The 101,764-nt window shown below is 32.8% G+C and overlaps 12 protein-coding genes across 21 annotated transcripts; 10 read left to right on the top strand and 2 right to left on the bottom strand.

The window, feature by feature from the left end:
* The first annotated feature begins 1,001 nt into the window (after positions 1 to 1,001).
* On the top strand, positions 1,002 to 3,794 carry LOC107405345 (uncharacterized). Its single transcript, XM_048463688.2, has 2 exons — positions 1,002 to 1,563; positions 2,209 to 3,794. The coding sequence occupies exons 1-2, from the start codon at positions 1,160 to 1,162 to the stop codon at positions 3,509 to 3,511; spliced, it is 1,707 nt and encodes a 568-aa protein (XP_048319645.2). The 5' UTR covers positions 1,002 to 1,159; the 3' UTR covers positions 3,512 to 3,794.
* Positions 3,795 to 4,328: 534 nt separating this feature from the next.
* Positions 4,329 to 6,984, top strand: LOC107408231 (uncharacterized). The gene is made up of 4 exons (XM_016012386.4): positions 4,329 to 4,774; positions 4,969 to 5,072; positions 5,164 to 5,248; positions 6,630 to 6,984. Exons 1-4 carry the CDS (start codon positions 4,544 to 4,546, stop codon positions 6,717 to 6,719), a joined length of 510 nt encoding a protein of 169 aa, XP_015867872.3. The 5' UTR covers positions 4,329 to 4,543; the 3' UTR covers positions 6,720 to 6,984.
* Positions 6,985 to 7,855: 871 nt separating this feature from the next.
* Positions 7,856 to 15,207, top strand: LOC107405344 (uncharacterized). 5 transcript variants are annotated; one of them, XM_060818266.1, is made up of 16 exons: positions 7,856 to 8,142; positions 8,367 to 8,444; positions 8,681 to 8,788; positions 8,895 to 9,004; positions 9,271 to 10,049; positions 10,258 to 10,389; positions 10,734 to 10,823; positions 10,930 to 11,053; positions 11,388 to 11,711; positions 11,909 to 11,973; positions 12,437 to 12,611; positions 13,257 to 13,361; positions 13,451 to 13,552; positions 13,634 to 13,807; positions 14,559 to 14,690; positions 14,779 to 15,207. In XM_060818266.1, the coding sequence occupies exons 3-16, from the start codon at positions 8,713 to 8,715 to the stop codon at positions 14,950 to 14,952; spliced, it is 2,562 nt and encodes an 853-aa protein (XP_060674249.1). In that variant the 5' UTR covers positions 7,856 to 8,142; positions 8,367 to 8,444; positions 8,681 to 8,712; the 3' UTR covers positions 14,953 to 15,207. The 5 variants fall into 5 exon arrangements, with proteins under 5 accessions (XP_060674249.1, XP_060674247.1, XP_060674248.1 ...); XM_060818264.1 differs by having other exon boundaries at positions 8,895 to 9,009; XM_060818265.1 differs by having other exon boundaries at positions 8,327 to 8,444.
* A 131-nt stretch (positions 15,208 to 15,338) lies between these two features.
* LOC107408729 (G-type lectin S-receptor-like serine/threonine-protein kinase CES101) lies at positions 15,339 to 18,997 on the top strand. Its single transcript, XM_060818267.1, is given in 9 exon segments — positions 15,339 to 15,792; positions 15,877 to 16,914; positions 17,230 to 17,331; positions 17,440 to 17,621; positions 17,702 to 17,912; positions 18,016 to 18,087; positions 18,090 to 18,222; positions 18,308 to 18,458; positions 18,551 to 18,997. Coding segments are annotated over 9 exon segments (2,337 nt in total). The 5' UTR covers positions 15,339 to 15,647; the 3' UTR covers positions 18,854 to 18,997.
* Positions 18,998 to 46,226: 27,229 nt separating this feature from the next.
* LOC107434561 (RING-H2 finger protein ATL79) lies at positions 46,227 to 47,294 on the top strand. The gene has a single exon (XM_016046036.4). It carries the CDS (start codon positions 46,439 to 46,441, stop codon positions 47,156 to 47,158), a length of 720 nt encoding a protein of 239 aa, XP_015901522.1. The 5' UTR covers positions 46,227 to 46,438; the 3' UTR covers positions 47,159 to 47,294.
* Positions 47,295 to 52,973: 5,679 nt separating this feature from the next.
* On the top strand, positions 52,974 to 57,948 carry LOC107409164 (uncharacterized). Of its 3 annotated transcripts, none has more exons than XM_048464233.2 (10): positions 52,974 to 53,108; positions 53,642 to 53,872; positions 53,955 to 54,021; positions 54,637 to 54,665; positions 54,741 to 54,949; positions 55,474 to 55,592; positions 56,069 to 56,164; positions 56,250 to 56,325; positions 56,737 to 56,890; positions 57,490 to 57,948. In XM_048464233.2, exons 2-10 carry the CDS (start codon positions 53,645 to 53,647, stop codon positions 57,643 to 57,645), a joined length of 1,134 nt encoding a protein of 377 aa, XP_048320190.2. In that variant the 5' UTR covers positions 52,974 to 53,108; positions 53,642 to 53,644; the 3' UTR covers positions 57,646 to 57,948. The 3 variants fall into 3 exon arrangements, with proteins under 3 accessions (XP_048320190.2, XP_048320189.2, XP_048320188.2); XM_048464231.2 differs by lacking the exon at positions 52,974 to 53,108 and adding an exon at positions 57,016 to 57,106 and having other exon boundaries at positions 57,490 to 57,628; XM_048464232.2 differs by lacking the exon at positions 52,974 to 53,108 and having other exon boundaries at positions 53,215 to 53,872.
* A 2,871-nt stretch (positions 57,949 to 60,819) lies between these two features.
* Positions 60,820 to 67,083, top strand: LOC107434550 (CSC1-like protein At1g32090). The gene is made up of 11 exons (XM_048464128.2): positions 60,820 to 61,381; positions 62,251 to 62,403; positions 62,703 to 62,838; positions 63,147 to 63,248; positions 63,705 to 63,824; positions 63,909 to 63,989; positions 64,070 to 64,410; positions 64,794 to 65,039; positions 65,456 to 65,780; positions 66,074 to 66,307; positions 66,554 to 67,083. The coding sequence occupies exons 1-11, from the start codon at positions 61,068 to 61,070 to the stop codon at positions 66,902 to 66,904; spliced, it is 2,403 nt and encodes an 800-aa protein (XP_048320085.2). The 5' UTR covers positions 60,820 to 61,067; the 3' UTR covers positions 66,905 to 67,083.
* Positions 67,084 to 67,877: 794 nt separating this feature from the next.
* On the top strand, positions 67,878 to 72,032 carry LOC107434556 (4-coumarate--CoA ligase-like 6). 2 transcript variants are annotated; one of them, XM_016046030.4, is made up of 8 exons: positions 67,878 to 68,034; positions 68,222 to 68,366; positions 68,496 to 69,580; positions 69,924 to 70,113; positions 70,942 to 71,087; positions 71,330 to 71,397; positions 71,559 to 71,661; positions 71,772 to 72,032. In XM_016046030.4, the coding sequence occupies exons 2-8, from the start codon at positions 68,315 to 68,317 to the stop codon at positions 71,883 to 71,885; spliced, it is 1,758 nt and encodes a 585-aa protein (XP_015901516.2). In that variant the 5' UTR covers positions 67,878 to 68,034; positions 68,222 to 68,314; the 3' UTR covers positions 71,886 to 72,032. The 2 variants fall into 2 exon arrangements, with proteins under 2 accessions (XP_015901516.2, XP_015901517.2); XM_016046031.4 differs by having other exon boundaries at positions 67,906 to 68,108.
* An 810-nt stretch (positions 72,033 to 72,842) lies between these two features.
* On the top strand, positions 72,843 to 77,452 carry LOC107434552 (plastidal glycolate/glycerate translocator 1, chloroplastic). Its single transcript, XM_016046026.4, has 8 exons — positions 72,843 to 73,245; positions 73,365 to 73,680; positions 74,727 to 74,988; positions 75,103 to 75,218; positions 75,306 to 75,415; positions 76,058 to 76,235; positions 76,602 to 76,731; positions 77,051 to 77,452. Exons 1-8 carry the CDS (start codon positions 72,922 to 72,924, stop codon positions 77,199 to 77,201), a joined length of 1,587 nt encoding a protein of 528 aa, XP_015901512.2. The 5' UTR covers positions 72,843 to 72,921; the 3' UTR covers positions 77,202 to 77,452.
* Positions 77,453 to 82,502: 5,050 nt separating this feature from the next.
* LOC107434558 (protein BASIC PENTACYSTEINE7) lies at positions 82,503 to 85,011 on the top strand. Of its 3 annotated transcripts, none has more exons than XM_060818256.1 (2): positions 82,503 to 82,662; positions 84,025 to 85,011. In XM_060818256.1, exon 2 carries the CDS (start codon positions 84,066 to 84,068, stop codon positions 84,759 to 84,761), a length of 696 nt encoding a protein of 231 aa, XP_060674239.1. In that variant the 5' UTR covers positions 82,503 to 82,662; positions 84,025 to 84,065; the 3' UTR covers positions 84,762 to 85,011. The 3 variants fall into 3 exon arrangements, with proteins under 3 accessions (XP_060674239.1, XP_015901520.3, XP_015901518.3); XM_016046034.4 differs by lacking the exon at positions 82,503 to 82,662 and adding an exon at positions 82,740 to 82,858; XM_016046032.4 differs by lacking the exon at positions 82,503 to 82,662 and adding an exon at positions 82,890 to 83,035.
* Positions 85,012 to 85,747: 736 nt separating this feature from the next.
* Positions 85,748 to 89,080, bottom strand: LOC107434568 (phosphoribulokinase, chloroplastic). The gene is made up of 5 exons (XM_016046044.4): positions 88,093 to 89,080; positions 86,959 to 87,043; positions 86,778 to 86,862; positions 86,409 to 86,653; positions 85,748 to 86,265 (listed from the first exon to the last, which is right to left on the bottom strand). The coding sequence occupies exons 1-5, from the start codon at positions 88,647 to 88,649 to the stop codon at positions 86,014 to 86,016; spliced, it is 1,224 nt and encodes a 407-aa protein (XP_015901530.1). The 5' UTR covers positions 88,650 to 89,080; the 3' UTR covers positions 85,748 to 86,013.
* Positions 89,081 to 91,259: 2,179 nt separating this feature from the next.
* LOC107434570 (secretory carrier-associated membrane protein 4) lies at positions 91,260 to 97,205 on the bottom strand. The gene is made up of 12 exons (XM_016046047.4): positions 96,977 to 97,205; positions 95,406 to 95,504; positions 95,235 to 95,297; positions 95,022 to 95,055; positions 94,795 to 94,917; positions 94,304 to 94,366; positions 94,126 to 94,219; positions 93,442 to 93,487; positions 93,274 to 93,341; positions 92,850 to 92,898; positions 92,071 to 92,136; positions 91,260 to 91,426 (listed from the first exon to the last, which is right to left on the bottom strand). Exons 1-12 carry the CDS (start codon positions 97,037 to 97,039, stop codon positions 91,394 to 91,396), a joined length of 801 nt encoding a protein of 266 aa, XP_015901533.3. The 5' UTR covers positions 97,040 to 97,205; the 3' UTR covers positions 91,260 to 91,393.
* Positions 97,206 to 101,764: the final 4,559 nt, after the last annotated feature.

Below are 101,764 nucleotides of genomic sequence, written 5' to 3'. Positions count from 1 at the left end.
ATCTCTAGCTAAATTCGTTTTTATCTTCACTTGTAAATAAATAATACATGAATTCCTTTACTTGCATCTCATACACAGCAAACCATAAATAAGTCCTTGATCATATAATACTTTTTGGATTTAGGATAAAGTTTCCCCCTTCAACCAATCAAGAGACAGCAATGTTTAAATATTGATGATTAAGGCGAACAAAAAAGAGTTTAAAAAACCTTATTAAATAGTCATAAAGAGAAACTGTAAAAATATGATAAATTAACTATTAATAGAAAGAGGTTCACGTAAAATCAATTAATCTATTAAATTATTTAAACTACTTTTATTTGATTTTGGACCACTTCAAATGTTGATGGGATATGTAATGATAATGTAATAAAAGTCCATTTGATATTACTGAAATAAAAAAGGATATTAGTCGTAAATCTTCTTTTACTATAATTAAAAAGAATTTTGATTGAAAAATTAAATTTTGTTTGATTGTCAATTTAAAAAGTACTTATATTTTTTTAAGCTTTCAAGCAGAAATTTTAAAAAAGTTTAAAATTTGTTTTATTCATAAGTTTTTATTATTTTATAATCAAAGACCTATTTTTTTTTTAATAAAAGAGCTTATAATAATTCATAAGTGTTTTTTTTTTTTTAATAAACGCTAACTAAAGAAAAAATATTTTTATTTTTTTATTTATTATTATTTTTTTTTTGTAAATACCTATAACTAAGAAGGCAGTTAAAGATACAAGCGGGGCAACTTTTAAATCTTATCACATCAACATAAGGTTGGGAATCATATTAAAAAAATATTATATAAATAAAAAAAAAATTAAAAGGATACTTCTTTATCATAAGAGGGGTTGAGAATGATGCCAATATTATACCCATCCATCTATTTTCCTTTTACGAACAAATGAAAGGGTACATTAATTCCGAGGCAATTCAAACATAAAAAACTCATTGGGAAATTCGCAGAACCAGCTGGTCCCATGTCTTTCTCCTCGTAATAACACATTAATTTCTTATACTCTCTATCCCCATCTCTTTCACCAGTACTTTCCCGTCTTCCAATACATCTTTCTCTCTTTCTCTCTCTTTTTCTCTCTCACACACACTACTCTCTTTACTCTTTCAAATTTTCCCCAAAAGCTAAAGCTTAAGCTCTCTTCTAATGGCTGAAGAAGAAGTAGTAGTAGTAGAACACACCATTACTACTCCGGAAGCTAATTCTTCTGCCGCAACTGCTCAAGTTTCGTCCCCTGCAGCACACAACCTGAAAAGCTACATGTTCTCCATAGATCATGGTCAGGGTCATGGAGGTGCCACTGGAACCCAGAAGGCCAAAGAGCCGGGTGGTTACAAAGCCTATGGTGGGTTTGAAGAGAAACCCAGAAAGATGGAAGTTTTTAGTTGGTGTTCTTATGAACTGTGCTCTTACTTCGTTCTTCACGTTCTCATCCCCATCGTCTTCCCGCTTATCATCAGCCAGATTGTGAAATTTCCCAAGGATGAGCCTGTTCACGGTTTTGTACAGAACACCAGGGGCTTAAACTGTTCTGCAAAAGAAATGAAAATGTAAGTTACTCTTCCTAATTTTTTCCTTCTGGTTTCAAATCATGAAAGAAAAAATTAAAACTGTTTTAAATTAATTCAAATTAGACTATTTTTCTGAAGCCATTTATGTAAGAAGTTAGGATAAACACCATCATTTGTTATGTTTTGCTTGAAATTTTGCAAGTTAGTTTTAGTAAATGTTGTTGTTGTTGTTTTTTATTTTTATTTTTGGCTGAAAGAACATACTATTTTGCACACTAAATCCCAAAAACAAGAGGGAAGTAAGGTAGGATATGTCTCACCAAAAAATCTAGTATTCCTAGCCCAAGCAGCTAAAAAATGAGCTACTTCATTAGTTTGTCTAGGAGACCAACTAAATAAACAAGATTCAAAAAAAGTATTGATATTAGTAAATATTGTATTTATTTTGCTGCCAAATATTTCCTTATATTAACGAATTAATCCATCTTATATCATGTATAGTGATGTACTATTAAAAAAAAAAATGTTACATGTCATCCATATGATTAATATGGTGATGAATACAAACATGTCTTTATAGAAAATAAAATTTTAAAAATGACAAATTTGTTTTGTTTGATAGTTATAATAACAACAAAGCGAAAGCCTAAAGCACCAATTTTTTTGACCTGAAAAACTTTGCAGCTACCATGGACTCACATCACCATACATAAACGTGAACCATGCAAAGTACTCCGCTCTAGAATGGACTTCAATTTCCTGGGCCATCGGAATCCTCATCGCCGCTCCGATCCTCGGCTTCCTCTCCACCCACCTCGACCGAGGCCATCAACCGATCATCGCCATCGGAGCCACCGCCATCGGCGCCATCTTCTGTCTCCCATCGGGATTCTTCAAAACCGTCTGGATTTTCCCACCCTACATTGCCTTCATAATCGCAGCCATCACCGTTGCCTCTGCCACTCATACGCGCCACCTTGGCTTCATGGTCCGCGGCTTCACCGGACCGACAATTCAAAAATCCCAGTTCCAAATCCGCCGTGCAGTCTCCGGCTGGCTGTCCCTCTACGCTGCCGCCGCCGGTACGCTAGGCTGCGCCGTCATTGCGTCGTTCACATACCATATGCTCAAGGAAAAAGAGGAATTCATAAGTCTTTGGGTGGTTTCCATTTACAGTGGACTAATTTGGCTTTTAGGAATTTTTCATTTCTTGACCTCAAACAGGCCAACCAACAGAACCTCCATATCAAGAGCTCATGCACTTTCTATCTTCAAATACCCTCATGCACTCGGAAGCCTCGCCGGAGTTTTCCTCTCTTCTCTTACCACCATGTGTATCTTCACCGGAACGTTGCTATACCTCGTCGGACAACTCTGTTTCTCTCCCGCTTCTTTACTTTATTTCTGGTTAATTTACTTCATTTTCCCACTCGTTTTACTTCCATTGATGCACCCACTACAACATGTGTTGAAGAGCGACTCCGTGAAGATGCAAATACTCGGTTTCGCCCTCTCGGCGATCACCGCTGGGATGGGATTCTACTACAAAGGAAAGATTTGGAGAAGAAAACATGTATTGGCTCTGGCTCTTTTTCAGAGCACTTCGACTGGGATTTTGCATGCGTTTGGTAGAGTTTTGTTGGTGGATTGTTCGCCTTATGGGAAAGAAGGAGCTTTCTCTACTTGGTTTGTGTTGGTGAAAGTGCTTGGAACTGGTTTGGGTTTTACGATAGCATCTGTTGCTCCCGGAAATATTGGGGTTTCATTCGGTGTTGCTTTCTTTACGAGTGTTGTTGCCATGGCGGTTTTGATATTTGGGAATGTGAGTGATCTTGATGGAGCTGTTGCTGCTGGGAATGTGGAAGAAGATCATGTTGTTGGTTATGGTGAAGGTGGTGTTTCATCATCACCTCTTGTTCATGGTGTTGATATTGCTGGAAGCAGTACTGAAATCAAGGAGTGTTTGGAAAAAAGCGAGACACCATAAGAAAGGGATGTTAATTTTCTCTTGGAAAAAACAAAGAAGGGAAAAATTATTGAAATCTAATTATGTTTCCCTATTTTAATTTTATGTTAATGTGAATTATTTTCTTGTGTTTTGTATTCTTAATTATATTCTTTTAGAAGAAGATAGTGGCTTTTTATTTTTATTTTTTTTATTAGTATGGGTTAATGGATGTATTGAGAAATTATTTAATTATTCTTGTCATCATTGTTTTTGTTGTTTTTGTTACAATCTAGTTTGTATACATGGTTTGTTTTTGTTTTTTTGTTTTTTTGTTTTTTTGTTTTTTTTTTCCCTTCTTTCTTTGATAGCGAATAAATAACTTTGAATTGGTTAGTTCATGATGCACTTATCATTTCCCAAAATAAGATATATTCTCCTACAAGGTTTTATTTTATTTATTGCTTAAAAAATAATTTGTTGTTTGATTAATATGTTCTGATTCGATCAATGATTTCATTCGTTTATATCTAACTTTTGGTCACATTTACACCCAATGGGCTTTCTTAAATTTGCTTTTTGTTTGTATGGAAAAGGTAATAGATGTCATGTCATGTATATTCATGGCCAACTCATTAAATAGATTAATTTTTAAATAAATGGTTTACTCAATAATATGCACATCTAACTTTCAAAGATAAATTATTTACAATTAACAAAAAGTAGAGAAAATTTGGAATACACTAACACATAGAAAATAGGAGGGTTTTTTCTCTCTCTCTCTCTCTCTAAAACAAAATTTGTATAAATGATGGCTACAGCATATTTAATATTTAAGTTGGGGATAAAACAAATTAATTTAAAAACGAGATAAATTGAGTTTTATGGGACATCTAAACTGAAGCAGAGAAAACCTTAATCCAAGACAGAATTGTGCGACCAGCTTACCAAACACCTACACATTCTCTCCGCAAAACCGAGTCCAGTAGAACCCAAAGAGGCAAAGCTCAAAGCTAAAGCTGACGTTAGGTTTTTTGTATAACCCGTTTTGGACCTTGGAAGCCATTGAAGCCGATGATGATGCAGAGACTGTACTCTAGACTTCGATCTATAGCAGTACATTCAGCGCATACTCTTCCTTGTCGCTCTTCATCTAGTCGTCTGCTCCACTCTTCCGTACTGCTTCACCAACCTCTCCATTCTCATTCCACAACATGGAGCGTTAAGTCCCTTTTCAGTGCCTCTTCGTCATTGCAACCTTCTCTAGGGTTTAACACCGTTCGTTACTCTCCTCTACCACTTTCTGTAAGTTGGTACTTATTTTCTCTTTTTATGCGGCAATTTTTCTTTTGCCTGCTTGGTTACTGAGAAAATGCGCCAGAAAGATTGTAATCCTAAATTTCGAATCTTTAATACTTTTTGATAGATATAGAATTGGATAAGTTGTATTGGTTTTTGAAGAGAATCTTGTTATCGTTGTTGTTCATGTATGTTTAAAGATTGTACAAGTGCGACATGTGTCATCGAGGGAGCGGCGAAAGAGGAGAAAACCGATGACCCCTGTCACTTCCAAGCTCAAGAAAATCAAAATGAAATCTTACTCGTGGGTTCATGATTTTCATTTTGTTTCGTTTTGTTAATGGATGAAAGTGTTAAAGATGAATTGAAATCTGATTTGAAACTTCTTTGATCAGGTCGTATAAGTCCAGGTTCAGGACAATGAATGATGGGAATATCCGGCGCTGGAAGGAGGGAAAACGGCACAATGCGCATTTGAAGGTTTGCTTTTCATATTTTCTTCTCAAACTCTCTTACGTGTGTGATTCAGAATTGATTAACACAGAAATTAGATAATTTGATTTCCAGAAGCGTCTTGCTTTGTTACAATCAATCCAAAAGTTTTAAGTTGCTTACCAAGATTTGAACATGGGAATAAATAGACGGCAAAGGCTCTGATTCCATGCTATGACATAATAAATCTTAAAAGGTTTAAACTGTTAGGGAATAGATTGAACCATGCATGCATGTAATACTCACTCTAGGTTACCTATATTAGCCTTTTTGTTAAGCTTCAAGGCCCTTAGTTTTGGTTTTTGTCCAACAATCCCAGATTTGATATGATTTTGGTTGGAAAATATAAAAGACAGTAAAAGATATACATTTGATACCTATTCCACCAATAAAACTTACATATACTACTAATATACTATAACTTTTCACTTTTAAGCTTGCCTTTATCAAGAGATTAGAAACCCCTTAGTTTTGGCCTGTTTTCACTGAGGTTTCATTTTGTTGTCCTTAGCCATAAGAACATCAGAACTTTACATGATGCTTTGAGTAAAGATAAAAAGACAGTTACTCTTTAAGTAAAGAAAGAGAAAGACAGTTTTGACTATCCTCCATGCTCTAGCGGTTTTACAACATCTGTTTACTAGTTCTTCTTAACGTTTCTTCTCCTTACTTTTGTTTTTATTGTGAATGTTTGCATCTTCTTAAACACCTATTTTCTCCCTAATCCTTCATCCCTACATCTAAGGAAAAAGAAAAACAAACAAAGATCACTATGAAAAATCCTGGATGATGGGGCTTATTGTTCAAGAGGTAGGGAACATAATATTGTATGCAGCTTTATTGTGAAATTTAATTTTGGTTAGAAGGAATGGTATTGTACCTGATGCTGGGTGTGTTATTAAAAGCTGTTTGCATGTAGTATCTATATGAGAGCATGTTTCAGGCTTGTTTAAAGGTGTCTGATAGATGGTGTAACATATATTCTATTCTCATTACGTTGATTCTAAATTTTCAAACAAGCTGTAGATTGTTTGTCTTTTAATGGACATAACTAACCCCCAAAAGCCAAAAGTGATCAATAGTTAGAATTTAACATAACATCTCTTATAACAAAAGTAAGATTCTGATGTTGCTGCTTCTTGAAGTTAAGTTTATATATGAGGATCTTTTGTAGTCTGTTAGCATGAACACATGTGTGAACCATTGACATCAAGTGAGATAGATATGTGAATTGGGCATTGAATTATGTTAACTAACATTCTTCTTTTGTTATTTTATTTGAATCCCGAGTTTAAAGTTTTACAACATTTGAGTAATGTGCACATTGCAAAAGCAGCCATTATAATAAAAGAAATTGTGTTTCATGCAGTCAAAGAAATCAAAGCGTAGGCTTAGACAACCTGCTATTGTCCCATTAGCTTATGCCAAAGTGATGAAGAAGCTCAACTTTTGTGGTTAAAAAGATAAACAAACCGGTAGCGTCTGCAGGTGCTTGCTGATCCCTGGAATGATAAAGAGGGATTCTTTCAACAGTGGTTCTTTGGTTTTATACATTTTTTTGGATGTACTTTGGCTTAATACTTGCATTTAATTGTTCACATATTTGTAATTCTTAGAACAAGCAGGTTATAAAGCAGCTTTATGTAGCTGGGCGAAACTAGTAAAAGTGATAAGCTCTGATTTTGATTTTATCTTTAATCAAAGTTTCAAAGTTATCGATTAAATGCATAAATTTCTGAGATTGCTTGGATTGGTAATAGATTTCAGTGAATTGGTTCTTGGAATTTCTTCGATTGGTTCGCACCACTTTTATGATTGAAAAGCAAGGTGTAGCCAAAAATAAAAGAAAGTGCATAGGTATTGCTACATTAGTTGTCTAATCATAAGTTTTTTCTTCTCAAATCAATATTTATTTATGTGAAAAACAGTACAAGCCCACGACAGCATTTGAAAGAAATTGTTTTTTATTTTTTTGGGTAAACTTTTAAAAGAAATTTTTAGTAAAATTTTTTTTAAAGCATTTTAATAATGGTCAAACTTTAATTACTTTAGTTGTGTATTACAAATTTATATTAAAAAATGAATTACTTGCTATAATTTATATGCAATCTAGTTTTTTTCTTATAGCACTTTGTACTTTTTTTTCATAGACATTCTATTTCTATTTTTTTTGAAAATTACAATTTATTCTTTAGTGTTTCTATTCTATTTCAATTTATTATTTAACCTCAACAATGTAACAAGAATTAAATGTGTAAATTTTTTTAACAAATTTACCGATATTTAACCAAACCTTTTGTCTAATAAAATTTTAAATAATTGTAGAATTAATAACAATTTACCCTTATTCCATGAAACTTTAAACGTTTTAAATAATCATTGAATAATTCAGGATTAAAATGAAATCACTTAAAAACCAGCTTTTTTTTGTTTCTTTTTAGTTGAATACTTTGATGCCAGCCTGATAAAGTAAAAGAGTTGATCACAAAAATTTAGCCGTTATTTATTTTCCAATTATTAAATATCAAATATTGATTTGATAAAATCTTAAAAAGTGGAACATACGACATGCGTTTTGAAGCAGAAATAAAAAAAATGGTGTCGCCGACTTATTGCAATACACCCCCTCTCCCCTCTCTCTCTCTCTCTCTCTCTCTCTCTCTCACCATTGTCCGCCGTCCGTCTGCAACATTCCAATCCTCCTCTCTTTCTCTCTCTGACGCGTCAAATACAACTCACCGGTGGCCAACTCAGCCTGTTATTCTCCAAACTATTACCTTTTCATCCACACATATATATATATATATATATATATTCTCTTTCTCTTACCAGTTGCTATATACATTCTCTCTCTCTTACCAGTGCAACTGTGTTTAGTGCAGGTAGTAATCTTCAAATTTTTTTTTATTTGATTCTGGATTTTGAATTGTAGGAGAGAGTTCTCTTTTTAACGTTTTAGAATTAATGGGTATTGTTTTGGATGCTGGGTTTGGTTACATGTTATGGTTCTTCAAAGTCCAACCATGTTGTGAATTTGATTGGTTCAAGTTTTTGGTTGATTTTTAGGTGCTTCTGTAATTGGAAAGCTTGTTTAATTTGGCTGCAGTTGGTTGAAAGTTAGAGTTTTTGAATATTTCCGGCTCAATTTGGGAGTGCTTCTGTGGAGCTCTGAGGAACCAAAAATGTGGGTATATGTTTATATTGTTTACCTCGATATAACTAACTTTTTTTTCTTTTTTTTTTTCTCATTACTAGAAATTATGTTCTCATTCTATTCGTTAGGTTTGGAATTTTAAAGCTAGAGTTTTGGCTTTGTTTCTAAAAGAAATTTCATTTTGAATTAATGTTATTTTAGAAGGAAAAAAGAATCATAGACTTCTTCTGACTGTTTTTGTAATTTGTGTGGTTTGTTTGAGATAGGTCAAGGATATGTGTGAAGAATTTACCCAAGCATGCAACAGAGGACCGCCTTCGAAATTTCTTCTCCCAGAAAGGAGAAGTTACAGATGCCAAGCTTATGCGCACCAAGTATAATCTTCTGCTTCTCTGTTCTTCATATACTTTATTATTTATTTATTATTACTAAGCGATGCCTTTATTAAGGTGAGGTTCTTAAACATACTTTCTTTTTCAGGGATGGAAAAAGTAGGCAATTTGCCTTTGTTGGGTTTCGTACAGCGCATGAAGCCGAAGAGGCTATCAAGTACTTTAACAAATCGTACCTTGACTCTAATAGGATTACTTGTGAGGTCTACTGTTGTTCTTTTTCTACTTTTCTCATATTACTTTATAGTTTTTGATTCGGATGTTCAATTTGACACCCATTCTATTTTCATTTCTGCATGAGTATTCTCTAAATGTATCATGTTCATGCATTAACGAAAGATAATACATTTACAATATTTGTTTTTAGTTTAGATTTTGTGTCTTAAAGCATATACCATGGTTACCATCTCTTCCAAGTTAATGCATTTACATGATATTTGCTTTTAAATCTGATTCACTTTCAGGTTGCCCTTAAAGTTGGGGATCCAGGTATTCCACGTCCTTGGAGTCAGTATTCCTTGAAGAAAGAAAACAAAACAATTGAAGATGGGAAGACTGGTACTAAAAGTTCAAGCCTTTTGAAGTCAGATAAAAGGGGAAAAAATCTTGGAAAGGATAGTGGTAATGATGATCCTCAACTGCAAGAATTTCTTGAGGTTATGCAGCCGCGGGTCAAGTCAAAATTGTGGGCAAATGACACATCTATAACTCCAGCTGCGAACCAACTTGTTAAAGCTAATAAGAAGCAAACTCAAATAGAAAAGAAAAGATCAGGGAAATCAGATCTTTTGCATATGGAGTCTGATGAAAATAAGATGGAAGATAGATTATCAGATCAGCAAGTGGCTAAAACTTCACAAAATCTTGTCCATGATGATGTTGTTTCAGATGTGGATTACTTCAAGAGCAGAGTTAAGAAGAGTTGGTCCGATTCAGATAGCAGTGACAGCAATGATACTGAAAAGGATGAAGATAGTAGTGACAGTGATGATGCTGAAAAGGATGATGATGAATCATTAAACGGAAACCTCAAAGGTGAGGTTGTTCAAAAAAGAGCTCCACGTGGAAGGCACAATACCCTTGAAGATGATGCCTCTGAAGAAGAGGCCAGAGATGAAGGTCCTCCAGAAGATTTTGATGCTGAAGTACTTGACCAAGGAAAGACATCACGTTTGGAATATGAGAAAGGAAAAGTACTTGAGAGTGGTCGTCTTTTTGTCCGTAATCTACCATATACAACAACGTAATAATCCTTCGCCTTTTAATATATGCATTATTTTGGCAAAATATACCGTGCCAACGCATGAATTTTGATTACTTGTGTTGCCAACTATAGTGCTTACGTTTTTTCTTCCAATAATTCTTTTTCCTTTTTGGTCAACTCTTTACAATAATTCTGATTTTCCTTTCTTGTTACAATGGTTAAATTGTAATGAATATTTCTTGATCAGTGAAGAGGAATTGGAAGAGCTCTTTGGCAAATTCGGCACCGTTTCAGAGGTCCATATTGTTGTTGATAAGGATACAAAACGATCAAAAGGAATTGCTTACATCCTTTACACTCTTCCAGAGTTTGCTGCAAGGTATGTTTCTGTGACTGAAAGCTTAAGTTAAGTAAGTAGAATGTTTTACACTGTATTGATTTATTGGTATATATATAGGAGGTTTTCTGTTCTGACTTTTCCTTCTTTCTCTTATTAGTCTTAGGTTTTTTTGGCCATATTATCTCATGTACGGTGAAAATAGAAATAGCTTTGGTTGATAATCAGTCACTGTATATAAGCCTAGTAATGATTATGGTGTTCATGGTTGTCAAGGGTTAATTTATTTGCTAATATTTGCCTGCAGAATAAAATTCCCCTGTGTTTCCCCTATGATATTGCCATTCTATGTTTTAATATGTATATGTATATTTTTTTGGGTGAAGGGCGATAGAGGAAGTAGACAATTCAATTTTCCAAGGCAGGCTGTTGCATGTTATGCCAGCAAAGCTAAAAAACCCATCTGATAAGCTACAGTAAGTAGCACTGCTGTATCACCTACTCTTGTTACTTTTATAGTGACATTGTTTGTGTCTTTCTGCTTTGCACTTTAAGGGTGGATTTGACATTGCTCTTCTGTAGGACTGATGCTTCAGCAAGCCAAGGTTCAAAAACTTTCAAGCAACAGAGAGTGGAAGAGAGAAAGGCATCTGAAGCTAGTGGAAACACAAGAGCATGGAATACTTTGTTCATGCGCCCTGATACTGTATGCTAATCACTTCCCTGTCGCTTCAACAACTTTGTCCTCTGCACAATTTCCTAAAATTATTGTATTTGAAGTGATTGTTCCAATCTTACATTTTATCTTCAAATTGATAATTTGATAAGACTTGTCATCTTTTTTTATTATTATTATTATTATTTTTTTTAAAGACCTTTTTTCCTTTTTTATGTGGCATACATTGTTAATTGCTTCTTTTGGTCTTTGTTCCTTGATTCGGATAGCAATGACAATCCTTGTTTTGTGCCTTGATTTGTTGAGTTTATACTGAGTGTTAGTATGAAAAGTTTTCTGACTTTGGGCTCTTGTATAATAATAGGTTGTTGAGAACATTGCTAGGAAATATGGTGTGAATAAGAGTGATTTACTTGATGGGGAAGCTGATGATCTCGCTGTGAGGCTTGCTTTGGGAGAAACTCAAGTGATAGAAGACACAAAAAACTCACTTATCAATGCTGGAGTAAATGTAAACTCTTTGGAGGACTTTGCGGCTGGAAAAACTGATGGTATGAAAAGAAGCAACCATGTTTTGTTAGTGAAGAACTTGCCTTTTGGTTCTTCTGATGGTGAACTGGCTAAGATGTTTGGGAAATTTGGGAGTTTGGACAAAATCATTTTTCCTCCAACGAAGACATTGGCCTTGGTATGTATTCATGGATTAAAAAACAGAATGATATGTAACTTACTTTTGAGTTACTTCTCTTAATTTATTTATTTGGAACTATTTGATGTAAGTGGATGAATTTAATTATGCTGTAAGTAGATGAATTTAATTATGCTGTATTCTTTGTTGCTGTGTTGCTTTTTATTTATTTTTGCTTTTCCTGGGATATGTAATAGGTTGTTTTTCTTGAACCTGCTGAAGCTCGTACTGCTTTTAAAGGATTGGCATATAAGCGTTACAAGTAAGGTTTTTTTTTTGTTTCATTTGGTGTTATAAATTAAAAGTCTGAACAGGATTTCCATTTCATTATTATATCATATGTAATGGTTTGGTGAGTTTTCTTTTTTGATATCATCACACATCAAATCGATTAGGTTTACCAATGTTTTGAAATTGGAAGTTTGACTTATCCAGCATTGACCAGTATGCAATATCATTCTATCTTCACTGTTATTCTTCCTATGCGTTTTCAATTTTAGTTTACTGCATTGACCATCTATTTCAAGTTTATAGCTCGTATATGCATTTTATTTTAGTTTCAAGAGATATTCTTCTCTAATTTTTTAGATGTTTCTATCAATTCCTGCAACAAGTATTTTGTAATTTTTTGTATGTGTGTGTGTTTGGTGTTTTCTTTTTTTTTTTTTCCACACCTCCCCCCCCCCTCCCCTCCTTAATATTGTGTCCCCTCTATGATAATACAGGGATGCCCCATTGTATTTGGAATGGGCACCAGCCAATATTCTCAGTGAAAGTTCAACATCTGGTGACAATAAAATGAATGTTCCTATTGTTGGTGAACATGATGCCAAAAAGGCTATATTGGAGCAACATGTGGAAGGAATATCAGATGTGGATGTTGACCCTGATAGAGTCGAGGTTTGACATTTACATGCATTTTACTCTTATTTTCTCTTTGTTCTTCGGTAGGTTATAATGTATACCTGGTAGATTGCTACTTTAGGTAGGACTGTTGTAAGCTTGCATGGACCTTCTTGGCATTTCCAGATTATAGCTATGGAATATATGGTCTTTTTAATTTTGTGTTGGAATATGTGGAACATTTTGACATTTCATTATCTGCACCTTATTCAGATTGTTAGAACTATGGCTGAAGATCAGGTTTTAGGTAGTCATGAGACTGAATTGAAAATTTGTACTGTAAATTGAGAAAATCAGAAAAATTGTTGGTAATTGCATAAATAAACAATATTTGGTAATTGCATAAATAAACAATATGATTTGAAGCTCAATAAGTGCAACAAAGTAAAGAAGGCCTTGTGGGACATTAGAATATTATAAAAGAAAAAATCATGTAGTGAAGTTTCATAGGCAAGTGCGATTGTCATAATTATTTTTTCATTTAAAAGTGCTATTAAAATTTAAAAGTTTAACATATAAGTAAGTGTAAAGTGGTAACGGAGCTTTGAGTACATCGGTTCCGGTAGTATTTGTAATTTTGCATCAATGCATTTGTTTATATAGTTTATTAATATTCTTTGCTTTGATATCTTCAATTTCCAGTCACGTTCCCTATTTGTCAAGAACCTGAATTTTAAGACATCCGATGATAGTTTGAAGAAGCATTTTAGTGAGCACATTAAGGAGGGAACACTTTTAAGTGTCAAGGTAATTATCTGGTGCCTACCATCTTGACCATGGTTAAAGTGATTTTTTTTCCTTCCTTTTCCATTGTATATTGTTTATTTGTCCTGCAGATAAAGAAGCACCTGAAAAATGGGAAGTATGTCTCAATGGGTTTTGGTTTTCTTGAGTTTGATTCTATGGAGACTGCCACAAACGTGTTGAAGGACTTACAGGTAAAACCCATTCTTTACTAGCACATACAATATCAATTTGGGAAACTTATTCTGACTCTTACTATTTTAATTATTTTCAAGGGAACTGTTTTGGAAGGTCATGCGCTTATCTTGCAACTTTGTCATGCCAAGAATGATGAACAAGTGCTGAAAAAAGTTGAGAAGGATAAAAGTTCAACTAAATTACTTGTGAGAAATGTAGCTTTTGAGGCAACAAAGAAAGATCTGAGACAGCTATTTAGTCCATTCGGCCAGGTGAGTACTAACTTTTGTTTAGTGATCGTTTCAAACCTATAAATGATGAAGTGCAGAGCTTAGCCTTAAAAGAAGTTGGCAAACTTTATTGGTTGAATTGTTTAGTATAATATTAGTTGTTTAGAAGTGTCATCTTACTTGAGTTTTCACATAAGCTTTTAAAAACAGTTTGTAGTTTGTAGAATGACAAAAGAATAAATCCTGACAGTGCAATTTGATAGTGATCATATAGCGCATGATGCACATAAGTTAGGCAGCTTTATCTCTTGTTTATGTTTAAGAAGTCAGATAGATTGTATTTGTGCTACTTGTCTTGTGTAATATAGCCATTTTAATGTATGACTTCTAAATGTCAACCCAATCTAAAGGGTAACATGTCTCTTTCATTTATTTTAATAAAGTCATAAATCAGGGCAAGCTGGTAAGGACCTTAAATGATATCTTTTTAATGCTTTGTGCATAATATATGAAGAATTTTCTAAACACTCCCAAAAAATTAAGAGTGAGTTCAAGTTCGAAGTTGAAAGTAGAAGTAATGATTATTTGTTCCAGTGATGGAGCCATGAGCATTGGAAGCTTTTCTTTGTTCCATGAATATATGTGAAATTATATATTTAAAACTAGCAGTTCCATCCTCCCCACTCCATCTTGTGATTATTAGTATAGCTTTTCAATTTAGCCAATTTGTTTTGGAGGGATTGTTACCTGTTGCATACCTTTATATTTGTTTTTGTTCTTGCTATTGTGGTAGATTAAAAGATTACGACTGCCAATGAAGTTCGGAAATCATAGAGGATTTGCTTTTGTGGAGTTTGTTACGAAGCAAGAGGCTCAAAATGCCCTTAAAGCACTTTCGAACACCCATCTTTACGGTCGACATTTGGTAAAGTTATTAGCATTAATAATTCTATTACAGGCAAATCATGTCCAGACAATATGTAACTGTTACAATTCCTTTCTGTAATCTTCAGGTTCTAGAGAGAGCGAAAGAGGGTGAGAGCTTGGAGGAATTACGGGCTCGAACCACTGCTCAGTTTGCTGATGAAGAGAATGAGTTACAAAACCCAACCAAATTGTCTAAGAAGAGGAAACAAATGGCCATCTTGGATGAGAGTGAAATGAAATTTCAAAGGATTGCAGATTAGTGCTTGAGTGACTTTTTTTGTATAAATTAATTTGGTACTTTGTATTTGTTATAGTTTTAGGTTACAAATTATACCAGCCCCATTTTTCTTATTAGGAGCTGGTTTTTTAACACAAGTATTTTAGGTAAAAGTTGAGTTCAAGGAAATAGAAGCTATTATATGTTTTTTTTTTTTTTTTTTTTCTCCTCCCCTTGCAAATTAACTGATACTGAATTCAAGAGAGTTCTATGGTTTTAAAGAGGATTTACAGCGGCATGTTGTGTTTTCATTTCGCTATAGAATTCTCAAGTTGTTTCTTTTACATTACTAGTTCATAGCAAGATCGATAAGTAGTAGACAAAAATTATATAGTATATAAAATAAAACTAGACTGATTTTGACGATGTGAAATAATTGGTAAGAATTAGAATCTTATGTAAGAAAAAGTCAAAAACAGAAGGGATTTGAGTATTTTACGACAATTAGCTGTAAGTTGAAAACGATTTTCTTTTTCCTTAAACAGCAAAATACAACAAAACTATATTTAAACAGGATTCTTTGTATGCGAGTCATGATAGTGCCACTTTTATGAAGGACAAAATGTAATGGTCAAAGATGGTTGGAAAAAAAAAAAAAAGTCAAAAAGTCAAAGATTCCAAATCATTTAACCTTCTATTGGACAGTGAAGCAACTCCTATCATAATTGTCATAGCCTTATGCAGATCAAAATGTTTTCTGACGCAAAATTTAATTTCTCAGAAATGGTTAGCAGAAAGAGCTTCATCTACATATTGTTCTGCATCATCATTCATTCATACTTGGTGGTTTCCGATTCTGCCTCTTTAGCCACAATCCATCAAGGTAACACTCTTAACTCTTCACAAACCTTAATTTCCTCAAAAGGGTATTTCTCGTTGGGATTCTTCAGTATCGTGAAATATTCAGGTCCAAACACCATCAAAACATGGTACTTGGGAATAAATTACATCAACTTTCCTGGAGGAATCAATGAAACAAACACAGTATGGATCGCCAACCGAGACAAACCTATTTATAATGATTCTGGGATTCTTACACTTGACAGAATGGGAAAGTTGATGATTAGCTACAAAGGAGGTGATCCTATTGTGCTCTACAAAGGCAGTAAATTCGCTGCTGTTAATACAAGTGCTACTCTGCTGGACAATGGCAATTTTGTTCTGAGAGAAATGAACTCTAATGGGTCTGCTGGAATGGTCTTATGGGAGAGCTTTGCCTATCCAACAGACACACTTTTACCTGGGATGAAACTGGGAGTCAGTCACAAAACTGGTCAGAGATGGTCTCTCACTTCTTGGTTGGCTGATGATACTCCAGCTACTGGTGCTTTCACTCTTGAGTGGGACCCTAAGGGAGTTCAATTGGTAATGAGAAGGCAAGGAATGATTTACTGGAACAGTGGGGCAATCAAGAGAGATTCTTTTGGTGGCGGTACATTCTTTGATTTTGTTAGTTCAACTTCAATTTATGATCTCAAAAATGTGACAAATGAAGAGGAGGAGTACTTCACTTATTCTGTCAACAATAAGTATGACGAGCAGTATCGGCAAGGAAAATCAAAATTGATGTTGGATTACAAAGGTCTACTCCAAGATGCTGATAGATTACAGATCATAGATGTGGAAGAGTGCTATGGCTACAACACTGATGATGGATGCGTAAAATGGGAGCAACCGAAATGCAGGGGCTCCAACATGAAATTTGAGACAAGATCCGGGGGGTTCACTAAGCCAGCTGGAGACCATGACATGGGAGTATCTGATAACAATGGAAGCCTTAGTCGCAGTGATTGTAGAGCTCAATGCTGGAATGACTGTGATTGTCTGGGATTTATGGCAAACGGCGGAACTGGATGCCTGTTTTGGAGAGGTAAAGATCTGAAGTTTGAACAAGATTACAGTGGTTTTACAACAAGTTTAGATTTGCTCGTCAAATCCTCTTCAGGTGAGAGTCTGTCCTCGAAATCTCTGTCATGGAACTCCAACGGTAGTATCAACCAAAATATTGTTTAATCTTGCAATTGTATCACCTGCATTCTAATTAGTGGTTACCATTGGACCTCCTCACCTTGTAGAAAACACCATTTTCAACATAGAATACCATTAATAAAAGTCTTTTAACATAATGGTAGCTCTCCTAAGTAACATAGTACCGAAGATGTGGTTTTTTATTTATTTTTATTTCAATGACATCTTTATTAAAATAGTGAAAAGGAAGCAGATAAATGACACAGGATTTCCATTTCCAAACTAAATGCAGGAGGAAAGAAAGTGTCATGGAAGGCAGCTGTAATTGCAATTTCTGTGCTTGTGCCTATATTTGCTATTTTGTACTATATTGGCTGGAAGCTTAAGCTGCAAGGTATGTGTATGTTCTTTAGAAATTTGAATTTGAATTGGAATGACTTCATACATATATATAGCTAGGGTGAGGTGGGCTACTAGAATCATTTTGAATGATATGAAACAGGTTATATTAGAATAAGGAAAAACAACAACCTAACTGACTTGGCAGCGGGCATATTAGCTAATGACCTCAAAAATGGTGGCCACAATTTGGAAGTGTATAGTTTTTCTTGCATTGTTGAGGCTACGAATAATTTCTCACAAGAAACTAAGCTCAGTGAGGGTGGTTTTGGATCGGTTTATAAGGTAAGTTTCTCCATTTGTGTCTCAAAATGTCTTAATACATCATGGTTATCAGTGGCATTGATCTTCATGTCATATTTTAGGGAAAATTGCCTGAGGATCATGAAATAGCAATAAAACGACTTTCAAGAGGATCTGGACAAGGATTAATGGAGTTCAAAAATGAACTCATACTCATTGCAAAACTCCAACACATGAATCTAGTTCGGCTGCTTGGTTGTTGCATTCATAAAGAGGAGAAGATGTTGATATATGAGTACTTGCCCAACAAAAGTTTGGATTACTTTCTCTTTGGTTAGCTTACTGTACCTTAATATTGAGCTTATCTGACCAAGACGAATATAAATTCTAAATTCTGTACTAATAGTATGCTCTGCCATTGCCTTTTTTTATGCAGATCCATCCAAGAGAGAGCTACTAGACTGGACTAAAAGGGTGAACATCATTGATGGGATTGCCCAGGGACTACTTTACACAGAGATTTAAAAGCCAGTAACATATTGCTTGATCAGAACATGAATCCTAAAATTTCAGATTTTGGCATGGCAAGAATTTTCACACAAAATGAACTGAAAGCAAATACTAACAGGATTGTTGGGACATAGTAAGTTATAAAATTTATACCTTTAATTTATTTATTGGTGTTGTTGAATATATTGCATCCTGATTATGAATTATTTGTATACTAGCGGTTATATGTCACCTGAGTATGCAATGGAAGGAATTTTCTCTATTAAATCCGATGTCTATAGTTTTGGAGTTCTATTACTGGAAATTGTAAGCGGTAGGAAGAATAACAGTTTTCATGATCTCGATGGTCCTCTGAATCTTGTCGGATATGTAAGTTTATGAAAATATACCAACTTTTTCTGTTTTTGTCTATGTCACTATCATATGTACATAACTTCTGAACAAAAATGATATTATTACAGGCATGGGATCTGTGGCAGAAAGGGGCAGGATTGGAACTGATGGATCAGTTTTTGAAAGGTTCATGTTGAGAACAACAGCTGCTCAGATTTATTCATGTGGGACTGGCATGTGTGGAAGATTGCCCCATTGATCGACCTACAATTTCTGAAGTTGTTTCAATGCTAACAAATGAAAGTTGGCCTTTGCCAGTGCTTAAAAAACCAGCATATTTCACCCGGAGATTGATTGGTGAGGAAATACTAAACAAATCAGAAAACTATACGGTGAATGGATTATCCATTTCTGCATTGAATCCAAGGTAGTCTTTTAAGTATACCTAAGAATTTTTCTACTTGAGTCTAGAAGGTATGTTAGGAATAATAGATTGGCAACGACTAATTTTCTTTGTTGGAAAATATATTTTCTATACTTCAATAAAAGACACCATCAACTTGAAAATTTGTCTCTCTTCCCCTCTATTATTCTTCATGACTTCGTTTAAACCATTGGAAAATATGCTTGATATACATTGTTGGACTCACTTCCTACTAACTATAGCTTTTGGATAGATGGTAATTTAATATGTTATAGAGCCTTCATAACTGAAAGGTCTCGCATTTATTGTTGGACCCATTTGTATTGGCTATAGTTTTCAGGATAGACTTTGACTTATAACTTCTTCGGATGAAACTTCTGGAGTATATATATGTTCAACTTATCATGCAGCAGGTATATACTGGATGAGAATTTGATTTTTCTTTATTGGTGAACCACTCAAACCTACTGCCGTTTTGATTTCTGTGTTTACTTTCTGGCGCTTGGATTGTTAAAATTGCTGAGTTGGTTCATGGAGTAGAATTTTCAACATCACTCTGCAATGCAATTGAGAAGAATATGGCTACTAATTCATGATTTGAATACAAAACGTGAAGAATATGACTAGTAATATCATGATTTTAACTTCAACATGAGATGAATATGGCTGCAAATGTCATTATAAACTCTGAAAAGAGAAATTCAGAATTAAAAAACTCCGTATATTGATTCTATCTCTAGTGCTTTACATGGGGATCCTCTATAGAGGAGATTATAACCAAAAAAACAAATCAGGAAAATATTCCTACAATAGCAGGCTAATTACTATCTTTCCTATTTTACATTATTGACCAAATCAGCTAGTTCCCTCATTTTCCTTGATTGGTATTGATTATTACAGCGAATCATAAACTTATATATGGTCAACAACCAAGAAAAGTAGGCACGCAGAGAAGAAACTATCAATATACACATGCATGTTTTTATTTGAAGATTAACCAATGCTTTAATTATTTATCATCATTTTTCGCTTAAAACTTTAATCAAGTTCACTGCTAAGACATTCCCACCAAAATATTATAAGAAAAAAAAAAAAAAAAAACTGTTAAGACGTTGTTGCATAATGGATATGCAAGAAAAGTCCTTATTAGCATTAAACTCAATTACATTTGTTAAAGAGTAATTGCCTTACTTTCCTCTTTGATAAGTCTTGGTTATAGACTTTTCTTTTTTAGGCCAACTGAATATAGTCTTTGCTTCACCAAATAGAACTTTGAACCAGCCCCCCTCTGGTTTTATCGTTACTACCATATTCTACACAAGTTTTCCCCTTGCTCTGAGTAATAATGGATAGCTGCAAAAGCCTCATCTTCCTAATAAGCTTTATCATCATTCTTCCATTCTTGTGGGGCATTTCTGAATCTGCAGCCTTAATGGACACATTCCTTCAAGGTAAATCACTTAATTCTTCACAAACCTTGGTTTCCTCTGGAAGGAATTACTCATTAGGATTCTTCAGCATCGACAAAAATTCAATTTCTGACAAAAACAAATCATATATTACCACAAAAACAGAACTGGTAAGACATTACCACAAAAACAGAACTGGTAAGGCAATGTTAAGTAATAATCAGTAGATGGAAAAGCTTCGTCTACCTAATGAGCTTTACCATTCTTCATATACCTTTGTTTCCTCAGACCTACAATTTCTGAAGTTGTTTCAATGGTAACAGATGAAAGTTGGCCTTCGCCAGTGCTTAGAAAACCAGCCTATTTTACCCGGAGACTGATTACTGAGGAAATACAAAACCACTCGGAAAAACTATACGGTGAATGGATTATCCATTTCTGCAATGACTCCAAGATAGTCTCTTTAAGTCTAGTTCTAATGTATGCCTAAGTTTTTGACAAGTGAAGAGACATGATTTTAGCTCTAGAAAAATCTGTTGACTCTTTTGTCTTTGATGGTGTAAAAACCCTCCACAATATATGAAGAAGAAGCTTTTTCTCCTCTGTCTTACTCTCTGCCGATATAACTCCATTACTAGCTTCCTCTGCATTATTTACTTTGATAAAATACCTAGATGATAGCTTGTGAAATTTATGTGTGTGTGCTGGAATATATATTAGCTGTGTGGCTTTTTTTCCTTGCCGAGATTGAAGTTGTGGAAAATATGTATTTTCTCGCTATTGTTCTTCCATTGCAGGTAAAAGCTGTTTCAACAGCCAACACTAAAAGCCAAGTGGGTCTAAGAAAGAGATAAAAGAGATCATATCTCTCTGGCCAACTTAGAGGGGCCCGACAAGAGGTATTCCAAGCTCTAAGTCTGGAATGCCCATAAGAGGACAGAAAGGCATATAGGTGGCAAATTCATGAAGACGCATGGTGAGACAAAGAAGACGAGAGGGACTCAGATTTTTGGTGAAAAAATGACCATGGAAGAGAGAATCAAAAGGAAAAATCAGGACAGGAATAGGGGAGATTTTTTATTCCAACGGAGACATAATTTAGATAGTTATAATATAACTAGAATAGATTTTTGTTTGATGTAAAAGAACTGGTAAAAATTTAGAACTTTATATGATAATTATAATAATAATAATAATGGAAGCAGACGGTATTTGATAATTGTAGGAAAATTAGCTCCAATTTGACCAAGACAGGATGTTATTTTGAATTTTCTATTCCAAAATAATAAAATAATAATAACAAGGAAGAGAATAATGTGGTTCTTTTGTGTAATAAAATTAGCAACTTTCATAAAGGACATATGCGACTGCAAATGTTCTTGAACTTCTTCTTTTTTTTTTTCTTTTTTTTTTTAAATTAAGTGACACTCTGGCATAAATATTCAAACAGAGCATCTTTAAAGTATTCTGATGTATAAAGTTTTGAAAGAACCTCAACAATATTTTTTTCTAACCGACCCATTCATTATATGTGAAAGTAGTTTTACTTAATGCATTGACTTGGCCAACAATATGTGTTGATAAACATGAAATATGCTGGTAAAATACACCAGACAAAATGAACATAAACTATATAGAAATTCTTTTGTTAAAACATTCAGATATCATTTCTTCATATATAAATTCATTAAGATTTACAAAGTTATTTAAACTAGGAACATAATTTCAGAAACAATGAATGTGGACCGAGAACAATAATTACACATCACACTCCTAGAAGTCTTAATACATGCATACATGCATCTGTGTCTATAAAACTTATCAACTTTATAATAAATAAACCTTATCTTCAAGATACATGGAATAATTCTCAACTAACATTCTCCTCCTTGGGAATTGTTCCATGTACCCCCAACATGTTTCTCATATGCTTAAACTTTGCCTTTTGAAGGCTTTTGGTTAAAACATCCACTACTTGAGCTCCAGAAGGACAATAATTCAACTTGATTTCTTTATAGCCACCATCTCCCTTATAATATGAAACTTGACTCGAATATGCTTGGCAATGCCATGAAGAACTGGATTTTCAACAAGAGAAATGGCAGATTTGTTGTCCACCTTAATAACCATAGGTGATCTTTCATTTATGCCCAAATCTGAAAGTATTTTTTGAATCCAAATGGCTTGATTTGCTGCATTGACAGCTACCATATATTCTACTTTAGCAGAGGATTGAGCAACAACTTCTTGTTTCTTTGAGCACCATGAAAACACACCATTTCCAAGAGTGAATACATTACCTGAAGTACTTTTGCTGTCATCTTCATTTCCAACCCAATCTGAGTCAGAGAACCCCATTAATTCACTTGAGCTTTTCGAACTGAACCATAACCCATAATTGGCAGTCCCTTTCACATATCTCAGAATTCTTTTAGCACATCTGAGATGTTTCTCACATGATTCAGTCATAAATCTTGATAAATAGCTCACTGAAAACATAATATCAGGTTTGGTGTGTGTAAGGAACAAAAGACCTCCAATGATGCTCCTAAACATGGTAGCATATACTTTTTCACCTGCATAATCTTTTGACAGTTTTGCATTACAAGTCATTGGTGTATGAATTGGTTTACAGTCTTCCATCTTCCATTTCTTCAACAAATCTTTGGCATACTTGGATTGAGACATGAAAATACCTGTATCTTTTTGCATTATCTCCATTCCAAGAAAGTAGTTCATAATACCAAGATCTGACATTTCAAATTGCTTCTGCATATCTTGAATTGCTGAATTCCATCCTTATCATCACTTGTTACTAACAAATCCTCAACATACAGAGAGACAACAAGAGTTGAACCCTTTTTGACATATAATGTTGCCTCATTTGGACTTCTTTGAAAACCACATTGACTTAAATAAGCATCAATTTTCCCATACCAGGCTTTTGGAGCCTATTTCAGCCCATATAAGGCCTTATTAAGCCTTAAAACTTTGTCACCTTCAATCTTCATTGGAAAACCTTGAGGGATGTCTACGTAAATATCCTCATTCAACTCACCGTTAAGAAATGCTGATTTAACATCTAAATGATAGATTTTCCATTTTGCAGCCAAAGCCACTAGCAACCTAACTGTATCTTGTCTTGCTATAGGAGCAAATGTTTCTCCATAGTCCAAACCAGCTTTTTGAGCATATCCCTTTACGACTAATCTTGCTTTCAGTTTTTTGACTGAACCATCTGGATTTCTTTTCACCTTGTAAATCCATTTTAGACCAATTGGCTTTCTTCCTTTAGGCCTACTCACAAGAGTCCAAGTTTAGTTCTTGTTAATCATGAACAACTCCTCTTTCGTAGCTTGAACCCATCTAGTATCTTGTGATGCCTCTTCATATGAATCTGGTTCAGAGATAGCCAGATTACAACTCTCATATATATCAACAAGACTTCTGGTTCTTGGCTTCAATGGTTCATCTTCATCTTCATCAAATTCATTTTTGTTGTTTTGCTGCAATTCCTGTAATTCCTGGTCAGGTTCAGGAATAATATTTTCCTGTTTCTTCAATTTTTTCTCAGCAAAATCCCAATATGAACTTTCATAAATTACCACATCTCTGTTGATTAGAAACTTTCATTTTTGAATATCATAGACTTTGTAACCTTTGGTCATAGGAACATAACTTAGGAAAATCCCAAGTTGAGACTTTTGATCTAATTTGGATCTCTTGAGTGTTGGTACATGAATATAACAACCAGAACCAAAGATTTTTATGTGCTGTATTGAAGGTTTATGACCTATCCATGCTTCAACAGGTGTGACTCCTTTCAAGGTTGAAGTAGAAAGTTTATTCATGAGATATACTGCTATATAGGCTGCTTCTGCCCAGAATTCATTTGGAAGATTCTTCTTAGCTAACATACATTTTACCATCTGCATGACAACTCTATTTTTCCTCTCCATAACATCATTTTGTTGTAGGGTGTATGGAGTTGTGAGTTGATGAGAAATACCATACTTGTTGCAGAAATCTTTGAATTCCGTGGAGTTGAACTCAAGACCGTTGTCAGTTTTGAGAGCATTAATTTTGCTGTCTATTTGAACTTCAATCATCCTCTTGAACTTCTTAAAAATATCAAAAACTTGTGACTTACTTTTGATGAAATAAATCTAGGTCATCCGGGTATAATCATCCATAAACAGAACAAAATATTTGTTCTTGTTCAAGGATTCATCCTTCATGGGACCACAAAGGTCACTATGAATGAGTTCAAGTTTGTTCTTTGCTCTCCATGTTGCTTCAGCAGGAAATGGAAATCTGTGTTGCTTCCTTATTTAGCAGACTCCACATACTTCATTTGGGATCACCACCTCTGGCATATTTCTTGCCATACCTTCTTTACATAATTTAGATAGAGCATTATAGTGACAATGTCCAAATCTACTATGCCACATCTTGGATTCATCTAGTGTTACATTACATGCCTTTTCCTTTTGAATATTAAGATTCAACATAAAAGACTTGTTAACCATGGGCAGTCTTACAGTTAAAGAACCTTTCTTATCATAGATATAACATGAATTTCTTTTAAACAAAATAGAATAGTCATTCAATAGCATTTAAGGCATACTTAGGAGATTATGAGAGAGAGAAGGGACATAAAGAACCTAATTAATAAGTCTTGGTCCAGCCTTGGTTTGAACCAAAACAGTTCCCCTGCCAATAGCCTCTAAAACTTGTCCATTTCCAATTCTGATCTTGAGCTTAATAAACTTGTGTAAACTTTGAAATAGACTATCCTCCTTAGCCATGTGATTTGTGCATCCACTATCAACCAGCCATGTATGTAAATCAGATTTGAGTAATTGAGAGGCAAGAAATACATTTGCTTCAGGCTCTTCTTCTTCTTCTTCTTCTTCTTCTATGACATTTGCTTGCTGAGTTGTCCCTCCTTTGCCTTGAGTATTTTTCAGTCTGCAATTTCTTTTAAAGTGACCCACCTTTTTGCAGAACCTGCATTGTATGGGAGGCTTGCCTTTATATCTGCAATCTTCCTCCTTATGGTTTGTTCTGGTACAATGTTTGCATGGTGGAAAACTTGGTTTTTTATCTAAATTTGCAAAAATCTGCACACCTTTTCCTTTGTCTGAACCTTTTTTTGTAGGTTTCTTGCCATCTCTTTTGATTTTCTTACTTTTGTGTCTTGCTTTGAATGCTCCTTCAATATTATCTTCATCATCATCTCTTATACTGAGCCTTTTTTCAAGGCATAAAGCCTACTAATTAGTTTTGAGATATCAATAGTTTTAGTATCAATAGATTCTTCAAGGGCTGAAATCTTTGACTCATGGTATGCTGATAAAGAGCTTTTCAATAATATTTTCATCTGGAAAATCTTGGCCAAGAAATATGATCTTGTTTGCCACATCAAGTAACCTTGAAGCATATTCTTTAATATTTTCACCTTCCTTCATTTTCATGAGATCAAACTCCTTTTTCAAGGTTCTTAAATTGACAGACTTGACTTTGTTATTACCTTCAAATTCCCGTTTCAATTTGTTCCACACTTCTTTTGGAGACTTAATATTTATAATCCTTGTAAAGACTGCATTTGTGACAACCTAGTGAATGCAGGTCAAAGCTTTTGGCTTCCTCTGGATTATCTCTTCTTGTCTTTTAATTGGAATTAGAGTGGGATTATCGGATAAAGGAGGAGGATCAATGTATTGCTCTACTGCTTCCCACAAATTTAGAGCTTCAAGATAGGCTTGCATCTTGAAAGCCCATAGATGATAATTGCTTCCATCAATCTTTGGAGGACCAAAGCCAATCTGCTCACTTGAAGAGATGTTTGACAGATCCTTTAAGAATTACGGCTCTGATACTACTTGTTGATAAACATGAAATATGCTGGTAAAATACACCAGACAAAATGAATATAAACATGAACTATATAGAAATCCTTTTGTTAAAACATTCAGATATCATTTCTTCATACATAAATTCATTAAGATTTACAAAGTTATTTAAACTAGAAACATAATTTCAGAAACAATGAATGTGGACTTAGAACAATAATTACATATCACACTCCTAGAAGTCTTAGTACATGCATACATGCATATGTGTCTATAAAACTTATCAACTTTATAATAAATAAACCTTATCTTCAAGATACATTGAATAATTCTCAACTAACAATATGGAAAGATATCAATACCACCACCATGATATAAAAATGATGAACACTAAAGTAGACAAAGCCTCATGACCATCGACAATAAAAAGCAGGACTCATTTTTCCATAAGGAACACACATAAAACCCATGCCAAAGAAAGCATGTGGCCATCAAAGATGACTTATGACTAACAAATGAACAAGGAAAAAGGAAGGAGAAAGAGCTTCAAAATTTACACCATTTTCCAGCTACAAAGTTTATTTTCTCAGAAAAAATTAGCAAAAAGAGCTTCATCTGCATGCTATTCTGGATCATTATTCATTTGTACTTTTGATTTTTGATTCTGCCGCCCCAAATAGACTCCATCAAAGCACTACTCTAAACTCTTCACAGATCTTGATTTCAACATATGTATTTACCCCAAAAACAAAAAGGGCAAAAAAAAAAAAAAAAAAATCTAGGATTCTACAAGTGAACATCAAAACCTACATCAAGGTACATCCAGTGACATGTGCAGCCAGATCAACCATATTCTTCAGCTCATCGTTTTGAGTCTGACAACTCATTGAGACATTTGTTATAGAATTCGTGTCCTCCAAAGTACAACATTTCAGCAAGACCTTCCTAACTTGCCAATGAGCCAAAAGCAACAGCAGCAGCCCTTGTTAACTCCATGTTCCTCTATAACAGAATTCATCATCATTAATAAAAAGAATTTATTGCTTGGGAATGAAGATGAATATCAGATTATTACCTTTGTTGTCTGTTTCTTAATACATTTTTTTATCAATATGACAAGACCTTGACAATAAGGCATCACGAGAAGTGGATTTGAATCCTTCAAACCCTTTAAAATTCCACCATAAGCCTCTAAGGTGCTCAGCTTCATCTCATCGAAGTACAACAACTCCTCATCTCTTGCTATACTGGGACACTCTTTCCCAACCATGTCCAAAAGCACCATCACATCTAGAATGTGTTTCTCAAACTTATCTCCTATGGCTTTGGCAATTTTTCCAAACAACGATACTATGGCCGGTGCCAAAATCTCTCTAAATTCTGAACCTCCAATGCTAGTGATAGTATCCAGTAGGATCTTCACCAATCCATCACTATATGCTGCCATTTTTTCTTTCATGATGGGGCATCTGTTTGCCACAAGCTTGATGGTGGTGAGACACATATCAGAATCCATAGAGTTTTGCAACCCTTTCAAGAAGTAGTTACTAAAGTCTGGCATATAATATTCAAACTTCAACTGAGAAGCATTCACAAATGATGTGGCTGCTTTCATTGCTTCCTTATGCATTTCACAACTGTCACAAACTAGAATGTAGAATGACATAAAATGCTCATCAAACTTGTCCTCATCAATTTTCTTAATCAACACGTTGAGCAGACCACACAGTGAATCATGGAAATCTGCCAGTTTGTTAGTCTTGCCATATTGTTGCATCTGATTCTTTGTAAACTTCACTTGAGCAACCCCAAAATCCATAAGCTTCTGTACGTCTTCTTTGCCAACAGCTGACAGCTCCAATATACGGGTTAAACTGGTAACAAGAGCTACTTTTGGCTCCATATCATCTTCGTCCTTTATATTTTCAGTAAGCCAAATGATTATGGCTTTGACATGCAGTGCAAATGATGGGGAGTACTTATTATTTTCTTCATAAGCTATAGCAAGGAATTTTATCGGCCGGAAAACTTCAGCAACATGAGAGTTGGTAATAACTAAGGAAGTCACAAGGGATGATCATCTGGTATTACAGAATATCCATCAAGTGGACGATGTAATAACTCGAATATCCTGCTTAGAGTCTAAGCTTTTGCTACAGTTAAAATCAGGACACTTAGTCCTTTGATGAGATCATCCCAAATGGTCTTGATTGTTAACCCAGATATCAAAAGCCAAAATAAGAATACAATAATAAAAGGCAAAGCCCAATAGGAACTATCTAGAATAGCCTACGTGCACATTTACTTACGTGTAACTCTTATCCATATCTCCTAGGCAACTTCCAGATGCTTCCTTTTATTCATTTTTTGTTATTCTACCAGTTAATGCTAGAATCCCTAGGGCTGTAATATAAATATACTTCTAAAGGAATGAACAGTAGATAGAGACATGTATTCTTGCATTGCGGTGCAAAATACACTTTCTCTATTTTCAAAGTTTCCTTTTTCTATTTTCAAAGTTTCATGGTATCAAAGCCCATGGCTTTTTCCTTGCAAAATTTAAACACTCAGCGCACTGTAGTATTTCTTGGAGCTTTCAACTATAGCCTTCCATTGAAGCTTGACAGAACCAACTACACACTGTGGAAGTTGCAGATGATTCTAACCATTCGAGGTCATGGACTCGAAGATTTCATTATGGGCATAACTGAATGCCCACAAGAGTTCATTGAAGATACTGATGAAGGCTCATCGGCAAGAATGATTAATCCAGAGTACATTGCTTGGGAAAAACAGAACCAACTCTTACTTAATTGGCTTTTTTCTTCAATGATTGAGAGTCTGCTTATTCATATTGTGGGCCATACAACCTCACTGATGCCTGGAGAGCATTGGAAAAACTATTCTCATCATAATCTCAAGCTCGTGTAATGCAGCTTAGGTCACGGTTGCAAACTATTCGAAAAGGTAACACTGCTATGGCTGATTATCTATTATTGATGAAAAATGTAGCCGGTACTCTATCTTCAGCTGGTCATCCTATATAAGAAGAAGACTTAATACTTTACATACTAGCTGGACTTGGTCCTGAGTATGATGCAGTAGCCACCAATGTCACTGCAAGGGAAGATCCATTATCCTTTGAAGAAATCTAGTTTCTTCTTATGAACCAAGAACAGAGAATCGAGCAACAGCAGAATGCTCTCATTAATGACCTTTCATCTGCTAAGGCAAACCTCAGTATGGGAGGAACATCTCAGTGAAGAACCTACAGTAAAACCAATGATAGGCCTCTGTTTTATAGTGCAAACTCACCTTTTCGAGGTAGAGGACATGGTCACTTCGGCAGACATAATCAAAGACCAATCTATCAAATCTATAGCACACCTGGTCATACTGCTGTAAATTGCTTCTTTTATTTTGAATCCAACCCACAAGGCCAACGTCCCACATCTGGTCAGCCATCAAGATCCCAATGCTTTCATGTCTGCACCCTCTGATGTCTGCGATCCTTCATGGTATGTGGAGTCAAGTGCTACACACCACATCACATCCTAGATAGACAATTCATCCAATAACTCTGATTACAAGGGACATGGCAAGGAGATAGTTGGTAACGGCCAAGGTATGAAAATAACCCACATTAGTGAAAAACTGATTCCATCTAATATTGTTCACAATCCTCTATCTTCGGAAAATTTTTGTTGTTCCTTAAATAAAAAGGAATCTGATTAGTGTAACTAAGCTTACTTGTGATAATGATGTGACCATAACTTTCAATGCTTCTTCTTATGTTGTGAAGGACAAGTGGGGAATCCTCTACTGGAAGGGAGACTTTTTAGAGGACTTTATCAGCTTAGCAACTTGAAATCCACTTCATCCTCATATCTAAATAAGTATAGTTACAAACGACATCCACTTATAGCTTTAGTTTTCAACACTACTAGTAGTCAATATGGATCAAAATTGAATGTAAACATCTTGCATAGTAAATTGGGCCATCCATCTACTCCTGTATTACAAAAGGTTGTTCAGCGAAATAAAATAAAAATTTCCTCAAATTCTCATGTTCAATTCTGCACCTCTTGTGAATTTGGAAAAAATAAAAAACTTCCTTTCAAATCCTCATTGCATTATGCCTCACATCCACTGGAGCTAGTTTATACCGATATATGGGGACAGCTCCTATTCCATCAAAGAAGGCTATAAATACTACTTGCATTTTATTGATGACTTTAGTAGGTATATCTAAATTTTCCCCCTTCGTTTACGATCTCAAGTCCTAAAATTTTTCTTTCAATTCAAAACTCTTTTTGAATAGTTGACTGGACATAAAATCAAAACACTTCAACTGGATTAGGGTGGAGAATACCGCCCACTTGAAACAATTCTCCAACAATTTGGAATTCAATTTTGCCACTCTTGCCCACACATTCATGAGCAAAATAGTAGAGCTGAACGTAAACACAGGTACATCACTGAAATGGTCCTCTGTTTATTAGCTCATGCCATTCTACCTTTATCCTTCTGGTGGGAAGCATTTCACATAGCCGTATTTCTTATTAATAAACTCCCTACTCCCACACTCAATCAAAAATCACCAATTCAAAAATTATTCAACACCAAACCAGATTATAAATCTCTCTGTGTTTTTAGGTTTGCATTTTTTCCACACACTAGACCATATAGTCCTACTAAATTCAATTTTCACACTGAAAAATGCATTTTTATTGGTTATAGTGATACACATAAAGGGTACAAATGTCTTAGTGCTTTAGGTAAAATCTATATCACACGGCATGTCACTTTCAATGAGGAAGAATTTTCCTACATATCTTTGTTTCCTCATGATAATAAAGCACCTCCACACCCCACAACCCAAGTTCCAATCACATCACCACTACCTCTTATTCCATGCACCAAACAAATTTCATCACTCAATGAGATTGAAGATCAAGTTGCTAAGTAGAGGACTCCTACTATACAGTCTCCCACTCCTACAGATCATTCTTCAACGACGTCCATCCATAACCCCATCCCTGCCCTTCAATCATTGAACCGTCCTCTCCACCTATTCCTCCAGAAGTCTATCTACCAATACCACCAACTGTATCCATTCATCCCATGGTTACATGGTCCAAACTTGGAATTTTTAAACCAAAAGTTTTCACTACCATTCACAAAGAGTTTGATTATGAACAGAAAACTGTTGCTGATGCTTTGGCCCATCCTCTTCAGAAACAAGCTATGAATTCATAATATAAAGCTTTGTTACTTAACCATACCTGGAAATTGGTTCCATATTCTCCAGGTATGAATGTGATAGGAAATCAACGGATTTTCAAAGTTAAGAAAAGTCTCGATGGCTCCATTGAAAGATACAAAGCGCAATTAGTTGCGAACGGCTTTCATCAGATACCAGGATTGGATTTTGACAACATCTTCAATCCCATAGTTAAAACTTCTCCAATCCGAGTTATGATCTTTCTTGCTGTGTCAAAGAATTGGCCAATTCTTCAATAGATGTGAATAACGCATTTTTTAACGGCACACTTTCTCAGCCTGTTTTTATGCAACAACCAGAAGGGGTCATTGATCCACAACAGCTAGATCACATTTGTATGTTACATAAAGCTCTATACAGCCTTCGACAAGCACCAAGAGCTTGGTTTGACAAGTTATGACAATTCCTCCTCAAATGGGGCTTCACCAATTCATGGGCAGATACATCATTATTTTATCTCCATAATTCCAATGGCCTGTATATTTTAGTGTTGGTATATGTCGATGATATATTACTCACTGGCAACTCCTTACGGGCTCTTCAAAAATTGAAAAATGATATACATTCCACCTTTGCTCTTAAACAACTTGGAGAATTGAATTATTTTTTGGGTATAGAAGTGTACAGAAACTCGTCAGGCATATATCTCTCTCAGTCAAAATATGCTGCTAATCTTCTTTCCAGAACCAACATGCAACACCCCACTCAACACTTTTGGTGTTCACTCAAATTCTGAAGGTCTTCTCTTTGACAACCCAACCCTTTATCGAAGCACTGTTCGTGCATTACAATATCTCACTCTCACCTACCTAGAAATTTCATATTCTATCAATCGCCTTAGTCAATTTCTTCATCAGCCATGCCTACCACATTGGCAAGCTTGTAAATGGCTACTTCGTTGCATCCAAGGAACCATCAATCTTAGCCTACACATCAAACCTTCCACATCTTTCAATCTCCTCGGTTTCTCAGATGCTGATTGGGCTGCTAACCCCGACAACCGCCAATCTACCAGTGGCTACGCCATATTCATGGGCTGCAATTTGATTTTTTGGAGTGCCAGAAAACAGAAGGTTATGGCTAGATCAAGCATTGAGAGTGAATATCGAGCCTTAGCCTTCGCAGCTTCTGAAATCACATGGCTACAACACCTTTTCTGTGAAATTCAAATTCCACAAACCCTTTGTCCCATAATCTGGTGTGACAATATCAGTGCCACTTCTCTTGCTCTAAATCCTGTTTTCCACTCTCGCACCAAACATATTCAACTGGACCTTCATTTTGTGTGAGACAAAATTTTACTCCATGACTTGGCCGTTCACTATGTACCCAGATAGGAACAGCTGGCTGATCTTTTCACAAAACTACTACCTGCACCACATTTTCAATGGCTACGTGTCAAGCTAAATGTGGAGCCTTCCTGCTTTAGCTTGCGGGGGGATGTTAACCAAGATATCAAAAGCCAAAATAAGAATACAATAATAAAAGGCAAAGCCCAATAGAAACTATCTAAAATAGCCTATGTGCACGTTTACTTACATGTAACTCTTAGCCATATCTCGTAGGCAACTTCCAGGATGCTTCCTTTTATTAATTTTTTGTTATTCTACCAATTAATGTTAAAATCCCTAGGGCTGTAATATAAATATACTTCTAAAAGGAATGAACAATAGACAGAGACATATATTCTTGCATTGCGGCGCAAAATACACTTTCTCTATTTTCAAAGTTTCATTGACAAGCATAGAAACTTTATAAATATCAGGTCCCTCCAGAATCAACTCCAGTACCCTTCTTGAGGCCACCTGATCTCGCAAGTTATCATTTGTGAGCTTGGAAACTATAAATGCATAACAAGTTCATGAATGTCATCTTTTAATATGCAAAAGCATTGTGATAGACAAAATCTCATTTGCAAGCCATCATCCTTCGGATTGTTTAGCAACAGCTTCAAACAACTGTGAACTAGTTCCTTCACTGCATTTTGTGTCAATATACCTGCTGAAGATAATCTGGAACTAGGTTCCTTTTCAATATTTGATGTTTTTATGTTTGTTTTTTTTCCTCTTTTTCCCTCTCATTGCTTCTAGTTATCTCACTGCTTTTTTCTATGTCGTTGTTTATGGGTATTTTATTTTTTTGGTTTTTTATTTTTTTATTTTTTATTTTTTATGTTAGTATATATGCATAAATCTATCCATGTATAAATAGTATTAGGTGCGGCCACGTTCGATGCATATGGCTTAATATTAAATTAAGGTATTTAATATTAGTTTGTTATTAGTTTTGAATACTTCAAATCAAAATACTTTTAAAACTACTGTGGCATAATAATTTGACAAATGTGTCTATCTATTTTAACAATCAATAAACTTATAAGATCTTTGGATTTCAAGCTACAACTCATTTTAAAGAGATGATATGTACATTTGTTTTGAATTTTGATAATTAACTCCACCAATGAAATAGTATCTTTGAAGTATTTGGCTAAGTTTGGGAAAAGATGACTTTCGACATATTTTTCTATATCCTTAAAGGCAAATTGAGGCCAGAAGGAAGAGTTTTTAGATTAGGACTTTTGGACCTTTTGCCATTAGAATCAAAGGAAAGGATTTTACTTCAAAGATTATTTGTATGGGTTTTGTTTTCCTTGATAACATATCTACAAGAACATAAGGTTATCTTTTTATATACTAAACATCAAACTCATATTTTGTAAACCAGCCCTTCAATCTTAACAATCGAGTATTGAATAAGGACTTGTTTTTTGTCTATTTATATTAGAAATCTGTGCCCTATCAGATGGAGTTCAAAGTTTTGTATACCACATTTGATAGCCAATATCTCCTTATAAATAGGTTTAAAACACAAGTTATCTACTCATTTTACATTAATAGTAAGGAAAATGTTTAAATAGAATGATCATATAAAACATTTCATGAATGGTGATTTGTTGGTAGAAAATTGTTATATGTTATTGTTATTCTTTGTCACATAAATAACAAAATTACCAAGCATATTCATATTTTGATCTTATATTAATCTACACATTGCATTTTTTTTTTAAGTTTGTTCTTAAGCCAAACAAACTTTCTCTTGCTACTCTCATCAACTGTAGGAGAGGATTCTATAGTTCCCTTCAATCTCTTTTCGGCATCATTTGGTTGTGAAAGGTCTATATTGCTAGCCATTTTGCCTCACTTCCAAGACCTCATCATCATCGTTAACCTGATAAAAATATTGTTGATTCTAATTCTCTCTCATTTATAAACATAGCAGATTCTGAAAATTGTAATATAAATGCATCAATATTTCTTGATGAAAACATAAATCTTAATATTTCAGAGATTTTGGCATCACGAGGATTTTCAAGCAAAATGAACTGCATGCAAGTACTAACAGAATTGTTGGGACATTGTAAGTATATATATATATATATATTCATATATTTGTTTCTATTGCCTATTAATTCCCTATCATTGAAATTTTTACATTCTAGTTTTTAAATGATATGTGTGTTAGGGGTTATATGCCTCCAAATTATACTTTGGAAGAAATTTTCTTGTCAAATCTGATGCCTTTAGCTTTGAGTTTTTATACTTTGGAAGAAATTTTCTTGTCAAATATGATATCTTTAGCTTTAAAGTTTTGTTATTTGAAATTGTAACTGGTAGGAAGAATAACAGCTTTTATGGTCTCGATGGTCCATTAAACCTTGTAGAATGTGTAAGTTTGTGAACTACATCTGAGCTTCAGCCATCTCTGTCACTAATATACTTGCGTTTTTCTAACAAAATAATATTATGTGTTCAGGCATGGGATTTGTGGCAAAAAGGTTTGGGACTGGATCTAGTAGATCAAGTATTGAAAAATTCATGTGCAGAACATCAAGTTTGAGATTTATACATGTAAGTTTGGCATGTGTAGAAGATTGCCCAATTGATAGACCGGCAATTTCAGAAGTTGTTTCTATGCTCGCTAAAGAAGGTTGGCCTTTGCCACCAATTAAGATTTTTTATCAGGAGAAGGATGATTGGTGAAGAGGAAATACAAAACAGCAACTCTATAAACTGTTCAGTTAATGGATTATCCATTTCTACAATGAATGCAGGATAGTGTCATAAGGTTTCTCAGAAACATTGTATAGGACAGTGACAATGTCAATGTTTCAAATGTTTTTTTTTTTTTTTTTTTTTTTTTTGGGTTAGTTGGCTCTTTTACAAGTAATTGATTGATTATGGATATAAAACACAAGTTTTATTACATGAGAAGAGAATAAGATTAATGGGAGCTAGAGGATGAGGAAAGCACCAATTTCCATGTAGCATTGTCAAAGAATCTAAATAAATACAAAATGTGATTTCTATTATATTCTAATAAAAAAATTCTCATTATCTCCTTGCTGCTCCTGTATTGCAAATTGAATTGTTGTCATTGTCTGAATATCAGCATTACCATATCCATATCTATATGGTGCTTTATTTTTTATTTTTTTATTTTACCTAAAAAAAAGTATATGTTATTATAACACTATTACTAACCCTATACCATCCGTAACAAAAAAACACACTAGTATTACTTTTGCCACTCTTTACCAACTAAAAAAAAAAAAAAAACAAAGTTATCTATTTTCTAGAAAGCAATGAAATCCAATAACAAAAACCAAATAGGATGATTAAATTACTGAAAATAAGTGTAGGTATTCAAAAAAATTGACTAAATAGTTTAAATATTCAATAATTATTTACCTAAATATTATGAGTTACATAAATGTTTGGGCAATAGGCATATTTGTTTTGGTTGTCATATTATTTTGTGTGTTGGAACGTCTTTCTTTCTTCCTTACTAGATTTTGGTTTAAACAATTTAAAATGTTTCTTATCTTGAAAACACATTGTAAAAAATAAAAATAGAAATAAAAAAAGACAAATTCTTTTTCTCTAGTTCATCATTGTAATGTACATTAAAAATAAAAATACTTTTCATGCTATTATTTGGCTTACTATAGAGAAAGAAATTGATTCACTCATTTATTAGTATGGAGAAAGAATTTGATTCATAGTTCAAGTTAGGCTGCTTGGATCATTCAGCTGGCCTAATTAGATCATTGATTTTCACATAAAAGTATGCTAGTTGTTTGATAGTTATGAATGCATTCTACAAGGTATTTTGAGTTTTTCGTTGAAATGAAATGGGAAAAAAATAAATAAATTGGAACTGAGATTAAATAAAAAATTATATTTTATTGTCAAATTATATCAAATTACACAATAAATATACTCTCAAGGAAAAAAAAAAAAAAAAAAAATCACCCTCCCCCTATGCTAATCTATCTTCTTTCCCTACTTTCCTCGACATCCTCCCTCCCCAACAATTCTCTTCTATCTGCATCCTCTCTTCACTTTCCCAACTTCCCTCCCTATTTTTTTCTTTCTATTTTCTTTCTACTTCCCTCTCCCCCTCCACCTCTTTACATTCACTCTCTACGTTCTCTCCTTAACTTCTCTTTTTTCACACTTTCCTCTGTCCTCTTTCTCCACTTCCTTTGCTTAGTTTCTCTCCCTCCACTTTCTTTTTGCTCTCTTCTCTTTCTACACTTTATCTACTACAATCTCTTGCTAATTTTTCTCTTTAATCTCTTATTGCTAAATTCTAATTGCCCTCTTTTGACACTATTGCCGTAAGGTAAAATTAGTTTGTATTTTCTTTTTATGAAAAACCTTTTTGAGAAAAAAAAGTTTTCTATAACTTAAGAATTTTTGTAAAATTAAAACTATTCTTTTTATAATAATAAAATAAAATAACGTAATTACTTGAATTAAGTAACAATATAATATCAACTTGTGTTCAACTTAAGTACTTTTAAAACACTTGTGAAAACTGCACGTACTTAGTTTTTTCTTTTTTTCTTTTTTTTTAATGATTTTTTTGTAAAACTAGTCTATTTTCAACTGTAAAAACTATATATGTAATTTTTAGAAAAGGTCTTTTCCATGTATCGTAAAGTAGCATTTATTCGAATAAAGAGTGTGCATAAATATATATATATATATATATATATATATATATATATATATATTTGAAAAGAATTAAAAGTATGGTTTTTTTTTTTTGAAACAAAAAGTATAGTTTATTATTAAAATAAATTGTATAGAAAATTTTTATATATTTTATGTGTTTTTCTGTTTTTCCTTTTCCATAGAAAAATCAATTGCATTTTTTTTTTCTGTTTTTCAGTATTTGTTCCAATAAAAACAATATAGCCTTAAAAAATCTATATATATTTTTTAAAGTTTTTAAGGACATAATAAGTGGAATTTCACAAAATGTAAAATTGACGGTCCAGGAACAAACCATTGTACCACATAACAACAAAGTCAATAAGAATTGCAACAAGAAAATGCAAAAAGAAATTAATTTGAGAAAGTAGAAAAGAATTGTAATAAGGGGAAAAATGAAAAGATAAAAACCATAAAAAAGCAGTGAAGATAGCTAAACAAAAAGACAGTAAGAATATTTAAGACAGAGAAAAGCAGAAAATAAAATGTTAAAAGAGAGAACGCAAAAGAGATGAATAAAAGAGAAAACAGGGACAGAAAAAAGAAAGAGAAAAAAAAAAGAGAAAAAATCAAGAGGGAAAAATTAATAGAGAAAGCAGAGAGAACAGAAAGTAGAGAGAAATTGGAGAGAAAGTGAACGAGAGAGAGAGAGAGAGAGGGGGGACACACACACCACCACATCACACCCACAGCAGCGAGGGGAAGAAACCTGGCAATCCCAGCAGTCTTCCTCCTCCCCAAAACCAGAAATTCATCCTCTTTTATTATTTAGCAATTATCCCTATAATACAACATAATCAGCTAATTCTTGACGAAATTTATGGAAACGCAACATTAATACATTATCTGTAGTTTTGGTCCCTTGCTCAAGTTTGAATAGGCCTCTAAGCTTCTCAATCATCATCCCCATCAAGATAAACTAATGGCTGCTTCTACAACCACAAAGTTTACAAGCTCCAGAAGGTTGTTTTCAGTTCCAAAGTTATTGATGAAATTATGATAGACCTCTATAAGAGCATCCTAGCCTGCATTTCGAAAGGAAAAAAAGATATTAGAAGATAAGTCCTACTTCCTGCAAACTATATAAAGTGCAAGCGTCCTAGCCTGCATCTCTAATTCATTGATGAAATTTGATACAACTGAATTCTAGCATCCCCAGCCTGCAATTGACAAGGAAAAATAAAATAAAATGTCATATGCAAATAAGGAGAAATTAGAAAGACAAGTCCTAATAGCGACTTTATATGTTATAAAAACAAGGTGAGAGGGTAAAGTATTATGCATAATTTGGAAACAGAAAGAAAAAGCAAACATTTGGCAATGTAGGGAACCCAACAAAGAAGCTTAGCTTTGTACTCCCTTTTAAATGATTTGCAAGCTTAGAAACAACTGGCACACATTTGGCAAATGTAATGAATAACAAGCTAATTATATGCTATATGCGTGGACTAACAGTAGCAGTACCAGACAGCAAAGACAATAAAAAACCATTTGGTAAAAAAACATGAGAAAGTCTTATTGCTGCTGTATTACAGGAATAGAACAGTTGGCTTTTCCTATTGACCTTCTTTACCATTGAATGTCTTACTGCTACATGATATTTACAAATCTAGCAAGATATGCATGAAGATAGAATTCTTTAGCAATCTTTTTATTATTATTATTATTATTTTTATTTTCCCTGGTAATCTAAAACTTATTGAAAAATACCAAGTCAAATATGCCCAAGTAACCAAACAGCCAGGTTCAGAAGTCTACTTTTGAGAAGCAGACAAAATTGTAATACAAGAGAAGGACCAACAATCTTAAAACTACCATATTAGGCTTATGCAATAGAGTATCCACTTCCGTGGAGGTTCTGCTTGTACTATTTCCCCAGTTTACATGCTCCACATAACCACAAAACCACATCAAGATCACATGGGCAGTGAATAAGTACAGACAGATAATCTTACATTAAATAAATTTTAAGAGAAATACTTGTTTCTCAAGTATATGTTTAACATGCTTAAAATTCCTCCCTAAGCTATGTGATTTTTTTGGATATCCCTAAATGCTTCAAAATCTATAAATATCTAACTTTAATTGCAACTGGGCACAAGAAACTACATACTGTTACAGAGGTTCAGAATGAAAAGTTAAAATTTTTAAAAAGTATATAATTGTACTCTTGTTATCCCAAGTGCCCACAACAGTTTTCTTTTAAGTCCATTTCAAATCCCTGTAACATGTCCGAAATGATATTAATAAATTTTTTTTTTTTTTTTTTTTAAATTTCAAGACCTATTCAGCTGTGATTATTATTTAGCCCTGCTGATAAAAGTTTGCAAAACCCTTCTAACATGTCTCAAAATGAAATTAACCGATAAGATTCCCTAGCCCCACAGAAAAAGAATTACAAACAAAAGTAACAATAATAAAAATAAAAATGAGGCCCTAGATATAGCAACTAAGAATTTTCCAGTCCTCAAAATTGGGAAAGTAAGAAATAGGATGCATATTTATAAATATATATATATATATATATATTTATAAATATATATTTTCGATTCGGATGCATACCGACCGTCGGATACGATAAATATGGGATTTAAAAAAAAAAAAGCCGTTATAAGTAAAATATTCCATTTGGGCTTTGGCCCTGGCCCATTTTGGGCTTGAAAATCGCGCTTAAATTTTTAGACCTCTGTTAGGCTCCAGTACTTACAAATTTTGAATTGTAATTCGTTTTCGTTATTTTGTTATTTTGTTAATTTCTTTTTTTTTGGATTTTTTGGATTATTTTAAAATAAAGTTATTGAACAATTCTCCCCCTTAATCCCAAATCCTTCACTCAACTTATTACGTCTTGCTATGTAAGTCTAGGGGTGGACATCGGTTTGGTGCGTTCGGTTATTATTATTATTATTTTTATGTGTTTGTTCTTGAATTTATCCATCCCACATACATATTCAATTCACAAATCTTTCCATGTTTATTAGTCATCATATATATATATATATATAGGTGAGAAGTGCTTACGACTTTCGGTCTTTTTAGTTTTGGTTTTTTTTTTCTTTTTACTGTTTAAAATGATTCAAAAACAAGCACCTTGTTTGTTTTTCATTTTGTTTTGCTTTGGATTTTTTTTTTTTACATTTTATTTACTTTCAAAATGCCATCGTTAATAGTAAAAATATCCAAATCTACATTTTTTTTTTATTGTTTTCCTCCCAAGATGGTGTGTCATGGATACAATGATAATTTTGGGTAAAGCATATACAAATATTTTATCCAAGATTTTTAAGATCCCACCGTATGATTTTTTATTGTGATGGGTAGTTTGACTGTGTGGTAACTAGTCTTTTCACATACACATATAAAATATATATATATATATATATATTCTTTTTCATCTTCTTCTCTAGACTAAAGACTCTAGTTCTCCTACAAAGAATCTCAAAAGACAATTATTTTTCATAAAGATTTTTTATTTTTGTTTTCCTTCTACAATTGTAAAAAACATTAAAGTAAAAAATCGAGAAAGCATCCTTTGAGTCCAAACCAAACCTCAACTTTTAAGGTTTTTCTTCTTTTTCTTCTCTGTTTGGAAACCAACAACATCTCGCCCTCAAAAACTTCTTTGCTAATCCTAGCACATCTTTCAAACCTACAACAACGTTGGTATGATTGATAAAGTAGATGAAGAAGCATTGCCATCACCAATTATCAAGACATTAATGGGACTTTCGATAATCTGCCATTGCTAGAACTTATTATTTGATGTGTCCAAGTTGGTTTGTTTGTTTATATTTTTATGAATTTGCCCATGTAGATGTACCTAATTAAAACGTGTATTCATATATGCCTGTGAGTGACACAGTTCTATTTGCCTTTCGTCTACCTTTTTTTTGTTCACTTGCCCTATTACTTCATCAAGGAATTAGCATTTTGGGTGTAAAAATGATGTTGAGTTTTCATGCTCATTTAGTGAAAAAGAGTATATAAAGGATGTGGCATTTTCAACTGTTGCTTATGATTGTGATATTATTTTTTTAATTTCTATTTACTTAAGTTTTTGTGTAGTTTGTCAAGTGTCTTATGTTTTTCTCGTGCCTTGATTTTGAAAGGAAAAAAATAAAAAACGAGAACAAGAAAAAATGTTATCACATAGTGAGGACTAGGAAGAAGAGAAAAAAGTAAAAAGATTGAAGCCAAAATTCTTTTGTTGAGGAGATCAGGAAAATTGAATGGAGCATTTTCTTTCAAGTTTATTTAAATGGGTTACAATCATTGAATCGAATGCAATGCTGAAACTCATCTTTACGTATAGAGGAAGAAGTTTTTAGTTATTGGATTCTTAAGAATGAATCAAACACTTTTCTTCAATTGTCTCATCGTTAGAAGTTAAAGGTATATGTGTTTTTATCCATTTACTACTAAAGTTTGGATTAGATTTTTAGTAAGGTTATGAGTGGTATGAGAGATTTTAAAAGGAAATCTATCATCAAAGTGTCTACTCTCTTGCTATGAGATTTGATAGTTGAATGGAAAAGAATTCAAAAAAAAAAAAAAAAACAAAAAAAAAAACAAAAACAAAAACAAAAAACAACAAAAAAAAGTCATTTTTAACCTTCTTTGGTAACAAGTTTCAAAAATATGTCCTCATATTTTAACAATTTCTTTTGAAAATTGTTCTATAGTTCTCTTGTTTTCTGTTTTACAATTATGTTATTTGCTAATGTTAAATTACTTTTTGTAGGTGTGTGTTGATACAATAATGATTAAAGATAATTTGATAGTCATCGCAGCATGCCAATATATATAATTGACAGTGATAAAATATTTATTAATATTTTTACACATTTAAGTTCTTTTGTATTGGCTCACATTGAATTAAGATTCAAAATGTTATATTATTTATATCTAACATCATTCTTTAACAAATATACATGGGTGCAACCCATTTTAGGAAGAAAGTATTTCACTTTTGTACCATATCTAATTGACAAAAGCAACTTAGTAGATGGATATTTCTGTTTTTGGACTAGAAATCTTTAAATAATTAGATAGACTTTCATTTAGTGTATTGATGCATTTATATTACAATTTTCAAAATCTACTATGTTTACAAATTAGAGAGAATTAGAATCAACAATATTTTTATCAAATTAACAATGATGATGAGGTCTTGGAAGTGAGGCAAAATGGCTAGCAAGATAGATCTTTCACAACCAAATGATGTTGAGAAGATATTGAAGGAAACTATAGAGTCCTCTCCTCCAGTTGATGAGGGTAGCAAGAGAAAGTTTGTTTGGTTTAAGAACAAACTTAAAAAAAATGCAATGTGTAGATTAATATAAGATCAAAATATGAATATGTTTGGTAATTTTGTTTTTATGTGGCAAAGAATAACAATAACATATAATAATTTTCTACCAATAAATCACCATTCATAAAATGTTTTATATGATCATTCTATTCAAACTTTTTCCTTACTATTATATAAAATGAATAGATAAATTATGTTTTAAATCGATCTATAAGGAGATATTTGCTATCAAATATGGTATACAAAAGTTCGAACTCCATATGATAGGACACTGATTCTGATATAAATGACAAAAAACAAGTCCTTATTCAATCTCAATTGTTAAGATTGAAGTGCTGGTTTACAAAATATGAGTTTAATGTTTAGTATATAAAAAGAGAACACAATGTTCTTGTAGATATGTTATCAAAGAAAACTAAACCCATACAAATAATCTTTGAAGTAAAATCCTTTTCTTTGATTCTAATGATAGAAGGTCCAAAAGCCTTAATCCGGAAACTATTCCTTCTTGCCTCAATTGGCCCTGCCCTTAAGGATTTACAAAATTATGTCAGAAGTCATCTATTCCCAAACTTAGCCAAATACTTCAAAGATACTATTTCATTGGTGGAGTTAATTATCAAAATTTAAAACAAATGTACATATCATCTCTTTCAAATAAGTTGTAGCCTAAAATCCAAATATCTCATAAGTTTATTGATTGTTAAAGTAGATAGACACACTTATCAAATTATTATGTCATAGGAGTTCTAAAACTATTTTGATTTGAAGTATTCAAAGCTAATAACATACTAATATTAAATACCCTAATTTCAGATTAAGCCATATGCATAAAACATGGCCACACCTAGTACTATTTATTTATACATGGATAGATTTATACATATATAGTAACATAAAAAAAATCAAAAAAATACAATCACTAAAATACCCAGAAACAATGACATCAAAAGAAGCAATGAGAGGGTGAAAAAACAACCACAGAATTGTTGACTCTTTTATTCATTTTTTGAAAGCTAATACTAAAAGAATTGTTGGAAAATAGTTAGTTAAAGACATATTTTACTATATTATTACCTCATTACTGAATCTCTTACATATTCTAATTGAAGTGGTAATGTGTTTCCGGACTATGCAATGTAAGGAATTTTCTCTGTCAAATCTGATATTTTCAGTTTTGGAGTTCTAATATCTCAGCTGTCGATGAACCGCACAGGATATGTAAGTTCATGAATATATATGAATTTTTGTTGTGGTGTTCCTATTATATATGTACAAATAACTAATAAACAAAAATTTTATTGCTACTAACATGGGATTTGTGGCAAAAAGGTGCAGAGTTGAAATAATGGATCAAATGTTGAAAAATTCGTGTTCTGAGTATCAATTGCTGAGATTTCTTAATGTGGGTTTGGCATGCGTGGAAGACTGCCTTGCAGATAGACCAAGAATTTCAGAAGTTGGTTCAATGCTGACGAACGAAAGTTGGCTTTTACCTAGGTTGAAAAAACCAGCATTTCTTATTAGGAGCAGACCAAATGGTGCAAAACTACCAAACACCAACTCAGAAAACTACTCAGTGAATGGATTATCCCTTTCTACAATGAATGCAAGATAGTCAGAAGTTACAATTCTAGTTAAATTGAAACATTTAATACGGCAATGCAATTTGAAATTGCAATAATATTCCTTCAAAGTAGTTGAATTATCAATTGCAACTTTTAGATTTGGGAATCAAGTATTTGCTTTAGAATCAAACCTTAATTGTAATTATCCTTGTGTATTGTGTTTGTAATAATTCATAAACTCAATTTGATCCAAAAGTTTTCAAGTATTAGTTCTCAAACTTGTATATCCAACAAATTCTGTTGCTTCCAACCCATCCAACATATATTCTCTAAAGTAATTTCTTATATGATATATATTCTCAATTCACATTTCTTTCCACAAAGTATCATGTATATCCTTTGTATATTATTATTATTATTATATATCCATCATATGTATGCGATACATATATGTATATATATATTATGTATCATGCATATTTTGTATTGTATATGAAGCACAAATTTGGAAGCAGCCTCTACCAAGCACATTTATTATGCATACGTAGAGTAATGGTCCAAAGCCCCACCTCCCCTAGTAAAATTAGGAGAGCTACTGTAGAGTTGCCTCTCCAGCAGGCAATGTTAGCAAACTTGCATTGAAAACTAGAGGATCTTTCTAAATCCATCTACTTGGCTTTGGCTATACAATTTTCTTTGATGGGATTCTTCTGTGTTTGGTGACAAAGAAAGTTCCAGTACTTTGTAATGGTGGCCTGGTGTGGGGACAGTTTCCCATTGACATCTGTGGCTTACATTTTGCCGATTCGACTCGGTGGGTCCAAAATGATCAGTTTTGCCATGCCTTTGTGTATATTTCTCATTTACTTTTGGGGGACCTAGTTTCTAAGCTTTTTTTCCATTTTCTTTTTCAATAAAAAAACTCAGACGTGGACAATGTATAAGACATCCCTTGATTGTTTGGATGCTAAGCAAGCAAGAATGGAGGGACAGAAGGTGGGGCTTAGAAGTGTCTACGTCTCTCTGAAATCTTTGTGACTTATATTTTCTACTAATTCAATATTTCTAATACCGCCTAAAAATAATACTCAATACACCTGGTTTTTTTTTTTTTTTTTCCCTGATATTGGAGTGGGGCATTCCCATAATTGTCTTAAAAAAAACAAAAAAGCTATAACTTTTACGATTAAACTATTCCATATCAAAACCTTTTTATCTCTGCTTATATAAGGATAAAATCTGCCTTCTCTGTTTGTCTTTATACCAATCAAATGGATATACATAATAATCATTTTAATAATACCCATTACATAAAAGATTCAAAGTGCCATGATGTATATCTTACTAATGATTTATTGTTAAGCCAACAAAAACTCAGTAAATTTGGCTAAAACCTCTCTTTTGTTAGAGGGTAGGGGGAAAACTTAGAATCCACTTATATATGGAGAAAAAAGATCGAAGTAAAGGTTCAAAACCTGTTGAAAATGAGAAATATGGGATTCTCCTATTAACATTTTAGCATTTTTAAAATTAAAATGACTTTGTTTTTATGTGTTCTTTATTTTCTATATACACTCCGTATTTTAATTTCTCTTCAAATCACTACCTAATCTTTACATATTGTTGGGTATTTTAATGACTTCATATGTTTGGCATCAAAATGGTTATGGGTCAAAACATATATATCTTTTTGGTAATAGGTTATGGATCTTAGGTCTAGTATATGGTATAATAGTAATACCATTAAAAAAAAAAAAAAAAAAATTCCAATGGTCAAACCCCACAACAGAAACCCATTTGCTAAACAATGTAGAAAGAATAGGTTCTTAAACCAAACAAACCAAATAAACCAAAGCATTAATCATACTAAGAGACAAAAATGAAAAAATAAAAATTTGTAAAACCCACAATTACACGTATCCATTTCTTCCCTCCTTTATATTGTCAATCCAAACTCATCCCAATCTCTATCCCCACGCAATCCTCTCTCTCTCTCTCTCTCTCTCTATTTCCTCATATCAAAAACCCAGAAAAAGGCCAACCAAAAACATAATCATCCTTTTTTTCTCCTGCAAATTTTCCCAAGAAAGTGACACACAAGAAACAATGAGAACCCCACCAACCGTACTACCTCCACCACCATCACCATCTTCGTCGTCAGCAGCAAGAGCAGCTATAGTAGTATCAGCAGCAGCAACTCATATAATCCATCTCTCACCTCCATTAACATCATCTACAACAACCCCAACAACGACATCAAATGAACCTCCTCATCAAATCCGGTGGAGGCATTATTCCGGGACCAAAGAGTTCGAAGCCAACGCAGCTCTCGTCCTCATCATCCTTCTCTGTGCACTCATTTGCGCTCTCGCTCTCAACGCCTCCATCCGCTGCTTCCTCCGCGGCGGTGGCAGCGGCGGAGGCAGCAGCGGAGTCAGTGGCAGAGGCGGAAACAATAGCGGCCAAGTCCATTATCAACATCCTCGTAGCATAATCGAACTCGTTGAGCATCAGCAAAAGACTAATGGAGGAGGAGGAGCTCCATTGGAAAGTGCTCCGGCTTTAGTTTACTCCGCCGGGATGAAGACGAAGCTCGCCGGGGTCGAAGCCGAATGCGTTATATGCTTGTCGGAGTTCGTTGAAGGAGAAGAGATTAGAGTTCTTGGTTGGTGTAAACACGGCTTCCATTCTCAGTGTATTCAGGAATGGTTTTCTTCACACTCCTCCTGTCCTACTTGTCGCCGGAGCTTCCGTCCTCCGTCTCCATCACGGTCCTCCGCCGTGCCTGAAAGAGCTCCGGTCGGTGAGTTTCTGACTGGTGTATAATTACAGTGTTCATAACTGTTACAGATAAAATGGTAAGGTTCAATCCCCAAAATTATAAAGTGTACATTCTTTGGTTAATCTTTAAGAAAAAGGCGAATTTAATGTCTTTAAATTTAAATTTATCCAAATTAATTCCTGTAGCATGTCAATATTTTTTTATAATTTGTTTATTTGTTTTTTTGGTCACAATCATCAATGGGTTCTCATATCTTTTTCTTTTTGGCCAAAAAGGTATTAAAGCTTTTCTTTTTACTATAATAATTGAGAATTTATTGGTGCCAAATTTTCCGTACCAAATGAAATTAAAAATAAGGGGTATGAAAAAAAGGATATATATATATATATATAAGGGGGCCTGAACAAAATATAGAAGATAAAAAGTAAAAATAATTGCCTTGAACATAGGGAATTGTGCATATGGGATAATAATTTTTTATGACAACAGCATTTTTTTTTTCTAATATTAAAAAAACAAATCAAGTAGCGTCTATTGGTGCCAAATTTTCTGTACCAAATGAAATTAAAAACAATGGGTAGGAAAAAAAGGTTATATATATATATATATATAAGTTTCCTGAACAAAATATACAAATAAAAAATAAAAATAATTGCCATGAACACAAGGAATTGTGCATATGGGATAATAAATTTTTATGACAACAACATTTTTTTATAATATTAAAAAAAATAAATTAAGTAGCGTCTGTTAGAATGTAATAATGAGGTGTTTGGCCATGCATTGCACCTTGATTGTCATGATGACGCTTGGACTTGGTTGTGCATGGACCATTGGATCTCAATCATTCAGTCAGATTAATTAATTCCTTCGCAATGTTCATGGTGGACCCCTCATGAATTGTAACCATAAGATATCAAGTCCTTATACGATGTTAATTAATATCTAATCCAATGGTGATTAGCAAATTGGGTTCAGTGTAAGTGGAAGGCCAGCGACTTGTGTTGGTGGTAGCAATGATTGTGAAGAGGATAAGTTGCCAAAATCTTAATGGCCATGTTATCTAATCAATTTCAATATTTGGATTTCAATCAATTCATTATGCTAAAATAATAAGAACTTGATTATGCTCATTTTCTTTTTATACATAATAATTTAAGATAATTTCTTACCATTGATGGGTGTTTAGTGGCATGCCAATACAGTCTTATTTGACAATTTAATTATGTTCATAGAATAGGAATAATCAATCTATATTATATTTAGTTATTAAAAAAAAAATTCATTTTTCTTTAATATAAAATATACAAATCTATAATAGAAACCTAGTAGAAATCCCAAAGCCAGCAGTCCTTGGAATCTTTAGGCTTGCCAAAAATAATTGTATTGCATAAGATACAGAAAAACCAAAAATTCAAACGACAGTATCAATGCCATGTTGAATGAACATAATATATCAAACATATATTTTCATACGAAATTCAAAAATCAAAATAATAATAATAATGAACAATGATCACTTAATTTTGAGCTTCCAATTTGGACACATGTCATTTACACAAAAAAAAAAAAGGCTAAATTATAAAAAAGCCAGAAGATAAAAAAATAAAATAAAATGATCAGTTAACCACTTAGAAAAAGGGACGGATCAGATATAGTATTTTATTATTTGGCAAGAAAAAAAAAGGTTGTAGTATTCTATTTAGAAAAATAAAGTTATACATAATTTTTTCTATTTATTTTTTAATTTTATTAGTTTAATTAATTTAGTTGTTGGGCCAAAACTTTTTCTTACTGGGCCACTTTGGGCTTGACTAAAGTTTCCTTTACTTTTTAAATTTAACTTTGTTTTTTTAAATTTCACGGGTCTTATTTTTTCAGTATGGTTTTTCAAACTCCGATGCCGCCGGCTTTCCAACCTTCAAAATCCCACTTTTATTATTAGCTGCATCGTCGTCGGTCGCTACGGCAAAACGACACCGTTCAGTAGGTCCTTATTCTGATGAAACTCTAAAGCCTCACAACCACGGCAATCTTCGACCTCCAAATGGGCAATCGATATGAGGAATTATAGTACTCTGTTACTGTGTCCATCCACAAACCAAAGCCCTAACGAAAGCCGCCTTTTTTTTTTTTGTTTTTTTGTTTTCTTTCTCATTTGTAAGTGATATATAAATTTCCACCGTTGTTAACTCAATTTCCTCAATAAACATGATAATTCAGCCTTTTTTTTTTTTTTGGGTTAAATTTTTTTTAGCCATTCGAGAATGTGATCAAAATTCAAAATGCTATCTTGGGTTGCAAATTCTTTAAAATTTACAATGGAAAATTTTGATTTCCTCCCCCCTGGTTGCTTAGGAACTGTGTGCTCTCCAGCAAAATTTATAATGAATAGGGGATAAAGATGTGGAGGTATGGTTTATATGTTCATATAAAAATTAGATTTCCTCCCCCCTAGTTGCTTAGGAAGTGTTACGGAATTGGGAGAAAAACAAATAGCAACGGAAAACAAATAAAGCGAAGAACAAACACAAAATTAACGTGGAAACCCTTGACGGGAAAAACCACGGGCAGGGAGAACAAATCCAATATCGAAAGATTGGTACAAAAGGTGAGCCTGACTGCGCGATACCTTCTAACCCTAATTACAGCCGAAAACTAAATATATATAGTACAGAAGAAACCCTAAAATTGAACAGGTCCATACCGCGGGGGCGCTGCCCCCGCACTCCCATCGGGCTCAGTGGTGGGCTACGGTCTCGGGCCTATCGGCCCGAGACCTCCGCTTCCACCACAGAGTCCCAAATTTTTCTCCAAAATTTAGTTTTACCAAATGGGTCGCACCGTGAGCTTTTCGGGTCGGATCAACAAGAATTCAGGTCACAAACTCTAACAGGAAGTGTGTGCTCTCCTGCAAAATGTATAATGAATAGGGGATAAAGATGTGGAGGCATGGTTTATATGTTCATATAGTTGAAGATGATGAATGCAGACATGTTTTGTTTGTTAGTGTTTTATTTGTGGTTCTAACATGAAGCAGAATGGGATATTGTACTTGTGATGAATGTTTGACTAACATGGCATTAGTTGAGAGTTAGTAGATGGAATCGGATAAGTCTCCCCAGATTTTTAGGATTGTGGTCTGTCTGAAAAATTAAATCTTTTGTTTCATAAAAATAAAATAAAAAAAGAATAGTAGTCTTACTTCATATTTGATGTATTGTAGTACAAGTCGTATGGTTCTATTTTCTTGCAACAGAGGCCTATTATTAACTTAGTGGCATTGGTTGATGTAACTGTAAATATTCTTTTTTCTTTTTCTTGTGAAGAAGGCCGTTGATCAAAGATATAGGAGAAAACAACGTAGTATCCTGATGAAACTGATCCCCGATTGAGTAGCCAGTGTGTTACTCGAAGTATGGATGGACTATTTAAAGGGAGTTTAAGTAGCAATGAAGAATGGAGTATATCTATAATTAATTCTGTAATATTTAATAATTATCTATTATCTATTAATACTTTTCAGGATAATGGAGCTGGTTCGAGTTTTAATTATGTATGATGGAGAGTGGGTTGAGAATGAAAATTGCCTTATCAGATACAAGGGTGGCAAGTCAAAAGTAAGAAACATTTCTGAAGATTGTACTTTTGAGCAGCTTCAGAGTGTAGTTTATTCTATTTTGAATGTGGATCGACATGATTATGAGATTTCAATGCAGTTTCGGTATATAGCAAATATATCTGTCCCACTTGTGGAGATAGCTTATGATGATGATGTTAAAATGTTTATTGCTGAGAATTCTGTACCATTTGCTGGTGATAGAAGTCCATTAAGCGTGGAACTTAGACCAAGGGTGTTAAAGTACTGTCAAGGAAAAGGAGAAACAGATAGGGAAATACAAAGAGAAATGGAAATTCAAATAGATTGGGAAATAGAAAGGGAAAGAGAAAGAGAAAGAGAAAGAGAAAGGGAAAAGGAAAAGGAAAAGGAAAATGTGAAAGAAAGAAAGAGAGAAAAAGGAAGAGAAAAAGAAAGAGAAAGGGAAAGGGAAAACGAAAAAGAAAGATAAGGATCCATGGTTTTGGTAATTATCATACTGCCTTTGCTTTTGGGAGTGCCAGTGATCAATTTTCAAGCTCTGTACGTGCAGCTCAACTTACAAAACTACCTAGACTTGTTTCATCAGAGGCTAGAAGTGATGATACGGCACAGAAAAAGAAACTAGCTGAGGAAAGAGCAGCACAGAAAAAGAAACTACTTGAAGGCTCAGATACAAACGGATAAGAGGGTATCTACCAAATGATTTCAGACAGGATGTGCGGTCTAAGTTTGGCATTAACATAAGTTACGGTAAGGCTTGGGGAGCTAGGGAAAATGCAGTTGATTCTTTGAGGATATCACAAGAGGAATCTTTTGCAAAGCTTTCATCATATTGTGTTCTGTTGGAGAGTAATAACCCTGGTACTGTAACTCATATTGACACTGATAGTCAGAACCATTTTCTCTATTGTTTTGTGGCTATTGGAGCTTGTATAAGAGGATTTCATTCTGTCATGCGGCCAGTTGTAGCAATTGATAGGACATTTCTAAAGGGCAAGTATGGTGGAGTTATGCTTATTTCCTTTTGTAAGGATTGGGAATGAGCAAATTTACCCACTAGCTTTTGGAATTGGAGATTCAGAGAATGACGTTTCATGGGAATGGTTTCTTAGAAAATTTCATGGGGTTATTTGAGAAGTTAAGGATTTACTTTTCATTTCCAACTGTAATCGAAGCATTGAAATGGCCATAATGTTTTTCCAAATGCACATCAAGGAGCTTGTATGTATCATATTGGTCAACATATAAAGTTGAAATTCGAGAATGATGCCTTAGGATCATTATTTTTCAAATCAGCTGAGGTGTACCGTGCGTCTGAATTTAATGACTTTATGGATCAAATCGGTTCAGTGGAACCTGATGCTGCACAATATCTTGAAGAAGTTGGGTATGCAAAATTGGCTAGGTCACACTTCCCTAGTAAGAGATTTACGTTACGACATTGAATATTATTGAATGGTTAAATGAAAATCTCAAAGATCAGAGGTAGTTACCTATAGTTGCTTTAATTGACCATATGAGGTCTTTACACAAAGGATGGTATTATGAGCGTGGAACTCAAGCAGGTAACACAAAAACACCTATGACTCCATGGATCGAAGAACCATTAGATGTACGAGTTGTCATGTCTCAATCAATGCTTTTGTCTTCTTTGAACTTTCCTGAGTTTGAAGTATTGTATGGCGATAGAAAAGAAATTGTAAACTTGCAGAATAAGACATGCACATTTGGAGAGTTTGTTATCAATCAATTTCCATGCGCCCATGCTATTGCTGCATGTCGAGATCAAAACATAACTTATTATGTGTTATGTTCCAAGTATTACACATGCGAAGCACTTGTAACAGCTTATGTGGAATCGATATATCCTGCCAATCATCATATGAAAGTGCCGGATGAGATTTGCAAGAGTTGTATTACCACAACAACACTTTGTAATGAGGATGGAAGAAGGAAATATAGGTGCAGATCAGGAGGTGCTGATCTGCATCCATGTACAGATAGTGGTACTGAAAGTAGCAGTATAGCAGGAGAGGAGTTAACTAGTGGGTTTTGAATGTATGTTTTACTAGATTATGGCATGTGGTCGAGGATGCTGATTTTGTTAGTTTTGGACATTGTTGTGTACAAACAGTACATATTTTTGTTGGTGCTAAATTTCAATGTGGATATCAATCAATCTTTGACTCTCTGGTCTATGCCCTGTTTGGATGGCTTTTCAAAGAAAAAAGAGGTATTAAAATGAAAATTAAAACCAGCAAAACTCTTAAAAATAACAGAAATCAATTCAGAGAGTTTGAATAATTTTTTAAAGATTACAAAATTTTTAAAAGAAAATTAAAACCGGAAAGAAAAAAAAATTCTGAAAACAATAGAAACGGATACAAAAAAAGGTAAATAAACAAATACATATTGGAATCTGTGCCTTTTTTTTTTTTTTTTTTTTTGGTTTCCTTTATTTTTAATTTTAAAAAGATATATGTGTTTGCACAGAGTTTAGGTGTTAATAGGAAACCCATAATAGGAATTTGATGTTCCGTTTTCTGATGAACTATCAATCAGATTTCTTACTGATACTTTTGGGTTTTCTCTGTTTCATTTTTAAAATTATGTTTTATTTTCGTTAATGATGTTTTTGGACTTTGGAGGATGTATATCTTCATTTTTAAAGTTTTCATTTTTTCCCAAATTCTTGCAATGCAAACATGTTAAAAATTTGATTTTGTCAAATTGTAAATAAAAAAATGCTAATAATAAATTCAGTAAATATTCAACATGCTCGAAAACGGTGGTAGTGAGTGTATTAGATAGCTCACTAGCCCCATCGGTGGGGTGGGGTGGGGGGGAGACGAAAATAAAGAAGAAGAAGAAGAAATGAAGGCTAATTAAGCATCAATTAATCGGTTTTTCTTTGTTTTATGGTTAGGTGATGAGTTGGTATTGGATACCAATGAAGATGAAGAATTTGGGAGAGTGTTTTCTTTTCGTTTGCAGGGCAGACTTCTGGAGAATGGCGGTTTGCTGGTCTATATGTCTTGTCCTTTCCTATTTGAAGCTGTTGTTCCAAATTCTGTTTGTCCCAGAATCTAAGCGCTACCCACGTTGTCCCCCAGCAACAACAGCTGCTTGTGTTAGACCCGTTTGCATCATCACCGGTGTAAGCATGAGATTAATGTCAGTTAACTGTTGCAGGTGTTTTATATATGATTTATCCAGTTTTTGCTTTTTGAATATTGCAGGCTACATCTGGCTTAGGTGCTGCTGCTGCTTATGCCCTTTCTAAGGAAGGCTTCTACATTGTTCTTGGTATTTCTTCTATTCTTTCTTCGTCTTTATTAGAGGCATATTTTTTAGAGAAATAAAGTGAGGGGAAGGGGAAGGGAGAGATAACATGGGGAGTGAGTTTTAATTTGGTAGACGGATAATACTAATTCTGATGAAGGAATGGGTAGAATCTTTTATACTTGTTGAAAGATTACATCTTTATTGTTATTCAAGTGAATTACCACAAGGTTCAATTGTGATTAAATTAAAGATCATTCTCTGATTAATTTTTCCTCCATTTGTACCAAAACTTAATTTTAGTTTAAGAAATTTAGTTTCTATGTTCGTGTGACATTTTTCTTCACCCTTCAACCATTCTCGTTAAATACCATTTTTTGGGATAGCATAATTCCTGTGTTGTGTCAACTGTGATCTTTTTCCTTTCCATGATAAGACAGGAGCTTTTGATGTAGTTTTCCCTTTTGTCTTTGAGTCCTTTGACCGTTTTTACAGATTTCAGTAACACCTAAAGTTGTAAGAAGAACTTATGTTTTCTCTGGTGATTTTCTTTTAGTTGACACAAACTGGATGTCTATATTACGTTTTCTTTGAAGCTATTAAATTGCTTTGTAACTCAAATCCCTATAATCTCTGTAGTGGGACGGTCATCAAAGTTGTTGTTGAAGGTATGCTTTCTATTTATATTTCAGTGCCTCTCCACCTTATGCTTTTTGTTCACATTTCCTATGATTGTGTGACAGACTATGAGAGAAATTAAGGATAAGAATGAGCATGCCCATCTCAAAGCTTTTCAGGTTGACGTGTCTTCCTTCCAATCGATTTTGAAGTTTAAAGTAGACCTTGAGCGGTGGTTTCTGGATTCAAATATGCATTCTTCTGTCCAACTTTTGATTAACAATGCTGGGATTTTGGCAACGTCTCCAAGACTTACAGCTGAAGGCTATGATGAGTAATGTCTTATATCTTTGGCTGATATAGGTTGAAATGCTGAATTAAAATAACCAGTTCTTGATACTCATATGCTGCAATGCCACTTTCACCATACATACTGACCTATTGCATGGAGATTTTCAGCTTGATGTTGATGTCTTTGAATTTATATTGCTAGCTCAAGTTGCTAAATGCTGTAAGCATTAACACGTTTGAGACTTAACTCAGCCATTTAATCACACTTGTTTTCCGTGGAACTAAAACCTGTTTTCCATGGAACTAAAACCTATATGCGTACAAACTTTCTGTCCATAGAAGAAAGCATTCTCTTTGTTCTTGTTCTTCGATCTTTCATTTTTCTTTGCTTTTCATGCTAAAGTATGGAAGATTTTGGTTCTGTTTTGAGTGTCTGTGTGGAACTGCATCTCATAGTCATAGCTGAAACATAAGTCTACCAGTTTTACTGCTATGCAGGATATACTTCATCCCAGTTTCCTGCTCGCTTGAGAATTGGCTTGCTTATTTGTTTACCTATTTTTCCAGGATGATGGGCACAAATTACATTGGACCATTTTGTCTGACAAAACTTCTATTACCACTTCTGGAAAATAGCCCTGTTCCTTCACGGATAGTGAATATTACATCCTTCACACATCGAAGTGGTAAGAACTTAGAGGATTTATATGCATTCTAACTTCACTGAAATCTGGCAAGCATGCTTATTCATGTAGAACTTGCACAACCTATGGTCAAGCCTCCAAAATGCATAATATGGAAACATAAGGGGAAAAAGAAGGAATATGAATATGACGTGCATATTAATGCATCAAGGATTCTATGCTGCTTAACTGGAAGATTTTCATCAGTGGTAACTCTGAACTCACATCTAAATGTTACTTAGCCAACCAGTGTAATAACTGGAGTGTGTCCATCCATCCGGTTAGACAAAATAAACCTTAATGAGAAAGCTTGATGAATTTGAGTTTAATGGGTCCTTAAATATTTTGTCTCATTTACTTCCATGTGAGCATCAGATTTTTGTTAGAAGTGTTAATCAAACTTTATCTGTCCTGAAATCTAGACAGATCATTTTATGGAAGATTGTAATCTCTTTCTTTTTTCTTTCAAAAATTTTCAGTACTTAACATGCAGGTTAACGAGGATATTGTTTCTGGCAAGTCCTTCTTGAGATCAAAACATTATCCCTTTGGTCGTATTTATGAGTATTCCAAATGTAAGTCATAAATTATGTGTGGATGCATGCGGTATTCTCAGTTAACTATCATCTCAATTGTGACGACTGCCTTCCATTGTTGTAGTATGCCTACTGCTGTTCTCCTATGAGCTTCATCGAAAACTTGGCTTGTTGGATGAATCCCGTCATGTCTCCACTATGTATGTGCCTGCATAATTTTCTTGAAAATTTAACTATTGAAATTTTACCATCATCAATTTTGCATGATTGCATGTATTTAAGAACGTTTCAAACCTTTAATTCGCTTCATTGTTTTGTATTACTTATTAAAGAGTTGAACTTGCTGTCTAACATTCTTCATACCACTAGACAACATAGGAACTCTTTTATCAATTATCATCTGTCAATTTGAAGTCATACCTATTATTCTTCATGCCAGTAGAAATATTCTTGGTCCTTGGAAAAATATCCTAAACAGTAACATCTTTTTTTTTGCTTCATTAGAGTGAAAATGTTGTCATTGATATGTAATGATGATGTCCTAGTCCCTGATCTTTTCTTCTTTTTTTTTTTTTTTTTCCTTCCCCTCTCTTTGTTTTATCATTTTGAAGTGCGGTGGATCCAGGAGCAGTCAATACCAACATCATGCGTGAAGTGCCCTCCTTTGTTTCGCAAATGGCACTTACAGTCCTAAAGCTTCTGGGACTTTTGCAGTCGCCTGAGAACGGTGTCAATTCAATACTTGATGCAGCCCTTGCCCCAGCAGTAAGTTAACCACACTCCTCTTATTTCCATTTCCTTATATGATGTCATGATTCGCTAGCAAATGCATAAACAAACAAATTTGTTGCAAACATCATCTCATGTGGTCCAATCGAAAATGTCTTCAGCAACCTAATTGTGATGCCAGTGAACGTGCCACTTGCTGTGATCATATTTATGGCATTTGGCATATTACATCCGATGGTGATGCCATTTAAGGTAGAAGCACCTCTATTGCAAGTGATGATAAATATATTGATTAGAATTTTCTGTGAGTCTCTCATTTTTGGAAGTTAGCAAAACTGTTCTCTAATTGTAAAGGCATATGTAAGCATGTGCTGCATGTTTATTAAATTGACTGTTGACATTGTTGGCTCATGATGTTGAATTTTGTAAGGTCATTTTCTATCTCAACAATTTTCTATAAAGTCCTGTGATCAGTTTAGAAACACCATGTTTCATGTGTATTGAATTGGATATCAATGTAATATGCTGAAATCTGGATATATAATCAGAAATACTGAATCCGAAATGAAAAGTAAAAGCAAAAGGTAGATTTGAGAATGGTTGAGCTGAATCGTTAACTTTGCTGATTGTTACAGGAAACATCTGGAGTATACTTCTTTGGTGGAAAGGGTAGAATTATAAACTCTTCTGCACTCTCATACAATGCAACACTTGCACAACAACTTTGGTCGGTTTCGTCTAATCTTTTTTCACCGTCACAGCTTGCTGCTGTTAACCAAAGTGAGGGATAATTGTAGGCGATTTTACTTATCAACTGGTTTTGTGGTTAATGGCAGAAGAGGGAAAAGATTCCAGGCGAAAAAGGGAAATCTCAAACTCAGCCGTTTGTAGAAGATATATGTTTGTTCATGGCTGCTATGCTCAAGAAATTTTCTAGCCAGTTAATTTAGTTGACACGTTCTAGGTTATATTTTGATAATATCAAGTTGCTCATGTTACGTGTTAAGTTTACTACCCAACAAAATCCTATCTTCTTCTTCTTCTTTTTATGCAGATACAGTTGCAAGGAATCAATAAAAGATACCCTTTTACAAGTTCCATGGTCATAGCTCTAAGAACATGTAATAATATGGATAAATAATTTTAAAAAAATTGTTATTTGTCATTATTATTGAAAAATGCTGGTGATGTGATTGCTTTCATGATGATAGAAATCAAGCATTAAAATGTTAAAATGAACGAAAAAGAAATAAAGAAAACAGTACTCATTTTTCATGTTATTGGTGTTCATCATTGCTTAGCAATTGGCATTATTCCCAATAAGTGGCATCATTTCATGCCCCAAGAAATAACCAACTTTCTTCTTTTCCTTTTTACATTTATCTTTTCCAGGTGTAAATATATTTTTTTCATTCTTATTTTTATTCATATTCCTCTTTAAATTAGAGCTGACTTAAGATTTATCTACAAATTCAGAACTATTTTTTTCTTTTTTCTTTTTTTATAAAAAAAAAAGGACAAAATCCTACTTCCACAACTTTACCCAAAAAGTGCATAAATAATTTCCTTTGTACTTTAGACACTAATTGCATGCACTGCTTACCAAACTTTTCAAGCATAGAAAATCATTATTTTTTTGGACTAAACTCTTAATCAAAAGCAGTTATTCATATTTTATCAAAAAAATAAAAATAAAAAAAGCAGTCATTCATAATTGTCATCTTCACTCATAATTGTCATTCTTTTTATTAGGGGTTTCGTCATAGAAACATGCATGATTTAAGGAATATTGTCTCTCTATGACCCAGCAAAAGAGTACTCTTACAGTTAATTAAAACTAATAAAATAAAACTTAAAAAAAGATACATTCTAATATAAAAATGAAATAGTCTGCCTCTAAATCTCCCAAATTTTATTTTACTTTTTTCCCCCCACCACCATCACCACCACCACCACCACCCCCCAATAGCTATTTTATGAGTTTTTAACCAACATCCTCCATGCCTATGACACCGAAAGCATAATCACTTTTATTGGTAAGGGAAAAAAAAAATGACTTTTCTTCCTTTCTTTTTTTTTTTTTTTTTTTTTTTTTGGGAAAAAGTTTTTCTTTTAGTTATAAGTAATGGCCAAAAGAGGTTATCTACAGATAAAATAGGTGGGGCCAAATTGGTTATTGTTGTGTGACTTATGGCCACATCATGGAAAACCCAAAAAGCACATAAACAATCATAATAATGACCGATTGAGACAAATAGAATTTCTAGTCTGTCACGAGGCCTTGAGAATTTGTTGAGTTAGGACAGGACCAGGCTAAAGCTGGATGAGCCACCTAATATATTGTATTTATATGCATTGAAATTTTTCTTACTAGCATAAATTCTGTTCTTATTATATTTGGTAATATTTAATATATATATATTCTCTCTACAAAAACGGTAGTCAATTTTCTCCACTTAAAAATCTAAACTATATTTAGTTGATTAGTATTCTTTTCTCTCTCTTATCCATCACCTATCTCAGTCAAATTTTTACTCTTCTTTTTTTCCTTTTTTCTTTTTTTTATCTTTATTGTGACTTGAATTGAGGCAGTTATATCCAATTCTCCGCAAACTCTTTTAAAGTACAAAATATATAAATTTTGTTCTCAAGTTTATTATGAAGCTTCTATCTCCAAATTTCACCCAAAAAAAAAAAAAAAATCTATCTCAAACAAAAAAATGTTTATTATGAAGTTTCTGAGTCTCTGACACAAAAGCACCAAAAGGAATTGAGAATGTTTCTTTTATTTATTTTTTTTTTTTTTTGGTGAATAAAGAATAAAGAAGGTTGAGAAATAATAATGAAAATAAAGAAACAATGGAGACTTGGAAAAGGACAAATTAAAGCTGAGGAATGAAACGATAAGGAGAATGTGGCACAAAGCTTATCATAAGAAGCTACCATTTCATTGAAACGTACACACAAAATGATTCAAATTTATTACAAAAAATTAAAATTAAAAATGAACATTATTCAAATGTATTTTGGCGTCGCAATCATTCTTGTCATCTGTCATTAAAAAAGTTTATAATTATTTAGACTTGGAATAATCCCATCTGGGTATTGTTGGGATTTTATTTCTTTTTGGAAATAATAAAAAAATTATTACACAATATCAAATTTCATATTGTTATATGTATATATTTTTTTAACCAAACACCTACTACCACAAAATCCAAAATTCCAACCGTGGGATTGGTGAACTTTGATTTGTTTTTGTTATTAAAAATAAAAACTTGTTGAGATACTTTACATGCTACAGTGGGTTTTGTAAGACTTTGGGTTTGCCATCAAAAATCTTTCTACCAGAATGCAAAAGATAGAATTTTTAATAATTTTTTCTTTATTAAAATGGTGATCAAATCTTATTATATATATATATATATATATAAAACAGACAAATCCTATACTTCCCTTCTGAAATAAATTTCCACAAAAAATAAATAAATATTCTGAAAAAGATATTAATGAAATGATAGATAACAATCTGGTCATAAATTTAAGAAAGCATAGCATCTTGCCTGATTTTATGCCGTTACAATAGCCAATACCGTGATTGATTCCAGCTTTCCTACCGCGTTGAAAAGGTGGGAAAGTGGAGACTAAAAAATGACACAAAAAAGAAAAAAGAAAATTAGCCAAACAACCAGTTTCCTTCTCTAATTGAAAAACATTGACAAAGTAGTATAAAGAAAAGAAAAAGATTATCAGCACCAAAGCACGTGAACCCAATCAAAAACCACCAAAACCAGTATGGTTAAATTATTTCACTTGCACATGCAAACACTAATGTGAAGGCGCTTCCAAGTCAAATCCAACAATAACCCACTAAACCAAACTAAAAGACAAAAGAAAACCCAAATTTGTAAAACAATCAAAACATGACATAAACAGCCTTAACCAGATCAGAATTGGACAAAAAAAATAAGAAACTGCCTTCACAGATCAGAAAACCATTGTAGAGTGTAGACCCACTTTCTTATAATAATAAAATTTCTTTACTTTTTGGCTAAAAATAAAAATAAAGTTTTATTCTTTCCTTTCTTTTATCTCAAATTCAGTCAGTACTTGCTTCACCATTAGCCTTTCCTTTCTTTCTTTGTCTTAAAGCCTTCAATTAGCTCCTTCTTTGCTCTTTGGCCACAGTTCTCTGTTCTGAAATTCTTCTTCAATGGCTACCCTGAGTGATATTGGTGTCTCAGCATTGATTAATATACTGGGTGCTTTTGCATTCCTTTTGGCTTTTGCTTTTCTCAGAATCCAACCCATCAATGACAGGGTTTACTTTCCCAAGTGGTACATCAATGGAGAAAGAGCAAGTCCAAGGAGGTCTACAAATTTTGTGGGCAAGTTTGTGAACCTCAATTTCAAAACTTACCTCACCTTCTTGAACTGGATGCCTCAGGCAATGAGGATGAGTGAGTCTGAGATTATCAACCATGCAGGCCTTGACTCTGCTGTTTTTCTCAGAATATACATTCTTGGGTATTTAACTCCTAATTTTTTTTTCTTTTCCTATACCTTTTTTTTTTTTTTAATTTTTTTTTATCCTTCTTATACTTTGAAGTTGTATTTTCATGTGTTGGTACTATTCTGGGTTTCCATTTTAAATTTTTGGACTTTGAACTAAAAAAAGCTTCGAAGTTTCTCTTTATCTGCTGCTATATATGCTTTGGATTTACACTCTGGGCTGTGTTCTGTTTCATATATCCCTTTTTTTTTTTTTTTTTTTTTTCTCTCTAGTTTATTTTGTTTCTGGGAATTTATCGTTCGCTCTGAATATATATATATATATATATATATATATATATATATATATATATATATAATTTTTTTTTCCTCTGTTTCTTTTGGTTATAATAGTATTTCTTTTATTTGTTTTTTCGTTTCTTTATTTTTTTTAATTATTTTTTTACTTTCCTTTTTCTTGTTGGGTTTTGGGGTGGTGAAAGTTGATATAGCTTTGTTGCATGGTAGTTTGACTAACAAATTTGCACCTTGGACTCACAAAAGCTTGAAGAGGCTATCCTGCTAACCCTGGAAAAGTGCATTCTTTAGCTCTTAAACCTTTTTTGGGTTCTATTTTTCTTTTTCTCCAAGACTTTTATTGTTTCGTTTGAGTAGATGAGTTCATTAATTGACTTTTGCTTGCAACTATAGTTGGTATTCCCACGAGAAAACCAGAAAATTTTGAAGATATTTCTTGAACAACAGTTCATACCGTGAAAGATGAAAATCAATCTTTTCCTGTTTCGCTTAAATTGTTTGTTTTTGCAACATATGCTCCAACTCTTTCATTGTACCCTCGAAGAAATGCATTTTGCTAGTAAATAATCTTCTCCTTATTCTGGCAGCTTGAAGATTTTCGTTCCAATGGCAGTCCTGGCACTTCTTATACTTATTCCAGTCAATGTATCAAGTGGAACATTATTCTTCTTAAGAAAAGAATTGGTTGTGAGTGACATTGATAAGCTTTCGATATCGAATGTGCGCCCAGAATCGATAAGGTACATCTATGTCTTCTCTAAACAATAACAAACAGATCAACTTTGCAGTGCGTCATGCTTAACAAGTGAAATTTAATTTTTATTTTCTTGCTTGAACTCCTAAATCATCTTGCTGAAAAATTGTAATGATTGTTTATGGATAACTGAAGGTTAAATTGACAACAAATCAAAGTTTATTCTTCTAGTTCACAAATTCAACAACAAATAAATTGCATTAGTTACAGCAACATTTTATATATTAATTTGCATTTCATTATAGGTAAAGTAACTTGCTTAAGAGCTATATTGTATAATTTCAGGTTTTTTTTCCACATAGGATTGGAATACTTGTTCACATTTTGGACTTGTTACATGCTTTACATGGAATATGATTATATCGCATCGATGAGGTTGCGTTACTTGGCTTCACAGCGCAGGCGTGCTGAACAATTCACGGTGGGTTATTCATTACTGCACTCGACAACTAGGGAAAATTTTGTTTAATCATTTCTTGCTTTGAGTGTCTGGGAAGAGTAAGTTTAAATATGTTTTCAGCAGCTATGAGGCTCTTATACTGAATTCTTAACTAGTTTTCTGCATTTCACTTAGTTAAAGCTAAACCAACCTTTTATTTCAGTCTTTTGAAATCACTAACTGAGCCTGCTCTTTTATGATTATTTCTTAGTCTTTTGTTTGAAAATTCCATGAACTCTTCAATTATTGTTATCGCTTTTATATTTGATTTTCTCTTTTTCCTTTTGCAGGTAGTTGTTACAAATGTACCACATGTTTCTGGTCACTCGATATCAGAGTCTGTGGATCACTTCTTTCAAACAAATCATCCCGATCGTTATCTTTGTCACCAGGTAATATTATGATGCAGGACCAAAGAGGGGAGAAGGGAAGGGGAGATAAGGAAGAAGGAGAGAGAAAAGGAACAAAAACAGTAAAGTAGGATCTCAATCTGTAATAGAATTCATCCAAACGAGAAAATGCAGTTGCAATTAGGGTTTTTTGTATAGGTAGTCAGCCATAAAGGATCAAAATGAACTCTAAAGGAAACAAAATGCTAATAATGATGAAATCCTATGATCAACACAAAGAAACTTAACATTAATATTCATATATAAGAAACATATGATCTCCATCATATATTATCCTTTTTATTCTATTTTTTTGTTTATTTATTTTTTGGAATATTACTTAATTATATGAAAATGATAGATGCAGCATTTTTTTTTGTGTACAATTATTAGTTGTCCTAGTTACGAAATTTGCTTACTGTATAATGCATACAATATAAATTAGTGTTATTTATTCAGGCAGTTTACAATGCAAACAAATATGCCAAACTTGTAAGGAAAAGAGATCGGCTTCAGAATTGGCTGGATTATAACCAGCTTAAGTTTGAAAGGCATCCAGACAAAAAACCGACTTCAAAGGTATTATGGTCTTCATATACATATGACTGTTGATAATAAAATTATTTGTCTTTAGATTTTATATTTGGAACTTATTATATGCAGACAGGATTTTTGGGGCTATGGGGTGAAAAAATTGATTCCATTGAGTACTACAAGCAACAGATTAAGGATCTTGATAAAAGAGTAAGAATTTGTTTCTCCCCTTCTAGATTTTAGTTTGCTCTAATTCTTTTTATTTATATTAGGTTTTGTTTTGATGTTAGATGATATTGGAACGGCAAAAGATTCTCAAAGACCCGAAATCCATTCTGCCAGTTGCTTTTGTCTCCTTTAATTCACGGTGGGGGGCTGCAGTTTGTGCACAGACACAACAAAGCAAGAATCCAACATTATGGTTGACAAAGTGGGCCCCTGAACCTCGCGATGTTTATTGGCGGAACTTGGCTATACCATTTGTGTCTTTAACCATTCGAAGGCTTATAATATCAGTATCAGTATTTGCTTTGGTATTCTTCTACATGATTCCTATAGCCTTTGTGCAATCCCTTGCAAATTTGGAGGGCCTTGAAAGAGTTGCTCCATTCCTTAGGCCAGTGATAGAATTGTAAGTGAACTCAATCATCCTCTGCAGACTTTAACGGAGCCTTTATATCATATCTACCCTCGTTCAATAACTCATCTTCGTAATACTTCATGTCAAAGTATCTTCTGTCTTGAATATACAAATTTTCACCACTCAGATTTTGTACCTTGTTTCATGATAGTCTCATATTGGTTTCATTTCTCTTTTCATTACTCTTAGAGGATGCGAAATCTCTTTCTCACTCTTCCCCTGTTTCTCTGGTTTTATGCATGTGAATGCAGACATGGTGTGCATGGTATAATGATTCTTTCATTAGATGTAGTTCTGCATCTTTTTTAAAACTTTTCATGTTATTATTGAGTTTGGTTATTGCCCAGAAGATTATAACGATCATTCTTTCACAGGAAATTCATCAAGTCATTCCTGCAGGGTTTCCTTCCTGGTCTTGCACTTAAAATCTTTCTCTACATTCTTCCAACAGTTTTGATGATCATGTCAAAAATTGAGGGGCATATAGCATTATCAACCCTAGAAAGGAGGACAGCTGCAAAATACTACTTTTTTATGTTAGTGAATGTATTCTTGGGAAGCATAGTGACTGGAACAGCTTTTGAGCAGCTTGACGCTTTCCTTCACCAATCGCCTACACAGTAATTTTTCATCTCTTTATGACTGAGAATTCTTTTACTTCCATGTTTGGTATTAGACTTGATATAGTTGTGTGTTGATTTGGTTTTCCTCTTAACTATTTCTGTACTATAGTGGCATTGACTTAGATTCATTAATTTGGCTCACATATTTGGTCCAGTTTATATGAAGCTTGTGGCTGCAACTTTCTGATATTAAAAGCTCTTACTTGAGGAACTGTTATTGCAAACTAGTAAACTTTGCACACAACATTGCTTGTCACAGTCAATTAAAAGTTACTTTGATGACATTATTAATATAATTGAACCATTGAGGTTCTGATTATGGACAAGCAAATTGATGTTGTATTGCTTAACTTTAGTTAGTGTCTATTTCTTTATGATGCATTTGGCATTATTATTTTTGCATACTATTACAGGATTCCTAGAACCATCGGGGTCTCCATACCAATGAAAGCTACTTTCTTTATCACATATATAATGGTTGATGGATGGGCTGGCATTGCTGGTGAGATTCTTCGTTTGAAGCCATTGGTTATCTTTCATCTTAAGAACATGTTTTTGGTGAAAACTGAGAGAGACAAAGAGAAGGCAATGGATCCTGGGAGTGTGGATTTTCCAGAGACTCTCCCAAGTCTTCAGCTATACTTCCTTTTGGGGCTAGTATATGCTGTGGTTACTCCAATCCTTCTTCCTTTTATATTAGTCTTCTTCGCCTTTGCATACTTGGTTTACCGTCATCAGGTTAGTTAATTCGTTGTGCTTCATTTCTTTCATGATGTACCTAAAATTCATTGCATACAATTGTCGTTTTGGTAAAGACCACAAGTCCATAAGAAATAAAAATAATGTAAAGCAGATTAAGGAAAAAGACTTTACAGGATTTCAAATATTACTCTGAAGCATTAGTTGATTAAGTTGTACAAGTTACAATAAAATTAGATACTTTCACAGATTACTAAACTTGTAAGCAGCATCAATGTAAAAAATATTTATGCATTAGTTCTACTTATACACATAATACTTTGGTTGCACAGATAATCAATGTCTACAATCAACGATACGAAAGTGCTGCTGCCTTCTGGCCACATGTTCACAGCCGCATTATTGCAAGCTTATTGATATCTCAGCTCCTTTTGTTGGGTTTACTTAGCACAAAAAAAGCTGCTAATTCGACTCCATTACTTGTTATTTTGCCGGTACTTACATTAGCATTCCATAAGTACTGCAAAAGTCGCTTTGAACCTGCATTTAGAAAGTATCCCCTTGAGGTAAGCTGAATCTTTATCTTTACTACTCAGAATAGCCTTTTCGTCTTTGGTCGGTCTAATGCTAAATTGTTTATGATATTCTATAATGCTTATTTATGCTATGTAGTATTTCAAATGCTGTTTTCACTTTTTTTGATTTCACAGGAATCAGCTAAGTATCTCTTTGAGATGCTGATAAAAATCATCTCATTCTTTACACTTTTTTTTTTGGTGAATATTCATCTCATTTTGTTGTTTCTTCTTCAGGAAGCAATGGCAAAAGACATCTTGGAGCGAAGCACAGAACCCGACTTAAACTTGAAAGCATACTTGGCTGATGCTTACTTGCATCCCATATTCCAAACATTCGAAGTAGAGGAGTCAGAGATGGTTCAAGTTCGAGTAGACAAACATCAAACACATGTTGCAAGTCCGGTGGCAAGGGAACACGGTTCATCTTCCCCAGCAAATTATGTCCATCATCCTGCTTCCCCACCAGAATATGTCTATCAGACCGCTTCCCCGCCCCGTTATGTATATAATCCGTCGTCTCCTCCCCATTACGGCTACAATTCATTCAATCCTCCCCATTATTTCTACCATAATGAAGAACCTTGAACTAATTTATAGTTTGCTTACAAGAAATTCTTACCCCCTTTTTTCTTCTTTGTAGTTAATTAACTACTGCTTTGCTTTTACTGAGGCCTTGGCCACTTTCAATGTAAATTGTTTCTTTGTTTCATTGGTATCAAGTTGTAATTTTTTCCCCCTTTATGAAAGTTCTTTGAATGTGTTAATTTCCTTGGTTTACAAGAAATTCAAAATTTGGAAAGCTTTTCCTCTTCTTCTTCCTACACTTCCACAAGAAAAAAAAAACTGCAGGAGCAGAGACATGTATCTAAAAGATGTTTATCTTCGAATACCGAGGATAAGAGAAAAAAAAAATTATTATTTTTACTAAGTTTAATAGATAATTCTTTATCCACCTTAACATACAGTATCCATTAACGTTTGTCAGTCATTTTATATTTTACTTTTTTTATTATTTTTTCCTGAGAATTTTGTCTTTTTATTATTATTATTATTTTTTCATATTTTTAGGTTCAGAAGACCTTCATTTCCCAACTTCACTTGCTCTGCTTAAAAATCCAAACTTCTGTGGCCATTAAATTAAGAAATAAAGAAGCATTGAATTTCTTAACTGGGCGAGTGAAGGCTTTTTAGTATAATAATAATAATAATAATAATAATAATAAAGCGCTTTGAACTAAAAATATGGAGTTATGGTTAAGGATTATAGATTTAGAATTATCAGTAGTGGTTATTGATTGTTAAATCTATTTCTATCCTAAAAAGCTATGGCTAGTATAAAATTAATCTAATAATATATATAGAAAAAATTACATGTGAATCTAATAATATTCGGTTTGATTTTTTATTTTTTATTTTTATCTATATTTGATTGGTTCAATTTGAATTAAAAATAATCCAAACCAATTCAAAACTAATATATAATGTATACTTTTTTTTATTATTTTATTATAATTAATTTATATTTTTAAACAAGGAAAAAAAAAAAAAAAAAACATCCATATCAAATACTAACGAAAACAATAGACAAGCAGTTGCAGGTTTTAAAGTACTCTCTTCGCCATTAATGCTTCGATCCAACCAACCAGTCAATCAGGATTCTAGAAAACACTGGCTGTCGAATGAAGTAAAAAACCACCGCTGCTTTATTCATACACGTAAGAAAGCGCCCGGTCCAACAGCATATATGAGCAACAGCAACAAGAATTTTAAGAAATCTGCCCATTTGAATGTCATTGTCCGCTTTAAGCAAGAATTTTTAGCATTGCTTTTTTATACTTTAGCATTGCTTTTTTATACTTTCTTCTTCTTTTTTTATACTCCATTGATGGGTTTCCTTTTCAGACGCAAAACAACAAATAGAAGATGTGCAATGCCCATTACACCGAATCAGATTGATAAGGAAAACAGGGCTATGAAGAGCCGTGGAAGTTCCAAATGTTTGGCAAAGTGATTATCAATGCCTGTAACTGTAACGGACTCTACATTGGTATTGCGTATTTGGATTTGCTTTTTTTTTTTTTTTGAGTATTTAAAGGAAGTTTTCAGACATTCTTTTTACAGTTTTTTTTTTTCCTTCACTGTTTCATTGTGCTTCTTGTGTTTCTCTTCCAAACAGTAATGGCAACAAGTTTGAATAACGCATTCACAAGCATTCTCTCGGAGGAGAAAGAGAGTGAGAAATCCTTGCATGCTCCATTCCCTCATTGGTATTCTCCAGAAACAGGAATTTACTCGAGCAGAAACCCTTCCGTACACCTTCCATCTGACCCATTTCTCGATTCTGTTTCTTTCATTTTCTCAAACAGACACAATGGAGTTTCGGCTCTCATTGATTCCTCATCTGGGTCTTCCATATCTTACTCTGAACTGTACCGGTTGGTAGAATCCATGGCCTCTGGACTCCACTACATGGGTATTTCACAAGGTGATGTCGTTTTGGTTCTGTTGCCCAATTGCATTTACTATCCCATCATCTTCCTGGGTGTTCTTTGTCTAGGAGGGGTTGTCACAGCAATGAATCCCTCCAGTACTGTTTCAGAAATCAAGAAACAGATTGCTGATTGCAATGTGTGTTTTGCTTTCACTGATCCTGAGAAAGTGGAAAAATTACAAGTATTGGGTGTTCCTGCAATTGGGGTACCAGAAAATGTTAATTTTGATTCCAAAGCAACTTGTTTTTCTGCCTTCTATAAGCTTATTTCTTGTCAATTTAGTATGGTTCCGAGGCCGATGATTAAGCAGCTAGACACAGCAGCGATAATGCATTCTTCAGGAACAACTGGTGTGAGCAAAGGTGTGGTGCTAACTCATAGGAACTTCATAGCCATGGTTGAACTTTTTGTGCGGTTTGAGGCTTCACAATATGATTATTCAAGCCTGAAGAACGTGTATTTGGCTATTGTACCGATGTTTCATATATACGGATTGTCGCTTTTCATTATGGGATTGCTATCTTTGGGTTCTACCGTTGTGGTGATGAAGAAATTTAATATCAATGAGGCAGTGAAGGCCATTGATAGATATAAAGTTACACATTTTCCACTTGTTCCACCAATGCTCACTGCCTTGACGAGGAGTGCAAAGGATGTTGATTGGAAAAGTTTTCGGAGCTTGAAGCAGGTTTCTTGTGGAGCGGCTCCTTTGAGCTGGAGAATCATCGAGGAATTTGTTCAGACTTTTCCTCATGTTGATTTTATTCAGGTATATAGCGTAACTTTTTAGTTTTCTTACCCTTTTCATTCATTTATTCTGATCTGGATTTCATTACTTCTTCTGTTTTGTTTGGTTATGAATACAAACTGTTTGATGAAATAAATGGATAATTAACTTGAACAAATACAAATCAACCACCAAAATAGGCTAAGTTTCCGAATTCTATAGATTATGCTAAATAATAAGATTATTTCCAACTTCTTGATTCATTTCTAAGTTCTTGATAATTAACATCAGTATCATGAGGATCCATAATATATAAGTTTGTTGGTCGTGTTGTTTTGAATCTTTAGAAATGTGTAGACAGCTTTGAATTTTGTTTGTCTTCTAGGGCTATGGCCTGACTGAGTCGACAGCCGTAGGAACTCGTGGGTTCAATACTGAAAAGTTTAGGAATTATTCTTCAATAGGACTTTTGGCACCAAACATGCAAGCTAAAGTTGTGGATTCGAATATTGGATCCTTCTTGCCTCCAGGCAAAAGTGGTGAACTTTGGCTAAGAGGACCTGCTGTTATGCAAGGTAAGAAATTGTTTTACTGGTTTCCTTGATAGTTTCCAAAGCTTAAACACAGGGTAAAAGATTAATCTTGTACTTGTACCTCATTAATTTGCACAACAATGCTTCTTCATTTTTTTATTATTATTTTTTTTTTCCCCCTGGGATTTCTATGCCTTTATGAAGTTTTACCCTGTTGGCACCAGTTCATACTTAAGTAGGAAATTTAGCCTTTGAGTTTCACTGGTGTCTTTCAAATTTTTCTTCGTAGTAGTCGGTGAATTAAGCTTACTGATTTTGTCACTGTTTTGGCTTTGCTGGTCCGGTTAAAAATGCCCATTTCTTAAATGAACGAAGTTAAACCCATAAATCCATTTACTGTTTTGAAACTAATTTACAGGGTGGAAGTGTTTTTGCAGCGTTAAACTAATTCACACTCATTTCATTGCAGCACGCTCTTGCTGCCATCATCCCTTTATTTATGATAAAAGAAAAATGCAAATTTCAAGCAACCTATGTTGCTTGGACTTAGATACGGATAAGTATCCATGAGTCAGATCCTTTTATTTCCAAAAATAAAATAATTATCTTATAAAATATTTTAGCATGTCCCAATACGTCTTTTTAATTCTATTCTTAGCCAAGACACACAAAATAGCCGTATCCTATTGCCACATTCATGTATCTCATTGCATACCCTGCACCCATATCTGTGTCGACAAAGATACTTCACCATTTTTGCCGATTCTGAGCAACACAGCAAGCAACATCTTCCTACTATAAACTCTCCTTGGTCTTCATTTTGATAACCATTAAACTCAAAGAAGTTACATTTTTCTTTCAACTTTACAGGATACTTAAATAACGCAGAGGCGACTATGTTGTCAGTTGATAAAGATGGTTGGATGCATACAGGAGACATTGTTTATTTTGATGGAGACGGATACTTATATTTATTTGATCGCTTGAAAGAGGTTATCAAATACAAGGGCTTTCAGGTATATATATGAAAACCAGTACTTTTGAATTTCAATAGGACACTTCTTTTTGATTCTCAGTTACACAGAGGTTGGATCATTGTATGTTAAGTATCATTTTAGTAGAATGTATTATCAGAATGCAGTAAATATGGAACGTTTATTGCGACCAACGAAAACCCTTTTAGATTTGATTCATCTTTTGTAATCTAAAAGATGATAAACGTATTAGTTTCTCATTAAAAATTCACTTTTTTCTGCAGATTGCTCCTGCTGATTTAGAGGCTGTGTTGATTTGCCATCCTGAGATAGAAGACGTTGCCATAGCAGGGTAAGATTTCCTTTCTGAAAACAGAGCAGAAATATATGCAAATTCAGAAACCAAGGATTAACAAAATAATTCTCAAACTCCATCCTGCAAAGTTAGGATGAATTTCAGTATATACATATATATATTTTGAATGAATGAGTTGCAATTCCCATAACTTTCAGAACCATGGACCAAGAAAGCGGGGAGATACCTGTAGCGTTTGTGGTTAAGAAACATAGAAGCTCTCTTTCTGAGGCAGATGTTATGGACTATGTTGCTGCAAAGGTTTTCTGCTTTTTTCCATTTTTCACTTAGTTTTTGCATTATATGTCTGTCCATTGTTTGTTTTAGCATCTGTCTATGATGTTGAAGATGATGATGTCCACTTATGGCAGGTAGCACCTCATAAGAAAGTAAGAAAGGTGGTTTTTACAGCTTCAATACCAAAATCTGCTGCTGGAAAGATTCTCCGCAAGGATCTCAAGAACTTGTTGAGTTCTAGACTCTGAAACAAATACAAAATAGAACTTTTTTTCTGCTTACAATTTTTAGAACCACCATATCAGTTCTTTTTCAAATAGCATTTATGAACTTCTGGCTAGAATTTGTTTTTTAGCCAAATATAAATAAATATATTTATACCTATATATATGTCATGTTACTGTTTATTCTTTAGTCTCACTTGATAAAGTGTTTCCTGTTTTATTAAAGATTATGTCAATTTGGAGTCTGACTTGTACATGAAAACATTGAAATAATAATTGTTACATTTGTTTGCCATTTTATAATTTATCTTAATTCTATTGAGAAAGTAAGACAATATATATTTGAAGAATTTCTTTTTTTAACTTGAAAATTCTTACTTCTTCTTCTTCTTCTTCTTCTTCGTCCCTTTTTTTTTTTTTTTTTTTTTTTGGGTAAACCTTAAAAATAACACCTTGTTTCTGTTTGCTAATTGTCTATGACTTGTTTTAATTTCCAAAACTTGAACAAAAGTAAGAGGGGTTTTCGCAATTTAACAGCATGTAAAAAATAGAAATTAAAATAAAAATCAACCAATATTGAGTCGATTTTACTATGCTATAAAATAATGGGTAAAATTTTAAAAAATTATTTTACAGTCCAATAAAACAATATTGCACCCGAACAAAAACATAAAAATAAAAAATAAAAACAAGTGTTTCGCAAGGATATTCAATTTCTAGTCAATTACTCTTTCAATTTCGATAAATTTTACTTTTCTCCTAAAATAATATTTTTTTAGAACCACAGACACTCGAACCGTGGCCAAGTCAGCACGTCCTACCGCCTACCGAATCATCACTCCAATATTTTCTCAGCCAACGGTCACCAACGAACTGCTTGTCACTTTCTCCTAAAAAAAGACTATTTTTTTTTTTTCACAAAATCTCATCCTTTTTTATTTCAACATTCTTTTAGGTCCATACAATATATTATGGTTGTTTTCAGACCTCCAGAAAAAACCAAAAGACCGAAAATGATTTCTTTCTTCTACTTATTCTCAGTTACTTCCTTGCTCTTTCCATGGCGACCATCTCAGCTATGCCCAATAAATTAACACCTTCTGTCCCCAACCACCTTTATGCAATATTCTCTATCCCATCTTGTCCTCCTCCACTTTCACATTTACGTAAAACCCATCTGAACTTTTCATCAGTTGCTTTCAATGGGGTTCGATCGTTTAATAAGCAACCTGATTTCCGAAAGTCATTCAGACCCATTAGGGCTTTTGGATCCAATTCAAGGTTTTTGCAAATGGGTGGTCTTCCAGAAACTTCCTCTAATAGAGAAATTTCAGTAAAATCAAGCAGTGCAGAGAGTGGTAGCACTTCCACTATCTCTCAAAGTGTGAGTAACTTTCTGAGCTTTTCTACTTCAAGTTCTTGAATTTTGTTTTAGATATTTCTGTTTCAGTGATGAAACTGATATGGGTTTCTTTTATTTTTATTTATTATTATGCCTTATAGGTGTTTGATTTATTGCATTTGGTAGTTTCACTTGGGATTATTCTGGCAGTGGAAAAAATTTTGAAAAAGGCATTTGTGGAAGCTGCAATTAAGTTTCCAAGTGCACTTTTTGGCATGTTTTGTATATTCTCCATCTTGATGATCCTAGATTCCACTATTCCGGCTGCGGCGAAAAGCTTGGAGGATTTCTTTCAGCCAGCGCTTCTGTTCATTCAGAGATGGTTGCCATTGTTCTATGTTCCATCTTTGGTTGTTTTGCCTCTTTCTGTCAAAGATATCCCTGCAGCTTCCGGCATCAAAATTAGCTTCATCGTAGGTAAAAATAATTGTTATTTTGACTATTTTGTTTATAAATTTCTTGATCAAGCTTTTATTGTAAATTAACTTTCACTTGTGATTATTTTTGTTGCTTTGCTTCTAGAACATGATGGCCCCACAACTTTCTTTCTTACATTTTGAAATGAAATTCATAGAAAATAAGATTATATTATATCCTGATTGTTTCGGAATGTAACAGGTGTTCTGAGTCACCAAAACCGTTCGTTTTTGTCATTATGTTTTCCATTATTTCAAGATATTATAATTTATGTCAACTCTCTTTTCAAGTTCCACCTACCTTCTGATTATGTGTCGAAACATAGATGTCCAGCATCAATTTCCAGACTGAACCTTTTTGATTAATTGCTAAGTTTTCACAGATCCATTAATCTCTTACTATGTCTTGTTTCTGCTATATATTTGTCCATTAGTCCTTTTGATGATCTTAGATAGTAGTTCTCACCCCTTGGAAAAATATATCTCAATGCTTCTAATTGAAAATTTAAAGCTGTATGGTTTCAAAAGTGTTTCTTTATATTTCTAACAAAAATGTGGAGTTCTCGATTTAGTTCATCTCCTTTGAATGGTTTCACCATGAGAAAATTTTGTTGTACAGTTAAGAGTTTAAACCATACTGAGACAATCATACCTGAAATTCTTCTAATGATGCTTGATTATTGTAATAGAAATCATTAGGAAGTTCCCTGAATCAGGCAGCTTTAGTAGATAATGTCAAAGCATAAACTATGCAACTCACTTTTGTTTCTATGCCTATGAAAAAATAGAAAGGCTGAAGAGGATAAATCAAAGGGAAGATGGAGAATACTTTAAAAAAAAAAAAATTCGATATAATAATGAAATAAGAATTAAATCGTACTTGTGCAACAATATATATATATATATATATATATATTTTTTTTCATCCTATTTCTCTCATGAATGACTCTGTATAAAAGCAGTTTGTCCAAAATTTCTTTTGTTTTTTGTTTTTAATATTTTTTTTGAGTGTAGTTAATATGTTATTTGGTTACGACTCTTCTGCAGTTGGGGGCTGGCTGGCTACACTTTGTGTCGCAGGATTTATGGCTCTCGCTATAAGAAAATTGGTAAAGACAGAAATGACCAATGCTGAACCTATGGCAAAACCTTCTCCTTTTTCTACTCTTGAACTGTGGTCATGGACTGGGGTCCTGGTCATATCATTTGTTGCTGCATTATTATATCCTACAGCATTAGGGACTGCTGCTCGGACATGTCTTCCATTCCTTCTTGCATCCACCGCGTTAGGATACATAGTTGGTTCTTTGTAAGATCTCATTATCTCTTTGTTTAAAAAGAAAATGTTATCATCCTATGTCAATTCATTTCAATTTGAAATTGTTTTGAATGTCTCACTTGCTTTTTAAACTTGCATTTTCAGGTTGCCATCAAATGTGAAAAATGTTTTTCATCCAATTATTTGCTGTGCACTATCTGCAGATCTGGCAGCATTTGCTTATGGTTACTTTTCTAAATTGGGACTTGATCCTGTTCTAGGTAAATAAAAGTTTACAGTATCAACTATTAGCTTACTGTATTTATACTTTTTAAATGAACCGAAGATTATTCTTTTAATACATGTAGGATATTACCTTACAAAAGTTTCTTCGAACCCTGGAGCGGGTGATGTGCTGATGGGATTTTTGGGATCTGTAATTCTCTCATTTGCCTTCTCAATGTTCAAACAGAGAAAGGTACTACCTCTTAAGCTTGATGAATGAGAAATTTTTCCATGTTCGATAATTAATGGTTGTTATATCTTTCATAAGTTGTTTCAAGGCATGCTTTGAGTCTACCTGAGCATTTAAAGGATTTGTTTGGATTACAAGTGAGAAATTAGTGGTTTATGAACCATGTCTTTCCAACTTTCGATTACATTATGCAAAGGGTGATGATCTTCTTAAGTGCATTTTGACTAGGATTTCTCATTGCCAATTAAAAACAGAGCACTTAATGCAAAACATGGAAATAAACAGAGCATTTATTTTACTTCTACATGGTAAAAGGCTAATATGCTCAAGAGTGTGAGAAAAGTCAAGAATTGGAAGTAAAAGATAAGAAATTGGAATTTTCGTTTTCTCTTGTATGGTAATTCTAAATAACATGCCCTGAGATGTAAAAATACTTGAGAATAGATAGTGACAAATCTCATGGAATGTTCTGTTGGTTGAAGGGATTGGCACTCCACGCTCCCTTATGAAATTCATGTGCTTGTTAATTTTCCAAACCTTATATTACATCCATATATTATAATTCAGCAATCTAAACATCCCCTTTATTTGTAAATCAAAAGTGTTTTTGGGTAATAATTGTTGCTATTTATACATTTTTTTCAGCTAGTTAAAAGGCATGCGGCTGAGATTTTCACATCTGTCATCATCTCAACCATATTCTCGTTGTACTCAACGGCTCTTGTTGGACGACTTGTTGGGTTAGAACCAAGTTTGACTATATCAATTCTACCCAGATGTATAACTGTGGCATTGGCCCTCAGCATTGTCTCTCTATTCGAAGGTATGATAATCTTTGTTCATAGTCTGCTGTTAACAAAACTAAGTTTTCTGAACTTTGATTTGCTGAAAAATCTAAAGAAACAAAAAGTACAATATTGACAGATTTTGTTGCATATAAATTCTATTATCTGTTCCATAGTACTCATGGAGTATTACTGAATTTTCAACATGTTTGCTGCATCTCTACTAATCTTATCCATCTTTTCTCCCTCTATCCAGATAGTTTAAAGTTATGTTTACCAGTTTTCTCTCCATCTGCTTAGAGTACTTTACTGATGTGTGTTAAGTATTTGGTGCAAATTTTTGTGCCTACCTTCAAAGGAAGATCCTCACGGTCAGTCCTAATTTGAAATATTTTTTTTTGCAGGTGCTAATTCGTCATTAACAGCAGCTGTTGTAGTAGTAACTGGTCTGGTTGGAGCAAATTTTGTGCAAGCAACACTTGATAAACTAAGGTTTCGTGATCCTATTGCTCGTGGAATAGCAACTGCTTCTAGGTAAAAATTCATCACTTTTTTACATTATAGTGCCAATGGCCGTTGGTAAGTAGATTATAGTAATATATACTTTTAGGGAACTTAGATTTATTTACTTCTTTTCTCTTACCCTAAGTTTTACCAAAACAAAGGTTCTAGATAGAAGATTAAGAGTATTTTCTCTTATCCTAAGTTTTACCAAAACAAAGGTTCTAGATAGAAGATTAAGAGTATTTCATTTACAATAATTGTTTGGGAAAAACATACTGCAAAAGTAATTGAGCCATTGTCTATAATGCATTAATTCTTGCTTGCTTTTGTATTTGGATTATTGTTGCAGTGCTCATGGATTAGGAACAGCAGCTTTGTCAGCCAAAGAGCCTGAGGCTCTACCATTTTGTGCTATTGCTTATGCTCTTAATGGTATATTTGGCTCTTTGATTTGCTCAATTCCAGCGGTCAGACAGAGCTTAATTGCCATAGTTGGTTAAACAATCAACTAGAATGAGTTACATTTTTAGCTGCTGTTTCCTTAAATTCCATTTTCAATTCTATGCCAAACAGTACATAGAGGGAAAGATGATATTGATATAACAAGCTAGATGAATGATGCTGTACAGGATTTGAAGAACCCTATTTATGAACATATTTCCATGAAAAAAAAAAAAAAAAAAACCCATTTTTTATCCTCTCTGTGAGAATAAAATTTTATTATTATATTGACAAATAATTAATTGTCTCTTTTTTTATTTTTTATTTTTATGAAAGTAATATTTTCTCTAGAAACTTATTTTGTGTTGGTGTCATACATATATATATATATATATGACATTAATGAATAGATGTATAGCATTTTTTTATTTTAATATTACATCAATTGCCAATTACAATAGAAATAACCCAGAAACTTACAATTCAAACAAAGGATGGTTATAAAACCATTTTACGAGATTTATTACATACACATAGAACTATCTCGCAGTTTATAACAGGAGATATGGTAACATGGAAACTGCTAAGGGTATCACATCTTCTATTAGGTACCATTGTCCATACGACAATAGTACAAATTTCTTGTCACTATATTGTTAATTATGAGTGCAAAAATTATTACTAGGAGAACAACTCTCTCTCTCTCTATATATATACATATATTTATATATATATATATATATATGTATATATATACATAACCGGAGGTGGCTAACCTGGATAACAAACACACTGCTTGATCCCATGAACCCTTGTACAATATCTTGTAATTAAATTGTACATTTTTCCGGCATCTATATATACTTTCTGCTGAAGAGGGACATGGAGGCTAGGGGAGCACTTTGAAACCACCCATTCTTTTTGTTATCACCATTCGCAATTGATAATGTCATATATCATAGTATACATATATAAACGAGTAAATGTGGAATATATATATATATATATATATATATATATATATATATATTGTATAAACATTTAATTTAATTTTTTTTCTTTTTGATAATCTGGGTAGAAAGAATTTCATTACTAGACTTTGAACTCAAAACCTAATTACAGATTATCGAATTGTCCCAAAAGAAATGTATAAACTAGTTATTAAGTTATTCATTCTTTTCTTTAATACGGTAAAGAAAGAGGAATCGCCAAATCCAATTTTGCAAGAGAGATAGAAAGAGCCTAATTTTATCTATCAATCTATCTATGCAATTGTTTTTTGCAAAAATCAAGCTAAAATCAAGCAGTGAGGATTATATCTACACCCTAAAAAGACTATATGTATATATATATATATATATATAACATTTATTATATACTCAATTGAATATCCAAAGAGAATAAAGATGATGGAGATCATCACGGTTAAGAAATAAAAGGATTTATAACACTTGACATTTTCACCTTTTGTACATGATTTTTTCTTCGCATATGCATTCCGTATCTATAACATATATAAATTAATTGCTATAACTATTAATTAATTGCTGTGACATTTATTTTAGTTTTTTTACATGTTTTCACTTATTATTCCTCTTCCATTTGAAAGTTCAAACATCCAAAGTTAGTTTAATAATTTAAAAAAAAAAAAAAAAGTTGACTTGTCCCTACATAATTAGCTAGGCTTCAAATAATTATAATATAAAATTTATGAAAAGCCATTAAAAGTATATGTTGCTTAATGGCTTAAACTTGGGGTCAAACCGTTTTTAGGTTTCTTGCTTTTCATGATGGCGATCAATTTTGTTGGCATCGAAAGTTCAGGTGACTATATAATATATATTAACTCTAACAAATTAAAATATAGTCTACTTATGTTTTGTATGAAAGTATATTATATACGCATTTTACTATTTGATTTAGCCATATGTATGCATAGCTCATATAGGTAGCATAATAGTTAATGCATTAATCCTGATTTAAATAATTTAAACTCAATGTTTAAAGTTTATACACTTTTAAGTTTTTGCTTCTTTAATTATTCCTTTATTCCAAGTCTTCAAAGCAAGGGTAATTAGAGTATCCAAAATTAAGCCGATTTGAAGATTGAAATTAGAATCACTTTCAAGAAAGTGCCCAAGTTGCTTTTAAAGTTTTTTTTTTTTTTTTTTTGGGTAAAAAAAGAAAAAAAAGAAAAAAAAAAAAAAGAGGTTCCTAGTTGTTATGGATTATTTTAATCAAATTCAAAATAGTGATATATCACTATGTAGTAGATCTTTCATTATTTTGTTAATGAAGTATGAAAAAAGGAAAAAAAAAAATCCAAACTTAAACACTCATTCTGACAAATTTAGTATTAATATTTATTTTTTTTAACTTACCGACAGCATCAACATTAATATTTCAAGAGGGTGATTTTTTTGGAAACTTCAGTAGGAAAGCAATTATCCCACTTGAAGAGGAATGTGAGAGCTCAACACAATGTAAAAGAAGATGCTTCATTTTACTCAGTCTACGTAAAGGAGCTTGTATAAGATTATTCTCTGGTTTTCAATTCAAACAATGTGTTTGTTTCATATCCTTAATTTATAATTAAGCAATAGAAAAATATATAATTGGCAAGCCAAACTATTTCCTGACTTTCTCATAAATGTCAATCCTATATGAAAAGGTTCATGAATTTTATTTTATTATTATTATTATTATTTTTTTTTTTTGGGGGGATCTAAACAAGAGAATATTATATATTAGTTAAAATATTTTTTACATGAATGACAATAAAATCAAGAGGTAAACTACACTTTCAAGCTGGTAACAACTCTTATTTACCCTAGCTGGCTCTTATTTACTTATATGTTTAATTTATTTTTTGGCAAGAGTGATTGGATTTTTTTTTTTTTTTTGGGGGTTCCTTTTTTGGGTAATAAAGAAGGAATCATTTTGCTTTACTTAATATTGCCCTTTTGGCTAGTTTCTCAATTACTTTTCTCTTGCCTTTCGTGTATATATAAATATAAATAAAAAACTAATTAAATTATCATCCATAGTTAATTAATTTTAACGAAGGGACAGTACCTGACCAAACAAAATAAAATATGAAGGGACAGTATCTATATACACGTATCCATTTCGTTCTTGTATTACTTAGGTTTAAATTTAGAATATCCCCATCACCAATGAAAAGGGGAAAAAAAAAGAACAAGAATTTGTTTAAAATTCTAGTATAAAACTAATACGAGGATTTGTATAAAATTCTTCCAGACAACTTCTCTATATAGAACAGTTTAATTGTTTGATTCTAAAAGCATATATTTTACATAAATATACGTGAGAGATAAATATGTATGTATATATATATATATGGTCTGTTTATGGTGCGAACGGTTCTCATATGTACCACAGTATTGGTGACGGTTTTTCATAGTATTGGTGATGATTTTCTAAGAAACCGTCGTTAATACTATGAAAAAACATCACTAATACTGCGATCCTCATACGGACCGTCCTCAGCATAAAATTTTCATATATATATATATATATTTGGTAAATAGAGGTGAAAATTTATAAGTACAATATAAATCCCTTTATTTCTTGGGTTTTCAGATGTCGATCAACTTTGTTCAAATCCAATATTCAGGCAAGTATATTTCAACCCAAAAGAGATATATATAGATGAGTGTGTATCCCATTAAAATACTTTTTAAGTCTTTGATTATTGTTTTTTCAAATTAACTTTTGAAAACAAAATCAACAAAAAATTATAAATAATATATATGTATTTTCCTTTATTTTGGAAATAATTTTAACAAATTTTAAAATAATTCGAACTACTAATTTGATATCATCCAAATAAAATCGAAGTTTGAAAACATTAAAACAAGGCTTGGCCCAGAAACATCTGAATGGATTTGATACCCTACGATCCCTCTCGAATGATCCAAGGGTTGAAGGCCACCCAAATAGCTCTGACACATGAAACCACTCAAATAGATGCTCATACAAGATTAGATATTCCAAACTGCCATAACAAATTTTGGATTCTGAATTGCCAAACATCTTTTATTTTTCCATAACAATAGAAATAGAAAAAACTATTTTTTGTTTTCTATTTTGAAAATAAAAAAAACATAAAACAAGTCTATATTTGAGAATTGATTTAAAATTGGAATTAGAACGCGTTTGAGAAAGAATGTTCCATTTTAAGCTCCACGTCGCACATACTAATACTTTGATTAATTGTTTATTTCCATTTTTTTCTTAACACATTCATTTACATATATATCGTATTTGTGACAATTATTTTATTTTATTTTATTTTATGTTTTGTTATTTAATGACAGCATCGAAAAAAATAGGAGATTTTAAAGCATGTGAAATTCTTGTCACTGTTCAGGAACCATGTGAGACCTCAAAACAATGTGAGAGGGGATGCTTCAAACTATTCAAATTACATAAAGGAAAGCTATTTTTATTTTTATTTTTATTTTTTTTTTATGTATTTTGCTGAAATTACATAAAGGAGCTTGTGTACAGATACAACGTGCCATTAGAGGCTTAAACAATGTCTTTGTTTGATTTCCTTATGAATTTATTACAACAAAACGTACAAATACAATGAATTTTTATTTATAAATAATATAACTTGATGGTAATTTTAAATTAATCTTAAAAATTGTAGTTCTGCTTAATTCTGTTTGATTAGTTCTACAATGTTTTTAGGTTATTTCAAATTCTGTGTTTTATGAAAACAATGATAATAATAATAATAATTCACTCATTCATTCATTCAAACAGAACAATGTTACACTTAATTTAGTCCTTGTAATTAATCCAACAAAATATTAAAAAGGCTCAAAAAGAATTTTTCAATTCTAATTTATTTTTTTAAAAACGAGTTTGTGATTATACTTTTAAGAGCTATCTCAATTGAACTAACAAAATTGGATTTCTATTAAAAAAAAAAGTTAATTGTATTTTAAGATCTTATATTTTTGTTAGATTACACATTGTTCATTAGACATTTAGTTTACAATTTCTTACATATTAGTTCAATTTTTAAATTACAAATTAAGAAACCAATATCAAATATTTTAAATCTGATTGTTTAATATGTAACTTTTTTGTATTTTTTAGTAATATTTAATATAGAATCTGATTATAATGCATGTTAAAAAAAATCTAACTAAAATATAATATTCTAAAGATCAATTTATTCAAAAAATAAAATAAAAGTAAAAGGGTTGGAAAGATAGACATTTAAACAGATGGAGTACCTTTACCCAGTGGGAACGTGGGGTACACGTAACTAAGGGAGAGCGTGGGGGGTGATATGAAGTGGCGAAAGTGGAGTCCTATAAGATTTAAGGAACTGTAGGTAAGGGAGTTCCTAGAGACATGAAAAACCCGTAAAATTTTGTTACAGAAAACGAATATTTCATGTACACACAGGAGGCAGACAGACAGCAGTACTTTTGGTGCTCCACTCAACCAAAGCACAAGAAAGAGGAAACTCTGTTCCTGGTAAGTATTGCTATTTTTATTATTATTATAATTCTTATAATTAATTAAATAACAACCATGGCTTTTTTTTTTCTTTTTTTTTTTTTTTAAATTATTAGTATATATAAATATATACTTTTAACTTAGTTGTATTGTACTGAAATTGCTGTGGAAAGCAGCCTTTGATATTATATATATCATAAGTCTTACAAAGACTGTAAGTACCTTCCATTATAACTTCAGTAAGTTTTGTTGGTTCTTCTTTACTCACTCTGTTTGAAGCTTTATTTGATGTTTTGGGTTAATGGGTTTTTGATTTTTTGGCTAGTGGTTCGAGGAATCTATGGTTTTTGGTCTGATTTTTGTGCTTTTGCATTAGGATCTTTTGCTTATGGTAGGGTGTTCTTGCCTTTGATTTTTTAGTCTTGAAATGGGTTTTGCTTAGTTTTTTGGCATCCTTTTGTGGGATTTTTTTTTTTGGGTGGTTCCTGGTTTCAGTTTGGTAGGTAGAGTTATAAATATTCTGCATTTTGAGATTTTATATTTTGTTGCTGTTAAATACTCTCTCTCTCTCTCTCTCTCCCCCCGCTAAGAGTTTCTCTGTTTTTCTTTTGGACGTTTAAGAATTTCTCTGTTTGAATATACGACGGGTTTGTTTTCGCTTTCAGAATTAGGCATTGCATGTATTAGATGGTATTTGCCTTCGTTGGTGTATCGTTTCTAAGTTTTCAGCCCTTGGTTCTCATGAAGTATTAAGTTCTGGGTTCATAATTATAATTTTCTCTTAAAGCTTGCATTTTTCTGTGTTTACATCAAGTTAAACTTTCAAATGCTGTTTCTAGTTTACACATTTAACTGTTTTTGACCATTACTTTCAAGTATATAGGCAGAATTTCAGTAGAGAAGAACCATTTAGACTAAATTAAGAATGTTTCTTATGACAGAAATTAAGAACTAATTACATTTTTATTGGGTAATAATTTGAAGAAATCTTTTACTCTATTATGCTTAAGCCAAATTCCATTGTTTAAGATCACACATGTCACCTATGGCAACTTTAGTTGGAAAAATGAATTTTCCGTAAGCATTTAAGATTTTGTTTCACAATCTCTATAAGCACTCGCATCATGCTTATGTGAGGCTTGCTTCTAACCTTTTGATAAATTGCTTTCCAACCGTTAGTGTTTCTCTATCATTGCCTTGTGTGAAGCATTTTATATGTGGTTTTAATTTACCTTGTCTCGTTACAGCATATATTGATCAAGGGTTGAAATGTTCATTTTTGTGGTCTTTTTTCTTTTGGATTTCTCGTTTAATTTTTTACTGTTTATGTAAATACAATTTCTGGATTGCATACTAAGAGTTTCTGAAAACATTCTGCAGTTGTAGATGCAGCACTGAAATATCAAAACAAAGTTGTGAAGATGGGGACTTACTCTAATAGGAACCCTATTATGCCTAATGCTAATGCAGGAGCATCTGTTTCACATTTTTCTTGGTTCTATCCAGGAACATTTTTCCCTTCATCAAAAGCCAGCTCGAATCCTTTGCACGAAACTCAATCAAATCTAGAACCTGGTATTTCTGTTGCACCTATTCGTTCCATTCCACCTGTAGCTGAGCCAACAAAGAATACGGATTCAGCAAGCAAACCTGCTAAGGTTAGGAGACAGAAAGGTGCTACACATGTTGCATCAAAGGCGTTAAAGCCAAAGCAAATGAAAAAAAATCCTTCCACTTCCAAAAAGACAAAGGGACAAACCATTCCTCAAGCAAAACGTGAAAAGAAGAATCCAAACCTCGATATGGAGAAGATAAACTTCAATTTCTCTGGAGTGCCATCTCCATATTGTTCTTGTACAGGTATTCCTAGAGTTTGCTACAAATGGGGTGCTGGTGGATGGCAATCCTCGTGTTGCACCATTAACATATCAGAATATCCTCTACCTATGAGTCCTTCAAGGCCCGGGGCTCGAATGGCTGGGAGGAAGATGAGCAATGGAGCATATGTGAAACTTCTGTTGAAACTTGCAACAGAAGGTTATGATCTTTCTCGTCCTGTTGACTTGAAGGGTCATTGGGCAAGACATGGTACTAACAAGTTTGTTACAATCAAATAGAGATATGGAAAGCTAGCAGTTAAATATGTATTAACTGCTAGCATATGCTACCATTAACTCCTCTAGTTTTCCCTCCTGATGTAGGTTGATGCTAAGTGCTAGGTTCTTTTCATCGTAGTAGTTTGTATATATAATGTTCTTACTATCTAAAACTTATGTGAGAGAGACTTAACTTGCTTGCTTAGCATTTAAATCACTCTTGTTCTTCTGCATCTTTGATAATGGTATTTAGGAGGCCAAATTGTCTTGATATTTGGTTTTGCAGGTATGCCTTTCTATTTCCAGTAGTTAATCATCCTACCCATTTCGTTTCTCTCGATCTCCATTTCCTATTGTTGTGTTAGTCGAATGCAAAACTTGCCTATTGATAGAACATGATCTCTACGGCTTGACCTCTTTATCTTTGTTTATGTTTCTTTCTAAGATTTATGCCAAATATGAGAGATTATGTGAGAGATTGTAATGTGTTGAATTGATATGTAGAACTTGGTTTTAGATGAAGTCTTTTTTTTTTATTTTTTTTTTTATTTTTTTGGGTGAATTAGATGAAGTCCTGTTTGGTTATTGGTTAAGAGTTATAAACATATTTTTTGAAGGTTCAATGAAGTTAATACATTTATTAGTGACATATTTAATAAATTCATATCTGTTAGGAATAAGTTTTCAATTAGAGTTTGGAGGTTATCTCCCAAATGGTTGAATGACATGGTATCAGAGTCCTTCTGTCTATGTGGCTTTTCTGTATTGAATTTGTATGTGAGGTCAGACTATGTTCTTTTTGTGAAAATAAAACAAATGGAAAGACAGAAAAGAACCAAATAAGTGAAAGAAAAAAAATGGCCCCAAAAAAAAAAAAAATCCAAATAAAAAAGCATCCAATAAATGTGGGTAGATAGAGGAGAAATGAATTTATGGTAGCATCACAGGTAGTTATAAAGAGTGATGTAGCCCGGTATGGGGAAAAAAAAGATGATAAAGTTTATCCCTTTTGTAAGAACTTTAACTGAATTTAAGTTATGCTTTTTTTGTTTCTCTATTTTACAGATCTCCATAGAATTACAAACAGAAACTAAAATTACATACAGAGTGTTCTCATTCTGGTTAGGAATAGCCTAACACTCTCAACCATGAGCATTATAGAGAAATGGGGAGTACAAAAATAGAAAAACTGAAACAAAGATTATTTTATATAGACTCATGGCCTGCATGCCTTGGCAAACAAGGCAGGCGTTGCATTCACTCGATCAATAGCTTAAGCTTTTGTTGCTTCTACCGGAGTTTTTGCCTTGCTAGCGGTGAGCTGCTCGTATAAATCTCTTATCTTTAATCCAACTATAGTCTGGAAGAGACCTGTTCCATTGTTGCTACCAGGGAAATCAGCATGCTTCAACATTTGTTGGGTGACTTCTCCATAGAACTTGGTAGATATGTTACTTAGATGGCTTTCCACATAAATCAGCTCATCTAATCTGTCAAATTGCCCATCCATCTCCAACACAGACACCTATAAACCAAAAACAAACAGTTTATATCAAAGAATTTCAAATATTGACCAAATCAAAACAACTATAGGAAGCTGTGAGCATATTAAGGCTCTCTTTTAAGCAAAAACAAAAGCTACCACAGACAGGACCTAAGTAAGAATACCTCGTGACCGTAGTAAGAGTCGGGGCCATAGTTAAATTTGATGCCGGGGTAAGAGCAGGTAAGCTTCCTTCCACATGGTATCCATGAGATGGTTGAGCCTTCATCAAACAAGTAAACTGGGCTGAAAAACTCAACTCCTTCTTTCATTATCAACTTCACTCTCAAAACCTTTCCTTCATTATCATCCGGAATGAGTTGGGTTGGCAACACTTCAATCACAGCGTCTGCATATTGCTTTTGTGGATCTGCACCAACACATAAAACATGGAGATTGAGTTTGCAACTTTTAGAAGATCGAAAATAAACATAACTACTAAGATATCAAATTATCCCCCCCAAAAAAAAAAAAAAATGTATCAGGGGATTTACCAATATAAGCATCGAAATCGGGCTTTCGAGCTTCGATACTGGCTTTGATGCTTTCAAGACTGTGTCCACGCTCTGCCATGTCTCTCTGCAGTTATTTTAACATGGTTATGTCACAAAGGAAACAACAATGGATTTGGAAATGTTAAAAATGTGAATATCACGTAAAATGGTTAGTAAGTACCTGAATTTTCCATGCAAACTTAACCTCATTGCTGATATCCAAGTAGATACTGAAGTCCAAGATATCCCTCACTCTCGGGTCAAACCTAAAATTGAGAAAAAAAGAAAAAAGAAAAAAAGTATAGATATATATTTAGCATGCAATCAATCTGAGTAATAAATTAATAATTAATACATACTAAAAAGTTCAATTTGTAAAGCAACCCAAATCCTTAGGTACAAAGTTTTTATGTTCTTAGCTCAAAAGTAAAATATCTAATCCTATTAGTCGGCAAGCCATATGAGCAGTCCGGCTCATATACTTGTTTAATGGTTATTTTCCTATCTTTTGGTTTTGGATCTTGGATTTGTTCCCACAGATTTGAGATTATTAACCGCCGGGCTAAAAAGCATGTCATTCTATTAATAAATTAAAGACACTTGCTTTATAATAATAACAAAAAGAGAGACTTCTGAGTTGAAAAAAAATAAAATAAAATAAGAAGACACTTGTTTTTATAATAATAAAAAAGAAGTACATGAAATCCAAAGGTTTGGCGAAAGACACAGCAAGCAAAACATGACAACGACCGTGCCAATGCTTCTGCCCTACAATATGGATAAGTATTTATATTCATCTTTTATAGCTCTATCATTTCTTTTCATATTAAAAAAAAAAAAAAAAAAAAACACAGATATTTTTCCAGCCAAAAAAAAAAAAAAAGAAGATATATATATATATATATATAAAAAAATTATAATCAATATATATACAAAACATTCCCCTTGGTTTTGACTACGTATCCTATGTGTTAGAAAGTGTAGTAAATGGGATTAAACAACATATTTAAAAACAATTAGAATATTGGATTTTCTAGAAAGCAAATAAATTCACTTCCATAGAATACTCTTCTTCTTAAAATAAAAAATATTCAAGAATAATTCCAAGATTCCATGAAAAAGCATTAGAGAAGGAGACAGAGTTCATGAACAGGTGTAAGAAGAATGAGAAATTTGCATGAACAAGGAAAATAGAATTCAGTGACAGATGTATGATAGAAATTAAGAGAAAAACAGAGAAACAGACAGAGAGACACACAATAATGAAAATAAATAAATAAATAAAGTTGAAAACTTTGAAAAGTTAATTACTAACATTGGGTGAAGTCCTTCAATGACAAGGATCTTTGGTGGCTTGATGAGCTCAGGAGGATCCAAAAGACCAGTAACATGGTTGTAAATGGGTTTATCAACAGGAATGCCTTCTTTCAAAGCTTTAACCTGTTCATACATAAGATCAAAGTTGTTTGCTCTTGGGTCAAGAGCAGTAACCCCCTTCTCTTTCCTACCAGTTCTATCCAATGAATGGTAATCATCAAGGCAAATCACAGTGGTTGTGTCACTGATTAGAGTGTTTGAATCTGGGTTTCCTCCTTTAGGTGGTTCTGCTGCTCCTCCAAACACACTTGTTAGCCTCCTCATGAAGGTACTCTTCCCACAACCAGAGTCTGCTGCTAGACCAATCACAACTGTCTGTGAGTCACCTGCTGAGCATGTTATCACACATCGGCTTGAAGTGCTTCTTCTGCTGCTTTTCTTGCTTGTGCTGTAGAAAACCACCTGTTTTTGGTGAAATCCCAAGTGGGTTTTTGATGGCGTAGAGAATGAACATGTGGGATTGAGTTGTGTTGTATAAACAGTGCAAATTGCCATTTTCTTCCCTTTTTTTTATTTTTTTTTCTTTTTTTTTTTCCCTTTAATCTCTTTCCTGATTCCTAGAAATGAAACTTTTGCTCTCTCTCTCTCTCTCTCTCTGAGGAACTATGAGAGAGTGGAAGAGATGGGTTTATTAAATGGGGGTCTGGCAGTACTTTTTAGATGGTTTTGGGATGACACATGAAATTGGGTTTTGATTGTTTTCAGAGAAAAAAAGAAAAGTTTGGAACAAAAATGAGAGGCTAAAGGTTTAATAAAAAAACTGGTGGCAGTTTGGGAGGAGAAAGAAAATGATGAAAGAGCTGATGTGTCATTTTATGGGTTTCTGTGACTACCCTTGGTTTTGTACAAATTTGAAGGTAATATTAAGAAGGTGGGAGAGAGGACGTGGATGGGTTAAAATAAGTTGACGTGGGTAAAACAGACATTTCATTGGTTTTCAACAAAAAATTATAAAATAAGATTTTTATTTTTTTTATTTTTTTTTTCTTTTTGGTTATTTCACTGGGAAAATTTTTTTTGATGGGGGGAAAGGTATATGTGATAAACAGAGGCATGGAGAGAAGCTTGGTGGCTATTTGTTTGAGTTTTGGATATTTGAAATGCCAGATGTCATAAAGTGTGTGGCTGGTTGAAGATTAGGGTTGGAGGGTGAGGAATGGAAGAGATATGGACATGGAGTCTCTATGCCATACAATTCAATTTTTGGACTGTGCACTACGTTTGTGTCAAGCTGAGGCTGTATATGCGTGTATGTAAATTTCTACTGCTTATACCCTTTTTAGGTGCTTTCAATGACCACATATTTCTCACACAACCAAGTACAAAACCCAAAAGATATAGAATAAAAAGAAAGCCCAAAGCTTATGTGATATGTATATTTAATTTCTTAAATATATATGTACTTATTATATTTCTTATTCAATTTAAAATTTAATAAAGTTTATATGATATAGAATTATTAAAAACATCTTTATGGAATAGTTTATATATTTAGTATAAGTGAAGAAAACTCACTCATATTTTTGAAACCGTGAAGCACATTCTTAATTGTTTTTTAATTATCAATAAATAATAAAGTTTAACGACTTTTATTTGATATACTAGCTAATAGTTATTATAAAGCTGGAAGCTGTGATTTCAGGTAGTTGCTGGACTGGTTAATTAGGGACGTCTGGTTGAGGCAATCAAAAGTTGTGATCTACTCAGAATCCATTCATACTTTTACCTAATTGAAGTTAAATGCCATTATTTATTTATATCGTCATTAATGACAAATTAATTTAATGACTAAAATTAATGTGTTAGAACAAATTGAAAATCGGTCAATTTAAAAAAATTAGCAGTCATATGACATATTATTGAAATCAGTGTGCAATTTTTATTGCTACGCGAAGAGGTAAATTATAGTTAAAAATCTATTCGTATAAACATATATAATATGATATTATTTATTTAAAATCTGTATAATTAACTACTTACCTATGTGTATATATTTAGTTTAAAAAAAGAAAGAAATGTAGATGTCAATTAGAATATATATAACATGTCCGCCAGAGTTCAAATCAAGACGTTTTCCAAAGCTTTCAGCACATAAAATAAATAAATAAGACGTTTTCCAAAGCAACCTTAGCTCATGAATTGGTATTACTAATGACTCTCAACCATGTTGATGTGGCAGTGGCAGATATTGTATGTGAAATTTCCTTGCATGTTGGGGCCATTATTTTAGAGAAGCATGGTGGCTGACTAGGACTACTAATAAAATAAATAAATCTAGCCATTTTCTTTGTTTGTATAGTATTTTTCTTAATTATTGCTTTCAATAAAATGGTTTTTGTCTTGCATTGTTTTTAAGAAAAAAAAACAAAAGATTAAAATAAAAAGTAAATACAACTAGAAATTCCAAAGCTTGTTATTATACTGTTAATAATCCCACTAGTATAGTGGCATTTCTAATTAATAAGCTCTTTGAAAGAAAAATCAAACTTCAAAAACAACTCAAATTAACACTCTTATAAATGCACTATTTGTTAACCTTAATCAAAAGGTATACCTTTAATTAAAAACAATAAATAAATATATTATATGTGTTTCTAAGCCAACTCTTTGGTCAACTTGTTTCCCAGCGGTCTCCAACATACACAATACTAATTGTGGGGGGCTGCGTTGCAGTGTGCTAGAAAGAAACCGAAGGCCCTTTCATTTTTTATTTCTTTCGCACTTTCTGATTTTTTTCTACTTTTTTAATCCTCCATTTTATTTTTTTATATTTAAGCTATAAGGAATCCTCCCCAAATTGTCCGGTAAGAAAGCATATACTTACGAGATATAAAAAATATTATTAAGGACATGGACCAAATTGATTAGTTAATTCTTTGAATTTTAAAGTACCACCTTTGTTAAACCATGGATTAAATTCAGTTCCAGCCAATTGAGTTTCCTCAACTTATTTGCACCAACTCTTCAGCTTATGCAAATTTATGAAATATTTCTTAGAATAATAATAATAAAAAACAAGAGCATAAAAGAAATGACTTTATATAAAAGAATATAGAGTTTTCAAAATAAAAATAAAAAAATTTAAAAAAAAAAAAAGAAAGGAAGAAAAAGAAAATAGAGTTTTCTAATATATGCGAAAACATGGCTTCTCAATACATATTTAGCATAGAATATACTACTACACCGTGAAATGCCAATAACACAACAAATCGAAATGATACCGCAACCTGTATCAGAACTCACTTGTTCCCCCTGAAATACATGTATATTTTCTGCACAAAGAAAAAGCACAATCAGAGAAGCAGGAAGACTAGCAAAAACACTTGTATCATTCTCATGACACCATTTACACAACTATGCATCTGCAATATGTTTCGAGCAAACTCTATCGGGGAATCTAATAGTTCTTACCAAATCATTATCAACCTAGTTAGAGAAGATTATCAAAACATACTCTCAATCTTCCAAGTTAGCAACTAGGGCACATTGTAGATAAAAATTTCTACATAATACATAATACATATATCTATAAATTCTTCCATATCTTGAGAGCAAAGAGTTCGGACCAAAACAAACCATATTCCACGCCTGTTGTGATCAAACCAACATACTTTTCAACTTTCTAAAGTTAGTATTCATTCATATTACCAATACGTTTTTCTTGTGCAGGTAGGGGTACTGATAACAAGTTTAAATGATTTTGAGAAAGAGAGAGACATGTATGCCACCACAAGTATATGGAATTAACCTCAGATGACTACTAGCCAAAGATCTATAAATGAAATTTCCAATTGAAGTAGGAATGGAAGAGGGTGAACTTGAATGATTTCATAAATAACTCATTTATATAAGCCCACAACAACCTTTAATAATAATGATATTAGTATAAAAACAAGAGGAAAAGTTCATCACTAACCTGAAGTACCCACAAGCTCAGAAGTGACTCTAGGCAAAACAACCCAAACCCAACTAAGTAGAATATCTGCAAGAGAGTCCAAAAAAGGAAGAAATAAGCATATTAACTGAATACGAACATCAAATTAAATTACTTAAAAGAAAATGAGAAATGAATTTCTCCAATACTCTCGATCATCCAAAGTATCATAGCACAGCTTAAAATGTTTCTTTTCTAACAGAATATAATATCTCATGGTCATGGCCATAAGAAACACCCCAAACCCCCTCCCACAATGCACGCATGCTATGCTATTTGAGTAAGAAGCCGGCTAAATATGCACATATTTCCTTTCATATTTTACCATGTATCGAAAAAATATTGGGAAGTTCCAGTTTGATGATTTCATCTTGTTTGCAACAATCAAATTTAGATAAGGCTTGATGCATATTGATCTAGGTTAGGATAAAAGTAATTACTTGATTTACGATAGGTGCTTAATTTATCATAACATCTAATTTTAGTTCCTGATTATTTTCATTCAGTGAGTTCATTGAAACTTTAAACTTCCTAAATATATAGACAGGAATGTGAGTACTTATATATATATATATAATTTTCCAAACCCGTCATTTCTCATGATCAGATAGTTTAATGATATCAACCCCATTCCACAAAAACTAGATAACCTCTTCAGTCTTCATAGCTAAAGCAGTAAACAAATAAATCAATACAATGGACAAAATATTGCACCGTGATGAAATAATAAAAGACAAAAGTAGAAAGGTAGATAAACTTACCCCAACCAAGACATGGTCAGAGAAGACATCAATTGCTGCCAGTATGCCACTGAATGTTTAAAAACGAAAAAATAAATAACAGAACCAATTAGCAGGGAAATGAAACTTTCTAGTATAGTAAAACTCCTAGACTTATTATGGTAATCTTCTATGCAGTACCATTCTTCCACCATGTTATTTCAAAAGACAATGGGGTTAAATTATAAATTTCAACCCTAAACTTAGCAACTAACCTATCACTTACAATTCATTTACAAGTTATACATAGGATATACATGTCAAATTTATTGAAGTTGAATAAAATTTGTTAACATAAGGATGTAAATTATATAGTAATCAAAGTTAAGGGTTGACATTAGGAAGTCAAGCACCTTATTGAACTTAACCTTACACAGGAAGCAAATAAAAAAACCAAAGTACTTACGTCAACGACTTTCCATGAAAGACAATTGGAGGAGCAATGGCAGCAAAAATGCAAAATCCGATGTGGATCTGCATCATGTCAAATTAATAAATAGACAATAAAATAGGCAAAGCAATCAACTGGATGCATTTATGTTCAGCAAGCATTAACAAGTACGCTAAAACATACCAAGTAGAAAAAGAAAAACCAGCCAAACTTCAGAGCACTATCCGTCCTGCAGGATGCAACAAAAAATGCATCAAGATTGTATTACAAGAAAATAAAAGATAGAAAAATTGTACTTATCAGAATGAAAAATTGGGACAGAATTGATCATATCAAATTGAGAGATTGGCTATAAAAAATAATCTATTTTCATTGCATCTAAAATAAAGACAAGAATTAGCAGAAATACTACCCATTAATTTTCCTTTCTTAAAAAATTATCTTCCACTACGCTCCTAACATGGTTATGAGTCTATATTAAGATATTAAACTTACATCCTCATTAGGCCCAAATTAAATTGGAATAGACATCAAATAGCAAAATATCCAAGGAAGAAACATATGAAACGGGCATTCTAACAACAAAAATGGTACACTACCTTTTCCTTAAAAAAATTTCATGTAACATAAAAACAGTTAATCTTTGAGCCATTTCTAAAAATATAATCTTAATATAAAAACTTTCAATCCATGAGCAAGTTTTGCCTAAGATATATTGCACTAGAATCTGTTATCACCTCTACACAATCAATTTGGCATTCTAGCAAGCATAAAATCCTTCTCTTCAAGCTACCATCCATCTAAAATAAATATAACACTAGCATGCTTTAAACACTATTAGAGAAAGAGACATCTTTAAAAGCCTACCTCATTGCACGGTAAAGAGGCCTGTACCACAATACATACGAAATAGGACATCCAAGAAGAGCATAGATTGTAGCAAGGAAAAATATTTTAACACCTGCAGATTGTGAACATCATTAGAAGATGGAAGGAGCCAAATTTGTCTTAATTGCAAAGTCATTACTGAAAAAGCAAAACTTACCTCCACCTCTAATCCAACACACCATCACTGCAATTACATTAAAAACAAGGCAAAGAACTATACCTGCAATATACAATAACAAAGTGAGTATATAGAAAAATATATGGATGTATTAGAAGAACATAATAGGTGTAAAATGTGGAATATATATATTTATATATATATATATATAAATATTAAACTGTGGAAAAACGAATTAGAAAAACATTAAAAATATTAAATATCATTTGAAAAAATCTAGACAATATTGGTAAAAAATTTAAGCTCCTCTAAAAATTGTCAGGAGGCAAAAAAATCTAGACAAATTACAGGAATTCTCTTAGCCTAGATGAAAGCACATCTAAAAGTAATGACAGCTACATGCCTACCACAACTCATACTTGATGAAAATTAGGAGGGGGAGGGGGAGGGGGAAGGGAATATGAAAACTTCAAGAGGAAAGGTCATACAATTTACAAAACGACAGACTAAAAAGATAAAAGCAGCCATACCTAACCAACTTGCAAAAGCCAAGTACTGCAGCTTTTGAGCATGAACTGGTATTTCATTGGCTATATCATGATGGATAATAGGAAAAAATGGAGGCCAATTTTTATCATCACTAGGAACAGCAGCTGACATACAAAATTGAAAGTAAAAGTAAGTACCCTACAATAGAACATTAAGAATAGGCAAACAAAGTTGCTAACAATTTGAATTGTAGGTCTACAGAACTTACCTTTAGAAATAGCCTCTTCTCTTCGTTTTATATCCTATAAAGATAAAGTGAAAACTAGATTATAACTGAAGTGTGCAAGTACATTGCATTTAAGCAAGAAATAACTACTGGCAGCATTAAGTGCAAATGAACTTTAAGGAGAGTGAACAGAAAGAATATAAAAAACAAGACAGACTTGCAGACAGGGTTCAGTTGGACAATAGTATAACTAACCTTTTCTCTCCTTTTAAGATCTGCTTCCCAAGAAGCAAGCTCTTTTGCCTTTTTATTGGAATCCTATAGACATAAAATAATAATAATAATAATAAATATATAAATAAAATTAATAATTAAACTCTCCCTGTTTCTAATAGCAGAATGAATATGATGTAATAACTCATTTACATTCAATGTATCCAACGGAATATCAACTGTTGCATCATGTTTCTGCCCAAAGCCTAAGGATTCAGATGCCGCTGGAACACGAGCCTTTGATCCACCATTCTGCAAAGATCCCCAATACACAGCATGGTGAAACAGATTGGTATGAAGAATGAAATGAATATTCAGAATATAAATTTAAGTGGTCTGTGAAAACTTGCAACCATGGAGAGCCAGAACAGCTTAGAATCCACAAATCATCTAACATGAAATATGCAAGGTGCCATAATTTTGAGTTTGAATAATAAAATCAAAATTTCTTGTTCGCAGCCAGTATGATGCACTGTTGAACACTTGTCATCCACTATCTCTTACAATTTCCAACCAATTCTAAAGGTTCTAAAGGAGCAAGGTTTATAACTTCAAATAAAAATAGTATCTGTAGACAACAATTGTTTACAGTGTAAACATTCTGTGATGCCTGAGTGACAGGTCCATCCTTTTAATGTCCGGAAAAAATGAATTACTCCAAAAGATAGGCCAGTCCTTTTTTTTGCAACTAATCATAATTTGCACAACAAGGAATCAGTGTTAATATATATGTGTATATGCTATTTCTAAGTAAATTCCATTTCCAACTATATTTTTCTTTTTTACCAAAGCAAATAGATTAATAGAGGCATTACCAAAAAATTGTCACAGGTATTATACACATGATTTTGCATCCACCAAATGTTTCAATATTTCTAGTCAACAATAGATCGTGCAACACAATCTAAATTATCTTCAATTTATTATTATTATTACTTTTTTGTAAGTTTTCACACATTTCTAACAAAGGAGCGAAATTGCGAAATTGGGTGCATATAAAATATTTCTGAACTACCTTTCTTCAATGCGCAAAAATAAAACATTCAACCCTATATACAACTTATTTTATTTGGGGGACAAAATGCAAAAGTTCATTTTTCTTTTCTTTTCCTTTTCATTATTTTATTTTGCTAGGATGATAGTTCAATTAATTAAAGGAATTTGTACACATAGGCACAAATTAAAATTTAAAAATAAGTAGAAAATATTTTTTGTCACATAATTCTCGTGGGCAAAAATCATAAACCTTTTTTACTCTTCCACAATTAATTTTTAGCTCCGAATGAAAGCATTTTTGGTCCACCTATAAACAACTTCTTTCGTTCCTACACTTTGAATTCTCAGCAAATTATACGTCCCTTGATGCTATATGCTCTGTTCAGCGTCTAAGCAACTTTCAAATTATCTAAAAACCGTCTAATTTTAGCTCAAAACTATATAATAAAATTCCTATTCAATTATATTCCCAAATCTACGCGTTTTGCTAAATTTTCCCCATCAAACTCCTAACTTTAACTACAAAACCTACTATTATCAGATCCAGATCACAAACACCACTTCCCAAATTACCCCCCACCTCCCCAAAAATAAAAAATAAAAAATGGAACACTCAGAATCGAAAAATCCGTAAACAAACCGATACTGAGCCATAAGTGGAGTTTAGATCTGAAGAAGAAGAAGGCTAAAATGGGAAAACCAAGAATAAAAAAGATTAGACAAATTACCGAAAAGGGATTAACTACTTCTTCTTCTTCGTCAAATGGGTTAGGGTCGTGGTGGCGATTCATGGTCTTCTCTCCGATCCCTCAGATTTCGATTCCCACCAAATGTTTTTGCACAAATTTTAGAGAGAGAAAGTTAGAGAAAGAGAGAGAGAGATTGCTATTCGCTAGCACCGACCAGCGGGTTTTTTGCTATTTGTGAAAGCTATAATTCTCACTTTCTATCTGGCTTGTTCGCTACGCGGGATATATCGTTTTAGAAAAAAAAAATTTTGGGCCAAAATAGAATTCAATATTTATTCGTTTCTACCCCTTAAATTTCTCATGTTTTACGCTTTATGCCATCTTTGAGTTTTCCTTCGGTGCACTTGGCTATCCGTAACAGTAAAAGATGCAACCAGTTAGATAATGCCACGAAAGAGAATGTCGCTTTGACATTAAGTCAACATGTGAGAAATCTCGTGAACCTTTGAGATGGCATGCTTATGGTGTGTTTGTTGGATGATGACAGCTAATAGCTTCCGCAGGTGATTGAATCCAAACACCTTAACATTAATTTTCAAAATCGAAATTTTTATGTTTCCGAAAATATCCTTCAACCGACTCGTGGTTGGGTAATGCCCAAGGGTCATTTTGGTTAATATGCACAGATTACTTGGGAATTTAAATTCAAAAAAGCAGATGGGTGGCCAGGTGGAATCTGACGCTATCAGCATTTGAGGAGGGTATTAAGGTGAAATTACATACTACAATAGGTAAAATCTATTATATCTTTTTTTTTTTCTAAAAATAAATTATTGCTATGAAGAAATAAAATGCCTCATAGGTATCATTTATATTATTTCAATATTTTAATTAAACGTACTTTGTATTTGTGATGACGAGTAATGAATTTGATTACCAGCACTTATCTAAAAACAGAAATTGGTTTTTTATATTTCAAATTAATCTTTCATTGCAACATTGATAACTATCCCATACCTTTACTATAATAATAAACTTATTTCAATAAGACTACTTTTTATCCCAAAACAAGAAAAAATAAGACAACTTTTTGTATCATATATAAATGTGAGATGCAATTTCTACTTGTAGATGGTGCAATAGCTAATTAATTCATAGAAGTTAGTTTTAATTTAGATTTTAGCATTTATTTATTATTTTTTTAGAATAAATTGTTAGCTAATAAAATTGTAAATAGTATACATATAATACGTATATGTATATATTTTTAAATTAAAATTTTAGTTTTCTATATCGATTTCAAAAGTATTGAAAAATACATAGCTTTTTTAAGGGAAAAGTTTTAAAATATGTATTAAATATATTAATATTTTGTACAAGTGAAAAAAAAATATATGTATTTTTGACAAAATTAATAATTTCAATTATTTCTTTCTCTTTCATAACAACATAAATAAATGTGTATAAAAGTATTTTTATTTTATTCTTTCAATTATTTACTTTTTTGATTTTTTAATATATCACTAATAGTTATATCTTTATCATATATATTAAAATAATTAATTTTAATATATATTTAATACATATATCTTTTGTTCTGTATTTTTTAATTTATAAAGTATTATATACGTACATACTAAATTTGTAAACTTTTCATTTAATAATTTCTGGCTGAATTGTTATCAATATTTTTAAATACACAAAACAATTTATACCTATATATATCATTAACATATTTTTACTATATTTAAATATATGTATATACAGATACATAGAGAAACATAGTACCCCAATAATTAATATCATTTATTAACAATTCAATAAATGAAAAAAAAAAAAAAAAGTAGCAGACAAATCTTCTGTTACATAAAGCGATTGATACAACAAATTCCTCTAATTGCTGACAAATCTTCTCTGCATCTCTTACGACAAGTTTCTTGTCTCTTACATGGCAACCAAAAAGGCACATACATATGAACTTTTACTATTAGATCACCGCTTGGCCTAAACAAACAACTTTGAATTTTTTTTTTAGTCATTGGATTGCTTCATTGACAAAATGTTTGAAATATTTGGGTTGATATGTCAAAATTTTTGAAATATATTTGGGTTGATATGTGAATGAGTGTAGCTAATATAATTTAGTTGAATCGGGGCCTTTGTTTTGGCCCTCTCTTTTGGTTTTCAATGAAATCCTAGTATTCAGCTAATATAATTTAGTTGTACAACATATCCACTTCAATACATAGACTCGTAGAGGTCTAGCTAGCCGCTATATGCCATATAGACATACTTAATTGCTTGAATATTGTTCAAAGAAGGTGAAGAAAATGAAGGTGAACGCCAAAATATGTCCACATTGACAACCTTATAAAATAAGCAAATGATTCATATGAGTTTTGACCTCACATATTTGATGGATATATTAAGTCTAACTCTTTATTGTTTAACTTTTTATTTAAGGCAGCAATATTGCCTTTCAAGATCTATATTTAGCTATCAAACTAATAAAGCCACTCTTCCTTTAGTGATGTGGTTTCCTTGGGGCCAATCTATTAGCAAAGCTACTGTTTCCTAACGAAATAATTCTAAATTAGAAGCTCCAACTTTCAAAGGGGGAAAAAAATTAGTGATCAATATACGTGAAAGCTAATCAATGGTTAGGTGTTCTTAGTTGAAACTTTCTTTTCCTTTTTAATCCAAAGACATTGTGATTATGTGTATAAGATATTCCCCAGACAGAAGAAATCAAGAGTTTAAAACCATAATGAACGAAATTATTGTATTTTACTGGCAATTCATTAATTAATATATGACAAAAACATGCACACTGCTTCAACCCAGAAGATACCAATCAATCCATATATTTGATATTTTTCCATTCTTTCTCATTTTAATTATTTTTATTTTCTGATGAATTAGGATTCAAATTCAGGCTTTCTGCCTAAGAAACTAGTAGAGACTTTGTCAGTGCTTTGTCCTTTGTGAACATTGGTTCATTTTTTTTCAAGAGGCAAATAGAAGTTGTTTTAGACATGGTGGGTGAGGGAATCTCAATATTCTTTGTTACATGCTTTCTAGAGCTAATAGTGTTGAATAAGTCTTATAACGACTGTAAAGATTTTTAGGAGAAATTATGTATTTTTTGTTATGATTTATTCCAGATTTTTGGGTGTATCTGTAGGGAAGTAGTTTATTAACGTTGGAAGTGTTTTCCTACATTTTTTCAATGGAAAATAAAACAGACTATCATCAAAAATTTTTATGTTATCTTGAGGTATTTGGTTGCCTCGAAGCAGACCTGTCTATCACTAAGTTTCCTACCAAGAATTCTTACATCCTAAACAAGAATTCTATCAGAACAGGGAGATTTAAGAAACAAATCCCTTTTAAAATAAACTCTTACCCTGGTCATAAACCAGAAATTCGATCTGTCACTGCCGTGCGTGACATTCTTCCACCAGCTTCCTTCTTTATAGATGTAAAAAGATTCTATGGTCAGAACGGTCCTGATCATAATGGATGCTTTTTATGGATTCTTTCATGCATATATATATATATAGAGAGAGAGAGAGAGAAATTTTATGTTCAGGATGGTCCTGATCATAATGAATGTGGTCCAAAAACATGGAAAAATGCCTAATTATTGGATTTTAACTTATCCAATGAACTGTTTAGATATTTTCTATCACACGTGAGAACCTTATATATATATAAATTTTATTTTCAATTATTATTAACATTAATTATGGTATCTTGTATATAGGTAAAAGAAAATAAACAAATTAGAAGTTGTGAATGTGGATCATATACTTTTAGCTAATGTATATCTAGCTAGTAATTTGCAATTATTTAAAAGTACTTAAAGTAGAATGTAAAGGTAAAATTAAATTTTTATATATGTTTGCCTAAGAGGAATTTTATATATACCGTAAATATGTATAAATATATAAACACTACGTGTCTGAACGGACCAACAAAACAAAGAAGATCAGAATTATGAAGTCTAAGAAGAAATAAACGGATCTATAAATATTGTTACTCATTTTATTTTGCTGTATATATGATGTTTAATTTCGAAGAAAATAAATTAAGTATGTTGAATCGACCATTGGGTTGAGAATTAATTAATGGTCCATTTAAGTCTCATAATTGGTCATTTTTAACCTTTTTCATGATTTAAACGACAAACTAAACTATCTATAATATTGTCCCTCCACAATCACCTATTTTATTTATTATTTATTATTTACTTTCTCAATAATGCGTATGTAAGAGAAGGATTATCATAATTTACATAACATTACGAATTAATCCAGCTGACTTTAAAAATGTTATGAGAGAGTAAATAAAAATGTAAACTAAAAAATTGGTTTTCTTTTAATATTTAATTTAGTCTTTGATGATAAAGATAAGAAAAATGTTATTTGTCATCGTTAATGAATTAAAATCAATAAAAATAAATGACAATTTAAATAATTATCATTAAAGCTTCATTTTTAAAATTTAAAAATAAAAAATAACAAAATTAAATATTTTATTTAAAATTTATAACATAAAATAGTGATCATCGATAATAACAAATAATAAGACTTAATAATAAAAATATTGTCTCACTTTTTAAATAAAAGAACAAATTTTGTTTCCCTATTTATCTTTAGTATCAGCACTTTACTTTACATCTATCTAGTTGGGAAGGAAATTATTGCTTCAATTAATAAAATCAATTAATTAATAAAAAACCTTGATTAAGAATGAATTATTATTGAAACCTCATTCATGTGGTACATTACGAATTCTGAGTTTCAGATTATCTCAGATGAGGTT

This window comes from Ziziphus jujuba, chromosome 6, assembly GCF_031755915.1.
Source record: "Ziziphus jujuba cultivar Dongzao chromosome 6, ASM3175591v1".
In the NCBI taxonomy this organism is placed as follows: Eukaryota; Viridiplantae; Streptophyta; class Magnoliopsida; order Rosales; family Rhamnaceae; genus Ziziphus; species Ziziphus jujuba.
The sequence above is the reverse complement of the archived record's forward strand: the minus strand, read 5'-3'. Positions and strand labels throughout refer to the sequence as shown.

Excerpts from the sequence above, each read along its gene's own strand:
- LOC107434558 (XM_016046032.4), top strand. The coding sequence starts at position 82,933 with ATGTTTTGGGTTAATGGGTTTTTGATTTTTTGGCTAGTGGTTCGAGGA. Across the intron at positions 83,036-84,024 it reads ATTAGGATCTTTTGCTTATG|TTGTAGATGCAGCACTGAAA; the intron begins GTAGGGTGTTCT and ends AACATTCTGCAG.
- LOC107405344 (XM_060818264.1), top strand. Across the intron at positions 9,010-9,270 it reads CTAATAGGATTACTTGTGAG|GTTGCCCTTAAAGTTGGGGA; the intron begins GTCTACTGTTGT and ends ATTCACTTTCAG. Across the intron at positions 10,050-10,257 it reads AATCTACCATATACAACAAC|TGAAGAGGAATTGGAAGAGC; the intron begins GTAATAATCCTT and ends TTTCTTGATCAG.
- LOC107434552 (XM_016046026.4), top strand. The coding sequence starts at position 72,922 with ATGGCGACCATCTCAGCTATGCCCAATAAATTAACACCTTCTGTCCCC. Across the intron at positions 74,989-75,102 it reads GGATACATAGTTGGTTCTTT|GTTGCCATCAAATGTGAAAA; the intron begins GTAAGATCTCAT and ends TTGCATTTTCAG. Across the intron at positions 76,732-77,050 it reads GGAATAGCAACTGCTTCTAG|TGCTCATGGATTAGGAACAG; the intron begins GTAAAAATTCAT and ends TTATTGTTGCAG.
- LOC107434570 (XM_016046047.4), bottom strand. The coding sequence starts at position 97,039 with ATGAATCGCCACCACGACCCTAACCCATTTGACGAAGAAGAAGAAGTA. Across the intron at positions 95,505-96,976 it reads AAGTAGTTAATCCCTTTTCG|AATGGTGGATCAAAGGCTCG; the intron begins GTAATTTGTCTA and ends GGATCTTTGCAG. Across the intron at positions 94,918-95,021 it reads AGAAGAGGCTATTTCTAAAG|CTGCTGTTCCTAGTGATGAT; the intron begins GTAAGTTCTGTA and ends TTTGTATGTCAG.
- LOC107434561 (XM_016046036.4), top strand. The coding sequence starts at position 46,439 with ATGAGAACCCCACCAACCGTACTACCTCCACCACCATCACCATCTTCG.
- LOC107408231 (XM_016012386.4), top strand. The coding sequence starts at position 4,544 with ATGATGATGCAGAGACTGTACTCTAGACTTCGATCTATAGCAGTACAT. Across the intron at positions 4,775-4,968 it reads ACTCTCCTCTACCACTTTCT|ATTGTACAAGTGCGACATGT; the intron begins GTAAGTTGGTAC and ends GTATGTTTAAAG. Across the intron at positions 5,073-5,163 it reads ATCAAAATGAAATCTTACTC|GTCGTATAAGTCCAGGTTCA; the intron begins GTGGGTTCATGA and ends TTCTTTGATCAG.
- LOC107434556 (XM_016046030.4), top strand. The coding sequence starts at position 68,315 with ATGTTTGGCAAAGTGATTATCAATGCCTGTAACTGTAACGGACTCTAC. Across the intron at positions 69,581-69,923 it reads CTCATGTTGATTTTATTCAG|GGCTATGGCCTGACTGAGTC; the intron begins GTATATAGCGTA and ends TTTGTCTTCTAG. Across the intron at positions 71,088-71,329 it reads TCAAATACAAGGGCTTTCAG|ATTGCTCCTGCTGATTTAGA; the intron begins GTATATATATGA and ends TTTTTTCTGCAG.
- LOC107434550 (XM_048464128.2), top strand. The coding sequence starts at position 61,068 with ATGGCTACCCTGAGTGATATTGGTGTCTCAGCATTGATTAATATACTG. Across the intron at positions 63,990-64,069 it reads TTAAGGATCTTGATAAAAGA|ATGATATTGGAACGGCAAAA; the intron begins GTAAGAATTTGT and ends TTTTGATGTTAG. Across the intron at positions 65,781-66,073 it reads ACTTGGTTTACCGTCATCAG|ATAATCAATGTCTACAATCA; the intron begins GTTAGTTAATTC and ends TTGGTTGCACAG.
- LOC107434568 (XM_016046044.4), bottom strand. The coding sequence starts at position 88,649 with ATGGCAATTTGCACTGTTTATACAACACAACTCAATCCCACATGTTCA. Across the intron at positions 86,863-86,958 it reads AGTTTGCATGGAAAATTCAG|AGAGACATGGCAGAGCGTGG; the intron begins GTACTTACTAAC and ends AAATAACTGCAG. Across the intron at positions 86,654-86,777 it reads CGATTTCGATGCTTATATTG|ATCCACAAAAGCAATATGCA; the intron begins GTAAATCCCCTG and ends GTGTTGGTGCAG.
- LOC107405345 (XM_048463688.2), top strand. The coding sequence starts at position 1,160 with ATGGCTGAAGAAGAAGTAGTAGTAGTAGAACACACCATTACTACTCCG. Across the intron at positions 1,564-2,208 it reads TCTGCAAAAGAAATGAAAAT|CTACCATGGACTCACATCAC; the intron begins GTAAGTTACTCT and ends AAAACTTTGCAG.
- LOC107409164 (XM_048464233.2), top strand. The coding sequence starts at position 53,645 with ATGAGTTGGTATTGGATACCAATGAAGATGAAGAATTTGGGAGAGTGT. Across the intron at positions 54,022-54,636 it reads AGGCTTCTACATTGTTCTTG|TGGGACGGTCATCAAAGTTG; the intron begins GTATTTCTTCTA and ends TAATCTCTGTAG. Across the intron at positions 54,666-54,740 it reads CATCAAAGTTGTTGTTGAAG|ACTATGAGAGAAATTAAGGA; the intron begins GTATGCTTTCTA and ends ATTGTGTGACAG.